The sequence below is a fragment of the Quercus lobata genome, chromosome 5 (genome assembly GCF_001633185.2).
Source record: "Quercus lobata isolate SW786 chromosome 5, ValleyOak3.0 Primary Assembly, whole genome shotgun sequence".
NCBI lineage: Eukaryota > Viridiplantae > Streptophyta > Magnoliopsida > Fagales > Fagaceae > Quercus > Quercus lobata.
This window is the reverse complement of record NC_044908.1, coordinates 23,309,697-23,445,068: the sequence shown is the minus strand read 5'-3', so window position 1 is coordinate 23,445,068 and position 135,372 is coordinate 23,309,697. Positions and strand designations below refer to the sequence as shown.

Below are 135,372 nucleotides of genomic sequence, written 5' to 3'. Positions count from 1 at the left end.
ATCGGGTGGTGCGACAATAACGGGGTCAATTATCTATTATTTCTGAAATGCAAAAGTAGAGTTAGCAAAACACAAGCGTGAACCCTACTCATAATGACATTTAATTAGAACAGCGACTGTAAATGATAGTTGCATATATTTTATTTTCATACTACCTCAATTCCCTTCCAATAATCCTCTTTATATGCTTTTAGGACACTCATCCACGCAGTAGGTATAAGCAAGCACAAAAAGGGATTGTCGCAAAAAGTGCCCAACCACCGAATGAACGTTTCCCTGATATCCCCAATCAGTTGGCCTTCACCATTTAACTCCAACCAGATTTTTTCATCACCATTCAGTTCCCATATATCTTTTAGCTTTGTTTTTCCACGTGTTATGCCTATTTTTCGATGTTGGGGTTTCTTGATAATCTTCTGTATATAGAAAACCACCAATATTAGGACTATATTATCAAAGTTCACAACTAGTAAAAAATATCACACCATGAAAAAAATATACATCGAGTAATAAATATCAAACTTTACATTTAAAGACATGTTAACTACCTAGGGGTTGTGTCTCATCTTCATTTGCAACTAGTCTTGCCTCCTTAGAAATATGGGCTTCCTCGACTTCTGCCTCCACCCTTTGTCGGGAATGTGACGATCCTTGGCCAATTGCAACAAGTGGCAATGGACATTTCCTCCTCGTCATTTCTGCATCCAACAACTTTACAACACAAACATAATGATAATTATAGCCAACAGTCAATAGCATACAATGTAAGTAATTAATTACAAATCTTAACAATATGAAGAAATAATAGTTGTAACATATATATGCAAGATTTTCAAATTTTGTATGCAATAAACCTTTACAAATTCTACTTATAATTTCCAAGTTCTTTAATAACTATAACATAATTACACATAGAACACCAATAGACTGTTACACTACTCATCATCACTATTCTCGTCTTCATTGTCATCTTCATCGTTGGACTCATCAACAGTGAACTCACAATCATCTAAGTTGTCCATTTCATGAAGAGCTCTTTCACCAATGATGGAAGCATCAATTGTCATTCCCTCTACATCATCTCGAGCGCAACCAAGGTTGTCACTAACAACATCATTACTAATTATATTGTAGGGAATGTTCTCACAAAACTCATATGTGTCATCATCGTCACACTGGGAGCCAAAACCGACATCAAACACACCCTTGGCTTTAGTTTAACCAACAACATATCAATCCTTGTGACTTTTATCTTCCACATAAAAAACTTGTGTAGCTTGAGATGCCAAAACATATGGTTCATCCATCATTTCATCCCTACCATGTATAGAGTGTGTAAAATTCACCATAGAAAACCCAAACTCATCAGTTTTATATCCTCTCATATTTTGATCATCAACCCATGTACACTTGAATAACACATGTTTGATATTGTCAAAATAATGTAACTCAATAATATATGTTAACACACTATAGCACGTAATGCCACCTTTAATAGCGACACTAACTCCACTATTTTGTGTTTTTCTATTTGCCTTATCATCTGAATTTCTAAATTTTAACCCATTTATGACATAATGCTTTAGCCGCTTTACTAAAATATATAGCCCTTTGGAAAAGTGTAATAAGTGTATCACTAATTCCATTAGTTTCCCTATCAGCATCAGTTATTAACATCACCTAATATAACCAAACAAACTTATTATTATTAGTACTATAACTCTAGTTATGGGAAAGTAACAAGTTTAAGAAGTTGAAGATGTCATACGTACGTGACACCTTCAATAGCGACACTAACTCCACTATTTTGTGTTTTTCTATTTGCCTTATCATTTGAATTTCTAAATTTTAACCCATTTATGACATAATGCTTTAGCCGCTTTACTAAAATATATAGCCCTTTGGAAAAGTGTAATAAGTGTATCACTAATTCCATTAGTTTCCCTATCAGCATCAGTTATTAACATCACCTAATATAACCAAACAAACTTATTATTATTAGTACTATAACTCTAGTTATGGGAAAGTAACAAGTTTAAGAAGTTGAAGATGTCATACGTACGTGACACCTAAATCAACCACAAAACTTCTCCATGTGGTGCTTATAAATAATAGCATCAGATATACGACGATGGCCCTTTCGAAGATCATCCTCCATCAATCTTTTGTGCATTTTGCGATGGCAATTGTATTAGTATTAATAGACTTAGCATACATTAGATTATCATGCAATAATATTGGTGTTCGTAGTACTTACTCATGAAACTAGTAAATGTTCTTGGAATTGAATAAAACATAGCAATAGGCTTGGGTCAACTCTCTATTGTCTAGTATCACGCTTGAAACTGCTCATGTTGACTCCTCCATCGTTGTGGTGGGTTGATTGAATATAGTTTTAACTCCTTCAATATACCGTGAACAAAACGTTAAGCATTCCTCCACTATGTATCTTTCGACAAGAGACCCTTCTAGAGCAGCCCTATTTCTTACGTAAGAGTTAAGGCGTGAGAGATACCTATAAAGCGCATGAGAAGATCAATAATTAACAATAATTATTAGAAAGCACACATGAAATTCAGTGTATTATATACTACTTACCTCTCATCCAACGGTATTAAACTGGACAACCAATCTTGGATTTAGTAGTTAAATGCATGACCAAATGTACCATCACAGTGAAGAAAGATGGAGGAAATATCTTTTCCAATTCACACAACATCACTACAATATCTGCCTCAGCATTTGCAATATTTGAAACTGTAAGGGTTTTGGAACAAATTTTTCAGAAGAAACAAACTAACTTTATCAAAGGCCTAGTAATGTGAGATGTCAAAGATCCTCATAAAGCTATTGGAAGGAGTTGTTGCATCAAAATATGATTATCGTGACTCTTTAAACTAGAAATGACATGAGATATTGGAAATATATCCATTAGGCACTCTTACATCCCGCAAAACTTGCAAGACACCATCTTTTTTCAATGCAGTCATATGAAAAAACGGGTGGTATGGTATACTTATCAACACCTTTTCATTGTAGGTGGAGTTCACTCCTTATTCCCATGTCTGCCAAGTCAAGGTATGCCTTGTAATTATCTTTTGTCCAGTCCTTCAAGTTTAGTAATGTGCCAAGTATATTGTCCATCACATTCTTCTCTATATGCATCACATCAAGATTGTGTCATAACTTGTGAAAAATATACTTCTCTTCTTCCAAACACATTGGTTTGCCTCACCTCTCTTTCTTTTGTTGTAAGCAAGTTGACATTTCTTCCCCAAAAATATCCAACTAGATTTTTAGTTTGCATAATTATGTCCTACGCGACTGGTGACACAAGAGCCAATCGCATATCACTAGATCTACCAAATAACATATCTTCTTCTTGGAATTTATGGTCAATATCCAACCATCACCTATATCCCATGTAACAGAATTTGTGGTAATTTTTTAAATATCGAGAATTGGTCTCTAAGGCACAACAAAGACAAGCAAACTTACCCTTAGTACTCCAACCCAACACATCTATGTATGCAGGAAAATCATTTATGGTCCACATCAATGTTGCACACAATTGGAATACATTTTTTGAAGATGCATTGTACACTTCTATTCCAACATCCCATAATTCCCTTAGTTCTTCTACTAAAGGTTGCAAATACACATCCATCACAATCCCTAGTGATGTAGGACTAGGAATAACTAGTGATAGAATCAAAGATGACCGTTTCATGCTCAGCCAAGGCGGGAGATTGTAAGGGACCAACATAACAGGCCATGTGTTGTGAGTAGTACTCATAATTTCAAAAGGGTTGAGCCCATCCGCAACTAATCCAAGTCTAACATTATGAGGCTTAGATGAGAACTCTAAATACTTAGTGTCAAACATTTTCTATGCATTTAAGTTAGTAGGATGTCGCATTACCTCATCATCTGTACGACCATTTACATGTCATTTCATAGAACTAGCCAGTTTGGGTGACAAAAATAGTCGCTGCAATCTTGGCTTTAAGGAGAACCACCGTAGGATCTTTGCAGCTTTCTTCTTTCCTTTATTGGATGAGGCATTATTACCTACAATAGATGCCTCATTCGTTTCCCACCTTGAAGCGACACAATAAGGACACACCTCGAGGTTAACATTCTCCTTCCAAAACAACACACAATCATTGGGACAAGTATGAATCTTCTCATAACCCAAACCCAAATCATGAATTATCTTCTTAGCCTCATAATGGTCCTTTGGCAACTTAGCATATGAAGGAAGTAAATCTTTCAAAAGTTGAAGCAACATAATAAATTACTTGTTGGTCCAACCACAAAAAGTCTTCAACTACAACACAACAATGGCTGAGAATATGCTAAATTTTGTACAACTGTCATATAAAGGTTTGTCCACATCATCTATCATATTGTAAAACTTTTGTGCATCATCATTCGGACCTTTAGTCGGTTATTGCACACTTTGACCTTGTTCCATTGGTTCGGGTACTATTTCATGCATAGGGCACAAATCGTGCAACATCCCACGGAAGTCACTGTATTGATTTAGGAAGTCTTGCACATGAGTACTCCCACATTTGGTAACCGTCAGTGTAGCCGCCGATTCCCCATGAAATTTCCAATGTTTGTAACTTTAAAGAATCTCCTTACTCCATATATGATCACGTGCCACAAGTGGCAATACTAAAGTCATATTTACACATTTGGTACAAGGACATAAGATCTTCCCATCGCGCCCATGTAAAGATGCAAATTCCACAAATCTAACTACACCTTGAATATATTCCATGTCACCCCTCCTTTTCTCCATCCAACTTTTATCCATTGCTATACAAGATTTACGGAATTTGACCTACAACAACATTTGGTATTATGGAGCCAATAAACCTTAAAATTAGATTCATAGGTGATTTGTTAAGAACAGACATACCCAAGTATGCTTAGATTTTCTTAGAACATATAACACTAATTCAAGAGTAACCTATGCTTTCAATTTTCTAAATCATAACACTAAATCAAGCATAACTTAGTGTGATATGTTCTGGAAAAATTCAAGCATAATTGTTGGAATAAGATATTAGCAAATCACATATGAATGTAATTGTAATAATTATTACCTCCGTAATACCAAGATAAGTACTTCCAAAAAAGAAGAAGTTGCCTCCTACATGTGATAATATATCTCAAAATCATATGATACTTGCATAACTATAAATGTATTGCAATGATGTTGTTTGTATATTCATCAATATATGCCGAATAACCACTGTGGATTCAACAGTGGTGATTCAACCTAAAATTCTTAATTATTACAATACTACATTCACTTGTATCTTTAAATACCATAGAGACAGGAACTAGAAAATAGTAGATGTCTAACCATGAACTTTACATGCTAAGGTTATGTTTGTTTTAGATTAAAATGTAAATTGAATTTCACCAATAACTGATGTAAAGTTTTTTAAAGCCTCACTTTTATTAACTATAGTTGTATTTTTTTAAAAAATAAGACAGTCAAAATAAGGTCATCCAAACATAATCTCAATGATCATTTACCACTTCTTTAGAGTAAATTTAAAATGAAAAATAAATAAAAATAAAAATCCTTAACTAATGCAATCACTTATTACAAGAAACGCGGCTATAGGGATAAACGCAGCTAAAAGAAATGTAGCTATAACTAGCATTTTTTGTAGTGATTCCCCCCTCTCAAAAAAAAAAAAAAAAAAAAAAAAGGGTATTGGTGTCTTGACAATTGATATAATGATAAATGAACAGTTATCATGTAGCAAATACAATAAATTCAAATCCCGTGGTATTTAAGAAAAAAATTTAAAATGTATAATCACTTTTTTTCTTTTAATGGCAAATTACTTTTTCCTCCACTTAAGTATAATGCAATTGTAAAGCTCCCCTTTTAGTTTGAAACATATATAGCAAATTAGCATTGTTTCCTTTTAACTTTTTGTAACAAGCACTTTGCCCCTCCATTACAACAGTTGAATTTTTTATAGTGGCTTTTTTTTTTTTTTTTTTTTTTTTAGAATCTCTATAGTGGCAAATTACAATCATCACTTTGTTGCTTTATTATTATTATTATTTTCCCCCCCGGCTCTTATTATTATTTTTTTTAGAAAGTTTAAAGTGAAGAGTTCATCATTGCCTTCTACGTGTTTAGTCTCTAGAACTGGTCCTGATCTTCTTCATTGATAGACATCTCTTGATAATTTACCCTTATATATCCTAAAAAGAAGGAACCAATAAGATATTTAAGGCTAGCTTCTCTACAAACAAATACTAGTAAATATTAACTGATTGACATAGTAGTGTAAAAGAATTCGCTTATACAATATTCCTTAAAGGTTTGATCCTTATATTCTCAAAATCTCTTTGGGTGGCAAAGTAACAAACCTTTGGCTTGAACTAGAGCTTCCAAAGGTTAATAGAATGCCAATCTCTACGGAAGACAAAATGCATTTTTGCCAATCACTAAGGAACAAACCTTTGGCTTGAACAAGAGCTTCCAAAGGTTAATAGAGAGCTGAGACTCCATGGCTTATTGTTCTTCCGCACTCACCATGGTTTATTGCTCTTCTGCACTCACAATGGAACAATAGTAACAACTATAATTACATGGGAGGGAAAAGCATGAGAATGATGTTTGAATCTTGGCTTGTTCAATACAAATTTGATATAGTATTTGCTGGTAATGTTCATGCCTATGGAAGTTCAGAGCGAATATCGAATGTGAAGTACAAGATAACAGATTGACTGAGAGCCCCAGTGAATGATGGTGGTATTATTGAAAAATCCATATATATATATATATATATGTGTGTGTGTGTGTGTGTGTGTGTGTGTGTGTGTGTGTGTGTGTGTGTGTGTGTGTGTGTGTGTGTGTGTGTGTGTGTGTGTGTGTGTGTGTGTGTGTGTGTGTGTGTGTGTGTGTGTGTGTGTGTGTGTGTGTGTGTGTGTGTGTGTGTGTGTGTGTGTGTGTGTGTGTGTGTGTGTGCCTTAGAAAGCTGTATTTCAATCACCTGGCTTTCTCAAACCAAATAGTCCCTCCTCCTGAGCATTACAAACTACAGATCAAGACCCTTTAAATACTAATTCATTTCATCTCATTACTCTTAAAAAAGTTCCTTGAAAGTCCCTTGGCTTCTTTTGAAGCTGTTCAAACTCTCTTTGGATGCATAAGGATCTACACACACAAGAGAATCCCTTTAAGCACTCTCACCAAAAAAAAAAATGAGGGAACTCTGCTAGTCAAACTCTAAAAAAGAGATTCTCTAATAAAAAACCCAGGCAATGTTTCCACGTCAGCCAAGAGGAAATAAAATTAAGGAAAAAAAATTAAGAGATGTTACGTTTACAACATTTTTACAATATTTTTATAACAAATCACAGGTGGTTAGTTGTTATTGGTTCAAATTTGAAACTAACACTAAGATTACTTTTTTACCCCAATAATAACAACTAGTTACAACCTTCCACATAAGATTTGTTGTAAAAATGTTATAGACATATCATTTCTCAAAAATTAATATTTAAGTCCTAAAATTTGGGTCAAGTTCTATTTTAATTCTTGAAAAAAATCCTTTTTTTAGTCCTTAATAAATTTTAAATGTACCAAATTAGCCCGTCCATATATTACTATCATAATTCTTGCTTAAGTTGTGAAATTCAACAGCACAAGGCACTCTACTTGGTAGAGTTTACAGTTGTGTGAACTAAAAAAGAATCTTTTCAAAGACAAATTTGACCCAAGATTTAGGAATCAATAGTATAATTTCACCTCAAATTAACTCTTATTCACGTATGGGAGGAGTAACTTATTGGAAACCCAAATTTCTAATATCTCTCTGTTACATGCCTACTTTAGCAACAGTCACGTAGGACAAATTGAAGAACTTGTCTATATGTGTGTTGTGGTGGGTTAAGGTATAGGAAGATTTGTGGGTTTTCAAGTTAGAATCTCTTGAGAAGTAGGGTTAGGATTCAAAATAGAAAATATTTAATTTATGACGGAAAAGGGAAGAAAAAGAAATGAAAATAGAATGTTTCCGAAATCTTTGAATAGTAGCTGTGAACAATACCAGAGAAAAAAAGCAAAAGAAGAAAGAAAGAAGAAAAAGTGAGGAGAAAAAACACTCAATTTTATTAACAATCCTCCATCTTCTTTAAATACATTTAGCATGATTTGTATAAAGACTCTTTCTTGTATATACTAACTAGGATACAAAGAAAATAAAACTTAACTATTACCTAGAAGATTTTAGATACAGCCAAATTATCAAAATTCCCTTGTGTCTATAGAAGTTGCAAAAATTATAGATTTACCCTAGATACCAAAACTAATAAAATAAAACCTAAATAAGAAAAATTGAAGTAACCCTAAATGACTCGTACTTTGAGCATTAAAACCACATGATTTTCACTTCAATTGGACTCTACACATGGACCCCATAAAATAATTCTCAAAGAGGTGAATTTACAAAGTAATAACATATTAACCTTCTATGGCTGCATCACTCTCCTATGATTGGAAGAAATTCAACCTCAAGTTGAGTATATGAACCTTCAAGCTTCAAATTAACTTCAAACCTGTACCAACTCTTCAATCACATTCACAAGCAACAAAATCTTTTTTTCACCATATCATTAAATTCATTTGGAATAATAAAATATGTGATTGGAAGGCTTTTCAACTTAAAATCCCTTTTGAATTGAACCATAGCAATAACATTAATATCTTCTTTGGTCTTATTGACTTGTCCATGATCAACCTCATGCTCAACTTTCCCCTTTGTGATCTCCATTGCAATAACATCAATATCTTCCTTGGTCTTGACTTTTCCATGATCAACCTCAGGCTCATCTTGCTACTTTGTGATCTCCATTGTCCTTGTAATGCATTCTTTTGGTTGTTCTTGAAGTTGGACTTGCGGTGAATCATAAGGTTGAGTTTCTCTCTTTAAGGCCATACTTAACACATTGGACCAATATGCAAATCAACCTACTATGGCAATAAATTTGCACAACTAAATCAATCAGATTTTGAAGGGATCATTGGTGCAACGCTAGCTTGCCAACAAGGGTGACGATAAACTTTTGTCTAATTTAGAATCTTTGAGTTGTCGATTAATTGCTATTCTATCAGGATATATTTGACCAAAATAGTAACTTCTTAGCTTGTTCATAGCTTCTCACACAGTGCATAATTATTCAAGTTTTTCTTGTATTGAATTCATCTTCTCACATAATTTGTTCAAAGTCTGCTTTGTTCATTTGTAATCTTGAGAAAAAAGCCTTGAAGTCTTATAATTAAGAAAAAGCCTTGAATTGTGACTCTAATTTTGCGTTAGTCAACATTATCTTTGAAGAGAAATTTTGTTGAGCAGTTGGCAGATTAAGATTCTATCAAAAAAAAAATTTGTGGTAGGATTTTAGAAGTGTTTTTGCTTTGAAACCAAAAATTGATGTGGAAAAAGTTGAAGAACTTGTCTGTGTGTGTTGTGGCGGGTTAAGGTTTAGGAAGATTTATGGATTTTAGGTTTAGAACCCTTTTTAGAATAATGGTGAGGTTTAAAAAGAGAAGAAAAAAGTAGAAATAGAATTTTTTACAATATATTTTGTAAATATATATATTTTGAAAAGAGAAGAAAAAAAAGTATATTTCTACTTTTTTCTTCTCTTTTCAACCATAAGTACAATTTTTTTCTCTCTTTGAACCCTCACCAGTATTCTAAAAAGGTTTCCAAACCCAAAATCCACAAATCTTCCTAAACCTTAAACCACCACAACACACGTAGGCAAGTTCTTCAATTTTTCTACGTCAATTTGGTATCAGAGTTAAAATCCTACCACAATTTATTTATGATTCACAATTTTTCTACTACAATTTGGTATCAGATTTTGTGGCTAAAATCTTCTTCCGCGCCAACCACTCAACAAAACTTCTTATCAAAGATAATGGTGACTAACGTAGAATTAGAATCTCAGTTCAAAACTTTTTCTCAAGACTTAAAGGCTATTCTCAAGATTACAAAGGAACAGGGAAGACTTTGAACCAATTATGTGAGAAAGTGAATTCAATAGATGCAAAGCACGGACAATTATGCATCATGTGAGAAGCTATGAACAAGCCAGAAGTTGCTATTTTGGCTAAATATCCTGGTAGAGTAGCAATTTATTAACGGCTTAGAGATTCTAAATTAGACAAAAGCTTATCCCCACAGTAGTGCCATAGTAGGTTGATTTGCATATTGGTCCAATGTGTTAAGGTATGGCCTTAAAAGAGAGAAACTCAACCTTATGATTCACCACAAAGGAGCAAGATGAGCATGAAGTTGATCATGGAAAAGTCAGGACCAAGGAAGATATTGATATTATTACAATAGAGATCACAAAGGGCAAAGATGAGCATGAGGTTGATCATGGAAAAGTCAAGAATCAAGATCAAGGAAGATACTAATTACACTTCCACTTTGCTTGCATTGTCAACGCCTTTGCTTCGCCTCTCTGTACGTAATCCACAAACATAAAACCAGTTACCAGAAACACAAATATACAACACTACAGTACCATAAAATTAAGAACGCTACGGTAGGGCAGGCTAGGGTACAACACTACAGTAGCATAAAATTAATAGTAATAGGATTGGAACCACTTTTTGGTTAGGCCTAGATTTGGATTGAGGGTACAATACTGTTGAAGGGCTGACATTTAAACCCAGAGAAGTCCAAAAGGTAAAAAAAAAAGTTGTATTTTCTTACATAATTTTTACAAACTTAGGTGTTATTGGTTATTTATGAACAATTCATCAAAGACATAAAATAAAAAATACATAAAGGAAAAACTCGCTCAGTTTCCAAGGGGTTCAATTCAAGCATATCAGGAAGTGATTTTTTGTCATATTTGGTTTGGATCGTTACCACTTGACCTTGCATTTGTTATGTATAGTTCTGCTATTCATGTTTCAATATATTATAAAATAATTATGTTGTTCAAATTCACTAATCACATTTAGGGATGTCCTAACCCGATTGCAACCTGTCGGACTGACCAACCCACCCGATCTCCACCCTAGTTCAGCTCAAACCGATGCTCCCGTTGGTCGGTTTTAGGTTTTCGCGCCCAAGGCCCAATGTCGGCATGTCGAGTGGCGAGTTTTCTTCTCTAAAACTCGAGCCACCCAACCCGATGGAAGTTATATACAAATCTAATGAAATCAAGCTCAAATTCGAGGAGATCCAGCAAGTTCTCAACCGTATTTGGTGAGATTTAGCCAGATCCAACTATTCCCAGCAAATTTCAGTAATTTTGGTGTAGATTTCGGCAATTTTGATGCAGATATGATGAGTTTTTGCATTTTCTGATGATAATTTTGTAGATTCCGACGATGATTTTGCAGATCCAGCGATGATTTTACAGCTTTAGCGACGACTCGAAACCGGACGAATAGACTTGATCTCCACCCGAACCCAAAGCCGACTAAACCGAATGACGCCGGCAGTTGGTTTCAGGTCACTCTTCTTTCCACCCGACCCATGGGCACCTGTAATCACATTCATTATCATGTTGAGTAGCAAATTTTATATAATAAATATTTTCATTTTATATAATTTGTGAAAAGTTTATAATAATTGTTGACGTAAAAATGCCAATATATATATAAAGTTAGAAATATTATATTTAAAACGCTAATTGCATGACAATACATCAGCTGCCAAAGCAGCAGAGAAAAATAACATGCCCTCAAGGCTCAAGAGGTACAATAAATTCTCTATCCAAAAAAAGAAAAAGAAAAAAGAGGTACAGTAAACTCATTAGTAGACCCCTAGCATTATGAAGCAACTTGTGGAGCCACTCTATTAGCTTCCTTTCCAACAGAACTAAATTGCAGAATAAAATGCCTGACAAAGCTTGAATTCGTTCAGAAGATGTCCAAAAGAGACTCAATTGGGAGAAACACCTCCGCGCATAACTCGATCGAGCTAATGTTACCATCACTTTCAAGACAAAATGAGAGACTATTGGCTAAACTTTAATACATCAATGCCACCTAGAAGAACAGCACATAAGTGACCATCCACCAAACCAACCTAGAGCTTCGACCAGCTATAACTTGTCCTCATGAATCCCTCATAAGTCATAACAATCCCCAGTACAAAGGCACCATTATTTAGCTTCTGTGCTGATTCGACCAGCTATCCAATTGAAGTAAACTAGAAAACCAATTTATTTGAATTGGATTTGTTTATATAGAATACTAATTTAATATGAATTAAACTTTTGCAATGTCATTTGAGTTACAAGGTCTTGGATATTTGAATTAGATTAAATATATCAAGAAATTAATGTGGCACATAACAATAAAATAATTAATCTTTCACATTATTCATTATTATAACTAAAAGTCTTATACATTTATAGTTTTTCATTATCTCTATATATTAATTAATATATTTATACTTTCTTAAAAAAAAACTAATTTATTTATAAACTTTCATATTACACACTTGTAGGTTGTAGCTCAATTAGTTCAATAACATTTCCCTGTTTTAAGCATCAAATTATTAACAAAGAAAAAGAAAAAATGATAGGATTTTTTTGTGGCCATATTAATGAACTCTTTAAAATGATCTAGTTTTTTGTTAAATGTTTTTGCTAAACAGGACATTGGAGAGAAAGATGAGTTTTTGACTATCATCAATATGACATGAGACTTCTATGTCATATGTCAATAAAGATAAGTAGTATGGAAAAACAAATTAAAAAAAATAATTTTGAAAGAGTGATTTACTAATTTTAAAACTAACCAAAATATTTTTGTCAACTCTACAAAAATAACACTTCTATAATAAAAACAATTACTAAATTTAAAAATATTACCCTATGTTTATTTTTAACTCTAACCGATTGGCCCAATAAAATAAAATAAAAAAATAAAAACTCTTAACCCTTTTTAGTTTTATATCATACATTCTCCTTGGGAAATTTAACTTGTCTTCCAACTTATATTGGTTTGTCAATCTTTTCAAAGTGAATATTTTGTATGTCTTTGACTCAATTGTTGAGATATCTAATATGTAAAAATATGTGTTAAGAGATGAATCAATGTGTTAGAGAGATGAATCAAAACTAAGTGTTTCTCGTTTCATTTCTTCTTAAATATTTAGCCTCTTGGCACATGCATTTAGTTATTTAAAAAAAATTATATATATTATAAATATATAAATCTTAAAACTCCAACCTTCACATCTTAATACTTCAGACCTAAATAAAGTGGACATTGGGAATAAAATATTTTTGAAGGTAATTTAAGAGGGGTTCAACTTACTTTCAATAGTTTTTTAACTAGAATCTCCTTTTATTTTATTGAGAAACTATCACATCATCCACTAACTAAATAAGAAGTAGAGATTAAAACTCACTACCAGTTGTCATTGTATATTTAAAACAAAATGATATGTTCGATTAAAAATGTACTGGAGGTAAACCAAACTAATTTATAAGAGATACTATAGACACCGCAATTCGTTGTGTCCACAGATACCACTCTTACATTGTTTAATTATAAAAAGGACTATGGAGCACATGGGTCATGGCATACTAAAATTTTTAGATTTAGAACTTTTATATTTACTTATTTTTTTTAGAAGAATAAAAGGAGTTTTCAAACACGTGCTTAGCATGTGTGATGCAGTCACGCAGCTAGCTAGCTAGGAATGTCAACAAGTTGGATTTGAGGTGGGTTTCTTTATGCCTGAACATGCTCTGTGGGCCCACCTCTATTACCTGAACCCGCCCCATTTAATAAACGGGTTTTTTCAACCCCCAAACCCACCCCGTTGGGCCCCATGGGCTTTGTCCTGTCATGCTCAACCCAAAATCACAAACACAAACACAAACACAAACACAAAAATCAAAAACATAAAAATTTCAGATTTATGATTTATGATTTTCCCTTTCAAAATCACAATCACAAACACAAAAATCCTAACACAAACACAAACACAAAAATTTCAAATTTATGATTTTCCCTTTCAAAATCCTAACACAAACACAAAAATCCCAACCAAAAAAAAAAAGACGAACATATCATTAAGAAACAAGAATGAAAACGAACCCAAAAAAAAAAAAAAATGGTGGAGAACGAATCCAAATCATTGAGAGTGAGTTACGGTGAGTCAATGATAGAGGGGGAGTTGGCATCGACGGCGAGGTGAAGACGCAGAGAGGAGGGAGAGTGAGAGTGATTAAGGGGGGCGACGATGAGGCTGTGAGGTTGGGAGTGTGGCTGTGTGGGTTGGTGAGAGTGACTGAGATTGAGAGAGGGTGGTAGCTCAGATAACGGAGATTGAGAGAATGAGATAGGGTATTAGAGTTTGGAAGTGTGAGATATATATATATTTAAGGGTACTTAAGTAAACTTGCATGTATGCAGGTTAAGTATGCATAATACCCAAACCCACTACGAGTTGAATTATTAGAACCTAAACCTACCCCTATTATCTCATGGGTTGGTTAAAACCCAACCCATTTGGGTTGGGTCGGGCAGGTACCTATGGGGTGGATACTTTTTGCCATCCCTATAGCTAGTGTTATTTCATTGTAATTAACCCTATCTAAAAGGAAAATATACAAAAATTATAATTAATTTTTTTGAAGAACATTGTAACTTTATAGACTAGACATAATTGATTGTAATTTTTATTTCTATATCTGAAGGATTTGCAATAGGGAAATTTTAGATTAGCTTTTCCAACATACCATTTGATCTTAATCACACACTTGCCACAAGTTCATTGATTCTTATCAAAATGTATTTGTTGGTGTCTGTGGTACTTAATATATCTAAAAAAAATGCAGACTTTCTATGTGGCACAAGTCTATTTAAAGCAAAAATCCACTTTATTCCACTCCGGTCTATTCTTTTTTCTTTTTCGTTTTAAAACAGTGATTCTATTATAATTAGAATTAGGATATATAATATAATGGGATTTGTCAAGAATCATACAGTTCTACTGATTGACATATATATATTATATATATATATATATATGTCATCATGTAAAAATCTGTTTTGATGCAATGTTTTGAACATCTTTTTCTAAAACATATTTTGCAGATTTGCAATCAATTCTTAATAAAAAGTTTTGATTCAAAAGATCACTTTGAAATTATAAAATGCATAGTACTATAGATAGAATATCTTTTTTAATAGTACTATAATTAAGCTGAGTGGGAGTCCAAATTCCTGAATGAAAACAAACTATTTGTTCAATGGAAGTGGGACTGACACGTTGGAGAAGAATGCCACCATAACCAATGTTAGAGGCATCTGTCTGGACGACCTTGAAGGAATTTTCTGAGAGGATTCCTAGACAAGGGAGTGTCTTGACATATTTTTTGATATCTTGGACAACAGAAGTATGTACTAGGGTACAAGGAGGAGGATTTGTCTGAAGCCTATCAAAAAGAGGTCTGCATTTTTGCCTGAGATTTTGATAGAAATCAGAAATATAATTGAGGGATCCTAAGAACCTCTGAAGTTGGGTTTTTTCTAGGATTTCATCTAGAAACTTTTTTGCAAACTGAATGGCTCTATCTATGGGTTTGATGACGCCATGTCTTATATCAAAGCCTAAGAATCGAACACTAGTTTGGAAAAGTTTAATCTTTGGGGCTGAGACAACAAGACCATTAAGTTTAATGGTTTGGAAGAATGTTCTAAGATGCTTCCAATGTTGAGTCAGGGATTCTAAGAAGATGAGTACATCATCAATGTACACAATAGTATGACTGGAGAATGGATTGAAAATCTCATTCATGATGTTTTGGAATTCAGAAGGTGCATTCTTAAGACCAAAGGGCATTACATTCCATTCGTAGTGGCCAAAGGGTGTGGTGAAGGCTGTCTTGTACCTATCAGACTCTCTGATTTGTATTTGCCAAAAACCACTCTTCATATCAAACTTACTGAAAACCATTACTTTACTAAGCCTGTTAACTTAGTCTCTTTTGTTGGGGATAGGAAACCTTATCCATTCTAAGACCTTGTTAAGGGACTTGTAGTTGATGACAAGTCTAGGGACACCTCTCTCAATCTCAGCGTTTTTCTAGATATAAAAGGTTGGGCAAGACCATGGTGACCTAGAGGTTCTGATGATTCCCTTTTTAAGAAGATCCTATATTTCAGCTTTGCAAGCATCCATAAGTTCTTAACTCATTTGAATAGGTCTGGCTTTGGTAGGGATGTTCTTTTCATGGAAATCTTTGACATAAGGTAGAGCAACTTCATGCCTTTTTCTATGCCAAAAGGCTATGGGGAGACCAGAGCAGACATCTTGCTTAAGTTTTTCTTCAAACTTTCTGATTTCAGCTTGGTAGCTTTTGCAAGCTAATTGCTCATCAATTCTTTTGTAACTTAGTTCATTACCAAGGTACTTAAGGTGTTGGGTTTTGGCTTTGATGAGGTTAAGGGTTTTAGAAATAGAGACTTCCTGGAGACTGTTAATGTCTTTAGGCTCTGGGCTCCTAAGAAACTTAAACCTAACTAGTTGGCCAAAAGGATGGGTAGTGATTCCTTCACTATCCGTGATGAAAGGATTTGGTGCAGATTTATCGAAAATCTGGGCCTAGGTTCATTATATTCTAAGGGTGACCTATACCTAGACTGGTCAAAGCTAAGTCTAACCGTTCTATCGGTCAACTGCTGGATGAAATCTAGATCTGGGTTTTGGATCTGTAAATGATGGTTCTCATTATCTATAGTCCAATGTGCTGGGAAAGTGATTTCAGACCATTTCAGGGTTCTGGGTACCTGAACTGTGGATCTAACGTCTGGAGTTTGGATAAGGGTGGTTTCACCAACTTTTCTCTTGTCTATGGCCTGGATAGACATGTTTGTTCTCATGCACTTATAATACACTCTGTATATAAAGGCAAGTTGACTAGCTCCATGTAACATGAAAGTTCCATGGGTTTTGATGTTGAGGGTGAGGACCTTCAAGATGTGAGGGTCATCAAGTGCTACAGTGAGGTTGGGGAAGCAGTTGAAATGAACTGGTCCACCACTTAGACTGGATTCCATGGTACCTAGGAGGCTGTCATCAAATCTGACATGACAAGTATACCTAAGGGCCATGAGGATTGAATTGTTCAACCATTCTCTGATCAATGGTTTTACTCCTACTTGGACAAAACCAATATGGAGGAATTTGTGATCTTTTTCCTTGTGGGCTTTCACTGCTACAAGGGATAACAAGTAGCATGTTTCATACTCCTTGTTGATACTGTAGATTTGTTCTACAGTCCTAACATGGTAGTCTGTTTTGAAAGTCTTTTTCAAGGACCATGATGATGACTTATAGACCTGGGTTGTGGGTACTTTTGGTATGTTCCAATCTCCTAACTTCTGATCTAGATCTGAAAGCTGGTACGACTCCGAGTTTATCATTCCGTCATCTTGAGGAATCTCAGGGAGGGTTGTACTGCAAGATCTAATGCTAGAGGATGAATCACTCCTTTAAAACATCCTATTCATCATTCTAAATCAAAGCTTAAATTAAACATTTATAACCTAATTACCTTTATCTCCAAATCCCTTACTAACTCCTTGATCAGTAAATACAATCCCAACCTCCAAAGTTGCCTAAACAGCAAACCACTAGAAGTACTAGTCAGGCAAAGAACCCTGGTCCTTTAGTACCTTTCTCCAATCCACCAAAGATCATACCTGTGTCACCATCCATTGTTGCCAATCGTTATTTGGTGTCTACCATCCCAAAACCAAATTACCAAAGGCCCCAAGGACAACACAGTTATAGTTCTGCTTTAGTCACACCCCCTCCCAAAGCAATTTCTCCATACACAGTTGAAGAACCCTTCGACCCAATAATGCTCAAGCAACCTTCTTCTTCTTTTCCTCCCAAAATAGGAAAAGCTTCTTACATCAAAAAACCTTTTGTCCAGCACATCTCTTATATCGAACCGCTCCTGATCCACATAACAGATCCACTAGTACTAGCAATGGCAGTCCTACCCAAAGGTTGGAATTTCCTCCTAAAAAGTCCGAAAAAAGATATTAAATTCTACAAAGGCATTCTCATTCAAGCAAAGTCTGTCCGAGTAGAAAATATCATAGATCGGAACAACCCTTCTGAAGTCCTCTATCATAAATTCATAATCCAAAGTTTTGTAAGCTATAAAGATTGGGGACACCCCTCCTCACTCAGAACACTTACAGTACTTAAGGAATCAAAACCCCAGTACAGTTGTTATGATTATATGGACGCCTTCGAAAAGGTTTTGTTCTACTAGAACAGGAATTATGATCACTCATGATTCATACAGTTCGACAAAAAATTCAAAGGTCAGATACCCTCATGGTTCCTCTAGTGGTAGGAAATGTTTGGATCAATTCCACAAAACTTCCTAGAACCTCTGCAGGACGCATTAAGGTATTTCAGCACCAGATTCCAGGCCGACAGCCATACTTCCCAATTTCCAACAATTTTGCACATGTCAGTTAAGTACAAAATTCACTGGATCAGCATGTGGAATTATGCAATCAACCAGAATCTGTTAGACAGAGAATTCTTTGTAAAATAGTGAGATAGTTTCAGGTTTAACGAAATTATTGCCAAGATACACAATGAATTCCCTCCCCCAGTTCCACGAGCCATTGCTCATTGTACAATATCACAATCTAGTCTAGACTCCATCCAAATCACCAGAAAATCTAGCAAAGAACTCAAAAATCTTGCCCAGCAATTGCTCCTCCAATCAGAACAGTTAGAGTCAGAAGAAAAGAACTCTCCTGCCTCTTCAGAAGTATCAGTTAATCGTGCTCCAATTGACCCATTTCAGGATTCCCAAGATCCTTATGATGGTTATAATTTGGACAGCGATTAAGCAATTCTAGTACAGCTCTCAGATGCTCCAGAACAGCTCTAGAAGACCTAGAATAGCTCAAGAACCACCTTTACAACCCAGTTACTATTTAGAACAGTACCCGCACCAGCAAAGCAACCGACAGACTAATATTCACTACACAGTACTAGAACACTGTGCAGAATCACTATTCAGAAAAGTAAGGGGACAGAACACTGTTCATGAGCAGTGACCGTTACTGTTCACCAAACAGTATCCCGACAGAATCCTTCAAATCACTATTTACTTTCGGCTGAAAAGATTTTCACCTAAGAGTAAAAGCATTTCACCTTTCGTGATTCCAACAGTCTCCTGAAAGAATCCAAGGCCTCCTCCAGCTATTTAAGGAGCCCTTCGCTTCAGTCTTCAGCAGGCATTTTGGCCGATAGTAAGTGTTGTAAGTTACTATTTATATTCAATCAAGTTGGGTTATACCGCCATAGTTATCCATTATTTTGTGCATTATACATTATTTTGAGTATGTTATCTCTAACAAACATTATTTTATTTTACATCTATTTTCTGATAGCACTTCCACTCCCATATATCACTTTCTTCATCTATTATTTCTTCTCAGTCTTTGTTTACTGTAATCTCTTTTGGTGGTAGGCTGAGCCTCCCGTTTAAATTTCTGTCCATTATTCTGTTATTATTTGTTTAAGCTAATCAATTGTTTCCCAGTTATCTGTTTTTCCATATCTCTGTTTTAGCCCAAAGTTTGTTGCAGATGTGTACTATTGAGAAGTGTCAGTTCGATCTTTCCTCATATTGGAGGTCAGGAGGTGTAGGTCTGGGATACCAAATAATGTATAATGCACAAAATAATGGATAACTATGGCGGTATAACCAGTCAACTTGATTGAATATAAACAGTAACTTACAACACTTACTATCCGCTATATATATATATATATATATATATATATATATGCATGTGTGTGTGGGGGTGGGGGGGGGGATTTGTAAAGAACCATACACGTTAGATTTCATAATTTTACACATTATCAATTTAAATATATATTTTATATGAGTATATAAACCTTCTATTAGAATTTTAGCTTATTATATTTTCTTAGATAATAAAAATAATTATAATAAATTCCTAATGCTAGATATATAGTTACATATACAAATATAATTATAAGAATAAAAATATCTATTATATAATAATTACTACAATTATTCAAATTTCATATTTAGATAAAAAAAATTAAAAAATCATATTATGTTAAACTTTTCTATGTATTGTACCTAACTTATGGCCTATCAACTAGTTTATTTATTTACAAAACACATAAAATCATAGCAATCTTATAGTGACAATGAACCACCAATCCAACTTGGGGAATAAATAAATCCATTAACAATTTTTTTTTTTTTTTGTTGATAAAGTTTTGCTACAAATTTGGTTGTAGCCTAAAACTACAACTTCACTAAATATCTTTTTATTGGATGTGAATTTTGACAAATCTACCGTTGGATTAAATTATTTTATTATATTTTTCATGTTTACAAAATTTTCAAATAGTCAAAAATAAAAAATCAGTAGTTATGTCATCAATTAATTGTTTAAATTGCAATTTTTTTGTAGTCTAAAATTATGCATAAAAAATAAGTTTATGGATCATATAATAAATAATATCTAATTAGCACAAAATTTGATATGTATGTTAAAAGCATAAAGAACATGCAATATACCAGTTAGATTTTCAAAATATGTAGTAATATTATTATTTTTTTTTTTAAAGAAGTTGTAACCTTCAGGTACGGCAAGGTTTTTTTTTTTTTTTTTTTTTTTTTTTTTTTTTCTATAATTAGAAATCACTAAGCTACAAAGCAATCCTACTATTCGATCCAGTCCCCTTGTAGACATGGCAAAACAGGTCAGAATTTTCAAACCCGACTCGAAAAATACCTTACCCGAATCCCTTTTTTTTTTTTTTTTTCTTTTTTTACCTGAAGCAAAAACAGGTTGACCCGTGACTCGACCCATTTTTTTGCAGGCCAACTCAACTTGACCTGACTCGCGACCCCACTCGAACCATTTTTTAAAGCTTTTTTTTTTGATAAAAAAATAGACAAAATTAAGACAATATTTGTTTAATTGTTTGTTGTGAGTTTTAAGGAAACAATTGAGACATTTACATAACTGCATGCAAATTAATTGAAAAATGAATGGTTGAACATTCTGTAATGAGTAAAGATTTTTAGATATCAAATAGTAAAGATTTTTAGATATCAAATAGTAAAGTACATACCAAGATTATCTGGTTACAGTAAAGTTAAAAACATAGATTTAAAATTATAAACATGTGTGAGAAACATTCACAAGTGTGACAATAGTGAAGTCAAAGTATCAAATTAGCATAAATTATAAATGCTTAGACCTAATTTTAACAACTTATATCCAAAATAAACGGCTTTTAAAAATAAATTATGATATTTCCTAGAGTGTGTGTTGCTTAACAATAATATGATATTCATAAAAGAGAGCACGTATAAATAAGTAAATAATCAAATTTTAATGTATATCTCAAATTAAAATAGAGTGTCAACCATAATTGATAATAGATTATAAAATTAATTTTCATGATTGTAAATTTCTTATATGTTTTTATTCTTTGTCAAATGAGTTATCCAATAAGTCATTTGTAATTTTGTTTTAAATTTATATTTCAAATGTTAATATTGTGTAGAAATAAAATTTGTGTATTTGTTTTACTTATCTTTGTGTTATTTTGCTTTAAATATCAATGTTAGGATTTGTATAATTTTAAAATTATTGAATAAGTATTAGTAAATTTAACTAAGTTCATTCTTGATATAAGTGATGAATTCAAAATAATGCATTTTACATCAAAATAATTTATTAGATGACTTTCTAAATGGCAAACACATATTGTTTTCTTTATAATAATAATAATAATAAAATCATGTGAAAAGTACAGGCCAACCCGACCCGACCTGACCCGTAAGCCGTTTTTAACCCACTAAAAATAACATGTTTTTAACTCACAACCCGTTTGATTTGACCCAATCCAGCTGTTTTGCCATGGCTATCTCCTTGGACCCATCCTGTGCTAGTAAACAAAACCACCTTTTTTTTCTTTTCTTTTTTTCTTTTTTTTTTCCTTTCTTCTTAAAATTTTTGGGGTTATAGTAAACCACCAGTCCTTGGAGTTTGTAATTCTTGTCTCCTTCACGAGTGGTACATATGTAGAGTTGGTAGGTCCCATAATATCCAATGGGAGCGTACACCATGGGGCGTGGGCCATGGCACATGAACCGCACTGTTGTTGGGCTATAGGGAGTAGAGAATGCTTTTCAAAGGTAGAAAAACTATTATTATCAATTTATGAAAGTAGAACAAATTAAAAAAGCAACTGCCGCAAACCTACCAGTCAACAAAACCACCATTCTTATTTTAACCCTTTTCTTCTACTTCATTGAGTTTCTTCTATCATAACTTGTTCATATAAATTTTTTTTTTTTTTTTCCCAACCAACAACATCTTCTCTCTTTCTTTTTTTCTCTCTCTCTAAACTTAAAGTCTTAAGATTCTTAAGGCCCTCTTTTTTCTAGAGCTTTACAGTTTTCATCAAAGTAATCGAAATGGCCAAACCTGGCAACAAGATTATACAAGCCAAGCTGGTGGGTATGTCTTACCCTTTTGTTCTTGAGCCATTCTTTAATTATTTGTTTTCTTTCTTTTGTTACCTTATACATCCTGACCTGAAATCATTATTTCTGATGTTTATGTTTATACTTGAATGGTCCATATGTGCAGGTATGATGTGTTTTTAGTTTCATTTATTTAGCTGTTTTCTTTATACATTAAAAAAAAAAGTCAATTTGGTATATTGAATGGGGAAAAAATAATGATCTTGAATGATAATTTGTGGGTACAGATTCTCAAGACAGTAAAAAAGGTGCCAATAGATAATGTAAATGGTTAGGTTTCAAATTAATTGCATGGCACAGAGTAGCTAAATATGTAACTTTTATTGGAGTTAGGTTGCTTAAGAAATTGGATTCAATGGTATTGTATAAAAATATTTGGATTTCAGTATATTCATCAGTTTGGATTGATGATGTTTGCCATTCTTGAAAATGCCCCATTTATGATGATTTGCAAGAAAAAATACTACAAGCCAGAGAACATTCCAGTTTCCACAACTGCAGAATGTTTGGTATCCTAGTTTTTCTTTGCTTTTCTGCTGTCTTTAAATCCCACCCTGCTTTTCTCACCTTAAACGCTGATATCCACTCAGAAGCTAATTTCCCCTTCTGGGAAAGACCTCGTTTCTGATATGACAAATCATTCGAACAGCACATACCTCCTGGGGATTTTATAAGTTATAGTTTGTTGTCTTAGTTACTCAATTCTGGGTTGCACTCTTGGTTTACAATGTACTTCTCTTGGTTCTGTTCTTTCTCTAGACATCTTTGTCAAAAGTTGGGAGCCTAGCCCATAAAAGAGTATATCACTATATTGATAATTTCCACAAGTTGAAATACTTGATTACCCACAACCATGTGAGTTCTGCTGAATTTATAAGAGTGCTTGGTCACATTGAAGCACGTATTAATACTATATACATTTATGTAAACAAACTTAATATATGCTGTAAAAACCGATTTGAATTAGCAGCGTAAGTTGTTCTTTGCTCTGTATCCTGTCATTCTTAAAAAATTATTGCTTCAATGTTTAGACCTAGATGGAGAAGAACTTCTGGTGAACGTTGTGATTCTTGACCTGATTTTCTAGAATAAATAACATTAAGTTACTCTTCATTTTGAATTTGTAATTTAGCTTGAAACTTTACCTGATAATTTATCTAATAAGTGTGTATCATCCTAACAACCAAAAAAAAATTCTACAGGTGCTTCTAGGAGACATGGGAACTGGGAAGACCAGTTTAGTCTTAAGATTTGTCAAAGGCCAGTTTTTTGATAATCAGGTCCATTTTTATCTCCTGTTTACACAAAAGTTTTTTTATTTTTGGTCCTTCATCGATGCATTTCACTGCTGAGGACCCTTGACAATGACATTAGTAAATGCAGGAACCGACCATTGGAGCAGCATTTTTCACTCAGATACTATCCTTGGCTGAAGCCACGGTAAAGTTTGATATATGGGATACAGCAGGACAAGAGAGATATCATAGCTTGGCTCCTATGTATTATCGGGGTGCAGCAGCAGCTGTAGTTGTGTATGACATATCAAGCATGGTACTTATTTGTTAAAATTATCATGGTTGAATTTCATTATTTAGAGCTATGGATGGATTCAGAAGTTTCAGGATTACCATGATGAATTAAGTGGCAAGTAATCAACTAAAGTGTTAAAAATACCGGTGATTGAATTCATGAATATAGTACTTACTTGCAACTTTTATTGCAATATAATTAATTGCTTCACTGAAAATTGACATGATTTTGTAATTCTTAGTTGGACTATTCGTCCTCCCTATGTTATTCATACAGAAGAGAACAGCAAGCTGTTATACTTATATACTTATCTATTATGCATACACAGGATTAGAAAAGGATAAGAAATATAATTAGTAGCCATATACCACAGATTCTATACTGGTCCAGTCCTATACTATATATTCCTTGCAAAGCCACATCTTAGAACAACTATGTCATGCATTTCCCTCCCTCCACATATATCATTTCAAAAAAATTATCCCCACCTTTTCTTTCACAGATACTCTGTGTCTGTACTGATGGCCATGGCTGTGAGATGTATTTTGTATTTATCATACTCAATCATCTCTCCTCTCAGTGAGATATGGTACAATGAATTGACTTTAGTAAAAAATCATGATTTTCAAGGTACTATCAGTCAAGTGGAAGGGACTAATATATGATTGTGAAGTTATCCCTTGATCCTGAGTTTATTATAGACTGCCTATGCTTGCCAATCTATTTTATGGCTGTGGATTCAACTAATTCTAATTCAAAGGAAGCCCAAATCTTATATGTTTTTCATTTATTTTAGTACTGGTTATACCAGATTCTGTTATGCCTTATTTGTAAAGTCTTAACCCTTTTATATGGTGTTTTGGCTTCAGGATACATTTACTCGAGCTAAAAAATGGGTTCAAGAACTGCAAAGACAAGGTGAGTTAACCAAAATAGGTGCTCTCATCATGTTCTTTTATCTGACAATATTGATCTTCACAATTCAAGTATTTAGAGTATGAAGAATTGCATATTTTTCTTATGCAAAAAGCATTCATTACTTGTTATACCACTATGCCATTTGTGAAATCTTCAGGTTCTGTTTATATTGAAAATTTTTTATTGGATATATGACACATTCAGCTTTGTCAATTGATTTTAGAGGGCTGATGATTACATGTCGTTGTCACTTGTATAAGCCATGTAGAAGAGTGACAAATTTTGCGGTTGCTTTTTTTAGACTTAGTGGGTAGTTTCTCTTGCCATCCAAATTGGTTGGCCTATTTGACAGTCTCTATTAGTTTAAGATGGTATAATCTACATCTTTCTTTTGTGTCAGGAATCTTCACTCTCTCTTTTCAAACCCCAGCAGTCACAAATTCAAATGTGACTTGTGGCTGCAACTATTTGTCTAAATCATCATTTAGCTTTTTCCCTGTATAGATACATGTGTAGACCTTGTATTATACTTAAAAGGAATGAACTAATTTATTAGGACGATTGTTTAGCCATTGTTGATACATGGCACATTATATTCTTTTCCATATCACTATTTTCAGGAAATCAAAATCTGGTGATGGCATTGGTTGGAAACAAATCTGACTTGGAAGCAAAGAGAGAGGTTGAGACTGAGGTACTTATAAGATCCCATCCCTTTTTTTCCTTCAGGATTATGATGATTGAATTCTTAATTTTTCAGTCACTAAAGTTGATATGTTGTTCATCCAACACATAGTTGTGTGGTTGGCTTCAACACACTATCATGATCAATAAAATATTAGGTCTCAACACTTCTCCATCTTTTCATTTTTTTAAATAAATTTGCATCAGCACTTTAACATGTCTATCCTTGGTTATACTCTGTCTGATCCATGTACCCTTGCTTGTTGATTAGGATTGTCATTCAGGATGGTTTGACGTACCACATATATTTATGATTCATGTATCCAGATGTATATACCTCATTTTGTTCTTGTCAATTTACAGGAGGGGGACCAATTTGCTCAAGAAAATGGGATGCTTTTCATTGAAACATCTGCGAAAACTTCACAGAACATCAACGATCTCTTCTATGAAATAGGTAAATTTTAGATCCATTATGCAAGCCGTCAGTAGATGAGCACAATTAGGATAGCATCCTTACAATTGTCCATTCTGGCATTCACTTCAATATCTAGAAAAGTTGCAAAATATAAGCAGATATGTTTGCGTACATCGAAGCACGCACCATTGCAGAACATTAGTATTACATGGTTAAGATTCTAGGAAATACAAGCATTTGGAATGAGTAGTTTCCTTCATCCTACCAGATATGATAATATCATTAGCTTGGAAGTCCTATACTTTTCATTAACAGTTATTCTTGAGAATTTGAATCAGCAAGAACTGGACCAATTCATTCAGTTCTACCTTTTGCAGCAAAAAGACTAGCAAAAGCAAACCCCGCAAAGTCAAGTGCGATGCATCTAAACAATGAAACTCAAGATAAAAGAAGAAAAATACTTTGTTGTTCAGTTTGACTATCCACAATTTCAAGAGAGCAGTAACCAATGAAATCAAGGTCCTCTTGACATTATTTGTAACAACATGCTCATTTTTCAGAACCAGGTCATTTGTTAAAGTTCCAGATTACCTCTTATATCTAAATCGGCATTTTGGTTCGCATAATACTCTTTTGAGGTATATGAGGTACTTCCAATATCTGTAAAGAAATTGCTTACACAAAATCTTCTTTTTTTCTTTTATTGTAAATGAACAAAGTTTGTGAACAAGTTGTACTGCTTTTACTGTAGGCTAATTTAGTTGCACATGCAATGCACTTTGGTTCTTTAACATTTAATATTTTACAGAATCTGTTAAAGAATGAACTTATGGTTCAAATGTTATGTTTGACACAATGACCAAATTCAATTCCCCAAGATGCCGAAACACTCTGGTGCACATATGAGCTAAACAAATATACCAAATTTTCTCTTATCAGTACCTAATTCCTTCTAACTACAGAAATGCATCAATAATGAAAATTTTAGTTCCAAACTTTGAGGACACCTTTCCATCAAGTGCGAGACCTTCCCTCATTACGTGCTGATGTAGCGTGTTGCTTACACACACACACACACACACACAAAAAACCCTTGGTTCTGCATCAGTAAAAATGCCATTACTTTACAGGAACATTAGATGATCATGTCAAGTTATTTTCTTTTCAATCACCATGCAAGATATTGACGATTAAAGGAATCTACTAACAAGAAATCTTTGATTCAATTCGAATGGGACCTGGGTGGAATTCCAAGGCTGAAAGCCAGAAAGAGGTAGCCCCATCAACTAGACCCATCATGAATTGGACTGAAGTCTAATGTATTATACAAACTTACATATTATAAGATGAAAACAAGATGAAAGCATAAAATTTTCTGTTTGTATCAAATAGAATGATCCCTTGTTTATACACTCAGATAGAGGGACATGACTGAACAATTTAACCTTTCAGCAGGAAAGATTTTGTGTTTACCAGAATTACCATTTCCAATCAAAATCTGATCTCCAAAAGTATGTTTTTTTTCTTATCCAACTATACTTTATTGCACTTATATAGCAAAGCATTAGTATCAGGCATTTAAAAAAAAAAAAAAATGTTATTTTAACACATCAAAAAATTACTTTATCTATTTTAATACATCACTTTATAATATACCTTACATCACATATTCTATTTTTTTACCATTTTAGTTAAATATTTTTTCTTTATTATTTTTAATTCTTCTTTTATCATTTCTTTTTTGTCGTTCCCAAAAACATTGAAGATAGATGTAAGAGAGAAAAAGTAAAAATAATATAAATCAATATCAACAATCATGAAGAGAGAGAAAGTTGGAATTAAAAAAAAAAAAAAAAACCAATATTTATACCACACTAGTATTTAGAATTGAGCTTGTGCCAAATTATTTGGCATTTGGCACATCTCATATGCATCTGCAGTGGGGATTGTAAATGGAAAATGTAGGAAAAATTTAGCATAAAGGTACAAAAAGACCCAACATCCGGACTTGTAAAAGCTCACTATAGCAAAAAAAGAAAATTGCAATTGTGCTACAGTGCAATTCTAAATGTAGAATCGCACAGTAGCTCAATTGTAAAACCAAAAAACATTACTTTATTCTTCAGTGCGACTCTACAATGCGATTCTCCTCAAGTTCTATGGATGGTGTTTCTCATTTACTCTCTCTCTCGCAGAGCTCCTCCCTCCTCAGTCCTCACTCTTTCTCTCATCTCACATCTCTCTGTTGTTCAAAGCTTGCACCGGAGTTGGGTTGGGTTCGTGGTCACAGCATGGCAATTGGTGTGGATTTTGGATTTTGGATTGGCATGGATCGACGAAGATCAGAGATCATGGTGGGTTGTGTTTGGGTTGGTGAGCTGTGTAGGTCGTGGGTCAGGTGGTGGGTTTGGAGTTGTGGGTCAGGTGATGGGTTTGGATAGGTGGATTGGTGTATCATGGGTCAGGTGGTGGCGTGGGTTTGGATCAGTGGAGTTCGTGGGTTTCTCAATGGAGATTGGTGGATTTCTAGGTTGATGTGTGCTGTGTGTATGGCTTCGTCGGTAGCTCTGATGGTGGCTTCAATGGTGAATTTTTTTTTGGCTTGGTTTGATGGTGGCTCTGATGGTGGGGTTTTGGCTTGGTTTGAACTGATGCTTTGATGGTTTTTATTTTTTATTTTTTTTAAATGTGGTTTTGGTTTTGGTTTTGGTTTGATGGTCTGGTGGGTGGTGTTGGGATATGTGGGGGTGACTGTGTATTGGTGGTGGCATGGTGGTGGAGTGGTGGCTATGGAGGTGACTGTGTGTTGAACTATTTTGGTTTTATCTATTATGGCCAGTGCTTGAGGTTGAGGGAGAAAGAAAGGAAAAGGAAGAGAAAAAGAGAAATAGTAAAAAAATGAATAAAAAAGAATATTTAAATAAAATGGGGAAAAAAAGAGAGTTTTGGGATGTAGGGTGTATTGTAAAATGGTATGGTATAATTGATAAAATAGCTTTTTGGGATGGTAAAATATGATGGGATACAATTTTCGGATGTGAATGCTCTAAATAAGTGATTTTTTATTGTTTGGTGTGTTAAATGCTAAAAATTTTGCATTTAACACACCTGATGCTAGTGCTTATAGTGACATAAAACTCAGTTATCTCTTTTATATGCTTTTTCCTAGTTCCTCATATTTGCTTCCTAGGTCCCCTCAATGTGATCCTACCAAGGGTTATACCAAAGGGCTGAGCCTTGAAATATTACTACAAATGTTTTTCTAACAAGCTCTATACTTGTTTTGTGAGAGAATCTAAGTTAGTTGCTTCCATCACTTCTAAATTGAAGAATAAGCTACTTCATATAGTTGAGAAAACCAGACCAATTAGAAGCAAAGTACCATATGTAGTTAGTAACCTTCAAATTGATATACTATTTGTAAGACTAGTAAGTTGCCCATGCGATGCATAGATAATTTTGTGATATTTTATGTAAGACGGTTTTAGATAATGTTGTACATATATTATAAAGAAAAAGTAAACTAAATTAGAGTAAAGAAACATATACATTTTGAATATTAAAAATTAGTTTAATAGTTTCACTGCATATTTGTAGCCTTTTTAAGGTAAAAGTATTATTTTTTAAATTACAAAACCAAAAATAAATACAAAAAGAGTAACATCACCATGAAAATCAACTAATTTGTGTTGTGTTCACATATTTAATACCATGAAATGAAAATATATCCAACTTTCTGACCATCTTCCACTCATCAATAGTGCAACATTAAGAAATGGTGTGGCCAAGTGTGTATACATGTGTCTTATAGATGATTTAAAATTAAACCATGATAGAATATGGGTTTACATTGCACATCAAATATTATCTTTACTTATATATTCAAAACAAAAACTATCCAACCAAATTATCTAAACCTAAATCATACTTAGGCCCCTAATTTTTTTTAAAAAAAAAATACCCATAGGAGTTTCGGTATCTTGATGGTGGTGGGAGGCCAGTATAACGAAGGTGATGACCCCTTAGATTCCTATTTTTCTCTCTTTCAAATGTTTTGTTAGTCTGAAGTCTTTTATTTTGGTAATATATAGTGAAATAGTGCATTTTATTTAACAATCTACAATATTTTTGTCTCTCTATCTCTCTCCAGGGTCTTATTGGGCTGGTCATTACTATTCGTCCTTACCTTTTCTTTTCTTTTCTCTTCTTTTTTTTTTTTTTTTTTTTTATGAATATTAAAATAGTGAGTATGCTAAAAGACATGAAAAATAGAGAAAGGTGTGGTGTAAGCTTAGACAATTAATGAGATAATAGTAAAATAAGTTAATGTGAACTTTTGGGTAACAGTAAAAAAAAAAAAAAAAAAAAAAAAAGGCTAAATACAAAATTAGAGCATCACTTGGCAAGACTTCATGCACTCTCGCATGAGGTTATCATGGGCAAAAATTCTAATATGAGAATTCTAGATATGCATATCTAAATAGATCGAGAGGCATCAAGCTTGTGTCAAGTTCCATCATTTAATCTCGATAGATGCTAGTGGTGAGCTTGTGTCATGACTAATGTCAAGGTTCACTATTTCAACTTTTCTTCACTTGTTTTTGAGTTCAATATTCATGTATTCAATGATATCACTTGTTTTGATTTCCTAACACACTGCACATCTTAGATCTACTAAATTACAAATAAAATGCATTTCGTCTAAGAATATACTCAATTTATAAAAATAAAAATCTTACTTGGTTTTGCCCATAAGTTTGGTTCCTGGTATATGCCTATATGGTATCCCCTATTTTGAAACCAAATAGGGCATAACATAAAACTAATTTAAAAATATTATTATTATTATGGAATTGATGGAAAGTGTAGGAAAATTGACTTAATTCAAGGGAGACAACCTCCATAGAGAAAGAAAGAGATTAAGAGAGAAAGATGCACTAATGCATTAAGCAATGAGTTGGTTTTATTCTTCAATAATGGAAATGTGATTACAAGTAGGTATTTATAGAACCATAAAACTATTATATTGGCCCACATGGCCTTATCCTAATAGTCCTATTATTCCCTAAGTGCATTAATAATTCCAACATGTGTTAAATGTGATTAACAATCTTGGAATTGTAACTAACTAACCAATTAACTAACTAAATACAACATTACAACAATTATTATCTATATAGGGGTTCCTATCATTTCCCTCCCCTTCAAAACACCTTGTCCACAAGGTGTTGCTTGAAATGACACTTTCATGAGGGGAAATCAACCACTAACATAATTCGCCAAAGTATCTTGACCGTTGCACACATCAAATACTTCCAAGCATTCGATCATATTGTTAGCAAGAATTCTTTCAACCTTTACTCTTCAATCATTAGCCCAAGAATCACAAAAAGCGATTGCACCAATCATAGTGAATCTTGTTGCACTCCAGATTGGTTCCGAAACAATTTGATCAAGGGAATGCTCCTTCCTTGATTTGTGCTAGAAAGACTCATTTCCATTACACTCCAAATCATAGTCAAATGGAATTATATACAAATCTTGATAGATGTGATAGGCTACAAAACTGATCGGCTTGATAGGTTTGGCATTGGACCAATAATGAAAGTTGATGATCTCATATTACTTCCAAGAATTGATGATGGAACCCATGCTTCATGTTTTGGCAACACATTATTTGATGATCTCATATCAATTTTATTTGCTGAAAAACAATCATCTGATTCGATGGATACTTTGGAAGAGATAAAGAATTGCCCATTTTGCATACATCTAACATGGCTTCAAGCTCTGTTTGCTCTACATCAAGAGATGGCGAAGCCTTATGGTTCAAAAGCCCCACCTCATGCTCTTGGCTTAACAAGTGACCAATTTCAATTTCGTTTGCACCTCTAATTTAGAGGCAGTTTTTGTTGATTCAACAACTTGAAACTTGTCGCTTGCACCTTCAAGAAGCTGCAACTCCTCTTCCATCATGTTAAGGTCCAAAATATTACAACTATTGAAATCCAAAACTAATGAGCCCTCAAGGATAGGAAAGGCCTAATCCGTGAGCCAAGGCCCATTTAAAATGGGTAAAAGGAAGCCTAAACTCATGAATAGGTAAGCCTTGGGCCTTAGAGAAGGAAGAAAAAATTGGCCCAGCCTCTGTAAGAGGAACCCCCAAGAAGCCCAGAAAGAGACTGGACCAAGATACCGAGGAGCTACTAGAACCAGGGAAGGGATCCTCAGGAAGTGTAGGAAACAATTAGCTGGGAGTTGGACAGCTCAGGGAAGCATGCTTATGGGTACAAGGAACGAAGAAAGACATGTCCCATCAACTACCTACAAATCAGAAAAAAAGACTTTGGAAACAGCTAATGACTTAGGAACCAGCACCTATGAAAGGAAGCCTGGTACCTCGAGAAGAGTAGCAAGGTGAACCATAAAGGAAGGTGGCTGGGAATCTTTCAGACTGATAAGGGGGAATCTGCCTATTTAGAGAAAAAAACAAAGGATGAGACAGCCAAAAGGGGGGTTCTGAAAAGCTTCTCTATAAGCCTTGGAAAAAGAGATTAAAAGTCAGCCCCTAGAAACCCCCCCCCCCCCCTCTCTAAAAAAGAGGAAGGTCAACTGGGGATTTTTTGGATGGAAACCCTAAAAGAAGAATATAGGAGGAAATGACCAACCACCAATGTTGCTGACACAACATTGGTTCTAGTACCCAAAACAGCAAATGGAGGGAATCAATGGTACATCAAAAACCCTAGGAATGTACTATAAAAGGGAATCAAGCCATTAGCAAAATTCATTCAGCAATATGGAATCAAAGCAAAAAGATCCTCTAAAAAACTTCTTTAAAATTCAAAAAATGAGAAAAGAGGGAAAACACTGTGAGGGATCCTAAGATAGGCACTGTAGGATACACTTAAATTCAAAGGGATTCAAACCTTACAAGTCTTAGAAGCCTACAAAAAGCTATTTAAGTTTGTGACTTTTGAACTTATTTGGACCTTGTGATATATCCTAGTGGAAAAAGGGCCCAATGTACCAAAACTCAAAAATAATGAAATATCATTCATCTTTCTGAGGATCTCTAACGTCCTTACATGCTTTTTCTTTGTTTCTTTACTTTTCATTAGCCATTTACTTTATAATATGTATATATTAGCATGTATGAATATGTATGTGTTGTAAGATCCATGTTTTGTGAACAACTTGATTCGTAATCAGCCTAATATAGCTACGGTGAACCAAGCCTAATCCACCAAACAACAAGTACAAGGCCTAGGATCCTTGTTCCCACCTTCGGCCTGGGTACTATCCAAAAAAAGAAACCACACATCATGTTCTCAAGATCCTTTTGCAATCTTGAGAGGTCTACTTTCATGGCTTTTTTAGATTCAGCCAAGGCCTTGACCTTTTTCGAAATATCCTTGACATCCTCTAAAGTTTTGTTCCCCATTTGTTGTATTTCTTTCAAAAGTTTTCTTCGATCACAATTGCTCATCTCATGATCGAAGGCTCTAATACCTCTTGTTAGGAACCTAGTGTTTCTAATGGGGATAGATAGGAATTATAGGGAAATTGACTTAATTCTAGATAGTCACCCTCCATAGAGAAAGAAATAGATTAAGAGAGAAAGATGCACTAATACAGTTAGCAATAAGTTGGTTTTATTCTACAATAATGGAAATGTGATTACAAGTAGGTATTTATAGAACCATAAAACTATTTTATTGGCCCACATAGCCTTATTTCATTATAATTCCAACATATGTTAAGTGTGATTAACATGCTTGGAATTGTAACTAACTAACCAACCAACTAACTAAATGCAACATAACAACAATTATTATCTATATAGGGGTTCCTATCAAAATTGAATCATCATGTTTATGAATACATTATTATATATGAGCTTTACTTGTTTAGTAGTTAGGCTTAAACTTGAGTCTGAACTTGACTTATTTTCTAAACAAACGAATATAAAACATGTTATTTTCCTAATTGAGCTCGAACTGTTTGATTGATTTATAGCCCAATCTTTTTTAAATCATAGATTATTATGAGATCTAACGGCATAAACACTCAACTATCCAATTAATCATTATTGTTGATAACATCAACTTACCTAATTAATTCTGGAGAGCACTAATTTCTCTCTTCCCTATTTCTTTCTTGTTGTGCAAAGGGGGCAAAAAAAATCCATTCCCCATAACTTTTTGTTCCATTAGCCACTCTTTTGTGCTCAAACAAACATTCCCTAGCTCGGAAGTCAACAAAGCCAACCCAAATGTGTATGAGCAGAATGAAAAACCTTCTTTTGCCCTCGAGTAAGTCTATTTTCTTTTATTTTTTTTAAGCGTAAGAGTGTGTGTGTGTGTGTGTGTGTGTTTAAAGCATACAAATTGGTTATATGAAGTCATATTTGTGTATCTTTGTTAGATTAGATTCACAGCAAAAAATAGCTTTGATGATTTTTTTTTTTTTTTTGGTTTTATGTTTCCTGTGAAACTCAAGTTCCAAATGTTGTCACATAACTAATACAATATGTTTAATTTTTTGTCACATAATAGATATGTTTGCAAAAATATCATTTTTGATCAATGTATTTTTTCTTTTTTTCTCATCTCTCTTTTTCTCATTTTCTTGTTGAGTCAATTGTATGGGTTGAAATCAAATAAACCCAAAAATACTCATTATTGTGTTACTGCCTTAGCTGATCTAGGCTACAAGTGGTTAAAGAATGGTTGGATTTTTTTTGCTTTGATACTATCACTATCGATTGTAGCCCAAACTTGGTCACCCGACATTTTGCCCCACCCAACCAACAACCTGAGAGACCTAGATTTGATTGACCATTCAATTGGCAGCTGATCCGTAACCCATTCACCCGTTCAAATCAAGTTAAGTGGTGGTTTATCCCCAATACTAGGGGTGTCAAATGGATGGGTTTGGGGTGGGCAATTGGATTGGGTATATAAAACTTATTTACCCATTTATTACCCATATAACTAATTACTTCTAATCCAAACCCAATTATTATGGGTATACCTCAACCTACCCATTTACCCAATAATCAAAATTACTAAAATGCTCCTAAAACTTGAAAATGACCAAAGTACTCCTAAAATCCTTTAAAATTTCCAAAATACCCTCCAAACCTAAAGAAAGACCAAATATACTTAAAAAAAAAAAAAAAAAAAAAAAACCACTTAAAATTACCAAAATACCCTTGAAACTTAAAAAATGACCGAAATACTCCTAAAACCTAAAAATTGATCAAAATACCCCCTAAAACTTAAAAATTAATCAAAATACCTCTAAACCCAAAAAAAAAAAAAAAAAAACCAAAATACCCCCCCCCCAAAACCTAGAAAATGACCAAAATACCCCTTAAATCTATAAAATGACATAAATACCTCTCGAAACCTAAAAATGATAAAATACCTTCTTACACAAAAGAAAATTACCAAAATACCCCCAAAACCTAAAAATAAACAAAATATTGGTGGGTTTCATTATTTGCTATTGTAAACCATAGACAAGCATGTTGCCTATACTAAATTTGGACAATTTTGGTAGATGATGAATTTACTAGACTTTTTCCCCCTTACTAATGGAAGTATTCACTTTGGTTACATGATAAAATGAACAAATTTCAGGTGGCTAGCAGCATGCCATTTAAAGCAAAGAAGTTACGATGATATGTAAAAGTAAAATAATCTTATCTTATATAATAACAAACAATAATTAATTAGTGGAGGGGAAAACACAAAAACTAATAATAGTGTAGAAGTTGAAGTATATGCAAGAGAGTTCTTAGCAACCTTGCATTAAAATAGTTAATATTAGTTGAGTAGTTTCAATGGTGTGGAGCTCAAGTATTGAAGTATAAATAGCTTCAAACCAAATGTGGTTACTATCATTTCGTACAACAAATTGACAATAGAAAGGAAATAAAGAACAATAAGATGGGAAAGAATTTAAGCATTGCAACAATTTCCTTGCTATTGGTGTTGGCATCCACCAATGCCCAGCAAGTCTTTGATATTAAATCATATGGAGCACAACCTAATGCTGATATTACCCAGGTATAAATATGTGTAGTGTAATCAACTATACTTAATTAACATGAAGAGTGTGTTCCAGTTAACTTAACTAGTAAAGCCTTTTAACTTTGAATAAGAGAACTTAGGTTTAAACTCTTTTTACACTAGAAACTGATTGATGTCATGACTAGATGATAAAACATTAACATGCAGAATGATTATTATATACTGATTTTGATTTTTTATAATGTGTTTAGGCTTTGACAAAAGCTTGGAAAGCTGCATGCGCAGTAGCAAGAAGTAAAGTTGTGATTTCAGTAGGGGCATACAAACTAGGTTTAGTGACTTTGTTGGGTCCATGCAAAGGTGCTATTGAGTTTAACCTTCAAGGAACCCTACAGGCTCCATCAGATGTTGCCTCCTTCAACGGTAAAGATGATTGGGTTGTTTTTGAAAGTATCGACAGTCTCACTGTGTCAGGTGGAGGAGTTTTTGATGGCAAAGGACAACAAGCATGGCAAAAGAATAAGTGTAACAAAGACAAAAACTGCAACGTACTTCCTGTTGTAAGATTTCAATCTTAATTAATTAGCATTTACATTTCCATCATTTTTTACGTAGATATACATAGACACTACAACTTTACAAACTTAACCCCTTATGAAAAAATAATTCAAAGATATATATGTTAAATGATGTTTTACAAATAATTTGACAAGTTTTGTATAGTGATGTGTCACAACTTAAAAAAGAATTAATTTTAAAATTTATATATGAGAAAGTTTATGGAGTATGGACACAACGTTTTGTGCCACAACACTATCCTGTGTGACTATAAGTGACAGAGAAAAAATAATGGATAAATCTAAAAGTGATAATTCACCAATCACAATCGCACATGTCATCTTTTGACAAAACTTGTGGTCTATGAAGATTTGTTCATAAACACATTAGTTTGTAAGTTTTTATGTAATAATATTTGCTATGACTTTACCATTTTTTTTTTATTGATTTAATGATCACATTTATTTACAAACAAATTTTTATTTATTTTTATATAATCAAAGAATTGTTAGCATTTTATTGATTAAAATGTTTTTAAATGAAACTCAAGCGCTCATATTTAGTGTTTTATTTTATCTAACTTGTAAACATGAACAGAATATAAGGTTCAACTACGTCACAAATTCAATAGTCCAAGACATTACATCGAAAGACAGCAAATTTTTCCACATCAACCTTTTTGAATGCAAGAAGTTGCAATTCCAACATGTTACCATAACTGCACCCGCAGATAGCCCCAACACTGATGGAATCCACATGGGAAGTTCATCTCAAATCACCATTACCGATGCCAATATTGGAACAGGTGATGATTGCATCTCCATTGGTGATGGAAACCAAGATGTTACTATTAACCAAGTAACTTGTGGACCTGGCCATGGTATTAGCATTGGAAGTCTTGGAAAGTACCAGAACGAACAACCTGTTTCAGGAATCAGAGTTACTGGTGCCACACTTAACAATACAGATAATGGTGTTAGAATCAAAACATGGCCTTCTTCCCCTTCTGGAGTTGCTTCTGATATACATTTCGAGAATGTTGTCATGAACAATGTTGCCAATCCTATCGTCATTGATCAAAACTATTGCCCAAACAATCAATGCTCAAACCAGGTTATTATAAACATCACAAATATATACATAAATTTTGATGTTAAAGGTTAAAAAAAGTAAAAATAATTACAAATACTAATATCAAATTCTTGGGTGCGCTTTTCTATTTTGTTTTCAGTCTCCCTCCAAAGTTAAGATCAGCAATGTTAGTTTCAAGAAAATTAGAGGCACTTCTTCAACAAAGGAAGCTGTGAATCTTATTTGCAGTAAGAGTGTACCATGCCAACAAGTGGTGCTTTCTGAAATTGATCTCGCATACAAGGGAGGTGGAGGATCTGCTACTTCCACTTGTACTAATGTCCAACCCGCTATTTCGGGCAAGCAAAACCCTCCTGCTTGTACCAAAAAATTTTAATGAAATGCTTCCCAAGCTGTTAAAACTAACGTAGAATGAACAAATACTATTTGTAGATAGGTTATTGAGGTTCTATTGTAAATAAAATCCCATCTAACATGTTCCCTTTTTCTTTATTTAAATGAAATTGGGGAATTTTTCTTAGTTATTTTTAAAGTTGTTTAAGTCCAGCCTTTTGCTGAAATCTGCTATGATTTGTAGTGTTGTTGTAGATAGTATTTGTTCAATTATTGAAATTGAGATCATTCTTAATAAAAATAAAAAATTGTATTCAATTCTTGCTAAATGCTTTTTTTTCTTAAGTAATATTGTCCACCAATATTGTTAAGCATCTACTACCAATCCAATTTAGTACGTAGTCGGGTAAGTAAACAAAATAAAATGAGCAAAATTTTATAGGTTTTAGTGATATTTTGATCATTTTAATGTTTAAGGGGGTATTTTAGTCTTTTTTAAGGTTTTAATGGTATTTTGGTCATTTTATGGGTTTAGGGAGGTATTTTGGTCATTGGTTTTAATGGTATTTTGGTCATGTTCAATGTTATGGGGGTATTTTGGTCATTTTTTAGGTTTAGGGGATAATTTTAAGGTTTCGGGGGTATTTATGTCATTTTTAGGTTTAGGAGGTATTTTGGTAATTTTGGAGGTTTTATAGGTATTTTGGTCTTTTTATTTTTTATTTTTTGGGTGGTTTACACATTTTACTCATGGCAATTTTATTTTATTTTTTATTTTAAGAAGAAGTTGTATTAGTACTTAACTACTAATGTGAGAAAAAAATGTAGAGATGGGAAAAAAACAATTTAGTGGTAAAAAAAAATGGTACGTTTGTGGGGGGAAAAAGTAGTTTTATTTTTTATATTTTTCAAAAAGGAGAAGTTGTATTAGTACTTGACAACTAACATGAGAGAGAAATGTAGAGGTGGGAGAAAATTTGTATTTTTGTTTTTTAATTTAGTTAAAAATTAGGAGTTTTTAAATTACTAATTTTACATGTCTAACCTTATGATTTAAGCCTTAACAACAGATGAATTTGAGGGTATTTTGGGCATCTAAATTAAAGATCTCAAACAGGAGAAACTCCTTAAATAGTAGTATAAATACATGTTGAGTGTGTGAGAACCAAGCTAAACAGATCAATCTAGCAGCATCAAAAATTTTTTATAGAAGGATTGGCATGTAGTTAGTGAGTCTGTGAAAGAGAGACTATTGAATAGGCTTTTGGTTTTGGTTGATAATGGTAATGCCTAGGGTTGTCCATGGGTTGGGTTGAGTTGATAAAATCAACCCAAACCCATTTGTCCACCCAAACCCACCAACTTAAATAAGAACTAAACCCATCCAATTATTAATTGGGTAGTAACCCAATTAGACCTAATTAAAACTAATGTTAATTGAGTTTTAATTGGGTATCCAATTAGACCCAAGTATCATTTTTACAAATTATCCAACTTCCCATTTAAACTTAATGCACACAATTGTGTTTCTTTATAAGTCAATATCTATCTATATTTTTCCTAAAAAAAAAATCTATATTTATCTATAACCTTTGTAGCTTGCTGAATCGATGTAAGGGTTATGAGGAGAATAACACAAATCCCATTATATACCTGCACATTATATATATATATATATATATATATATGATTGGGTTCATATTACACATAGTATAACTCTTAGAAATGTTACATCACCTAATAACTTATTATTAAATTTATATTTTGAAAATCCAACTGTTGAATTACATGTTCTATATGTTCTTAACATGCATGCCAATTTTCATATCAATTAGATGTAATTTGCCATTTAATCCAAAAACTCATCTTTTATGCATTATTTTAATCTACAAAAACTTGAATTTAAACAATTAATTGAAGACATGACTATTAATCTTTGATCACCTTGAAATTTGGCAAGTATGGAGAATATATGAAAGTAATGTAATCTAACGGTGGATTTTCAAAATTCATATCTAATTAAAAAATATTGAGTGATGTAACATTGCTTAAAGTTACACCAAGTGTAACTTGAACCCAACTCATATATATATATATATATATATTGATTTTTATCCAATTTTATAGCTAAACTTTGTCATATATATATAAAAGCAGAGATCTCATGCAAGAGTACATGAGGTCCTGTCATGTGGTGTTGTAATTTTGCATTTTGCATTTTTTTTTACCTCTTTTCATTAGGGGTTTTTTTATTTAATTTTTTTATTTAATTTTTTTTTATAGTTACCCAAAAGTTTACATTAACTTTTTTTTACTATTATCTCAATAATTTTCAGAGCTTACACCATACATTGTCTCTCTTTTTCATGTTTTTTAGCATACAAACTCTTTTGGTATTAAAAATAAAAGCTAAAAAAATAATAATTAAGGACTAATAATAATAACTAACCAAATAAAGCCTTAGGGAGAGATAGAGACACAAAAATCTTATGGATTGTAAAATGAAATGCACTATTTCACTATTACCAAAATGAAATACTTGTGATTGACAAAACATTTTTAAGAGAGAGATAAAGAGGAATCTAAGAGGCCACCACCTCCATTGTACTGGCTTCCCACCACTATCAAATTGTCGAAATCCCTAAGAGTAATTTTTTTTTTTTCCTTTTTAAATTAGAGACTTAAATATGATTTAGTTTTGAGTAATTTAGTTGGATAGTTTTTGTTTTGGATACATAAGTAGAGAGAATATTTGGTAAGCAATGTAAAGCCATATTCTATTATGGTTTTAAATCATCTATAACACACAATCATACGCACTTGCCCACACCATGTTTTAATGTTGCATTATTAATGAGTGGAAAACAGTGAAAGAGTTAGATGTATTTTCATTTAATGATATGCAATCGGTGAACACAACACAAATTAGTTAATTTTCATAGTCATGTTACTCTTTTGCATTTAGTTTTGGTTTTCATTATTAAAAAAATCTTACCTTGAGAAAGCTACAAATTTAAATGTGTAGTGAAAATATTAAACTAATTTTTAATATCTCAAAATGTACATATTTTCTTACTCTAATTTAGTTTACTTTTTCTTTTGTCCAACATTATTCATAGATATTCACTATTATCTGTTAGAAACAAATGGTACGAGTAATATTCATATATCCTTCAATATTTTTTGGCACATTCTTGGTTTCCCTATCACCCACCACAACTAATTAAGGCATGGCAAATATGGCAACCGAATCAATATATCTAAAAGCTTCGTGCGTTAATGGCAAGTATGTTGGTTTGATGTGTCTTCATGTACTTCTTGTATTACTTCTCTCAAGCATTGTAACCTCTTCGAAGTTCAAAGACGATCTTGGACACTTTACCAGGCTATCCTGGAACACTTACATTCAAACTGGAAACTGGGTGAGTTTGTACATTAATTCTTCACTATTTTCATGAAGCACATTTGTATTCTTTTTTTTCTTTTTTCTAATTTTCCATGGTTGTATGTATAATTGGAAATGTAACAATTGTGACAATGGCATTGTATAAGATATGTTGCAGTGGGGGAAACTGATGATTTAGAGCTATTCTACTATTTCGTTGAGTCACAAAGAAACCCAGTAAGAGACCCTCTTGTATATCACTCAACTTTAATTTATTTTCAATTCTCATACCTAAAAGAAAGAAATTTTGAAATTTTGTGTCTACCATTCAAAACCTTCAAAGAGACAATGGAAATGAAGAATGTTAGGAAAATGTATAATTTATATTACCTTTTTCCATAACTTGTTAAATTGGTTGTTAATAATTAATTCTTATCTTTTATGGATTTGCTCATGAAACGATAACATCATTGTTTCGAATTGTTTGTTCTTTTCCTGAACTCATCAAGAATAAATGAGGATTTCTTTTTTTACTTTTTTTTTTTAGGGAGAAAGAAAAAAATGGGGCTCATGTGTGTAGTCATTGCCACATGCCCTGTGGTACATTGCCACTTGAGTCTTTTAGTAAACCTATGACCAATACCAATATGGCATGCTACTTCTCTCGACCCTATTACCACGATTGATGCATTTTGAAGTATGGATTAGTACTTAGTACTCAAACCCATGATCTCTTGACACTTGGTCCAAAGTGATGGAAAATACACAGGTTTTAACTTTTAAGTCTTTTTTTCACGTGTGATTCCAAACTCGACTTAGTAGTATTCGGTAGTTTACAATCAAATATAGTTATTTAAATAAATACATAATTTCTATTATTTAATTATTTTGATATATTGTATAGGAGTAAAAATAAATTATATAACAAAAGTTAGCTTAAGGCGAAGTGCTTTTTAAATTGACCGTAATTTTTAAAAGTTTGGTTTTATTTGTTTTTGTGTATTGGATTTGGAGACGATCATGACATAGACATGATATTAGTCATAATTAAAATAATTATATGTCAGCTTGGTGTCTTGTCCAATGCTCTTTGATTCTATGCACAAGATGTAAACCTCAGCCTATTTCTAAAACCTACTAGATGATGTCCCACGCAATGCATGAACTACTTTACAAATTCATTTGAAATTATTTTTTATATATATTAAGACCTACATATAATACTTATTTTATTGTATAATATTTATGTTTGCCTACAGTATTGTTGAATACTTTGAAACTTGATTTTCTTAATTCATATTATATATATATATATATATATAAACACTATAAGCCTATAGCATATTATAATATTTACTATTAAAAGTAGATTTTATTTTTTAAACTGATTAAATGATTTTGAAATCTATGAATAAGAATTTAAAGCATAAAATACTTTTATACCCTAAAATTACATAAATTTAAGTAACTTCTCAAATACTTCCTCAACTACTCTATTCTCACAACCAAATATGGAAAACCCAATCACAAACACCCAATTCATTATCTCAATGAAATTAAAGAAATCATTTGTAAGTATCAACATAAAGAGAACACGATTAAACAAAGAGAAATTGGCTAAAAACACATCCATTTATCAAAATTTAATTGTCTTTAGTTGGACTTCAATATAATTTTTTTTTTTTAAGTGAAAATACTTTGAAATCATCATCAATTTTTATTTTTATCACTATGGCTCATACTGTACAAAATAATAGTAAAAAACGTATAAAAAAACCTACAAAGTATGAGTTCTAACACAAATATATAAAAAATAGCTAACTTCATAAATAATCAATTATAATGTTTCTTTTTCTTTAGTTCTAAAACAAAATGCATTTATAACTTACCCAAACCAAAATCTCAAACACCCAAAGACTCAAAGCAAATCACAACATTCACAAAATCCACAATGTCCAACTTCAACATCAAAACCGTAAGCCACCATTACTGAATAAAAAACGTAAGCCCCCTTTCTCGGTCATAGCCTACTCATATGGGCTAGATACAGTTAGTACTGCAATGTTGAGTTATGTAGGTGTCGTTGGAAGGTTGAAAGCAAATGACATTGTTTTTTGTCTGAGTGTATTTGAAATGGGATGGCATGAAAGGTTGTAAGCATGTGTATATAAAGGAGTAGAAGTGAAAAGTATGAATGTAAATGCAAAAAAAAAATTTTGTATGAGAGAGAGGAAAAGCCTTGAAACATTGAACCAAACGAAACAAATAGTAGATTTAGAACATTGAATAAAAAATGTAACAAAGTAGTCTTGAAAAACCAAAGGAAATAAAGAGTCTACTTTTAAATTTATTCTTATCTCTGATGTAGTTTAAGAGTATTTCAATTCTCTTCCTAGAGTGTGCCACATGGCAAAATCTCATGCTCTAAATACATTCTTATAACATTAAAATTTCATTCACACAAATGGACTAAGTCTTTAAGAACTTAAGAAATAATTAACAACCCTCTAAAGAGGATTACACATAAACTTGTCCTATAGTACACAACAACTCCAAAACCACTTAGTTTCATGAACATGCAAATAAGATTACACATAATCTTATATATAATAAACAAACCGTATTAAGTCTATCCATATCTTCATTCACACAAATGGACTAAATCTTTTAAGATCTTAAGAAATAATCAACAACCCCCTAAAGAGGACTACACATAAACTTATTATATAGTACACAACAACTTCAAAACCACTTAGTTTCATGAATATGCAAATATGATTACATATAATCTTAAATATAATAAACAAATCACACCAAGTCTACCAATATCTTCATTCACACAAATAGACTAAGTCATGAAGCTCTACAAGTATTGAAGTCCAAAAAGTGTAATCAACAAACATAACTCAACAATATCCAAATTTTCAAAAAATAATAAACACTCTCAATATGAATGTAAATCGCCTTATAACACCATGCAAGTCATCCGTTTGCTCCAACACAACAATCCACCCCAACACAATTATCATAATCACAAATATAGAATGCTTGCAAGTATTGGGAAAAAAAAAAAAAAGTAGTAATCAACAAACATAACTCAACAATATCCTTCCAAATTTAATAAATGCTCGCAATATCAATTGCAACGACCTTATAATACCATGCAAGCCACTCGCTTGCTCCCACATAACAATCCACCCATTACAATTATCATAATTACAAATATAGAATGCTTACAAGTATTGAAGTTCAAAAAGTAATCAACAAATATAACTCAACAATATCCATCCAAATTTTCATAAAATAATAAACTCTCCCAATATGAATGTAAACCACCTTATAGCACCATGCAAGCTATTCGCTTGCTTCAACTCAACAATCCTCCCCAACACAATTATCAACATCTCAAGTACAAATTTTTAAGCAAAAGTTACTTACTATGCTCAAGCCTAGCATGCACCTTTCCAAAAAAAATCCAAACTTATCACAATAAATGAGTGGTTAACCTACAAAATAAAAGAGGACACTTAGTGTGCATTTGGATATAGCTTATTTTGCTGAAAACTGAAAGCTAAAAAATGAAAATTGAAAACAATAAAAAAATAATTTTTTTACTATTTATTACTGTTCAACATTGTTCATTGGCTTAAAATTACTGTTCATGGTGCATAACGCATTGGATTTTAAAAAAAAAACACCCAAAATGCCCAAAACGCGGACGCAGTCGCACTACCTAAACAGACCTTTAAATGATGTGGAAGGATAATAAGGGTGTCATTGCAAAAAATTTTAATGAGTTGGGACTTGGTAGAATTAGGCAAAAAAATTAAGGACCACTTTGCAAATAATATTTAAAGTTTAACTTTATCCAAACTTTGTCATTTTGTACACATAAGGAAACTTAACCATTATACCTAAATGTCTCGACTGAAACAAGTGCTCCAAAACATCCTATTTCTTTAACAGAAGAAACTTCAATCTAGCATATATGCGTGTATGACAATGCCTTGATACTAAATCAAGTTATGAATGTTGTTATAGAAGTTGAAGCAGTTTGTAAAAATTTCAAACATATAACCACAAAACTTTTCAAGATACAATTGAACCTTGTGACAGGTAAGTAACAGTTAAAATCTAAGAAGGAAATTGCAATCAACAGCTTAGGTTAAGTAAATACTATATACCCAAAATGCAAAAATGTTAAAAAAAAAATCCTCAAATTAAGTTTTTTTTTTTTTTGGTTAAAAGTTATTACACCTTATCTGTTTTACTCCTCACTCTTCTTTATCAATTGACTATAAAAGATTAAAATCACGTTTAAACTTTCAAGTATGTCTCTTAGGAAACCCAAACGTCTCCTTAATTACACAAGCTCAATTATTTTTACCTCTTGCTATTCTAATTTCTGACCCTTTCTCATTTCCACCTCAATCTCCTCTGTTTCCTATACATTTGGTCAAACAACAAATAAAACCAATCTTTCCAGAACTATGTGGTTGAATCTCAATCTTAAAGGATTTCGCGAATGACTTCAAAGGGCCTCAATTCCAACTATGGAGATGTTCTCCATGCTTGGCATGACATCGATTTCAACAAGTCCCTAAATCTCTCACTCTATTTCTCTAAAACTAAATTGTTATGCTCTTTCTGTTTCTCATCTCATTTTTTTGAAAAAAAAAAAATGATTATTACCTATGTGGCAAAAGACTGCAGGTTGGGTTGTTTGAACTTGGGAGGAAAGGCCACAGTTTACATGTAAAGGGTATCTCCCTCTCCTTCCTTGCTTCATTAGAGAAAAGTTGGTAACCAACTCTCCTTTCTATCAAGCTTCCTTTTCCGTTCCCTTATTGTATCCATGAAAAGTAGCATCTCAAAGATTTTTGCTGCAAATTTTCAAAATTAAATGAATTTGATTTTTGGGTTTCTATGTGGTCTTTTAACATTTGGAATGATTCCAAGAATATAGGCCAAAAGGTCGACCTATCAAGGTAATAAGGGAACCTAAATTTGAGGTTTTTTATTTTATAAATTTTTAATGGGTAGTTAAATTCTTTAAAAAAACGGTTTGGATTTTTATTTTATAAATTTTTTATTGTGTAGTTAATTTCTTTAAAAAAGAAATCAATGAGAAACTCTTTTTTTGAAACAAAGAAACTCAATTTATGTTAATCTATTAATCCATATCTAGATTTCTGTAAATACAAATGGATCCCACGGATCTAGGATTGAAGCCAAACACATAATCTGCTCATGACATGTAAAATTTGAGAAACAAATACTTCAGTGTCAAGAAGAAAGTAAATGCTCAAGTTTTTTATTATTATTTTTTTTTTGATGTATATATATATATATATATATATATCTGTATAGATTAAGAAGATTCAGAAAGTTAATTATTGTTTTTTTTCCTGTCAAAAATACCTCTAAATTAATTAATCAACAGCTTAAAAATAGGGTTAAAATAGTAAATTGGCAAAATAAAGTTAGTTATTACTTTTTTTACTGTCAAAAATAGCCATATCTAAAACTTAAAAATTGGGTTAAAATAGTAAATTGGCAAAAGAAAGTTAGTTATTGCTTTTTTTACTATAAAAAATACCTCTACCTAAAACTTAAAAATGGGGTTAAAATAGTAAATTGACAAAAATAATAAATTCCTACTTCTACGTTGAAATGTCTTCTTGCTTCTAATAAACTCCTACTTTTACATTAATTTAAATTTCTACTTCTACTCTCTAACTCTCTACAAAATAAAATCACTCTTTTGTTAGTTTTAAAACTCCTCAAATCTACAAAACTCACCCCACGTTTTGTTTTTTTTTTTTTTGTTTTTTTTGTGATTCGAAAAAGTAGAAATCCCAAATTATAATAAATGTAAATTATTAATCTTTACCAAAAAAATAAAAAAGACTCTGAGCATGCACGTGAGATCGTACTCAGAGGCTAGTATATATTGTGTGTGTGTGTGCAAGTAGAGTTGTCCAAGGATCTAGGTAATTGGTAGTGATCTTGTGTCCCTAACATAGTCATGTAAAATAAGTGTAGTTACATAACTAGAAGTCTAAGGTAGTGTGTTTAATACAACATATGTAGAGGCATATGTGTTCATGATTTTTGTTGGATGTTGAAGAAGCCACAAGATTTTCTTATGATAGTTAATCAAGGTAAATTTATATGAATATATGTATGAAGCCTAAATGAATTCACAATTATTTAATTATTTTGGCTAATTAAAGTGTACAATATCACAATAGAAAGAGGAAAGAGCAAATTGATGTGGCACTTTATAATAAAAGTCTTATCAGGAAGATTGTAGAGAAAGACTTTCAAAATGTGTGCCCTATTTTATGATGCTAGCCCATATTTTGAAGAATGTGAGAAAAAATTAATGTGAAAGGGTCACGCTTGGGTCATAATATGTAAAGTATTAAGTAGGCTTGGGTTTTTCATAAGATTTGGACTAATTTTAATTTAATATTAAACTACAGTCCATCTTTTAAATAACAATGAAACATAGAAGTTAATGTGATTTTTTTGGATAACAATTAAAAAAAAAAAAAAACTTAATGAAAAGAGGTTAAAAATGCTAAATAAAATATTAGAGCGCCACATAACAAGAGCTAATGCACTCTCGCATAAGGTTTCTACTTTTATATATATATATATATATTATTTAATTATTTTGGTTAATTAAAGTGTACAATATCACGATAGGAAGAATAAAAAGCAAATTGATGTGACACTTAATAATAGAGTCTTATCAAGAAGATTGTAAAGAGTCTTTCAAAATGTGTCCTATTTTATGATACTAGCCCGTATTTTGGAGAATGTGGGGAAAAAATTAAGGTGGAAGGATCATGCCTGGGTCATAATATGTAAAGTAATAAGTGGGCTAGAGTTTTTCATAAGGTTTGAACTAATTTAAATTTAATTTTAAACTACAACCCATCTTTTAAATAACAGTAAAAAAAATAAATAAATAAATAAAATAAAAAAACCCTTAATGAAAAGAGGTTAAAAATGCTAAATGAAATATTAGAGTGTCACATGGCAAGAGTTTATACACTTCTACATGAGGTCTCTGTTTATATATATATATATTGATTGATATTGAAGGAAAAAGGAAGGGGGGGGGGGGGGGGGGGAGGTATTCTTTCCCATAAAATTAGGGTGAAAATGAACTTTTAGTCCTAATATTTTCAGCCAATTCTCAATTTGGTACCAAAATTAATTTTGTTCCTATTGTCGTCCTTGTTTTTAAAAGTGGGCTAGAGCTTTTCATAAGGGTTGAATTGATTTAAATTTAATTTTAAACTATAGCCCATCTTTTAAATAACAGTTAAAAAAAAAAAAAAAACCGTTAATGAAAAGGGGTTAAAAATGCTAAATGCAATATTAAAGTGTCACATGGCAAGAGTTCATAGACTTCCGCATGAGATCTTTGTTTATATATATATATATATATATATATATTGATTGATATTGATGTAAAAAGGAAGGGGGGCGGGGGATTTTCTTTCCCATAAAATCAAGGTGAAAATGCACTTACTATTTTCAGCCAATTTTCATTTTGGTACAAAAATTAATTTCGTTCCTATTGTCATCCCTGTTTTTAAAAAACTATTTCTATTTTAGTCTTTGTCGTCAGCCAAGTAATGGAACCCTCCTACGTGACAAATAGAGTAACTTACTTGTTGATGTGGCATTGACATGGTGTTGACGTGACGCTGATATGACATTAAAATATTATTAAAAAAAGGAAAATATTATGTCTATAATATTTTTACAATAAATCCTATGTAGTAAGTTGTTGTGAATTGTTAGTAGTAGAATAGAAAAGTAATTTCAATGATAAGTTTAAATTTGAACCAATATCAACTAACCCCTTCTAATTTACTGTAAAAGTATTGTGAATGTAGCATTCCTTTTAAAAAAAATTATTTGGCATTTTTAAATGTCACATCAACATTTTAATTTAAAAAAATGCCATGTCAGAAAATGAATAAATTAAATTAAATTTTAAAACCTTAAATCTTGTTCTTCATTATTTTAATTAAAAAAAAAATTCCTTTTCATTATTTTTCGCATTTTTCTTGAAGAACATTAGAACTTGTTCTTCATATTCTTCCCAGCTCAAACCCAGCAAGAACTCAAACCCAGATAACGAAAAAAAAAGAAAAAGACGGAAACCGAACACAAACAAAGACCCATATCACAAACAGAGACCACACACAGACAGAGACCCAGATCACAAACAGAGACCAAACACAAATGAAACCCAGATCACAACCCAAGCCAAAATCATCAACGGACCAACCGACCTAACAGAGACCAAACACAAACAAAGCAATCGACCCACACCAACAACAAACCCACCACAACCAGCGAATCCAAACCAATCCGAGGAGTTGTTTGAGAAGAATGGGACTCTTCCTGACCCAGCTTCCACCGACAATGCCAAGTTCCAGATTGTGCTGACCATTATCAGAGATGGGTTGAAGACAAATCCTAAGAGGTACCACGAGATGAAGCAAAGATTTGTTGGTGGGTCTGAAGAGACAACCAATGGAGTTAAAGAGGCTTTACCAGATGCAGGCCAATGGTACCCTCTTGTTCCCTGCTGTTAAAGTTAGTGACTCCGTCACCAAGAACAAGGTAATAATTGTCTTTGTCATTTTCGTTTAGATCTGTGTGTCTTAATTTTGATTTGGATCTGTGAGCCTTTTTGTTATCAATTGGTTTAGATTAGATTTCAGTTTGATCTGATATATGGAAATGCTCTGTTTTGTTGTTAACTATTCTATTCGTGTTTACTTTCTTGCTATTTGGTTTGTGGGGAGTAGGGATCATGAGATTGTGGGTCCTCTTGATTTTGATTTTGAGTGGTTATGTTGTTTGGGTCTTAAAACTAAAAATAAATTTATTTTTTTTGTTTGTTTTTTTAATTAAAATTAAAATGGAGAAATTTTTTTCTTTTGAGAGTTAAAATAGAGAAATTTGGCATTTTGTTTTAATTTTTTATTAATTTAAATCTGATGTGACATTAAAAAATGTCAAATAAATTTTTTTAATAATATTTTAATACCATGTTAATGTCACGTCACCAGGCAAGTTACTCCATTTACATTCCGTTACTTGGCTGATGACAAGGACTAAAATAGAAATGAATTTTTATAAACTAGACAATAATAAAAACGAAATCAATTTCGAGAGAATTGGTCAAAAATATTAGTACTAAAAGTGCCTAAAATCAGCCCAGAGAAAAAGAAAAAAAGTCATTTGGTACATGATCACATGGCCCACTACTAGAGGTCCATAATATTCAATCACACGTAAATGTTAAAAAACCAAAATCTAAACAAAGGTAGAGGAATAAAGAGTGGTACCACAGTGTCACCTTTAAAAGAACATATACTAATTCTTATTGCTGCAAGAAACTAATAACATTATGTCAAAAATCAATTTGATGTAACACAACTATATATGATTCTCAGAGCTCGTCCCAAATAAATATTGCAAGAATTGTAAGTAATGTAACACATTACTGACACAAGTGACAAAATTATACAAGGCTTATAAAACATTCTCATGATGAGCTGTGACTTTAATTCTGAGGATGTGATATGGACCGCAAGCTTTTGTACATTTTTGATAATGAACGAGCAAACTCTGACAGTGCTCCAAAGAGGTCTGGAAAGCGAGTTTTTAAACTTGTTATAGTCTTCTCCCTCACCTGAATGCACTGCCTCTCATAGGCTTCCTCCTCCTCTTCCAACCTCTTCTTCAATACATCTATCGCAAACTGCTTTTCCGTAATGAGATCATTCTGAGGTTTATCTTCTGTCCCATCTTGTTCCAACTCATCTGCCCCCCTCTTCTGTGAGTACTTATGATACCAGTCTTCAAATTGCCGGCTCTTGCGGTCAAGCTCCTTCCGGGTGTCCTCACATTTGTGCTTCAATTTAAGCTCTTCTTCTTGCTGCCGAAATATAGTATCTATCACAGCAGTAAAGTTGCTTATAGCAGCTCTAGCAAACTCATCTTGGAGTTTATCCAGATGTTCCTGCCAAGCATTGAGCAGTCGCTGAATAGGGGGGCTTTGAATCCTTGGTGGCGAAGAAACCTTCTCTCTCAAACTGCTCTCAATAGGGATGAGATTTAGCTTTAACCAACTGTTAAGGGCCTTAATGTACTCTTTCTGATGGCTCACTATCTTCTGAAACTGTGACTGCCACTCCTGCACAACAATCAACAGCTGGTATGTGCGCTCATGGTGGTGCTCACTAGTTTCCTTGGGCGATTGGGAGATGTCAAGGTACTTAAGATTTTTCAAAAGATCTAATTGGCTCTCATGGTGAGATCGCATGGTGTCCCACATGGTGGCCATCCTGCAGTTCATACAACAATTAATAATCTAAAAGAGATTTGTAACTAGGGACTGTGTGTGCGCACAGGAATTTTGGTGTGTGAAGGGTTGGGGTTAGGGGTCAAGGAAACAATTTTTTTAAACAAATGCAAGTGAGAGATGGTACTACATGAAAACAATGAAAATGTTAAAAAAAACTAGCCAAATATGGATATGATAAGAGATTACATGTTTCCTCAAAGATTGGTTGAACAAGATAAATCCATTACATCTTCATATTGAAGGGAATCACTATCACTACATCTCTGACCTTTTTGAAACTCATGTTTTGAGGATGGGAAGGCATTGACATTGAGTATATTATCATGCAAACCATATCAGCCAAAAGGAAATGAAGGATTAATTTATTCTACATAATCATCACCTTGATCTGTAAAAGTGTCTACTGTACTCTTACTACCCACGCCACTAGCATATACATATTTGTTCTTATTTACTATAGCATAATCAAAACCATATAACAAGATATAGGAGATAACATGTGTTTAACAAGCAAATATATTTTTTTCAATTCAACCAAACAGGTACCATTCAAATAAAGCTTGCATATTACTTTCTCCATTTCAACTCACCCGTCTACAAGCTGAACAAGTTTTGGGTATAATTGTTCGTCCCGTAAACGATTTATCTCTGAAACTGTTGAATCCAAGGATTGCATGTCAACAATGTATCTTGTATGAAGATGGCTCACTGCAGCTTTTGCTTTCTCCAATGCTTCAGAGTTGTTACCTCGTTTCTTATGCCTGTTCAGTGAAGCAACCTTCTTCTGGTATTCAAATTTCATAAGCTCACCTGCCTATACAGCAGCATTCAACCCCAAATAAGACAGTTTATAAGTAATGCATATGATTGCTTCGTAATATAAATATAAATAAATGCACTACACAAGCAGCACTTTTAGTCAACAAAAAAATTTGCAAAAAGATATGTGTAAGTTACTATCAACAAAAATATTATATTTACCGAACACAAGCTAACTGTCCTACATCAGCCAAACACAAGGTTGAAGAGTTAAGAGTTAAGAGTTAACCTTTACATATAATCTAGTCAAAGCACATCAATAATGTAGCATTTGTCTGCCCAATCATTGTTTTTCTTTTTTCTTTTTTTGAGTATTTGTCTGTACAGTCATTTTATTTCAACCAGAAGCAAAAGTATACTACCCGTGAACCAAAGAACTTCTTTGGAGTGGGCTTGGGCCTCATCTACTCCTCTCCTTTGATCAATTTCTTAGCAAAAAAAAGGGGAGAGGAGCAAAAGTAAGCAAAGGCATGCATTGTTGTCAAGCATGGTGTTCTACAACAAGGCCTTAATTTCTGCAAAGGGTGTTATTATTTATTGATATGTTACATAGGCACCTAACAGGACTTAAACCCACAACCTTACCCTCCATTCCATTATTATGGAAGGAGAAATACCATTTGAACTAGATCCCTTTGGCGCTTGCAAAGGGCACTATGACTTTAAATGCACTCCATCATGGAAATGTTTTACCAATCCAAATCCTACCTTGGATTCCCAACCTCTCTATCTGTTTGTCTCATGTTATGCATCATACCCCTTAAGCACATTACCAACTTCATGACAAATTGACAAGCATACTGAGATAACGTACTAGAAGTTCTTTTTATAAGTAATAACTAGAAGATAATCTACATGCACCAAATCTTATCAACTCAAAGAAAATTTTCATTACTTATACTCAAGAAATGCTCAAGCATACATGTGAAGGCCTATAAATTTAGCAAGTTGCACGCACACACAAAAACAACAATAGCAATACAATATAACAGCTGGAGCCATTCTTCCAAAATGCATGTGCCAAGGATTGTATTATATCACTGGTCATTTTAAGAACTTCAGTCATCTGAAGGGGTTAAAGGTCTCTGTAAAATCAAAATATATAATTAAGCAAAATATTAATAATCAGTTCATGCAAAATGGAAAATTGTTATTATAAGGACAAAGTGTACTGGGAACCGCACTGGGTATGGCCTTTTTTTTAGGACAAAGTGTGAAAAAACGAAGTGAAAAGAAATACTGCAATATACCTTCACTTCATCATATAGCTTCTTCTCCCAGGCTAGCAACTTATCCAGCACCGTAGCATGAGTTTCGTGCTCTTCTGCGTCAAAGTCATCCTTCCCATCATCAACATTAGGTAACCCTCTAAATGACCGATTCCATGTAATCACACGCATCACTCTAGCAGAATGATCAATATGTCCTGTCAAGCAATTAGCAACAAAGTTTAGGTATGAATAACCAAAACATCAGTAAAATCTAAAGATTACAGAACAGCTATTAGGTAAAGATTTTTACTTTTTAGTAACAATCACATATCACTCTCCTTTTTTGGAGAAGTATCTATCACAAATCATTCAGCAATCGCATAACCATTCTCTCAACGCATTGCAACATGTAATTCTGTCTTTGCTATCAATATATACTAATGCTAGAAGGGAGATCACCATCGATTCAATACAAAACAACTAGTAATTCACTAATGATCAGAGTCAAAGCCAATTTCTACACAAATTTTACAACCAAAAACAGACTAACAAAACTCAACCGAAACGTGGAGCATTGAAAAACAAAACCCTTCAAACCATCAACTAATTCGAACTCATTACCTCGATTATCAGCAAAATTAGAGTGATAGTGCAACCGGGTCGCCTCAAGCATCTTCGAAACCTCATGGGCACTCTCGGATGCCTTCAAGAACTGATCATCAATCAGCACACATATCTGTAACAAGTTCGTAGTACCCATCTTCACCACCCTCTTCCCCTCAGCCCCACTAACCTGCTTCACTCTCTTCAAACTCTTCCCCACAATCTCCGGCGCCTTGTCCATCGCCACCTCAACCTTCTCAGTACTCCCACCCCCACCCCCACTACCAACATCAAAATCAGTCTCCTCCACTCTCTTAGGCTTTTCCTCAAACACCTTCCGCTCAACCTCCACACTCTTCACTTTAACCTCCTCCGCCACCACCGGCGGAGGCGGCGCTGGGTCGCCCAATCCCGTGGGGTGCACGTCTTCCACGCCCCCGAAAAAGAAATCATACGGAGTATCATGCTGTTGTGGCGGCATCGGCACCGGCCTAGTCGTCTCCTCGACCTCAATCGGCGGAGGCGGTACCGGCGGGTCCCCTTCATTCTCCACCACTCTATTCCTATTCCGATTACTCCCACTACTCCTCCTCTTCAATCGGGTACGTGGGTCGTCGCTTTCGGACTCGGACCCTTCCTCCTCTTCGATAATCGTAGCCCCAACCTGCTTCACCTGTTCGGTCTTCATGATCTTAATCTGGGGCATAGACGCCGCGCGCTGGAGCGGCTGGGCGTCAATAATGGGTGGAGGCGGAGGAGGCGCGAAAGCGGTGGGGGCGGAGGAGGAAGGGACAGTGAGCGGTGGAGGAGGATGAGGAGGAGAAGCAACAGACAAAGAAGGGGCCGAGTGCGAGTGGTGGTGGTAGTGGTGAGAAACCTCGCCGTGAGCGTAGTCGCTGAGGGCGGCGCCGGTGTTCTTGAGATACGTGGCGTAAGAAGAGTGGGCGGCGGCGAAGGCGTTGCGCGCAGACACTGCCTCTTTCATGAAGAGCTTTCGATCTTTGCATCGAGACACGGCTTCTTCGTTCTCGATCTTCGACTGACTACAACCCATGTTTCTGTTTCTGTTTTTGTTTTTTTTTTTCTCTCTCTTTCTTCTCTGAATTTCAGACACACGCAGAGAGCAGAGAGAGAGCGAAAACCCAAATTCGATTGGGTTTAGAAATAGGGATTGGGATGAAAAGTTGGAAGAATCAAAGACGTAAAAAAGACAGAGTAAGTAGAAGTATATAGATTAGAATATTATTTTTAACGGTAACGTGTGTAGTTTTGTATAGTTTAGGGGAGTGAAATTCTGGAAAGAGTTAACATCAAGTTTTTTAATTTTCTAACCGGTTCTGCTTCCTACTCCCGCTCCCACTCCAACTCCCACCCAACAAGTAAAGGAAGGCTAAAACCTACGCTAAAATATTATTTTGGTATTTAAATTTTTTAGTAAAATTTACTTTTCATCTTTAAATTTTAATAAATTTATATCTCAAAAAAAATTTAATAAATTTATTATTTGTCTCTAAACAATTAAAAATATCATTTTCAACTATTGAAAATGATTTACTTTATTTATTTCAATTTTTTTAATATCTCTAAACTATTATAAAAAAAAAATTATCCTTAAAAAACAGTTTTTTTTTTTTTTTAATTTAGAGATGAAAAATAAATTTTAAAAAAAATTTAGGGACTAAAATAGTAATTTATTCTAAAACTTGCCATGCATATTTAAATTATGTTTTTTTTTTTTTTAATTGACAGCACATTAGTTTGTTAATTTTAGATAGTAAAATTGTTAGTTTGTGAATTCTAGGTAGATTTTGTGTGTAAGGATAGCAAATAACATCTATCTTATATAGAGGTGGTTTCTGTAAGAATGGATCCACTTTTATGTGAAATGGATATATAATATTGTGATTACACAAATCATCATGTCCTGAAAAGTGTCTAATTGCCATCTATATTTGTGTAGGTCTTAATAGGAGATTATTTTTGTCCAAACAATAAGTTGAAATTATTTTGGTGTAGATTAAATTCAAAAACAAGTTTGCATTAAACAATAAATAATAAATGAAATTATCTTTTCCAAAGAAAATTAAATTCAAGTCAGATATGTGTTTGAATTTAGTTAGGGTATCTACGATATTGCATTTTGGGGATCGTAAGTAAGGTTTAAGTGGTTTCCAAATAAGATGTTTAAATGGTAAAATCAACGTCATTTATTTTAGTAAACACTAAAGATGCGTTTGATATTGGCTAAAAAATGTAATTTTTTTACTATTTAGTTTATTTTTGTTACTATTTAACTTATTTTTGCTACAAAAATAGGTTTCATTGTACTTCTTAGTACTATTAATTAATTTTATTGTACTATTTCAGTGAGCTTTTAGCTTTATTTATTGTATTTTATGTAAAAAGTTTTCAATTTCAGCTAAATAAACTGTTCTCAAACGGACTCTAAATTAAAATTTTAAAACTTTATGATGAAGTTATTTTTGTAAATAATTGAGAAACTTGTAAATAAAAAAATAAATTAAAATTTTAAAACTTTATGATGAAGTTATTTTTGTAAATAATTGAGAAACTTGTAAATAAAAAAATAGTTATTAACTTTCAAACCCACACAAAAGGAAGAGGTATTTTATTTTTATGTGATAGTCTTATTATATTTCTTTTCACAATATATACGAGTCTCAAATATGTGGATCTATTTTGTAAGCCAATTTTTTTTTTTTTCCTTTTTTAAGAGTTGGGGGAGAAAAAGGAGAGCATGGGACCAAGGGTGGGAGTGGAAGAAGGTTCAAAAGATGATGTAATTAACTAATTATTATTCATGTGCGGAATTGTTTATCTGCTTTGGGATTTGACACTATTGGAATTTTGGGGATGGGAGACTTAACTAGAAAGGAACGGACGTATGAGATACAGACATAAATAAGTGTTAAATTATTAGTTTATATACTATTTTTAACGTCTAGTGTTTTAAATATAGAGAAGTGGATTTGGATCTGGTGCAATACCTAGGGTATTGCACCGGGTGCAATTGCTATCAATGGTTGAAATTGTTAGTTGCAAAAAGTAACTTTCAATCTCAACCATTGATTAAAAAAAGTTTAAAAAAAGTTAACAAAAGTAAAAAGTAAAAGTTTAAAAAGTAAAATGTAAAAAAAATTGTGAGAGTGGGGGAGGTGAATTGCACCCGGTGCAATACCCTAGGTATTGCACCGGATCCTAATCCATAGAGAAGTGAAACAGTCAACAGAAAGCTTTGTTTTCTACTTTTCTTCTTACAAAGTTGTGTTTTTTTTTTTTTTTTTTTTTGATGGGATATAAAGTTGTTTGTCCAGTGGCCCACTCCTTATAATTTAAGCCAAAATATTCTTCTTCTTTCTTTGGCCATATCTCAAAAGAATAATAGAGCATATATTTTTTAATCTCCTATTTACTCAGATCCAAGGAATTGCAAATATTTAAGTCTACATTTATTTTTCGAAGATAACTAATTTGCAATTTTTAACTTGACACAAATTTAAAAATACACGGGTTTTAACTTTGAACATATTAACTTAATGGGAAAATAGCATAGAGTATCCTTACAATAATGATGACGAGACGAATGTTTCAATTTAAAATATTTTAAAAACTTTGAAATCAAAAGGCATAATTAACACATAAAATTTTAACTCAAATAACAAAAAGATAGAATAGGATTAATGATCAATGTTTCAGTCGGTGGAAACTTAGTTGTTAGGAACTAAAATACAAAGTTAAAACCTCCATATTTTTATTATTATTATTATTATTTTTTCAAGTAAGGAACTTCAAATTTAACTAAACTGATAAAAGGGCACCAAAAAAAGGTTACTATGCTAGTCGTTAAGTTAAGATCTTGATAGTTGATGCTCAGAAAAATCTTTGTTAAAGTATTAAATGTTTTAACTAAAGAAATAAAAGACTCTATTCTATTAAGGAAGAGAAATGCATTAAGGAAATGACCAATGAGGTATGCCGCATGCTTTTCTAACATCACTGTCGGTAGCAAATTTTACAATTTGAATTATTCTAAGGACCACAAGAACTCGCATTATTTAAATGCATAAATTTTGCACATTTTACTCTAAAAATCACTCATATCTACTTATGTAAAATTGTGCAAATTTATACTCTAGTTACTGTACATGTCAATATTTTATTCAGTTATCTTATTTCTTCTCTTTCCCGCTCTTCCCCTCCCCCTCTATTGAAAAAAAAAAATATATATATATATATATATATATAATATTAAAAAAAATGTATAATAGATAATATGGCATGAGTATTTTTTAAAAATGATTGTGTAATATAGAAAATGTAAGTTTTTATGCTAAAATAAACAAAAAAATTTACACGACCTAATATGGATGCTCTTATCACATCATTTTTCATATTTATCTTATACGACAAATTATAAATAATTACTCCGTACTAATTTATTATTTTCACATTAACTTACTATTTTCTTTTACGACTCTTGATTTGCACGCAAGGGTTATAACAAAATGTTTATATTAAGGTGTTCATTCACATCCAACTTTGTATCAGAATTTTTGTCAACCACCTAATTTTATGTAAGTATTTTGTTATTTTTATAAGTTTTAAGATTTATTTTATACAATTTGTTTATTAAATAAAATCCACGTTATTTTAACCTCCTTAACAAAATTGTGGTCCTAGATTTTATATTACCATTTTTACTATCAGGCAGACATGTCCTAGCCCCGTACTGAATAGCTTAAAAAATTAAGGTTGGCCCACCATGCAATACACTTCTGATCTGTCAGAGATTTGATCCAGAATTTTAATAAGTGAAAACATGGGATAGTTATTAGTTAATGAGTGCTAGGCTAGACTCCAAAGAAAGTTTTAGCATAGCATAGCATAAAGCGCGGAGACGTAGCTGGATTCTGAGAAGACAGCAGAAGCCAGTAGTAGTAGGAGTTTTGTTAACTTTATCTCACTTTTTCAGTATTTTGAAGTGGCTTTGGGACCGACCACATCAGATTCTTAGATTACTCACTACTTTCTCAATTCTCTTCTATACATCTTTGTCAATTTCACATGAGTTGTCATTAGACGAGCTACTTATCAATAAGGGAGACTGATTTTTTTTATTTTTTTTATTCTTTCTATTCTATTTCTTATTTGTTGTGGGCCCAAATAAATGAGTAACAATTCTATATACTGAGAACATAAAAAGTGAGACAAAAAAGATTTATAGTTTTATATAAGTGATGTTGTGCAAAATTGTCAATGTTAATAACATAATTGATTTTGTTCTAGTCTTAAATTTACCAGTTTAATTATTTCTACAACCAGTTTATGTTTTGAGATTTATTAAAAAATATTGGAGAAAAATGAAAAAAATAGGTTATAAAATAAATTTATAATTTTATTATTATAACCTTCACATTTTTATTATATATATGTTTTAATAGATAACAATAGAATTTCAATTTTATGACGTAAATTACATGATGATTATTCTTTATAATTAGACTAAAAACATTAATCGGTTTGTGGTGTAAATAAAGTTTGAATCTCATAATATCTATTTCAACAATAAGAACCCATCATAATTTTTTTATTATAAATATAGCCTTCACATTTTATTTCTTGCTTCTCAAGGATAAAATTGACATTTTAATCTTATTTTTTCAAAGAGATATACGTTTCTTTCATATGTAGAAGAAATATAGAGGAAAAAATGTATGAAGTAGAATAAACATTCATTTTTAACCATATATTTCTTTCAGCTAAAATTTAATAAGTACACATTTATATAATAGTAAAGTAAAAATATAATAATTTTTCTATAAAATTTATTCTTAATTTATATTAGAGATATAAAAACTTCTAATAAAAAAATTTTATTCTAAAAAGAATAAAGTTGAGATATGACAACATCTATTTTGTAACATCTCAAAAGCGAGAGAGAACTGAATGACTTAAGAATTAAGATACAAAAGTATTGTTTACTTTACTTTTTCTTTTCTTTTTCCTTTCCATTTTTATTTCCAGTTATGCATTTAAGAAAATAGGATGGCTTACTAAAATATGTAAAAATAATACCCAACAAAAGGGAATAAATAGAAAATTAAATAAAATGAATCAATTATTAAAGTTACTTTAACTTTTGAGTAAAGTTTTTGGTGTAATTTTGTATTCAACCTTATCAACTCTCTCCACACTTGCCATAACTTGAAATTCACTATAAGAAGAAAAAAAAAAAAAAAAAAAAAAAAAAAAAAAAAAAAAAAAAAAAAAAAAAAAAAAAAAAACTCTCCGCTTATTTTATTTTTTTATTTTTTTTAATGTAAATTATTTTTTTGAGGGGGTTTAAATGTAGATTATAATCATGCATTTGTATATTTAGCGGGGGCCATTTTTTTTTTTTTTTTGATAAAAGCGGGGGCCAATTTATTATTTATGCGTATATTTATCTTACTTATTTATTACTCCATATTATAACAAAGTGTTTTTGATTTTGATTAACAATTACACGATAAAAGAATCAGAATTAAATGCCAAAAGTTAGAGGAAATCTAGATAAAGTAAGAAATGGAATCGACAAACAGACAACTCAATAAGTGACTTCTTGACCTTTCTCTGACTTGACTCCTTGGTCTTTCTCTTTCAATATTTAACTAGTCGCTAACCCGTGCGATGCACGGGATAGTTAAATAAAATTATAATTAACCAATCTCACGTTAAAAAAAACAAAAAAAATTAGTGAGAGGCTGATTTGCCCACCAAGAATTTAAAAGAAAAAAAGATTAAGAAAGAAAAAGAATGTGTAATGTTACGTTAAAAGTGTAACGTTGGAAACTAAAGCAACATTAAAGACAATGAGGAAACTATTTGCAAAGAGGATTGCAACCTTTGTATGTTTACTTGGCTCAAGGCTAAAATTCAAATTCAATTTAGCAAAAAAAAAAAACATACAACAGCCTCACTACGCAAATCCATTTTTTGCTCTAATTTATTTTGCAAATCATACACTATCAATAGTTTCAATAAACACTATTGCTAAATCTACTGTTTACTGAAACAAATTTGATGTAAAGCCAAACATTAGGCTTTCTAGGGGTTCAACAAATACATTTTTAGCATTTTGAAAAGATGATTGACAATAGCTTTTGAAACTTGAACATTTGTTTTTATAAAGAATATGCACAAATTGTGAATGGTTTTCATGTATATAGCTCATTTAAAAAGAAAAAAAAAGTGTGAATAATCAAATTATTATTAAGTAATTGTTTGTATTTATCTCAAAAGTCATACCCTTGTATAAATACATTAACTATTTTATAGATACATATTTATTATAGCCTATTATATACTATATTAGATTATATATAACATTCTTTCTCTCAACAACATGGTAAAACTTAAAAAAAAAAAAAAACACGGTAAAACTTTAAACTTTTTTTTTGAAACTAGACAAAGAGCTTACAACACAAAATTTGGAGTTTGTCTTGCTATCATATTAGCAAGTTCCCTGCATTCAGTTAGTACATAGTCTGAAGTTTTCAAAAAAAAAAAAACCACGGTAAAACTTTAAACTTGACAGCCACAAGTTTTATTTTTATTTTTTTAATGAAATCAATAGACAGCCACACGTTTAGAAGTCAAGGAACTTAAATTGTTGAAGTAGAGCAGTAAGTTTATACAGCACACAGTTTCTCAAAAGTCAAAAGAAAGACAACAAAAGCAGTAAACCACTTAACAGTAACTAAACAAAGCACGAGGGAGATATATACCAATGGTGCTGGCTTGGACTGGAGCTGGAGTTGAGAGGACGACATGTGGTGAGCAACTGGCCGTGCGAGTGCACAGCACAGGCACAGTAATATAGTTTAATTTGTTTGTTTGTTTTTTTATTTTTTAAATAATGATCTAGGATGATTTAGAATGTATTATCTGCGGTTTTTTGTGTGTTAGTATTTAGATTTAGAGGGCCATGGATTGAAGGATTTACCAAATATATTGGGGTTTTTCTAAAACTATCGGGTTGAAGTTAAACAGAGAAAGTGGCAAAGATACAAACTTGATGGCTATGGTGGCTGATAGTGACGGCAACGAACAACGGTGGCTATGTCATGGGTGGGAAAGAGAGAAGAAAGTTGGGGAGGGTGTTTAGGGTTTTCAATATTTTTCCGGAAGAGATTTGTTTTCGTGTTTGACGGAAAACCTATGGGCTATAGTCGGGTTTGTCAAAGGTTTCGTATAGTATTTACTATTTAGTTTAAAAAATTAAATTTTTTTATAAATTAAAATGATGATGTGGAAAATTGTGGGAGCTCCAAAAGTTTCGGTTTTATATATATATATATAGATAAGGCCAAAGTTATAAGTATATATATAGATTCTACTAAGAGAAAACATTACGTCCGGAGCTGGCGTAAAACCAGTGTTTTACGCCAGCCAATCAGACCACGCCACGTCAGAAAAAAAAAAGCTCCCAGCAATAATCCCTCTCCAAACAGCCAAAACCTCTCATGCCAGAAAACAGAAAAACCCCAAAAGCTCTCACACCATTCCTCTGCTTCCTTCACGCCGAACCTCCACCACCGCCATAGCCTGATTGCCGGAGCCTGAGCTTAAAGAAACAATAGACCTCAAAGAAAACAACCTGCTCGCACGCTCACAGCTTCCTTCACGCTCACAAAAAACTTCCTTCACGCCGAACCTCCACCACCGCCACACAGATCGCCGGAGCAGAACGATTTCGAAGAAGAAGAGTTCGCCGGAGCTTGGAAACAACAAAATTTTGTATTTGTTTGCTGGAGATTAAGGGCACTTATTAGTCATTGGTATCCACAACAAAATTTTGTTTAGTGTTTGTTCATCTATGCTTGATGCTACTTGGGAAGTCTTGCTAGCTTGCTATTTTGGAAGCAAACAAATTAGCTTTGTCTTCTATATATGAACTTTGCTATTGTGGTTCTGTTTTGGTTCTGCAGGTTTGTAGGTTGTGTTGCTTTGTCTGGTTGGGGCTTATTTGAGGTTCCTTTTGGTTTGTTTTTGTTGGTCTCCCTTTTAAGAGCCTTGTCTGTATTGTTGCTGGTTTGGGCTGTGTGGTTCTGTTTTGTTGCTGGTTCTCCAGCTCTTTCAATAAAGATTCTTGTTTATCAAAAAAAAAAAAAAAACACAATGTTAATAGATTAGGAGGAGGGTCTGTTAAATTTGTGCTTTGATGTGTGTTTATATTTTTATCTTTTTCAAACCTTTTTACAGCCCCACATGTTCTAACATTGAGAATAAGAATCACCTTAGTATGGAGGATTCCAGTGCTACATAGCCATGAGAATCAATTATGTATTCAGTTTTTGGTGACTTTGGTGGCAGGGTGGTGAAGCAAGAAATGGGAAATATTGGAAAGAATGTAACTGAGCCGCTATCACACCAAAAAACAAGCAAAGCATGGGAGAAGAAGCCAAAGTCTTAAATCATCTTCAAGGATTTGCTCAAGAGCATTTTCCTCTTCTTTCCTTTGTTTGAATCTGGCATTATCGGAAGGCAGTCGAAAAAGAGGCATAGTTTTGCTCCTCAGGATTGTTTTTGGAGTGTCTGGAAGTAGAATGGCTGCCTATTTGTTTTTTTTTTCTTTGGGGCTTGTAGGGTAGGGGTTAGTAGGCATCAAAGAATTAACTAGAAAATCAAAAAGTAATGATTTGTGATTGAAGATGGAGCATTGATCCCATCTGAAATTTGTACTTACAGCTTTGTTTTCCACAATATCTGTGGTGGAGTCTATACAAGTGAATACATCAAGTTACAGTTATATATTGTTAATACTTCTCATTTTTGTAGTTATTTCTTCTTTGGTGCTTATACATGTACAGCACAGTGAATCAAGTTATAAGTTTGTCAAACATTGGAAAGATGAGAAAATGTTTATGTTTCCCGTGTCTGAACTTCCAAACATAGAAAATACATTTACCTAAAATAAAACTTGTCACAATTTTTTCTATAAAAGTTTCTAATTGAGAATACATTCACCTGAAAAAAAAAAAAATAAATAAAAATAAAAACTTGTCACAATTTTTTCTATAAAAGTTTCTAATTAAGAATACATTCACCTAAAATAAAACTTGTCACAACTTTTTCTATATCAGTTCACCTGAAATAAAACCTGTCATAATTTTTTTTATAAAAGTTTCTAATTGAGAATACATTCACATGAAATAAAACCTGTCACAATTCAATTCATAAAAGATCATATGATTGACCATACATCTTGATATAAAATTTGTCACAATTCTTTTGGAAAATTTCTAATTGAGAATACATTCATCTAGAATAAAACTTGTCATAGATCAATATACAATAAAGATGACCCTACGTTGGAAATACAAAAAAGAAGATGGTTCTATATCTATCTACCACAATTTAAACATTATATAACCAAAAAATATTTGCTTCCCAATCCATTCTCTTGGACACAAAACTTGTTTGTACGTCAACTTTCTTGGAATTGTTGTAATGGATCCTACATAAAAGAATGTACAACAAAATACAAAAAAATAAAATTAGAATGAACACAGTAAAAAAAAACTCAGTATATTCTAATTAAACGCTAAGTAGTCATACCGTAAATGATGACTGGTTGGGATATATATGCATGGTAGATGATGATGGTATGTAGTGTCAAAGGTAAAATTAAAATATAATTGACAAATTTTACGCTAATATTACAATTATCATTGACAATAGGAGAAAATTGGCATTGGTACATATAACTCCAAGTACATAAAACAGCTATCAAATAGCTCCAAGTACATTGGTACATATAGCTCCACTCAATAAACTTTATTACATAAAACAACTCCAAGTACATCCTTATTTGCACTTTGGTACATATAGAGAGCAAATTGACATTACAAGTAGGAGAAAATTGACATTACAAGTAGAAGCAAATTATATTTGAAACTAAAAATATTTTAATAGCTATCAAATAAATGATACCAACTGTGTCCCAGAGGCTAAAGTTGACAACGGAGAATTCAATAACCACTGTAAGTAAACCTGTTGGAAAGGCACCTGTAAGAAGCAAAATTGAAAGAAATACAAATCCAAGAAAAAAAAAAAAAGGAAACAATTCAATCAAGGTTTTAAGTCAAGGTTTAAAAAAGAAAAAAGAAAAAAGAAAAAAAAAAAAAAAGGAAACACAAATTGAAAAATTGAAAGAAATATATATATAGGAAACAATTCAGCAATCCTATCATACAATAAGTAACAAACTCGACTCTGCCCTTCATACGGTGAAGCAGTCAAGTCAGTCAAATTTCGATTAAATTCAACTTGCAAAAGCAGTCCATATTATATTCAACCTCTCTTTGTTCTAAGAAGTGTGTGTGAAAGTCACGACATAAATCAATCCACTTGTCATGTTTGTTTTGTGTGAAAGAGTGCTGCGTCATGGCACAAAATAGTGTTTCTCTAGTTATGTGTAAGAAAGATCTTTGAGTGTATCTAAGCTTCAAGTTTATTGAGAGAGTCTTTGTACCACTATTATAGTTCCCTAATCAGCTCACCAATCATTTTGTCTATCATCATCATATACTTTAGGACACTCTACAGATTCACTCAATTGCTTCTCTTGATCAGCTCACCAATATTTTACTAAATCACTTCCACTAGGCTGCTTTCGCAATTATACATCCAAACTCGGTATCTCTTAACCCATCTTGAGTTCAAGTTGATTGCTGGAATATATCAAGTAGAACCATACTATTGAGTACCACACTGCCTTGTACTTCTATACAATAGGTCTATAGGTGTAACTTATACTATCCTAGCAAGGTTAGTAGGCGTATATATAGTGGCTCTCATGCACTTTATATTTAATTTTAATTACATTACTCAGTTTTTTCATTACCAAGATAAATTTAAAAAAAATTAAAGAAACTGTGATACTATCTCTCCTGAGCCACTTGAAGAATGCTACTAGCCCACATATATGCTTAATGTCCTAATCTTTTTAGTGGACAGTCTGAAATATGAGTACATTAACTTCTAAATTCACAATCCAACTGACTCTTCCTTATCAACATATGTCCTCTAAAGTAATCAATTTGGAGTTTCAATTCTGACCCCTCACCACACACACACAGAGACCTTAAACCAGTTTAAGGAATTCATAGAAAGAATAAGATGTGTTAACATATTAGAAAGTGTTTTTTTAACTTAACCAAAAACAATTAAAAAAAAGAAAATACAAATGTAACAGAAGGCTACAACCTAATTTCTTGCACAATCTCTTTCCTCTTTAAATGGGACATGCCAAGAAACTGATTAGATGACAAAGATTGTAACATGCATCACTTCCATTCATACAAGATTTTCCCCAACTAGTTCTCAGAATTTCCTTGAATGTATCCCAATTCTTCATAAATCCAACACGCAATAATTAATAGACACAACATATATAATCAATACAATTTCTGAACCAAGAAGATGACCACTAGTTGAACTGTTGCAACATTTGGACCAGAGTCTTGACAGGTCCAGGACCCATTGAAAACTGAAAGAAATAAAAAAGCTAACTCTGGAGAGGATTACCTGTACATCTCCAGCAGCAAATAAACCTTCAACTGAAGTTTTTGCAGTACCCTATACGTACAGTAATCAAAAAGCAATCAGAAAACAGAAAAACCAAAATAATTCAAAAACCAAACAAAATCCAATCAAACATCCCTAATTCAAAAACCAAACAAACCCCAGATCATATCAAAACCCAACACAGCATCTTTCATTAGAACAATACAAGATATGAGAGAGCTCACATTCAAATTTTCCGGTTTTGAAACCAAATCATCAAAGCTTAGATTAACTAATAGCAGCAATCATGCAAATTCACTTAATTGAGAGAGCTCACATTCAAATTTTCCGGACACATAGAAGATTTTCCTCAAATCAAACACACCGAAACTAAACAAATCTTTGCATCGCAACACCATGCTCACGGTGGCTCCGGCATGTTTACAAGCTCTAGCAACGAATCCGGTGACTTGTGTGGCGGTATGCTTCGGTGTGTGGTGTGGTGGAGATTTGGGCAAGAGGAAGTAGAGGGTGGAAGAGGGAGGAAGCAGAGGAAACCAGAAATTTTTGCCTAACTCGTTCTGGTTCTGATTTGGGGTTTAAGCGAGCTGTACTGTTTAGTGGCGGTGGTGGAGGCGTGAAGGAAGCAGAGGAATGGCGTGAGAGCTGGTTTTCTTTCTTCGTTCTGCTCCGGCGATCAGAGGAATGGTGTGAGAGCTTTGGGGTTTTTCTGTTTTCTGGCGTGAGAGGTTTTGGCTGTTTGGAGAGGGATTTAAGCTGGGAGTTTTTTTTCTTCTAACGTGGCGTGGTCTGATTGGCTGGCGTAAAACACTGGTTTTACGCCAGCTCCGGACCTAATGTTTTCTCTTTTACTGATGTGTGTCCTGAGGGCATACATTAATTTTTATTTTTGAAAAAAAAATTTCTCAAAAATTGAAAAAGTAATAATAGTTTTTTCAATTCCAGAGAAAATGTTTCCAAAAATAGGAAGCTTAATGTGTATCCTTAGAGCACATATTAATCGGATCCTATACACACACACATATATATATATATATATATTATAATAAATGGTGGTCAGGTGGTGTCTTGTCTCTAGCCTAGTGATTAACAACTGTATTATAAACAACACAATGCCTATGTGATGTTTGGATAGTTCTGTGTACTTTAGTGTAGATTTATAGTTTTGTTTGGTAGTGTTGTTGTCTATTAATGTTTTTAAAAAATTTGAAAGAATTTTTTTAGGTAACTAATTAAAGAGATTATTTACCATTTTAAAATTTGTTGTTATTTGTTGACTATTTGTGTGCATGGTATTTGTTTACTATGTGAAATGATTATAGATTATTGACCATATAATAATATGATAATTTCAAATTATATTTTATTTGTAAATTATGAAAAAGTCCACTACCATATTTGATTTTTTTTTTTAAAAAAAAATTCAAATGGTTTAGAAGCTAATAATAGTGGTGCAACATTACCAACTACTAATGTTGAGGAAAATTTAATGTCTTATTTTCATAAATAATTGCTGTGGGGCCCAACGATTTTTGGGCCAGCTCCATTTATTTGTTGGAGCCCAAAGGCCCAAGCCGAGGAAGGTTATGGCCCAGGCTCGGTAATACAAGTACAAAATAGCCTTGGGATACAGCCGAGGACGATTCAGTCCTCGGCATGTCCGAAGTCTCCTCGGAAGAAAGGGCAAAAAATGGTATAGAAACAACTTGGGAAAAAATCTAAAATATCTGTGCCAATAGAAAATGGTACGCTGGAAAGTGTAACGACTAGGGAAAGCTGCCCTTACTGCCATTCAATACTCTACACCTGACAGAGCCATACTCTCCAGCTTTTGCAACCACCCCCAACCACTCTGGATATGGGCTGATGGGACAAGTATCAGTCTTGGAAAAGTTGATCCTACACGTGGACGAAGGATAAAAAAACACAGGCTAATATAAAAGGAAAAGTAAGTAATTCATAAAGGGAGGCTGGGAAAAATGGCCAAAAACCAGAGCCTCCCAGCCCGCCTCCAGGAGAAAGACTCCAAGGGCGAAGACGACTTAACCATGTATGGATATCACAAAAAACCGATCGCCTAGTGACCAAGGCCTAGCCTTTCAAACCCATGCTCTACAAATGATATTGTTTGGGCCTTTTTACGAGTGAGCCCGACACTGTTACGGTTCGTTACGAAATCGTGTTCTTACAATTGGCGCCGTCTGTGGGAAAGGCTTGTGTGTAGGCATAGGCGGTAGGTCGAGAGAGTTCCTTTGTCATTTCTAACAGCTGGTTATAGAGTTCTAGTGTAAAGGTCCGCTAGGGGATTCTTGACTAGGGCTACGCTTGGTAGCGTCAATCGCCCGGATGGTTCTAGGGGCTTGGCCGAGGAGCTAATTCCCCTAGAGCCAAGGTCCCACACCAAAAAACTGAGTTTTGGACAGAACCAAGGTATTGTATGGTCCTCGAACTCAAACCTATGGGGAAACCAACTACTTGGATGAGAAAACTGAGTTTTGGACAGAACCAAGGTATTGTATGGTTCTCGGACTCAAACCTATGGGGAAACCAACTACTTAGATGAGAAAACTGAGTTTTGGACAGAACCAGAGTTTTGGACAGAACAAGGTATTGTATGGTCCTCGGACTCAAACCTATGGGGAAACCAACTACTTGGATGAGAAAACTGAGTTTTGGATAGAACCAAGGTATTGTATGGTCCTCGGACTCAAACCTATGGGGAAACCAACTACTTGGATGAGAAAACTGAGTTTTGGACAGAACCAAGGTATTGTATGGTCCTCGGACTCAAACTTATGGAGAAACAACTACTTGGATGAGAAAACTGAGTTTTGGAGAGAATTAAGGTATTGTATGGTCCTCGGACTCAAACCTATGGGGAAACCAACTACTTAGATGAGAAACTGAGTTTTGGACAGAACCAAGGTATTGTATGGTCCTCGGACTCAAACCTATGGGGAAACCAACTACTTAGATGAGAAAACTGAGTTTTGGACAGAACCAAGGTATTGTATGGTCCTCGGACTCAAACCTATGGGGAAACCAACTACTTGGATGAGAAAACTGAGTTGGACAGAACCAAGGTATTGTATGGTCCTCGGACTCAAACCTATGGGGAACCAACTACTTGATGAGAAAACTGAGTTTTGGACAGAACCAAGGTATTGTATGGTCCTCGGACTCAAACCTATGGGGAAACCAACTACTTGGATGAGAAAACTGAGTTTTGGACAGAACCAAGGTATTGTATGGTCCTCGGACTCAAACCTATGGGGAAACCAACTACTTGGATGAGAAAACTGAGTTTTGGACAGAACCAAGGTATTGTATGGTCCTCGGACTCAAACCTATGGGGAAACAAACTACTTAGATGAGAAAACTGAGTTTTGGACAGAATCAAGGTATTGTATGGTCCTCGGACTCAAACCTATGGGGAAACCAACTACTTAGATGAGAAAACTGAGTTTTTGGACAGAACCAAGGTATTGTATGGTCCTCGGACTCAAACCTATGGGGAAACCAACTACTTAGATGAGAAAAAAATGAGTTTTGGAAGAAAAATTGAGTTTCGTAAGGTCGGCTACTTAGTAAAAATTCTAAACTATTCAATTCTCGGCTCAAATACCATAAAAGATTAAAGCTATTAAAGTTGTTAAGAGGTTGCTGATATTTCCTTTACTATACTTTCCCTGTTTCTTGATTTTTGTTTTCAATATTATATGTATTTCCTTCATTTCCTTTCAAGTTTAATACTATGAGGTTGATCATTGTGATATTGAAAAGATTATGAGTAATGTATGGAGGTGGAAAGACCTGCATGTACTGTGCTTCAAATCTGCATAAAAGTACTGTTATGAAGAGGAATTGTAGACCTCACACCTAACAAGGCTGAATAGAGGATTTTACCTATGATAGCTGCTTACTAAAATATGCTATTGATAATGATGTAACGGGGAATAAAGAACTTACAGAAGATGAAATGATTCTCCTGAAATTAAGCTAATGTGGTACTTTTGGATATCTATAATTTCCAAAGCTGTTTATTAATTATGGGATGCCTATTAGAAGGTGTTGATGAAGATCTAGTGTGTTGCAATTTAGGCCTTCGCTAGATGCCATGCCTCCTAGTATTTATGCATATTTAAATTATGTTTATTTTTTGTGATACGTTAGTTTGTGAATTCTACATAATAAAAAATTGTTAGTTTGTGAATTCTAGGTATAATTTATTTATTTATTTATTTATTGTGTGTGTCTGTGTGTTTATATATGGGTGGATTCTATGTGTGGATCCACTTTTATGTGAAATGGATAATATAATATCGTGATTACCCAAAATATCACATCCTGAAAAGTGTCTAATCGCCATCTAAATTTGCTTAGAACTTAATAGGAGATTATTTTTGTCCAAAAAATAAGTTGTAGTTATTTTGGTGTAGATTAAATTCAAATAGAAGTCTACCTTAAACAATAAATAATAAACAAAATTATCTTTTCCAAAGAGAATTAAATTCAAGTCAGATATGTTTTTGAATTTAGTTGGGGTACCTACGATATTGCAATTTGGAAATCGTAAGTAAGGTTTAAATGGTTTCCAAATAAGATGTTTAAATGGTGAAATCAACATCATCTATTTTAGTTAACACTAAGGTTGTGTTTGATATTGGCTGAAAAATGCAGTTTTTTTTATTATTTAACTTATTTTTGCTACAAAAATAAGTCTCATTGTACTTTTTAGTACTATTAATGGGTTTTATTGTACTATTCCAACTAGTTTTTAACTTTATTTATAGTATTTTCTATAAAAGTTTTCAGTTTCAGTTAAATAAGCTGTTTTTAAATGGACTCTAAATTGCAATTTTAAAACTTTATGATGAAATTATTTTTGTAAATAATTTTTTTTGAGAAACTCGTAAATAAAAAAAAAAAGTTATTAACTTTCAAACCCACACAAAAGTAAGAGGTATTTTATTTTTATGTGATAGTCTTATTGTATTTCCTTTCACAACATATACGAGTCTCAAATATATGTGGATCTAAATTGTAAGCCATTTTTCCCCCTTTTTTAAGAGTTGGGGGAGAAAAAGGAGAGTATGGGACCATCGGTGGGAGTGGAAGAAGGTTCAAAAGATGATGTAATAATTAACTAATTATTCATGTGTGGAATTGTTTATCTGCTTTGGGATTAGACACAATTGGAATTTTGGGGACTGGAGAAACTAAAAAGTAATAGACGTATGAGATACAGACACAAATAAGTGTTAAATTATTAGTTTATATACTAGTTTTAACGGCGAAGTTGTTTTAAATATAAAGAAGTGAAAGAGTCAACAGAAAGCTTTGTTTTCTTCTTACAAAGTTGTTTGTCCAGTGGCCCACTCCTTATAATTTAAGCCAAATTATTCTTCTTTCTTTGCCCATATCCCAAAAGAAAAATAGAGAATATATTTTTTAATCTCCTATTTACTCAGATCCAAGGAATTGCAAATATTTAAATCTACATTATGTTTTCCATGATAACTAATTTGTAATTTTTAACTTAGGCACAAATTTTAAAATACACGGGTTTTAACTTTGAACATATTTTAAAAACTTCGAAGTCAAAAAGGTATAATTAAGTAATTAACACATAAATTTACTACTTCTCCTCTCGTTAGGAGTTTTCCTCTCAACTTTGTGTGAGGCCTTTCTACTCTGTATCAGGAGTTGCATCCCGATCATCAAATTAAATTGTTGTGTGGGTGAATCATTGTCACATTTGGTTAAAAATTGTTTCTTTCTTTCGTTTGTTTTCTTCTAGTTCTTTTCTCTGTGATACACTGTCCTGTCTCTTCTTTGTGTCTTTGTAGTTCCTCTGTTTGGTGTTTTTTTCCTATGAAACAACCGCGTCTTTTTGTGCTATTACCATGGAATCTGATTGTATAGAACGGTTACAACGCATAAGTTTGACATCGGAAGGAGGAGAAATTATCAAGGTACACTCTGATTATCGTGAAAAGGATCTAGAAGAGTGCTCCTTTAGTTTAATTGGTCGTTTTCTTACAACCAAACCGATTAACAGTAGGGCGGCAAAGAGCCCATTAAGGCTTGTATGGAAGTGTTAGTACATTTTAAATTAAATATGTTAAAACTCAAAATAACTGAAGATGAATAAAGAGATGAGTTATAATAAAAGTTGTTAAAGAAAGAGTTGTTAAAGAAAGAGTTACTTGTATGTAAGTTAGATTAAATAAATTAAGAGAAGTTTTCTAAATTAATAAATAACATGTAGGTTATGTGAAGGGTTGGAAGACTATATATACAGCTATGCTATGGACTAATCTCATATCAAGAGTGAATGAAGAAAATAGTAAAAAGCAAAAGTGTATTGTGTGAGAGAGTGAATTCAATAATATTCCTAAATACTTGAGAGATTTTGGGCCAAAGAAAGGTGTTCTTCTGGTGGAGCTTTGGGCTTGAACACTTTGTGCAGAAGTTGTTCTAGCCATACAACATTTGTTGGGCTGTTGTATCTTGGGGGAGACAAGTCAGAGAAGGTCTGCACCGGTTACAAAGTTTAGCCAACCAAGGGCTTGAATCTCCTTAAAGAGAGCGAGTGCCGCGCCTCAGTCCAAATAGTGTTGTGTAATTTTTTTCATTGAATTAATAATATTCAGAAGTACTATTCAGTTTCTTTTTGTGTGTTATTTCCATTATTATTGTGTTTGCACCAACAATTTTAAGGAGATTCAAGACATGGAGCCTACACAAGAGAAACCAAATGAACCTGTTGGAGATCTCAACAAGCCCTTTCGCTTTAAGGGAGCCCACATCAAAAGGTGGAAAGGAAAGGTCCTCTTCTACTTGAGTCTTCTCAAAGTCGCCTACATTCTCACTGACAAGAATCCATCAAAAGTTTCTACCGATGAGATGAGTGAGGAAGAATATATTCTTCATCAAGAAAAAATAGATAAGTATACAAAAGATGAATATAATTGTTGCTCTTATCTATTGAGTTGTCTTGCCGATCATTTCTATGATTATTATGATACAACTTACAATTCTGCCAAGAAAATTTGGAAAGCTTTACAAAGCAAGTATGATACCGAGGAGGCTGGTGCAAAGAAGTATGTTGCTAGTAGATTTTTCCGTTACCAAATGGTGGATGGAAAATCGGTGGTGGATCAAGCACAAGACTTCCAAATGATTGTAGCAGAATTGAGATCCGAAGGCATAAAGATTGGAGACAATTTGGTGGTAGCTGGGATAATTGATAAACTACCACAATCTTGGAGGGAGTTCCAAAAGACTTTGCGGCAAAAGCAAAAGGAGACATCCTTAGAGACTTTGATCACACGCATCCGTGTGGAGGAGGAGGCTAGAGGACAAGATGCACTCATGACACAAGAGAGCAATGGTAATTCCACCACAAAGGTAAACCTTATTTCATCCAATAATAATATGTCCAAAAATCATTTTCCTAGAAATGTTCAATTGAAGCCTAAAAAAAGAGCCTTTAAAAATAATAATTGACCTCAAGGAAGGGGAAACCCAAACAAAAATTACAATAAGAACCAAGGACCCCCTTCACAAGATCAATTTAATAGATCCTGTTTTGTCTGTGGCAAGAGTGGGCATATTGCTCGATTTTGCAAATTTCGGAAACGTGAGTCAGTTCCGCAGGCTAACGTAACCGAAGAGCCTTTAGTGGCTATGATTACAGACATCAATATGGTGCAATATGTTGAAGGGTGGTGGGCAGATTCTGGTGCTAATAGGCACGTCTGCTATGACAAGAATTGATTCAAATTGTACACTCCTTTTGAAGAAGAAAAAACTGTTATGCTTGGTGATTCTAGCAAAACCAAGGTTCTTGGGAGTGGTGAGGTTGAATTGAAATTCACTTCTAGACGTGTGCTAACATTGAAAGATGTTCTTTACACTCCGTCCATGAGGAAGAATTTGATGTCAAGTTTTTTACTTAACAAGGCTGGCTTCAAGCAAACTATGGAATCTGATAATTATGTAATCACTAAAAAGGGATTATTTGTGGGCAAGGGTTATGCTTGTGATGGAATGTTTAAATTGAATGTTGAGAATAATAAAGCATCCACCAGTTCAGTTTATATGCTTTCTTCTATTAATTTTTGGCATGCTCGTTTATGTCATATAAATAGTAGATATGTGGGAATCATGAGTAGTTTAGGATTAATTCCTAGATTGTCAAAAGAGTTTGAAAAATGTGAAACTTGTAGTCAAGCTAAGATTACAAAAAAGCCTCATAAAAGTGTTGTAAGAAATACCGAATTGCTTGAGTTAATTCACTCCGATTTATGTGAATTTGAGGGAATTTTAACTCGTGGAGGAAATAGATATATTATCACTTTTATTGATGATTTCTCAAAATATACAACTATTTATTTGTTGAAAAATAAAAGTGATGCTTTTGAAAAATTTCAAGATTTTTTAAAAGAAGTTGAAAATCAATTCGGTAGAAAAATAAAAAGAATAAGAAGTGATAGAGGCCGTGAGCATGAATCAAGTGCATTCAACTCATTTGCTCAGTCTTTGGGAATTATCCATGAAACTACTGCACCATATTCACCTGCTTCTAATGGTGTGGCTGAAAGAAAAAATAGAACCTTAATTGAGTTAACAAATGCCATGTTAATTGAATCTGGTGCACCTTTACATTTTTGGGGTGAAGCTATTTTAACTGCATGTCATGTTTTGAATAGGGTGCCACATAAAAAGTCACATACCACACCTTTTGAGATGTGGAAAGGACATAAGCCAAATTTGGGATATTTGAGAGTATGGGGTTGTCTTGCTTATGTAAGGCTTACTGACCCTAAAATACCTAAATTAGGTATAAGAGCTACTACATGTGCTTTTCTTGGTTATGCGATTAATAGTGCAGCCTATAGATTTTTTGATCTTGAAAACAAAATAATTTTTGAATCTGGTGATGCAATTTTTAATGAAGAAAAATTTCCTTTTAAATTGAAAAATAGTGGGGGTGAAGAAAATATTTTGTCACAACCTAGTTCTTCTACATCACATTTACAAAATCAAGAAAATTTTGAAATGGAACCTAGAAGAAGTAAAAGAGCTAGAGTTGAAAAGGATTTTGGTCCTGATTATTATGTTTTTAACATTGAGGAAAATCCCCAAAATTTAAAAGAGGCTTTAACATCACCTGATGCTATATTTTGGAAAGAGGCTATAAATGATGAGATGGAATCTCTAATTTCTAATAGAACTTGGAAATTAGTAGATCTTCCACCGGGTTGTAAAACCATAGGTTGTAAATGGGTCCTTAGAAAAAAGTTGAAACCGGATGGATCAATAGATAAGTTTAAAGCTAGACTTGTTGCAAAAGGCTTTAAACAAAAAGCTGATCTTGATTTCTTTGATACATTTTCTCCGGTAACAAGAATTACATCTATTAGATTGTTAATTGCTGTTGCTGCAATTTTTGATTTGAAAATTCATCAAATGGATGTAAAAACTGCTTTTCTAAATGGGAACCTAGAGGAAGAGATTTATATGGACCAACCTGAAGGCTTTGTAGAGCCTGGACAAGAAAGCAAGGTATGTAAGCTAACTAAATCCTTATATGGCTTAAAACAAGCACCTAAGCAGTGGCATGAAAAGTTTGATTCCTGCATGATTGAGAATGGTTATAAATCAAATGAATGTGATAAATGTATTTATTCTAAATCATGGAATAATCTACATGTTATTATTAGCCTCTATGTGGATGATATGTTGATTTTTGGCTCAAATATGCATGTTATAAATGAGACAAAAAATATGCTTAAAAGCCATTTTGATATGAAAGATCTTGGTGAGGCTAATTTTATTTTGGGTATGAAAATTACAAAAACATGTGATGGAATATATCTTGATCAATCACATTATGTTGAGAAAATATTGAGAAAATATAATTTTCATGATCACAAAAGTGTAGCTACTCCTTTTGATTCTAGTATTCATTTATTTCCTGTGAATAATGATGATGAGATTTTTAATCAAAAGGATTATGCTAGTATCATTGGTAGTTTGCGTTATGCTACTGATTGTACTAGACCTGACATTGCATATGCAGTAGGAGTGCTTAGTAGATTTACTAGCAAGCCTAGTAAAGATCATTGGCTAGCTATTGAGCGAGTCATGAGATATTTAATTGGTACCAAAAACTATGGCATATTTTATAAAAAGTACCCTGCTGTGATTGAAGCTTTTAGTGATGCCGATTGGAATACTTTGTCAGGTGATTCTCTCTCTACCACTGGTTATATTTTTACCTTAGGTAGTGGTGCTATTTGTTGGAAATCTAAAAAGCAAACAATAATTGCTAATTCAACAATGGAAGCTGAATTAATAGCATTAGCTTCAGCTAGTGAAGAGGCAAATTGGCTTAGAGATTTGTTATATGAAATTCCACTTTGGGAAAAGCCAATTCCACCTATATTAATTCATTGTGATAGCACTGCCACAATTGGTAGATTAAAAACCGTTACTACAACGGTAAATCCAGACCTATAAGAAGAAAGCACAGTACCGTGCGATCTTATTTGAGTAGTGGCATCATAACTGTGGATTATATTAAATCTAATGATAATCTTGCAGATCCATTTACCAAGGCCTTGGCAAAAGATAGAGTCTGGAATACATCGAGGGGGATGGGACTAAAGTCCATAGAATCATGAGCCATGTATGAGGATACCCAACCCAAGGACCAGAGATCCTGAGAATTAGGTTCAATGGGAAAAACGAATCATACGATGGTCGTAAGAAATGCACTATTCATTTTTTAATTATTTATTCTGTAAATAATTTTTTAATTGTTCATCCCTATGATGTAAGTGCATTTATCCTGTAATGTGGAGAGGTTGAGTAAAAAACTCTTAATGAAATTTGTAGCTCGTATGAGTGGGGTGTTAGAATTACAGGAGCACCCTTGACAAAATTTCACCTATGTGAGTGTGGGGGTGGGGCCGCTCCCTATGAGATTTGGACTTAATCTCAAATACACTCATGAAACTGGGATCAGCACACGGCCGTAAAGTGCTAGCTATAAAAGCTCATGTCAACACCTGGACCATTATGTGTGAGCATCAATACTTTATTTCCCTTAAGCAGTCATAGTTCAAGTCGGAGACCACTACTGACTCTGGAGTAGAGATTGTTGTTTCACTAAGTGAAGGTTCAATGCAGAGCACACCTTCATGATGCATAATAATCCCTCTTTGCCCGGTAATCTCTCATTTTCCAAATTTAATATTAAAATGAGTGGGGGAATGTTAGTACATTTTAAATTAAATATATTAAAACTCAAAATAACTGAAGATGAATAAAGAGATGAGTTATAATAAAAGTTGTTAAAGAAAGAGTTGTTAAAGAAAGAGTTACTTGTATGTAAGTTAGATTAAATAAATTAAGAGAAGTTTTCTAAATTAATAAATAACATGTAGGTTATGTGAAGGGTTGGAAGACTATATATACGGCTATGCTATGGACTAATCTCATATCAAGAGTGAATGAAGAAAATAGTAAAAAGCAAAAGTGTATTGTGTGAGAGAGTGAATTCAATAATATTCCTAAATACTTGAGAGATTTTGGGCCAAAAAAAGGTGTTCTTCTGGTGGAGCTTTGGGCTTGAACACTTTGTGCAGAAGTTGTTCTAGCCATACAACATTTATTGGGCTGTTGTATCCTGGGGGAGACAAGTCAGAGAAGGTCTGCACCGGTTACAAAGTTTAGCCAACCAAGGGCTTGAATCTCCTTAAAGAGAGCGAGTGTCGCGCCTCAGTCCAAATAGTGTTGTGTAATTTTTCTCATTGAATTAATAATATTCAGAAGTACTATTCAGTTTCTTTTTGTGTGTTATTTCCATTATTATTGTGTTTGCACCAACAAGAAGTTTGGTCAGGATCTTAGGATTTCTGATGTTGGAGACGGTTTGTTCCAATTTAAGTTCACTATGGACAGTCATATTGAATGGGTTCTTAACAATGGTCCTTGGAGTTTTGATGGTCATATTTTACTGCTCCGCCGATGGGAGAAAGGGATGACAACGTACTCAACAAATTTTACGCACATTTCTTTTTTGGGTACAAGTTTGGGGATTACCATTTGATCTCATGAATGTGGAAGTGGGTATGGACATTGGAGGAGGTATTGGAGATGTTTTGGAGGTGGATTGCAAGGCTATTACATCAGATCAGGCTCGTTTTCTTCGGGTCAGAGTGGAGGTGCCATTATCTAAACCACTTCGTAGGGGCGCTCCTATTCTTAGCCCTGAAGGTGATAAAGTCTGGGTTGCTTTTTAGTATGAGCGGTTACAAGGGCTCTGTTTCAACTGTGGAATATTAGGACATGAACTAAAAACTTGTACCAGGCCGATATCAATGGTAGGTGAAGAGAGACAATATGGGGAGTGGTTCTGAGCGAGTTTCCCGTAGACAAAGGGATGTTAGGGGGAGGAAGACAACCAGTCCGCCACCAAGGAGCATGGAGGAAACAGTGGCAAATCAGATTAGGAAACCGTCAACACAGGTACACATTTCGGCGATTGAGAATTCTAATGGATATCCGAATATTATGGAGATACTGATTCCTAATAATTCGGGATTTGAGGATGGACAAACTTCCACTTTTTTTCAAATTGAGTCACCTACTACTACTCAAGTAACCAAGATATACACAGCAAGGGAAGAGATTGAGGAAAATCACGGTACTAATATGGTTTTAGTGCCTATCATGCATGAAGCAACAAATGCGGAATTGAAATGTGATCCACATGTCCCTGAAACTCATCCAACAAATCTATCACGTGTACTCTCATGTGAGGATGATCAAAGCCTTGCAAACGTACATAAGTGGAAAAGGGTAGGCAAAAAGGTGACAAATCCATTGAAAATAAGTATGGCAGAGAGTGACCACAAAACTGATGTAGTCGGACAGAAACAGCGCAAGAATGTAAAGGATACAGCCATGCCGAGCATGAATAAGGAGGCTACGGGTGTTAAGGGAGAAAAGAAACCTAGAACTGTGGATAATGAGCATGGTGTTGTGTCAAGCATGGGATCGATGGAGGTTGTAGGGCAACCATGCCGGGCATGAAGACAATTCTTAAAAAAAAAAAAAAATCTCGTCTTGTTGATGTCCATGTAAATCAAGAAGGTGTCATTTGGTATTTTCTTTAAGTTTTTTTGGGCATTCGATTTTTATTTATTTATTTATTATTATTATTATTATTTTTATGATGTAATTGTGTTTCTCTAGCGTATGCTAGTGATGCAAAAGAGAAAAAGGAGGGTCATATGTCCCTATTTTTCTTCCCTATTGTATATATATTTTTTTCAATTAATAAAGTCTTCTATCGTTTCCTCTCAAAAAAAAGTAATTAACACATAAAATTTTAACTCAAATAACAAAAAGGTAGAATAGGATTGATGATCAATGTTTCAGTTGGTGGAAACTTTTAGTTGTTAGGAACTAAAATACAAAGTTAAAACCTCCACATTTGTTATTATTATTATTATTATTATTATTATTATTATTATTATTTTAGTAAGGAACTTCAAATTTAACTAAACTGATAAAAGGGCACCAAAAAAAGGTTACCATGCTAGTTGTTTAGTTAAGATCTTAATAGTTGATGCCCAGAAAAATCTTTGTTAAATGAATTAAATGTTTTAATTAAAGAAATAAAATATTCTACTCTATTAAGGAAGAGAAATGCATTTAAGGAAATGACCAATGAGGTATGCCCCATGCTTTTCCAACATCACTGTCCGTAGCAATTTTTACAATTTGAATTATTCTAAGGACCACAAGAACTCGCACAAGTTAAATGCATACTTGCTTAAGTAATGAATTTTGCACTTCTTACTCTAAAAATCACTCATATCTACTAATGTAAAATTGTGCAAATTTATATTCTAGTTAGTGTACATATCAATATTTTATTCAGTTATCTTATTTCTTCTCTTTCTCGCTCTTCTCCTCTACCTCTATTGAAAAAAAAAATGAATAAAATTTTAAAATAAAAAGTATAATAGATAATAAAGAGGTAATATGTCCACAATATTTTTACAATAAATTATAGGTGGTTAGTTGTTATTGGTTCAAATTTGAACCTAATACTAAAATTATTTTTTTGCCCCAATAATAACCAGGCCACTTAGAATTTGTTGTAAAAATATTTGTGAAAATATTGTAAACATATCATTTCTCTAGATAATATGACATGAGTAATTTTGAAAAATGATTGTGTAAAATAAAAAATATAAGTTTTTATGCTAAAATAGATAAAAAAAAAATTTTAAATGACCCAATATGAATGCTTTTATCACATCATTTTTCATAATTATCTTATATGATAAATTATAAATAATTACATTATTTATCACTTTCACATTAGCCAACTATTTTCTTTTATTACTCATTATTTGCACACAAGAGTTATAATAAAAAGGTTGTATTAAGGTCTTCGTTAACACCCAATCATGTCAGAATTTTTGTCAACCACTTAGTTTTATATCAATATTTTGTCATCTTTATAAATTTTAAGGTTAACTTTGTACCATTTTTTATTATTATCAAGTGACACTCAAATTATTTCAACCTCTCTAACAAAATTGTGGTCCTAGATTTCATATTACCATTTGTACTAACAGCCCGTACTGAATTAGCTTAAAAAATTAAGGTTGGCCCACCATGCAATACAGTCCTGATTTGTCAGAGATTTGATCCAGAATGTAGTAAGTGAAAACAGAGGATAGTTATTACTTATTAGTTAACGAGTGCTAGGCTAGACTACAAAGAAAGAGTTAGCATAGCAGCATAAAGCGCGGAGACGTAGCTTGCTGCGCTGGATTCTGAGAAGATAGCAGAAGCCAGTAAGAGTTTTGCCAACTTTGTCTCACTTTTTCAGTATTTTAAAGTGGCTTTGGGACCGACCACATCAGATTCTTAGATTACTCACTTCTTTCTCAATTCTCTTCTATACATCTTTGTCAATTTCACATGAGCTGTCTTAGACGAACTACTTATCAATAAGGGAGACTGATTTTTTTTTTTTTTTTTTTCTCTTATTTGTTGTGGGCCCAAATAAATGAGTAACAATTCTATATACAAAGAACATAAAAAGTGAGACACAAAAGATTTATAGTTTTATATAAGTGATATTGTGCAAAATTGTCAATGTTAATAACATAATTGATTTTGTTCTAGCCTTAAATTTACTAGTTTAATTATTTCTACAACCAGTTTATGTTTTGAGATTTATTAAAAAATATTGGAGTAAAATGAAATAAATAGGTTATAAAATAAATTTATAATTTTATTATTATAACCTTCACATTTTTATTACATATATGTTTTAATAGATAATAATAGAATTTCAATTTTATGACGTAAATTGTATGATGATTGTTTTTTATCATTAGACTAAAAATATCAATCGTTTTGTAGTGTAAAAATATATATTTCTTTCATATTTAGAAGGAATATAGAGGAAAAAATGTAATGAAATAGAATAAGCATTCATTTTTAACCATATATTTCTTTCAGCTAAAATTTAATAAGTACATATCTAATCTAATCTAATCTAATCTAATCTAATACTATATATAATAGCAGAAGCCTTTAACGAGGTGCTACCACGTTAGGAAAAAAGGCCCCTGCAAATGTTGCCATGTTTACCATTTAAAAAGTGATAAATTACAATCTTTCACAATGTTAAAACACTGTTTGGAGCCTCTAGGTATAAAAATAAACTAACTGCTTAAAACAAAATAAAAAAGAAAGAGAGAGTGGTACATGGAGAAAGGAGAGAGATATGAGGTGCATCGAAGACCCTAACACACAGTGAGACCGAGAGCGAGAGCAAGAGCAAGAGATCCCAACAATGGCGACACGTTTCAAGGAGAAAGGAGAGAAACCCATAACTCCTCTCTCTTCTCAGAAACCCAAAAATCAAAACCAAATCCTTCCCCCAAGATCAAAATCCAAAACTTAGATGAGAAAGAAGTAAGCGATCAGAGGTGCCATTCTCACGCAATCCCCGATTCTCTCATACAATGGCGACCGATTCATCAGACCAACTCAACTTCAACCCTATCACTACTACAGAAGAAAACCCAAAACAAACCCTAGACGACAACATTGTACTAAGGTATTGCTCTCTCTATCTCTCCGTGTGTGTTTGTTTTCTGTTTGGGTACTGAGAAAGTGTGTGAAAATTAAAAGTTTCGAGTTTTTAGATATGGTTTTTGATTGGTTGTGATGGGGATTTCGTTTATTAGGTTTTGAGAAAATGAGGGAAAGAAAATAAATTTCAATTCATAAATCTTAGATTTTTTTAAAATTAATTTAGAGGGGAATAAAACTATTTAGTTTTGTTGTGATAAAGTTTTGGTACCTCCCTGATATGGTTCTCTGGCTTATTTCCTATTTGGATTATTCATATTTTATGATTTTCTTGATATTGATCTGTTTCTAATGGATTTGTTGAAAAATTGGCCTTATACAGAGAGTTTGGCTGCATAAAAGAACGGTTGGAGGGCGAAAAGAGTTGGAATTTGTCATGTAATTGCTGCTATAATTATTGTTTCTTTGTGTATTACTGTTTTTTCCTGTTATGCATGTTTTGATCTCATGTTGGATTGATAAGGAGTTGTGATTGTCAATTAACCATCTTCTATTGCATTTATTTCTAAATGAATTTCCTTTTCGTTTGTTACTGACTGATTGGTTATTACTAAAAAAAAAAGAAAAAAAAAGAAGAGAACAAAGTCAGTATTAGGCAGACTTCCCATTAACGACAATCCTCCCACCATCATCAGTCAGAACCACTACTGATAAGTTTCTCTCTTCATTTTTCAGTTTGTTCATTAAATATGATCATAATTTGATATTTTATTTGGAGTGGTTTCAATTTAGGTCATTTCAGTTTATGCATTAAATTTGATCAAGTGTTTTTATATTTGTTTGGATTGGTTTCAGTTTAGGTCTTTGTGTCTCTTTTGCCAATGGTTGCCATATTTTAAAAGAAGAAAAGGAAGAAAAAAGCCTTCAGTTGAGATAATGAACCCGTTAAGAATTTTTCAATCACATAGAGAGCAGAGTATTTTTGATCTTTTCAATTTCTTTTACGCTTCTTGAATGAGCATTCCTGGCCAAGAGTTTCCAATCGTTCCATTCAGCATTTATTTATTTAACTCTCTCTTGGATTCAATTGTGAATTTCATTTGTCATTGATTGATTTCTATTCCAAATCTGTGTAATAAAAAATTAAAGGGTTTTTCTTTAACTTTTCTTTTCTAGGTTTGTAGGTGAAAAGGCAAATCCTTGGAAGCAATCTGAGTAAAAACAGTACTACCAAGTATAGTTTCCATTTTATTTGAACAGTCACCTGTAATTTTCTTTTTAATTGAGTGTTAAATATGCTTTATGTTTTGATATTTGGTTGGATTGATTGATTTAGGTATTTGGGTTAGAAATTTTTTTTTTTGTTTATTTGTTTTTGTTTTGGATTTTAGGATTGAAACAGTTCAGGGCCGGCTGTTATGTGATTAATTTTACAATCTGCATACTATGCTATCAACCACATCTATGCTGCTGGATGCCACTTCTCTCTGTACAACAATCTGTCACTAAACAGGTAATTATTCTTTTACACATTTCTAATGTGAGTTATTTTGTTATTTTTTCTATTTGAATATAGGACTTCTTCTAGATGTTTCTTTACATATATCTTATTTGAATTTTCTTCAACAATATATACCCAAGGCCATAACATATTTTTTTCCCTTCTTCAAATACTGTGTCTGCTAGTAGTTTTTGCAATTCCCAGTTCATTGTTTTCCCACGATTGCTTTTCCTATTCAAATACTGTTACTTTGATTGCATAGTTAATTGATGGTGTTATGCTCCTCCTCTGGATGCTTTCCTTTGGCCTATATAACCTCTGGCTTTCTATTTGTTTTCTAATTTATTTTGTGGTTTTCTTTAATGTTTAACTGAAATGTCTTTTGTTAATGTTTCCTTTACCTTTCTGCTTTCTCTATTTCTTATTGTGTTGATTATAGGGTTTAATCAAGATCATTACAATTCTTTGAGAGAGAGAGAGAGAGAGAGAGATCTAAGGAAATTTACCACTGTCAAACCAGTGTCACCCTATTTTACAACTTCAAGCCACCATCTTAACTTTCAAAATATTATAGTTAAAGTTTTAAATTTTATTTCCAAATTTGCTGCTAAGATATGATTAAGGCTTTGGTTTTGAATTTGGATGCAAAATATAATTAAGGCTTTGGTCATTAATTTCCTTTGAAGCATCGTTTGTGTGATTTGTTTGGAGGAGAACGGGGGGTTGGTTATTAATTTGAGTATGAATGTGGGTTTATTTATGTAAATTTGAATGCATATGTCAATTTATTATTCAATTCAAATCTGAAATTGGAGTCATCTGTCTAAATTCCTTGACTGATTCTTTTAATCTCTTAAATTAATAACTCTCTCTCTCTCCCTCTCTCCTTTTTCGGCTCTTCCCCTTCTCAAATAAACAACTCTTCATTTCTCCAATTCTTTCGTTTAATTGCCTCTACCCTTAAAAGTTAAAACATCAAGAGCCACAATAGCTACTAAATGAAAAAAAAGGGGTCTTTGTCTTTTGGAACAAGAACCACAAAAGAAGAGACAGAGAACTCCACTCCTATTGGAGTCACACACTTCTCCAGCAATGGTATTAACCCAGAGCGAAAAGTCCATCCAAAAAAGTTACGCTTTCCCTTTCATTTCTACTCAATATGAAACAACGGAGTATTATGATTTTTATTTAGATTTCCTAATCCATTAATGTTGTTAATTGCTTTAGTTTGAGTATTGTTGGTTTAGAGCATTTTGGTTTCTTAAGTTATATTTAAGCTTAATTAATCTGTGCCTTGCTACTTTGTGTTTTGTCAGTTGGGTATGAAATATAGATGTGGTTTTGATCTTTGCAATATGTGTTGAGCATGAGAGTTATATCATTTTTGTGAAATGAAAGTTATGTTTTTCTCACCTCTAAGTTTAACTATTTGATCGTCTGAGTGTTTCTTTTAAATATTATTAGATATTATTCTCATATACTTTAAATGAAAACATGACAAATGTTAATGCCTAATTTATTCAAAATATTTGTAGGTAACTATCGATTGTCATTCACATGGGCAACAAAGCTCTACATCAACTTTGACATTGACATTCCAAAAGACACAAAGGAAATTAAGCCCAAAGGACCTCCTAAAGGGCTGGATGGATAACTTTCTTCCATCATAGAAAAATAGTTGCTGAAATAGAAGACTTGGAAGCATAAAAAATGCTTAAGAATTATGCACCAAGTTCTATTCTCCTTACCCTTTTCTTATTTACTTAATTTTTTGTTTTATTTCATATTATGAGAGATTTAATTTTCTGTATTTAGGCTATGGTTTTGTAATCTGAGCATCCTAAGACTCTTATATCAACATGAATTTAAGTTTTGTAATATATGTGATTCTAATTTTGAAATTTGTTATAATTGTAGATTGTAATTCATTTGTCTTTGTTAGAGTGCCGTACTGTTCAGTGCAGTCTTATTTTGGAAATAAGATTGATGAAAATTGAGAATGCTATGAGTATGCATTTGTATAGGTGCTACATTAAAAAGCTTCTAATTTCAAAGCCATTAACAAATAACAACTAAAGGCCATGAACAAGGCAAATATTTGATGTTGAGAAAATCAAAATGCAAACCATTACTGGAAATCGCCAACTTTTGGAAAACTAAATATCAGGAAACCTATTAATCTATTGTGCTTGGTCTCTTACTTTTTTACTTTTTTGAAGTCCAAGTTGTTCAAGTATTAGGAATGCTGTTAATTTGTTAAATAAATAAAAAGGAACAGCATAATCTTAACATATATACAATTTTATCACAGATAGATCAAATTAATTGGTGACATGCAAAGCCAAGATTGTTAATGTTAACAACAGATGGGGTATTATTTTTGCATGTCTTATATGCAACACAAAGGTCAAACCTATCAAAGGAGTTTTATGGTGTGAGTGATGTAAAGGTGAGCCTATATTATAAAATGATCCCGCGCATTGCGCGGGTCAAACGCTAGTTTATATAATAGTAAAGTAAAAATATAATAATTTTCTATAAAATTTATTTTTAATTTATATTAGAGATATGAAAACTTCTAATAAAAAAATTTTATTCTAAAAAGAATAAAGTTGAGATATGACAACATCTATTTTGCAACATCTCAAAAGCGAGAGAATTGGATGGCTTAAGAATAAAGATACAGGAGTATGATTTACTTTACTCCTTTTTTTTTTCCTTTCCTTTTTTATTTCCAGTTATGCATTTAAGAAAATAGGATGGCTTACTAAAATATGTAAAAATAATACCCAACAAAAGGGAATAAATAGAAAATTAAATAAAATGAATCAATTATAAAAGTTACTTTGGTTTTTGAGTAAAGTTTTTGGTGTAATTTTGTATTAGAACCCTATCAGCTCTCTCCACACAATCATGCATTTGTATATTAAGCAGGGTCCAATTTATTATTTATGGGTATATTTATCTTACTTATTTATTACTCCATATTATAACAAAGTGCTTTTGATTTTTATTAACAATTACACGATAAAAGAATCAGGATTAAATGCCAAAAGGCAGAGGAAATCTAGATAAAGTAAGAAATGGAATCGACAAATGGACAACTCAATAAGTGAAGCTTTCTTTTCTCTTATTTAATATTAATTTTGTTGGCTTTGGGAAATTTGTTTGATCACTAATCGGTTTTACCAAAACAACAATGGTATATTTTCATGGGTTAATATTGTATACTACAAACATCACTGCCACATATATTTGCGTGCACCCAATAATATCTAGCCAAGTTTTATGCAAGTACCTTTGTCTGCATTAATTTTTCTTATACTCGTAAACAACGTAATTTTGCAGCTTACAATCTAACTTGACATGCAAGTATGGGTGTGCGTGAGTTAGGCGAGGGGTTTTCCAACCCAACCCACATGGATCGGGTTGGACCTATGAATTGAAATGACTCTATTGAAAAGAAGCTTCACGTTTGATAGCTCCCACAAATCCTGACATGCTATTTTGTTCCTCTTATATTTTTATTTATTGTTTTTGGCATAACCTCTTGCAAGTAGTTGGCATGGGCTTTCTTCTTTGTATTCTCTTTGTCATAAACTTGCTTTATGTGGCTCCTCTCTTGTTAAATCCAGGGCAATTTTACAATACTCCCAGACCCCAATTTTTTGGTGGGTATGATATTCATGCTAATCTTGACTATGGATTTTACTTGTTTTAATCTTGACTATTTATTTTTTCTAATTGAATACCTATTACTGGTCAAGCCAGTTGAGTATAAAAGCAAAAACACAATATATAGATAAAATACAGAGTCACAACTCACATACGGTTTCTTCTTATCTCTAGCATTCCCTTCTCTCTTTCAATTTCTCATGATCAAAGCTCTCACTAGATTCCAAATAAATCTGAATGAATATTTCGTCTATCTTATTGACATCCATCCATAAACCCTAACTTCAACACAACCTCTGTAGTGAATTTCATTGCTTTTATTTTTTTTTTTATAGTGAGCAAGTTATTAGGTTTCAGTATAGAAACTTTGCATTTAAAATAGTCTCTTGGCATGCTTTGTTTCAATTTATCTTCTTGTTCTTCCCCTGATATTTTTATACTTAGTTTCACGGTTTGATTTGTTATTTTAATCATGCCATTTGTGGGTATCAGTTGAAATTGAAATAACAAAATTTTCTTATTCTAGATGAACTTTTTTAACATTTTTTTTTTCTTCGCGTTCCGCATTTTTTGTGATTTTTTTTCCTTCATGTTCCATTTTTTTTGTGACTTTGTTTTTTGTTATTGTGTCTAGTCTTTTTTCAATTGTAGGTGCATGTACTTGTAGAATAGAAAATTGAAGTTTGAGTTAGTCTAGAGTTCTGTAGTATATAAACTCCACTTTTGATTCATTGTAACACAAGTGTTTAATGGACAATTTGTAGACACCATAAGCTTTTCACCATGAACTTAGGCCATCTCGCTAAACCACGTAAGTCTTCGTGTTTGTTCACTTTTCCTTACTTTCGCTCATCATTCAATCACCCAACAACATCAACATAAGTGCTTGCAAGGTAAAGTTTATGGAGAGCAACTTTTTATTATTTTTTTTTTTCATTTTTCTTTTTTAGGAATGAAAGATTTTCAAAAGTAAGACAAAATTCAACTATTGATGGAAATTAATCGGTTGAAAACCTCAAAATTTTGTGTAGGTGGGTCGATGTATAGTGTCAATTGTCAAGCACCAGAGAGAAGTAGACCAACTACTCCCTCAAGGAAAAAAAAAAAAAAAAAAAAAAAAAAAACTTAATCTGGGAAAACCCTAGACATTAATTAAACTATTTTCACTCAATTTATGATCAAAATTAAGATTATTCGTAGACTTTATTTGCTTTACTTTTACCCGGTGAAAAGGGAAAGGAGAGGCCTTGGGAAGTGAGTTGTTTCCAAATTCCAATCAAGACTTATCATTACAGTGGTTAGCAATTCCTTATTTTCCAATTTCATATTCTAAGATAAATTCTTTCACATTATTTATTGTTACATACTGAACCTTACTTCCACAGCTGATTTTGTCTATATACTATAAGAAAAATATATGCACTTGAATTGACCTTTTTTTTGTTTATTTATTTATTTATAATAACTGCACTCTTTTTTTCTTCTTTTTTTTTTTTTTTTTTTTTTTTTTTTGAGGGGATAATAACTACACTTGAATTAACACTACAAAACGCCAAGGTAGTCAATACCGTACCATAACGTATTGGTATAGATACCGGTATCGAAAAACTAACATTTCGTACCGGTTTAAATACCGGCCATACCGGCCATGTACTGACCATACCGGCCAATTCGGGCAATACAGGCCGGTACTGGGCATACCTGCCAGTACAGAAAAAAGTTTTTATTTTTTTATTTTTAATTTTTGTAATTTTTGAATTTTTGTTACGGCAGAATGGTAACTTATTTGCATTAACTTATTAGGATTATTTGTTTTCTTAGTATGCAGTGGTAACTTTTAAGCTTTCTATTTTTTATATTGTGTTTTTTTTTTTTTTTTAATTGATACTAAAGTCTAAAATCATAAATAATTAGTTTTAAATTGAGAAAATATTTTATGGTAAACTTTTATATTTATTATAATATATATACACACACACATACATACATACATATATATATATATATAAATATATATATATATTTATTTATTTATAAATATAAAAAATAGCGGTAAACCTGAAACGATACACTGGTATTGACTGGTATTCGAAATATATAGTACCGTTGGCCAAACCAGTATAGCCTCCGGTACGGTATTGACTCCCTTGCAAAACGCACGGGTTATAGTGTGTTTTTTTTAGCCGCATTTACAAAAATGAGGCTATAGCTTGTCTCTAGCTGCGTTTTTAGTAAACACTACTTAAACTATTGACCAATAGTCGTGTTTTTAAGCGTGGCTATAGGTTAAGTCTATAGTCGCGTTTATATGTGTTTAGCCGCGTTTTTTGAATAGAACCTATTGCCACGTTTAGAAAATGTGGCTATAGGACTAGCCAAATATATATATATATATATATATATATATTTTAAAGATGACCTATAGACCATATTTAAAATGCATCTATAGTTTACCTAAACGCGGCTATAGATTAAGTCTATAGCGACGTTTATAGGGGTTTTTAGCCGCATTTTTTGGATAGGCCCTTTATATGTGTTTAGCTGCGTTTTTTGAATAGACCCTATTGCCACGTTTAGAAAACGTGGCTATAGGACTAGCCAAATATATATATATATATATATATATATATATATATATATATATATAAAGATGACCTATAGACACATTTTTAAAATGCAACTATAACTTACCTAAATGCGACTATAGGTTAAGTTTATAGCAACGTTTATAGGGGTTTTTAACCGTGTTTTTTGGGATAGGCCCTATTGCCACATTTAGAAAACGTGGCTATATATATATAGTCGCGTTTTTAAGATGGCCTATAGTTGCGTTTTTAAAATGCATCTATAGCTTACCTATAGTCGTGTTTTTAAACAGCAGCTATAAGTTAAGTCTATAGCCGCATTTATATGTGTTTAGAAGTGCGTCTATAGGTTCATTTGATTTGATTTTTTTTTTTAATAAAAAGACTACCTATAGCAGCAGTTGGAGCCACTGCAATAAGCGTTTTTTTTTTTTTTCCCTTAAAACATGGCTATAGACAATTGAAAAAAAAAAAAAAAAACAAAACAAAAAAACAAAAAACAAAAAACAAAACAAAACATAAACCTTATAGCCGAGTTTTTAAAATGCGGCTATAGGCTGACGATCTATAGCCACGTTTTAAAAATGCGGCTAATGTGCACCCTATAGTCACGTTTTAAAATCGCGACTAAAATATGTCCTATAGCCATGTTTAATAAATGTGGCTAATTAGCACCTTATAGCTGTGCTTGAAAAAATGCAATTATAAGTCTACAGCCTATAGCCACGTTTGAAAAAACGCGGCTATAAATCTATTGGGCCTACAGGGACAGCTTTTAGGCCATGTCTAAAAACACGGCTATAGAAAACATGTTTATAGACCAAATTGACCTATAGAATTAATAAAACAACCTATATATATTATATGTAAATAACCCTATGAAATCATTAAAAAATTACAAATTGCACTGCAACAAAAAATGTTTATTACAATGAAAAAAATCATTGCAATAAGATCAAATTCATTGCAATAGTTTATGCGAAGCATTGCAATAAAATTTGAGGTAATAGGTTTGGGTTGCAAAAAAATTTTGTTGCAATACCACAAGTTTTGAGTGCAACATTGGTGAAAGCTGTCACTTTTGTGGTGATATCATCTATCTTATCATAGGCCTCGCGGCTCCTGCAGGATTATTGTAGTCCAGAGTGTATCCAATACCACAAGTTTTGAGTGCAACATCGATGAGACCTTGGAACACTGCAAATTGTGTTATCAAACGCAGTGCCCGACTGCCAGTCATACCACGAGAGGATAATACATACTTTCTTGAGGCTATTTCAGCCTCTACATACACAACAACAACAACAACAACAAAACACATTAGAAAAGGAAACTAACAAACACAACAACAAAAAATGCTAAAAGGAATAGTGAAGTTTTGTACCCATTTGATTAGGGCCAATCCAGATCCTCCTCATCTTGTACATCCATGAAGCTTTGTACTGAGCAAGCTCCTCAGCAGCTTTTTTGGCGGACTTCCTCCACCTCAGTACCCCAGAAGAAGGTTTCTGCCGGAGCAGATAGGTGGAGGCAAGGATTTGCAGAGCTAGCTTTATCTTCAGATCTCCGTATGTGTGAGTTGGGGTTTGGGTGAGAATAAGTTCCGATTGGGTCGTAAGTGTGGGTTAGGGGTTTGGGTGTCTGGCACGTGTGGGGGTGAGTTGGGGTTTGGGTTCTCACTCTTTGTCTTCCAAGAGTCGCTTCTAGTGAGTTTCTGTCAAAATATTTCTTATTTTTGGAGGGTTTTCGCCTTGGGAGACAAGCATTTCCTGCAGACAATAGTACAAGGCAAGGTGCCAATTAGTGAGAGTGACAAGTGTCCTAGGTCATGTGCGACGTTTATAGGGATTTTTTGCCGCGTTTTTTGGATAGGCCCTATTGCCACATTTAGAAAACGTGGCTATAGGACCAGCTGAATAATTTATTTTATTTATTTTATTTTTTTTTAAGATGACCTATAGTCACGTTTTTAAAACACATCTATAACTTATCTATAGTTGTGTTTTTAAATAGCGGCTATAAGTTAAGTCTATAGCCGTGTTTAATAAATGTGGCAATAGGGCCTATCCAAAAAGTTAAGTCTATAGCCATGTTTTTAAAATATGTCATATAGCCATGTTTAATAAATGTGGCTAATTAGCACCCTATAGTTGTGTTTGAAAAAACGTAGTTATAGGTCTATAGCCTATAGCTGCGTTTGAAAAAACGCGACTATAGACCTGTCGAACCTATAGAGACAACTTTTAGGCCACGTCTAAAAACGCGGCTATAGAAAACATGTTTATAGACCAAATTGACCTATAAAATTAATAAAACAACTTGCATATATTATATGTAAATAACCCTACGAAATCAATAAAAAAATTACAAATTGCAGTATAATAACAATCAAGCACTACAACAAATTTTTTTTTATTACAATGAAATAAATCATTGCAATAAGATCAGAGTCATTGCAATAGTTTATGCGAAGCGTTGCAATAAAATTTGAGGTAATAGGTCTGTGTTACAAAAAAAAATTTGTTGCAATACCACAAGTTTTGAGTGCAACATCGATGAAAGTTGTCACTTCTATGGTAATATCATCTATCTTATCATTGGCCTCGCGGCTCCTGCAGGATTATTGTAGTCCAGAGTGTATCCAATACCACAAGTTTTGAGTGCAACATCGGTGAGACCTTGGAACACCGCAAACTGTGTTATCAAACGTAGTGCCTGACTGCCAGTCATACCACGAGAGGATAATACATACTTTCCTGAGGCTATTTCAGCCTCTACATACACAACAACAACAACAACTACAACAACAACAAAAAATGCCTATATCAATTTTTCCTATATCAATTTATTGGTATCAACCAAATGCCTTGAATTGGGCAAGGGGGGTATGGTCTTATGGGTATAAAAGTAGACTCAAACTTTTTAATAGCAATGGTCCTATATCAATTTATTGGTATCAACCAAATGCCTTGACGCTTTTAAATAACAAAAATTTTTTTTTTTGAGGGGGAATATGTCACAATATTTAAATCAAGAATAGAAACTTCTAGTTAATTCCAATTCAAACAGATGGTCATTGGTTTGCAAATAGATTTTTGGCCTTCAATGAGCTTATTGTCACACAAATGTTCCCAAAAAAAAAATAAAGGAAAGAAAGGAAAGCAAAAACGCACATATTCTTTATATGCCCAAATACATATTAATATATAATATCATATCTTTACACGCAAAGTAACTTAAAATGAAGCATTAATCTAACTTAATAATTACTCCAAACAATCTTTTTATAGTTTATACTGGCATAATTAACAGATTTCAGCTTGCTATTCACATTCATGGGACACCGGTGAACAACGGCATTGCAGGTAAGAGACTTTAAATTGTTTACAGTCATTGCGGTATACATCACAAACTCTACTTTCATAACCCTTGCTAGTGCACTGCATAATTGAAGAAAGAAAATAATTATTATAAACTTGAACAAGAAATTATTGCAATATGCAATGTTAGAGCAAAATAACTTTTCTAGACAAAATAGCATGCCAACTCTCCCTATAAGGAAAAAATGCTAATTCTATTTTACAAATCACATTGCTTCTAACCTAATGGTTCTAGTTGTTTAGTTTTATTTAATCGTAATAAAAATAATGTTCTAAAACCCTACAAATACAAGGGAATATAAGGAAAGAATTTATTTCTTTTTCAATAACCAAGAATGAAATTATTTCTATTTCACACCATATATGTCTCCAATTCTAGTTTTGTTTTAGATGACCTATAGTCGTGTTTTTAAACAACGGCTATAAGTTAAGTCTATAGCCGCGTTTATATGTGTTTAGGAAGTGCGGCTATAGGTTCATTTATTAATTTTTTTCTTTTAAGACTACCTATATTAGCGGTTGGAGCCGCCGCAATAAGCTATTTTTATTTTCTTAAAACATGGCTAAAAAAAAAAAAAAAAAACTCTATAGCCAAGTTTTTAAAATGCGGCTATAGGCTAAGGATCTATAGCCACATTTTAAAATTTCGACTAAAATATGTCATATAGCCATGTTTAATAAATGTGGCTAATTAGCACCCTATAGCTATGTTTGAAAAAACGCAGTTATAGGTCTATAGCCTATAGCTGCGTTTGAAAAAACACAACTATAGACCTGTCAAACCTATAGAAACAGCTTTTAGGCCACGTCTAAAAATGCGGCTATAGAAAACATGTTTATAAACCAAATTGACCTATAAAATTAATAAAACAACTTGCATATATTATATGTAAATAACCCTATGAAATCAATAAAAAATTACAAATTGCAGTATAATAACAATCAAGCACTACAACAAAATTTTTTTATTACAATGAAATAAATCATTGCAATAAGATCAGAGTCGTTGCAATAATTTATGCGAAGCGTTGCAATAAAATTTGAGGTAATAGGTTTGTGTTACAAAAAAAATTTGTTGCAATACCACAAGTTTTGAGTGCAACATCGATGAAAGTTGTCACTTCTGTGGTAATATCATCTATCTTATCATTGGCCTCACGGCTCCTGTAGGATTATTGTAGTCCAGAGTGTATCCAATACCACAAGTTTTGAGTGCAACATCGGTGAGACCTTGGAACACCGCAAACTGTGTTATCAAACGCAGTGCTCGACTGCCAGTCATACCACGAGAGGATAATGCATACTTTCCTGAGGCTATTTCAGCCTCTACATACACAACAACAACAAATGCCTATATCAATTTGTCCTATATCAATTTATTGGTATCAACCAAATGCCTTGAATTGGGCAAGGGGGGTATGGTCTTATGGGTATAAAAGTAGACTCAAACTTTTTAATAGCAATGGTCCTATATCAATTTATTGGTATCAACCAAATGCCTTGACGCTTTTAAATAACAATTTTTTTTTTTTTTTTGAGGGGGAATATGTCACAATATTTAAATCAAGAATTGAAACTTCTAGTTAATTCCAATTCAAATAGATGGTCATTGGTTTGCAAATACATTTTTGGCCTTCAATGAGCTTATTGTCACACAAATGTTCCCCAGAAAAAATAAAGGAAAGAAAGGAAAGCGAAAAGGCACATATTCTTTATATGCCCAAATATATATTAATATATAATATCATATCTTTACACGCAAAGTAACTTAAAATGAAGCATTAATCTAACTTAATAATTACTCCAAACAATCTTTTTATAGTTTATATTGGCATAATTAACAGATTTCAGCTTGCTATTCACATTCATGGGACACCGGTGAACAACGGCATTGCAGTTAAGAGACTTTAAATTGTTTACAGTCATTGCAGTATACATCACAAACTCTACTTTCATAACCCTTGCTAGTGCACTGCATAATTGAAGAAAGAAAATAATTATTATAAACTTGAACAAGCAATTATTGCAATATGCAATGTTAGAGCAAAATAACTTTTCTAGACAAAATACCATTCCAACTCTCCCTATAAGGAAAAAATGTTAATTCTATTTTACAAATCACATTGCTTCTAACCTAATGGTTCTAGTTGTTTAGTTTTATTTAGTCGTAATAAAAATAATGTTCTAAAACCCTACAAATACGAGGGAATATAAGGAAAGAATTTATTTCTTTTTCAATAACCAAGAATGAAATTATTTCTATTTCACACCTTATATGTCTCCAATTCTAGTTTTTTTTTTTTTTATTTATTTTTTATTTATTTTTTATTTATTTTTTACGACATCTGGTACTACAGTGTCAATTTTTTTTCCAATAAATTAAATTAAAAAATAATAATAATAAAAGCACGTAAAAAGAATTCCCAAATTCATTATAATTCTCGATTGCATGAATAAATGTTGTTAATTATAAGGAAATAGACCAAGTGAACATGATAAGTTAAACCTAACAATGGAGGATGAGTCAATTGAACTAAAGCTCATACATGAAATTAGGACGAGTGCACATAATTCATGCATAATAACCATATGCAAATGGGTTCATTTGATCAAGATTTCATCAATCCCAAATGTATGGTTTTGACTAGTTCAAAATTGTGATATACATAATCTTTTCTCGTTAAAATTTGTTACACACAAATTGCTAAAAAGACTCTTGCTTCTTACTATTGTGCAACATATATATAGGCAAAAATGGGCTTTTGCCCCTTTCGCCCAAAAGATGTAGCAAAATGCCCCTATTCTGAAACTATCTAGCAAAATATCCCTATTTTGAAATTCGATTTTCTAAAAATTGAGTTTTACATTAAAACTTGATTTTTAGAAAATCGAATTATTGGCAATCAAAAAAAAAAAAAAAAAAAAAAAATTTATGGAACTCGAGTTTCATGTGAATTTTTTCTAATAACTTGATTTTCATCAAATCGAGTTTCAAAGTAGAGGCATTTTGCTACATCTTTTGGGCGAAATAGGCAAATGCCCATTTTGGCATATATATATTGTTGGGTGGGGGGGTGTTTGGGTTCAAATATGCAACTTAGTTAAAGGATGACATTAAATGATCTCAACTTAGCTTATTTATTGAAGAGCTTTTTTAGAGCTTTCCTAAATCCTAGGTTTTTTTCCCTTGTTTACTACTAATGTGAAATACATTTATGCCTTTTTAATATGAAACCAACACACGTTAACACTAGGTTGGACATTTACTTCATATAATATTTAATTATTAATAAACATTTACTCGTGGCTCTCTACTACGCCTGGAAAAAAAAAATCCTTAATAAGCTAAGCTCCTCCAAGTCTTTTGGATGTGACATTATATATATATATATATATATATATAGAGAGAGAGAGAGAGAGAGAGAGAGAGAGAGAGAGAGTTAGGTTCAAATTATATTTGGTGTAACTCTAAACAATTTAATACTACTCAAAAACTTATTATAAAATTCATATTTTGAAAATCCCACATTTGAATTACATGATCTATATGTTTTTAACATTCATACCAATTTTTTTACCATTTGATTCATAAACTCATCTTTTATTCATTATTTTAAACTTTAAAAACTTGAATTTAAATAATTGATTGATGACATAACTATTAATCTTTGATCACCTCAAAATATTGCATGTATAGAGAATATACGAAAATAATGTAACCCTAAGACCACTTTAGTATGATAGCTTATAAGCATTTATCACTATAAAATGAACGAAGACAGGATTATTAGACTTTTATGACAAATTTAATCGCCTTGCAAGTGTCTACATTACTTTAGTCACATTGTCACAGGAGTCTCCTACATTGGGATTTTTTTCCTCATATTTAATCCGCCAAATCTCAACATCATTTCCTCTATCGTAATCCCTCACATATTGTGGAATTTGTGTGATATCGATGCGCTTTCCAACAAAACAAGGGACAGATCCATTTTTGATGTCCTCACATTCTGCATCACCATTACAAAATCAAATTATAACCAATATCAAGTGGTACTAGACATCCACACAGTAACATACTCACCGCTGTCATCCCTCAAATAACTACGAAAGTGTGAATAACCATTTGCAACAACATCGAGATCATTGACACTGAAGTTGTAGCGCTTTTCCAATGCCAAGTATAACACCTAAGAAACATAGGAAGGTTAATTAATGCCAACATATAGGAACTCAAAGTGGTTCTTTTTAAAAATAAACAAGACATGTCAATGATTGTTAATTTTTTTTTTTTTTTAAAAATATTAAATTTGGTCTGTAACAAAAGGACTCGATGGGTTTTGAATCCATAATCTTATCCTCCTCCACCCATTCTTGTGGGAGGAGGAAATGGAAATTGAGTCAGAGCTCATTTGCGAGATGTCAACAACCTTAAAAGAGGAATTTAACCCACATGGGAAAACTATCCATTTCAAATAACATTCGAAAGGCCCACTTAGGCTTTAGTCCAAAACCTTGAACATATCTTGTTTTTCAAGCCGAAAAGAGGACAGATAACTGTTCTGTCATGAGGAGATATTAGCTGTTTGCCATTGCACCCTGTTCTACCATTTTGATCTGTACCTTCTCTGAACCTAGGGACATAAATTTCTCCAAAACATTGAAAAATGCATCAGTCAAGTCATCGCTGTAAATTACGTCAGCAGCCACAAGCAAAGAAGCTCCTTGGACTTCTTCAACTTCAGAAAAGGTCCATAAGTACCTGAATGACACAACTAAACAAAATGATTTAGGCTCCCAGATAATTGAAAGGGAAATTTTTATTGGACCAACCATCTTGCAGTTGTCTTATCTTTCTTTCTTTTATCAACTAAAAAAATTTCACCTTTTATGCAGAGGAGACTCTCCTGGTCCTACTACTCTAGGGGGCCACGGACTCATCCATTCGAGTTCGCGCACATAAACTGCTGCTTGACAGTTGAACAGTCCAGAATTAAGGTCAACATTCTCAGCACAGTTGTTAAGGATTTCATCACCATGGTCTGTCAACAATTAGAGTGGCTTCTTTAGAAATACCATTTCAATACTGAGTAACAAAATGAAGTAGAAAGAACTGAAAGAGCATACTGGGATGTGTGTACCCTCCAATAAAAATCATGCATAATCAACTTTGCCTCCAGAAACCCACTCTTCTCATTAACTACTACACGTTAATGTGATACAAATTTCATCCTGGAAGATCAGAAAGCATGTCTAACTACAAAAGGTAAGAGGAAGAAAACATAGTACACCATCTGTGACTAGAGGTTCAAGATGATCATCAGCTCAATCAAGTTCAAATCTTTAATTGCTGGTATTGCTTATAAATTAGGCATGAATATTTGCAATTGTAATTAGATCAGACTATTCCAATACAACTTATCAGAAACCATTAGCTAGTTGTAAACTTCAAATGACCTACTCATCAACGGCTGAGGATTTATATTGTGGTGTTAAAAAGTAAAAAACTTTACTATAAATGAAGGATTTCTGAATTAATATAATAAGACGGAAAGTAAAGGTCAGGCCTTGGTGCAATGGCAAGTGCCTTCCACCCAAAATGGCAAATTATGGGTTCTAGTATGGGAACCAGCCTCTCTCAAAAAAAATTGGGGGACAAGTTTGTCTATTGATCACCTCTTCTAGACCTTGTAAAAGTGGGAATTTTGTGCATTAGGTAGGACCTTTAATTATGATGGAAAACAGTTAAAAATGTTCACAATTAATATAGTTTTCTCACTTAAAAAGTATTACTGGCATGTAATAACCTGGTGGACTGATTTTCCCTTATAATATAGTCTTCTAATAAGACAGCTCTAATTTCATGCACTCTATTTGGCATTGCCTTCTATAATTTCAACTTCTCTAATTAACAATAGTCTCTGTGTGTGTCTGTACACGTGTGAGAGAGAGTGTCAAGTGTCTTAGCTCTCTTAAGGAGCTCCTTCCATCTCTTTCATAGTACCAACTTCAGTAGTGTATGTGGTTATAGTAAAAAATCTGTGAAACTTAAGCATATCAGCCCTCCATTCCAGCCACATAAAAAGCACATGTAAAATACAAGGGTAAAACAGATTGAAGATTTTTTTTTAATAAAAAAATAAAAGAAAACAAAAGAGGAAAATGAAACCATGAATTTGATTTGATATGTCCACAGTTGCAGATAATCATATATCAGCAAACTGTACACTGACTCACGTTTTACTGAATAACAGTATGAGACACAATGATCAGGCATCCATCCATCCATCCACTAGGAAAAAAAAAAGATTTCAAACAAATTAAGGGACATATCAAATCAAATTCATGGTATCTAGTAAAGGTAAGGTACAATACCAGTTACAAAACCATTAAGGGATACTTGCAAATGAATAAAGAATGATATCTAATAAAGGTAGGGTACCATACCAGTTACAAACACCGTTTTTGCAACACGTGCAAGTAATATACCCACCAACCCTGGTGAAAACAGTAAGATAAGACCTTGTCAGCCAAGATACACAAATGTTTCCGATAGGCAGTGGAGATGAAGCTAAATTTAGAATGATGTACAAATCTTAAATGATTCTGAAGCATTACACAAACTTATAAATTCCAGATGGTATTTGATAAGACAAATGTGACATTAAAGGAACCAAAAAAGGAAAAAGAAAAATATTTCAAACATTTTTCATTCCCCAAAACAGCTGTTCTGCCAAAAATTACAAGTCATTTTCCCATATAGTTGTCTAATGACCTGTATTTTCACAATTGCCACTAATTGACTTTGGTTCAGCAAGAATCTAATTCTGATATGACATACAATCTACGAACTTAAGCATATTCTTGTTATTAACCATAAACCTATCAATATAGACATCAAAGTGAAAACCTCATATGTCAGCAATGATGTAATCAAGCCCATGAGCAGGTTAATCCATGATGATACAGTTACAGTGTTATACTGTTATAGGCAATAATGTGAGTAAGATATAATTTTATTTTTCCAAAACACTTTATAAATGACCAGAACTGTTAATGGATGTTCAAAAATGGTAGCCACAATATAAACCATGACATAGGACCAGTGGTCAGGATTATCAAATTAACTGTTACAGTTCTTAATGAGGTTCAACAGGTTCATGTCATATTGGGCATATTCAATCTTGTTCGTAGGTTTAAAATTTACATTATTGAGTGAAAGTACCATGAAAATCAAGGTAGGTACTAATGGTTGATATACCTGTTCCAGCACCAAGTTCTAATGCTACAATTCCATCAAACTCAGCTGAAGTAAACATCTTATGCAGAATAAAATCAGATAACACTAGTTCTGCTCTCCACACCTGAAGGGTAAACAAAAAAAGAGATTAAATTACAGCACATAAATCTAAGAGAAACCATCATAAGATTCATAACAAACCAATAACTACCTGCAAACCGACATTTGGAATTGATGATGTGATATTATGCTGGATGGTCACACGGTAAATACAAGAAGCTGGTTCTGTGCAATATATACATATTCATATTAAAAATTGCTTTTTGAAACTTATATACGTACAGACCAAATCAAATTCCTCATACAAATAAATTCTTAACATAACAAAAAAGAGATACATGCATATGCATATATAGTTATGGCTTGCATATTACACTTTTACAATCTTATCCCACTTGATAACTTCTCATATGAATTTTTTTTTGTTGAATCCACTGTTTGGATTATGTGATGTCCACATACTTATCATGCTTGTCAATTCTTAAGAACATCGAAGATCAAGTAATATCTTATCAAAGAAATGCTTAAAATCATAGTTTCTTTTTTAATAAAATACTTTGAGAATGTTGTAAAACAAACGGGTTTTGAATTGTATAGTAAACAATATCAAATTTGATGTTACATTGGACTTCACAAAATAATAATAATACTAACATTAAATAAATGTATTGTAGACAAGAACTTACTGTTACGCCTAGTTAGAACAAGATCACCATCTGGGTCCACGCTAAATGTTTGATTTGGTGAAGCCGCTTCACATTGGTATCTGCTAGGTTCAACTTCTAAGTAATTGAATTAAAAGAAAGTAAGAAACTAAACTACATCACTCCCATTACTTCAAATTAAAATATCAAACCACAATGTATTTGAAATTCCTAATCTTTTCTCATAAAAACAAAACAAAAAGATAAAGTAAGTACTATTTTTCTATTTTCATTCCTAGTTACTCACCATATCAAAAGCAAAAAGTACATAATTGGTACAACGTTGTTTTCAGACAATAGAGATATTAATGTATTTTGTAGATACCATACCAGGTGGAGTTGGAAGAGAAATGGTGAAGTGGGAAATGTGGGGCCCAGAGATGCCAGGTGGGCATCCTAGGTGGACCTCGCTCATCACATGTTCCTCATCCTTTGTTGAATCTCCGCCGTTCATTTCTTCCTCTTCCTCAGATGATGTAGGTGGATATGGTGATTGTGCTGAAGAGCCTGAAGCTGAAGATTCGGTTCTTTCTTCCATAGAGGAAGATCATGAAGAAAACCAAACCCTAATAATATTAAAATCCCCAATTCTCAAAACAGTGCGTTTTGTTCATTTGTTAAATTGCAGATGTTAAGGTGGTGGATATATAAAAAGACGGTGCGTTTTTACCAGTGCCAGCGGCTCTTCGGAATTCTGTGCGTTGTACTGTGTTACTACTTACTACTACGGCTACGAACGGCAAACCGTTTTGATATCTTATGATAGACAAAACGGTTTGAAACTAAAACGACATTTCTTTCTTTTGCACGCCATGATTATTTTTGCTACTTTCTTTCTACCATGAACCTTTAGATATTAGTCATAAAAATTGGTGTAGTCTCTCGTAGGGGTGTGTAGCCAACCCACTGATCCATCATAACCACCCCTAACTCAATGGATTGAATTGATTTTTAGGGATTGATGGGTTAGGTTAGGTTAGGTTAGGTTGCTCTTTTTTTTCTTTTTTTTGGGGCTATGGATTGAGTTGGATTTGGGTTAAAAGATTCACAAATTTGCCTAATCTAATTCGACTCACCTATTTTTAATATATATTATAACTTTTTTTAATTACTCTTTTGCCATTCTCCTTGATATAAAATAGAACTATTTGATATCTTACAACTAAGTTGGGATAGAATTTTTTCTCAAAAAAAAAAAAAAAAAAGGATATAATTATTTGATATCTTACATTCTTACTACCTAAATATCATTTGGTTTGATAATTTGTGTATGATGGTGTTACAACTGAGAATTTTCAGAAGATGGCAGGGGGCAAAAAATAGTTGAAATACTGCTTCTATTCTACTTTGTATTTCAATTGAGTCAAGATAAAACTATTTGATATCTTACTATATAAATGTCATTTGGTTTGATTATTTGTGTATGGTACTATGCTTAGAATTTTTGGAAGATTGTAGGGGCACTTTTAATATTTGTTGGATGTAGTTGTTTTAAAGGTCAGTTTAAAATAATAATAATAAAACTATCCAACCCTGTTATGGGTTGAGTTTTTTTCAACTTGACCAAGGTAGGTTAGATTGAAAAAAACCCTCTCAACTTGACCCAAACGAACCCATACACACCCCTAGTCTCTTGTGCTCATTTTGTAATATGTACTCAATACTTTTTTAAAGCACAAATTTTTTAATAATCTAGTTTTAAAAAGGCTAAAAAATTATTTGAACTTTATAGTAGGCTTAATCCTTTTTTTTTTTTTTTTTTTGAGAAAGTTTGTTTTGTTTTCATTGTTGCCGAATTAATGTACTATGTACAAACCTCTGCTCTCCTTGGATTAATGTACAAACGTCTACAATCAAACGCCCAGAAGAAAACTCTAAATAATCTACATAGAGAATTTGCAACTTGAGGGATATGTTTGAAGCCTCGTGAAAATTGGCATAAAAATAGCAATATGAATCTTAACTCGTGTTGAATTTGTACATATGCAGATCCAAAATATAATTTACATATAATAACATGTAACAAATGTTAACTCTTTAAGTTACTTCATGTAAAAATGACTTCAATCAAACGAACAGAAGAAAGCTCCCAAGCAACATATATAGAGACACTGGAAACAACATACATTTCTACAGGTCCTCAAAAATAGACAAACCCCTCAATGGATGTGTAAAATGTAACGAATTCTCTGTGAGAATAGGCTCTATGCAAAAAATAATAAAGAAAAAGAATGGGATGGGGAACTGCTTTTAGTTTTTAATGCAGACCAAGCCGCATACTCATTACAAATTTAGTAGCGTGCCCATTCGTTGGTTGTAACAGAAGACAGAAAAAACTTTGCTATAGATTCCTGAGTAGTATACAATTGAAGAAACCCATATAATGAACACTTCCAAGACAGAAACAACTCTTTTTTTTTTTCTTTTCTTTTTTTTTCTTTTTTTTTTTTCTTTTTTAAATTTTTATCTAATATTTGCAAGCCGAGCAGCTAATTCATCATAGTCGGGCAGATTAGGATGAACATGCTGACCCACGTTCAGCATCTCCGGTTGTAAGGAAGTGGCTCGAACATGCCTTTTTGTTGCCCCAGTTGAAGTTGTTGGTTCCACTCTTGCAGGTCCAATATCCAAATCAGATTTCATTCTGTTCCACTTATATCCACCATGATCAACATCACTTTGTCGGGAAGGAGGAGGTTTCAGATATATCTTTTTCTTGCCTGATTCATCAGGTGACTTCTTTTTACTGAAATGCATCAAAAGATCATCTACATTCGTATCCTCCTCATCCCTTGGAGCACTATCATCTGAATGAATGGTTCGCAAGCTTCTTCTAGCATCTTCTTGTTTTGTTCCCCTTGAATCCAACGTTGTAACGCCATCAATTTCTGAACTTCCAACATTACTGCGACCTGGTGGTGGTTTCAAGTTTCTGCTCCTAACTGATCTTGGTTTTGGTTTATCTTCAACCACTGGATGATCAATATGTTGAGCTGCTTCCTTGTCAATATGGCCCTTTAATTTTGTAGGTTCCTCTGAGCTGCTTTCATCTTTTTCATATTTTGTTTTGAGGTAAGGTGGAGTGGTATATTTGTAGTAAAATGGCCTCTTATCGTCTACTTCGTCTTTAGAGACACTTCCAACTAAACTTGAAGACTTTTTTAGGCCACCTTGGGATAACTCGGTAGTTATCTTATCTTCACTAATTGTAGGCATCCCATGTCTATCACCAGTGACATCCTTTATTCCACGAGAATTAAGGTCTCTGTCATTCCTTTTTGTAATAGAACCCCTCCCATTGCTCAGTCTGTTTGTAGAATCCTGATTGTTTTTTTCTGGGACTGCATCATCCTTGTTTTTCTGCCATTTGTCATCATCAGTGACATCCTTTCTTCCACGAAAATTAAGGTCTTTGTCATTTCTTTTTGTAATAGATCCCCTCCCATTGCTCAGTCTGTTTTCAGAATCCTGATTGTTTTTTTCTGGGACTGTGTCATCCTTGTTTTTCTGCCATTTTTCATCATCAGTATTGCTTAAAGAACCATGTCTGCGATGCTCCTGCAAAAAGTCATACAAGGTAAAAATAGTAATCAGCACTATAAGGAGAGCTCAACATGCAACCACAATTACCTAATTGTTATGAGTAGGGACTAAATAGGCAGGATCTGGGGGAAGTTTTGAAATCTTAGTGGATCCAAGCTTGCATTGCATATCAAAAGGAAAAGCATTAAGGGCCTGAACTTCAGCACCCTGAGGTTATATTGTTATACAAAAATTCTAACGTAAAGTAGGGCCTGATGCAGAGATTGGAGGAGCACGCTTACTTCATAGATAGTATAGTAGGCTTCTATTTTGTCCAAGACCTCTCCTATCCTGCCTTTTAAAAGGTAAAAATATTTCATTTCGTCCCCCCAATATCCACATTGTTTTCATTTCCCTACCGGTATGTATGATAAATAAATTTGGAGGCAATTATAGCAATAGAGAGTGAAACTTACTTGTTTTGGTATAGAAGTATACAGTTTCGGTTCCAAAGCCTTGATATCCCAATTTATAGAGAATTCTTGTGCTAGGTCTTGCAGCAACTGAAGCTTCATCTCTTTTGTAGGAGCCTTTGCCTTTAACCTCTCAACAACTGATTAAGCAAAAAACATTAGTTGGGTCCGTGTCACAAACTAAGATATTCCCCAAACTGAGAAGTATATTTGTATTCGGACTCTAAGCTATGATAATATAGATGAACAATTAAATTGAACCTATAAACTTACCTCTTTATTTGTATAAGATTCAAGTGAACTTCCATATCTCTCAGTAAAAATAGTTCTGAGTTCACGGAGTTCTGGCAAATCAGAGAATCTTGCTGCGGCATAGATCAAAGATGATATAGCTTCCTTGCATTCCTCAGGACACTCGCTATATAAAGGATAAAATAAAATAAAAAGTTATAGGCAAAGATATGTGAATTTCATAGTCTTAGTTGAAAACAGTTAAATTTAATAAGAAGGTAAAAGTTTTTTTTTTTAAGTCTCATTTAACTCCAAACGGATATGTAAACACAAATCAACACATATTGAAGACTAAAGCTTTAAATTAGCTCTAAAGCATTGATATCTAGCTCTCAAAGATTAGTTCTTAACCTCCTATGACTATATCCAAAAGGCCAACTGAGTCTCTATCCTCTCAAATCTGAAATTTGTTATCTATATGACAGATATTAGGACTCTTCTTTAGGCCTCAAAGAAATAAGGTGAGATGTATGAGTAGCATACAAACACCAAATGAAAGATCTTAATCTGTGGACTTCATTAATTAGGAGGTAGCTCAATCCATATTAAGATTTTTATTTATAATTTCAGTGCAGCAAGCTTAAGTGAACAAGAAACAAAACCCAAATAAGATGTTCTGGTAAATCTATTAGTTGAGAGAGAGAGAGAGAGAGAGAGAGAGAGAGAACAGGATGCAGCTTATACAAGTAGAAGCTTGGATGAATTTGAGCAAAATTTAAAATAAAAAATATAACATAATGAGCCTCCTGAATACATGATAACATAGTATCTGGCTATCTGCATACTTATTTAAAATCAGAGACAAAATAAGTAAGATCAGTCCAAGTACTTTTATTCTTAGATGGTAATTTTTCTTATATACAGGATAGGCAGGTATTTTCTTTTTTGTTTAGCTCTGAATTTACTTCTCTAGTTTCTTTTTTTCTTTTTCTTTTTCAATTGGGTTAAATATATTTCCTTCAAATATTTCAGTAAGATCAAAAGAAATTCCATGGAAATATGCATTTTTATTGAAGTCTAATCCTCATATCCAGCGAGATAGAGAACTGGAGAGAAAAAGGGAGATTGCATAGCTACTTGATGCAAGCATGCCATTTGATAGAGCACATAATATCAGTATTGGTTGTGCAGCCATATGTACCTCTGTTTATTCATGGCAGAGACATGACTGTAGATGCACCCACGGAAATTTTCAATGAGTTCATAACAGGTTGTCATGTTTTGCTCAACTAGAAGCCCTTCAGCCTGCACATCATTTACTCAGAGTTAGAGGTGTGTCTGGGTGTGTGCATTTCCATATGTTATATATACAAAACTAGGATTTTTAGCCATGTTATTGCTCTAGTTTTGAGTTCAAGTATGTTTAATCTCTTTTCATTATTATACACAGACATATAATCATTTATCAGTCATATTATAGAATGAAGAAACTAAACTGCATTGGGGTGAAGCCAAAATTATATGTCTTGGTGTGCAAGCACTAAAGCATATAATTTTGGCTTCAATCCGATGGTTCGAACCATAGGGATCATTTAGTTCAAAGACAACATATTCATGCATATCCGTATGATGTGAAAAGCAAAGCAAGTGATCCCAATTCAGCCTCCACTTCCACCCTTCGTTTTTTCCACCAGTGAGGGAAAAGAGCAAACAACTAGAAATAAAGAAAGGCACAAAGAAGAAATATACAAAACACTGTTTTTGTAGGCCTGCTGCCTTGCAACTGTTCCTACTAAAATGATTATAGCTCTCCTAAAAGCTCTGAAGATTTATCAACTTTTAAGAACTCTATCTGGAGCAAATTCTGTGTGTCTCATTTAAAAAAAAAAAAAAAAAATTGAGAAAGCAATTTCTTCCTAAGACTTCAATACAGTTCATGCTTAAGACATGGGATATATGGGCAGGAGGGAACACATGCATGGTCTATCAAGTGCAATGGGAAGAATTTGTGGAGACATTGTGAAAATGACAAAAATTGGGTCCCACAAAAAGAAAATTTTGAAGAACAATGCCCATGAAAATATATTTATGTAGAATTTGATGTCACGCATTTTCATACATATGTACTCTGAGCTGGACACAGGAAATCATAAAAGAATTTCCCAGAATCGTGAGGCTATTAAAATCAATAGATAAAAAATGCAACTTTATCCCAAATCCCAATAGAAGCAAACAATTTCAAGATTCCAACACCGAAAGAAATATGATAAACTAAAAACAAAACAAAAAAGGACAAAAATTGATCATAAATTAATAACAATAACGTGGTATCCATAATCTATCACCTCCTGATTATCATATCCATCTAGCAGAAATGCTGGAACAGATACATTAGGCAAGTAAACAGAACCTCCTTAACCCAAAATTATGAAAAGGACTTAAAAAAAAAAAAAACAAAAACAGAAACGAAAACAAAAACCAATCAAGGCCACAAGATCATTGAAAATGATGGAAAAAACAAATATTGGATTTCATACAGGGAAAAACAAATAATGCTGAAACTTACCCTGCCATAGGCATTGATGTCAAGGTTATTCCTAAGAAGGTCAACTATATCACTCTTCAAATATTTCTGCACAGCATTTCTCTTCTTCTTTATCCCCTCTAGCCGAACCTTCAAAAGCTTCAAATTTGATTTGCTATACCAAAAGAAAGAAAAAAAAAATCAGAAATGAAAATCAAAATAGCTTAAGATAAAACATACCCAAAACCAAAAATCTAAAAATATAAAAAATGAAACAAATGTCCAAAATTTACATAAACAACAAGAAAACAAAGCAAACAATATTGGGTTTTTGTCGAACCATTTGTTGTAGAATTTTGGCTTTAGTAATCCGTCTAGCATGTTGGTTTTCTCTCCAAGAAAACCAAAGTGGGCAGAAAAGGAAAGGAGATGATGGGGTTTATATAGAAAAGAGAAAGGCTGTGAAAGTGGTTTATACCAAATGCAAAAGTTAAGGTAAAGAACCAACTGCGAAAATGGGTTTTAGCCTTTCATGTCATATGGCAAGAATCTGCGTTTCAAGAAACCCAGAAGAAAAGCAATGGATTGGAAGTGCTTCACAAAGGGAGGGAGAGAATAAGAAACAAACAGAGACAAAGGGTCACCGAATTTGAGGGACAGAAACCTATGTATCTACTTATTTCTATATACGTAACATTGTCTATGTAAGAGAGAGAGATAGAGAGAGAGAGAGAGGAGAGGAATGGTCAAGCAGAATCTTTAATAATTGTTGTAACTGGAAGCTCTAAAGTGAATGAAAGCTGGGCATAGAGAGAGAGAGAGATGCCACGTCGGACACTGGGCATGTTCTCTGACTCTCCCGCTAAAATTAGTTTGGCACGGTTTTTTTCCAACTATACATGGGGTCGTTAATAGTAAAGGGAATTACCATCATATCCTCCACCCTAGCACTTTCTTTGAATTCAAAATAGGAATTATCACTTTCTTTCTTTTTTTTTGAGATAAGAATTATCACTTGCTTTACTCTGTTTTTGAAAGCAAGATAGGACTTCATGAAATCAATTGCTGTGTGCGAATCAGTGAGGGAATGGATATATTTTAAGTTTTTAACCAAACAAATGCGATACACCGAGGTGAGGACAATTTATAGAAGAGAAAAGCTAATGGATAAGAGTATTAGTTTAGGAAACATTTTTAGAAAATTTTAATGAAAAAAAAATTAGTCTTTTAATAATTTTTATATTTCTTATAAAAATGATATCAACACTTTACTAAAATAAGTTATTAACAGATGTTTTAAGAATACCGGTTAACCAAACCCTTTATATGTGAAGCCTTATTGCCCTTGTAGCTTTGTGTAATGAACAAAAAAAGAAAAAAAAATCAATCACATTTTAAGTAATTAAAATCAATAAATTCTGTAATGAACAAAAAAAAAGGAAGGAAAATTGTATTTATTAAAACCTAACATTTTTTATTAAATTTTTTTAGACATGCCTTCTATTTTTGTTTTTTGATGCATTCATAGAAGATAGAACAACCAATATTTAGATTTTATTTCATCAAAAAAAAAAATTATTTAAACTTTAGGGTTGAAAACTTAGGGAGGGGTGATGTAGTAAAATATATTTTGGGGTAGGAAATTGATAACATGTTGAGACATTGAACCCATCCGTGCACTTTAATTACATATTAAGCATTAGAGTTGGATTTATGCTGTAAGAATAATCAAATTGCATGAAATTGGAGGAGTGTAGGCTAAGCTTTCTTAGCACTAATAACACGTATTGACAATCCTAGAATAGTTAGTTGAGCTCATCTAAGAATATATAGCTATTGAATCGTCTTAGCCGACTTTTTGATGTAAACATTAAGCATTCATTTCTTTAAATAATAGATTTTGTTATTTTGTTAATAAAATAATTTCAAAGATGCGAAACAATTGGCTCAATTAAAAAATATCTCCCACATATTGTGTCCTCTAACAGTTAAGGCAGTTAGACCTAATGGTTTGAAATTAGTTATATTTGCATAGAAATTATTCAACCAATATGACCTTTGAATATTTCTACTAATATATTCAGCTAGCTAATATGACCTTTAATAATATCTAAAAATCCAGCTCAATAAAAAAAATTAGAAATTAATTTGCTAAGAATATTATTCCCAAAACCCTAATGATTTTTTTTTTCTTTGCCAACCGATGGGTCATGGGTGCAAAATATTTAGAAAGAAGGAAAAAAGAAAAGGAAAAAGGAAAGAGAAATTGCTTTTTTATTTTTCTTTGCACATTTAATGGTAATAACATACTTTACCAGATCGAATGAGAAAAATTAAAAGAAATAAAAGGATAATTGAAAAAAAAAAAAGAAAAAGAAAAAAGAGAGAGATAATAGGAGTTTATCTAGAAAATTATCCAATTAATTAAGTTCCTTAATTTTTGAGATAAGAAGACAAAACGTGTAGCTTCCCGTTAATAGCTGGCCTGGCGTCACGGGCCTGTATGGAAATTTTCAATTATGTCAAGAATGTCTTGCCACAGATGTAAAAACAAGTTGGACTTTATAGTTTATACTTGTTTCTTACGTGCTGAATCAATTCGGTGCAAACTTGCCAAATGGAAAAATTGTTCCACAATCCAAGTAATAAACCTTGACTGAAAGTCAAGGGCCAAGGCAGTCTTAATATATTTTATATATTTTTTTGATAATCTAATATATTTTATATATGTTAACAAAAGATAAGTGATTTTCTCAGAAAAGATAAGTGATTACTTATAAGTCCACGATTTTTTTTACCTATCATTGAATTACTTTTTTACTCATCAATAACAACTGTAATAACCTGACACTTAATATTTGCCGTGAAAGTGTTATGAAAATGTTGTAAATATTAGCATTTCTCTATATTAAATCCTAAAAAAGGTGAACCCTAGGTGAAATATATGATTTTTTTTTTTTTAACTAATGAATTAAATTCTACTAAGACTTACAATCCTTAATATATACACCAAGTAAAATTTGCTTCTTGAGGTGAATGACAATTTATTTTTTGCTACAATAAGTGGGGGCAGCTTTTGAATATTGACAGGGTTTTAGTCTCCTTTTAGAAAGGATATAGATAGAAAGTGTTCAACAGAACAAAGGTGAAGACTTGGAATGGAATCCATTAACATGAGGAAAAGGGGTCTGTCAATTTGACAATTTCACCTCTAGGTTCTAGCCTTATTGAGTGTGAATAATTACATACATGAGGGGTATGTTTGTTTCATTAACGTTGCATGTAGGGAAATATGAAGAAACATATTTCAGAAAGTTAATGAGTTCAACATTACTACTAAAAAAAAAAAAAAAAAAGACAAGTTAAAAAGTATTGATTCTGGTTCAAATTTCACATTTTTCCCAATTATTTATGTAATAAAAAAGAATTTTTTATTATATAATAATAAGATTCAAGCAATAGTTTAGTAGTAATACTCATATGCTGTATTATACAAAAAGCATGTGATTAAAATCCTATTTCTCACTCCCTTATTGTTTACTCATCTCAAAAAAAAAAAAAAAAAAAAAAAAAAAATCTTTTTTGTTGATGCCGTGGATGACAAATGATTTGATTAATAGAATCATAACTTATAAGTCCACAATTTTTTTTACCAATCATTGAATTATCTTTTTACCTCATCAATAACAACTGTAATATCCTGACACTTAATATTTGTTGTGAAAATGTTGTAAACATTAGCATTTCTCTTTATTAAATACTAAAAAAGGTGAACCCTAAGTGAAATATATAATTTTTTTTTTTTTTACTAATGAATTAAATTCTACTAAGACTTACAATTCTTAATATATACACCCATAGTTGTCAGTATTGTACGATACGTATCATATCGTATACAATAAGTTTTGTATTGTAAGTGCTCATAAATCGTCCGATACATAGATGCGTATCGTATGAATCGTATTGTATTGGTGAATCATACGTATCGTACGATACATAGAAATGTGGGTTTAAAATGAGTTTTTTTGGTTAAAATTTGTGGTTTTATTTGATTTAAACAAGTTTTTTTTTTTTTTTTTTTTTTTTTGAGAAACAAACACACACACACACAAGGGAGAGGGAGAGGGGTTCTAACACAAAGGCACACCACAACTCCATTCAAAAGCCATGATACCTTTGTTGATAGACTTTGTTAACACAAAATTATTGGAAAACTTAATTGAGTCTAATGAAATAGCAAGTCCATGAGGTTTTTTTCCTCCATTCTCTTTCTCCTACAAAATTTAGACTATACTCATAACACTCACTTTCATATATGCAAATTTATTTTCTATGCTATTAATAATGTATTAAATGAAAATATAATTATTTTTTATTTTGTTATTATTATTTTGAGTCTAAAAAGCTAGAATTTCAAGAAAAAATTATTAGAATAAAAAAACCAAAAAAAGAAGAAGAAGTAAATGTTCATAATAATAAAGAAAATGTCTATGAAAAAATAATTTTTCAAGATACTGAACATGATGATAACATTGACTTAGATGGAGTTGATTAGCCAAGATGATGAAAATATATTATTATTTTGGTTCATATATCATGTATTACTTCTAAATTTAATCAATTTGAATATGCATGTTATAAACATAAGTTAATTTGATTTATTTAGTTAGCTTTGTTAAATTTTATTACATAAGTAATGATTAAATTGGTCATTAGTTGAATATATTTTGAATTTATAATGAATATACCTTTTATAAATGTATATCTATAATTATTTTATAATTTTATTAGGTGTTTGTGTATCTTACGATACACGATACAGAAAAATAAAAAATCGATTCACGATATGATTCACGATTTGATAACTATGTATACACCCAGTAAAATTTGCTTCTTGAAGTGAATGACAAATTTTTTTTTTTTTGCTACAATAAGTGGGGACAGCTTTTGAATATTGACAGGGTTTTAGTCTCCTTTTAGAAAGGATATAGATAGAAAGTGTTCAACAAAGTTGAAGAATTGGAATGGAATCCATTAACATGAGGAAAGGGATCTGTAAATTTGACAATTTCACCTCTAGGTTCTAGCCTTATTGAGTGTGAATAATTACATACATGAGGGGTATGTTTGTTTCATTAACATTGAATGTACTATTTATGGGAAGTACGAAGAAACATATTTCAGAAAATGAGTTCAACATTACTACTAAAAAAAAAATTAGAATTAAAAAAACAAGTTAAAAAGTATTGATTTAATATGTGGTTCGAATTTCACATTTTCCCAATTATTTGTGTAATAAAAAAAGAGATTTTATTTATTTATTTTATATATAATAATAAGATTCAAGTGATAGTTTAGTAGTAATGCTTATATGTTATATTGTTTAAAAAGCATGTAATTGAAATCCTACTATTTGCCCGTCTCAAACAAAATAAAAATAAATAAATAGCAATTCTTTTTGTTGATGCCGTGGATGACAAATGATTTGATTAATAGAATCATACATTAAAAAAAAAATTGCAATAATTCAATCTCTCTCTCTCTCTCTCTCTTTTTTTTGTTAATTCTTCTTTGGAAATTGGAATGTTTAGAGGGACACAAAAATTATTTAGAATCGTGAGGGTGTATAAGTAATTTCAGGGTGAGCTACCTGGTACGAGGATGAAGAATATGTCCAGAAGTTTTTCTTTTCCATTATCTTTGCGTCTATTCTAGGCAGGAAGACATCATCATATCCATGTGTCTATCACTATAAAGGTTGCGTGAGTTAAGAGAAAGCGAGTCAAGCTGCCTTGTGACTCGGTTGAAACATGGCTTACTAGAACACAGCTGTGAGAATATATATATTTTATACACACTGTCCCTACACTGTTCCTATTTTATAACCCAAACCCATTTTTGTTTGACATATGATTTATTTTATTCTACATACAATCGTTTGTCACAAGTCACAATTGAAGCCAAATATCTTGTAACTAAATTAACATCTTCCCACATACAAAATACTTAAGGATGGAGAGGGAGAAAAATTCGAGTTACGGGATTAACGGTATATTGTGTAACTATCTCAATAAAATAAAAAATAAAAAATAAAAAATTTATTTTTCACATGGATCCATTATTCATAATTAACTAGCGATGTGATGATATTTTTAAAGTCTACTTTTTTTTTGTTTTTTGTTTTTTTTTTTTTTTTTTGAGAATGTTTTCTTTACTTGGTTGCCAAGTTTTACGGTTTTTTTTTTTTTTTTTGTTGGATCATTATCTTTTATTTCTATATAAAATATAAAGAAAATGCCAGTTGTTCTAGTAGAGGAAAATGTACTTTTGGGCTTGATTCGAGGCTTTATGGCTCGTTAGGTCGCCATAAAACAAGGCCATTTCACAAGAATCATGGAAAGAAAATAATGCGTGGCTTACTTTAAGGGTTACAAAAAGTCAATTTCCCTTTGATGCTTATTCTTTTTAGAATGGAAACATTTTCATTGTTTTGTAAATTGTAATCATAGCACAGATTTTGTACAGTAAGTTTTATGTGGTTATATCATGTGTTAACTAATGCATTAATTGATTATATGACTGATGAAATAATGCAAATTTACAAAAATATAATTAAGTTGTAACTACGGAAACATTCAACACAGATTACATAGTGAGTGATGATAATGTGATTCAACTTATGTGAGTGAGGTGGTCATCTTAACTTTTGTGTCGAGTATTACAAATAAGTTATTTGATATTAAAATTATATTAGACATGTAGAGTAAAATTAAACAACAATTAAAAATTAAGTAAAATTCAATATGTATTCTGATTACACTTCAATTTTAATAAATATAATCAATCATATAGTTACCAATTCTAAAGGCAGTACTGAATATCCTCTTACGATAAGGAATATTTTTTATTTTTGACAAAAGAAAGTAGTCTACATACAATGCCTACTTTGATAATTGCATAAAATTTCGTTATACTGAGAATTTATCACATATTATGGCCTGGCGATCATTATCTTGAAAAGTTGCAAATTAAACATGATAATTATGGAAACTATAGATGAAATTTTAGGGAGCATGTTTATTACTTACATGCATGCTTATTGTCAGGCCTTTAAGCTAAAGTCTTTATTTTTGGATAGATTTGAGCTAAAGTCTTATTCAGTCATTTCGAACTTGTCCAAATTAGGTTGATTCTAGAATGGTTTAACTAAACTTAATTGAGAACATGGATCCTGTTTTGATTATATCTGTATCATCAAATATGAGAAAATTTGGGTATAGAGCTTTGAAATTAATAATTGATACTTTGATAGTTATTTAGAAATACTTTACGAAATATATATATATATATATATATATATATATATATATGTAACACCTCCCAAGTACAGATTGTACTAGATTTTGCTACCAAGTTTAGGAGGTGTTATCTAAAGTTTGAACAAAAGGGTCTTCCGTAAATAATGGCATAGATAGTAACACAATTTTATATAATGCATGTAGTAACATGTGGGTATTTATTAAGAAGGAAAGTATATATGAGAATTGAAATAGTAATAAACAACTTCTAAAATAAAAGATAAGCATATTTTGTTTATTGAAACTTTGAAATAAAATAAAGTCGTGTTGGTGGTCTTAATTTCTTATTATTTTCTCCAGCATTAAGGTTTTTTTCTTTTTTTTTTTGAGAAAGATCTTCAGCATTAAGGTTGAGGTAAGTCACTAAATAAATTGTATATACGGCACATTCGAACATGGAATCCAATGGACTCATGAATTTGATAAGCTATAATTATCGAGGTTGTTGTGACTAATGATCAGTAATCACTGACCAACTATATTTGGTCATGTGCGGTTAGGTGGGCTCATTAGTTTGAAGTCTTTGGAGTTTGGACCCGCAAATCACGTTCCCTAACATTATATTTACACCTAAACAATTATGTAGGACAAACAAACCTTATCAACAGAATGATTTGCAATTTTTTTTTTTTTTTTTTTATTATAAAGTTTCGACTTGTAGAGTCCATTTCTGATGATCGTTCTCTTTATTATCAAAATAAAATATCAATCAGTTTTTACTATAGACAAGAATTGAACCCAAAATCTCTTATTTAATTATTAGAAACTTTACTAGTTGAGTTAATTGGAATCCACTGACTTGCAATTCTCTTTTAAGTGATGAATTTCTATAAAAAAATTTTATAGCTTATTTTGTTTACTTTGTCAAAATATATAGCAAATGGTTGACTCCTAAGTTTTATTGGTCTAAAAATGCTAAAGTAAATGAGCAATGCATGTGTTATAAAATGCAACAGTACAGACCAATTGACCAATTGACCAAGCAAATTCCATCTAAAAAGAAGTGGATTTTGGGTGTGTGATAAAGACAGACAAAAATCAAGTTCTTTGCAAAATGGTAATCATATTATCAACTACCAATGGATATTGTGGGGGGTATATACTATATAGTGTTTTGAGAGCTTGGAGAAAATTTGTTTTGTAGAGAGAGTAGAGTGACAAGTAAAGCAGAGATTATATTATACCTAATAAAAGTGGACTTTGTGGCAACATGTAAGAGAAATGAAATGTTGATTAGCAAAAAAAAAAAAAAAAAAAAAAAAGAAGAGAAATGAAATGTTGAAGTCAGGTAATAAGAGACCTAGTGCTTGGAAGTTTATACTTTAATTTATTAGAAAACATAGACTTTCTTAATAGAAGCTGGCAGTGAGTTGGTCTTGAACTAAAGGGAAAACAATCTCTATCAGGAGCCGCTGGAAATGATTAAATTAATTAAAAGAGTTCATCAAATGAGTTGCTATTTGCTAATGAATCATACTTATGTTTTGCTTTTGTACTTGGGTACGTACCTATCAGACTCTGAAGGCAACTTGTGAATGAAGTAGTCGTATTGTTTTCTTCAAAAATGTTAAAACTATTATTAATTTTATTATAATAGTTTACAAATTGAAATGATAAACGTGAACGTGTAATCAATTAATGTCACAATAAAAATTTAATAAATAAAATTTTTTGAAATATATAATTTAATTTGTGCTTAAAATTAAGTTAACACATAGTATTCGTATATATATATATATATATATATATAAACTAATAGTATTGCTAGAAATATTCTTATTTTTTTAAATTGTGTTTTAGATTATAAAATAGGGAACTACTATGACAAATCAGTGAATCACACCAACCATTCCTCGATATAAATATTTGTGCTATATATTCATCATTAATCAGTGATGAAACTACAAACTTTTATTCTTTTAGAGGGCAAGATTAGATTGTAAAAAGGAAAATTACAATGAAATTTAACACGTTAAGAGAGATTGCGCGAGAAATAAAAAAACCAATTCATTGATTTGGTTTTAAATAAATTTTCAAAATAAATCAGCTCAATTTTGAAGTAGATTTATATTTCGTATTTAATTTATATATTTATTTGAAGTACATATATCTTAATAAGATTTTAACACCCATGAATTTCAACGAATGAAAATCACAGTATATTCTTAGTGTCCTACTTAGTTTATGTTTAATTAATTATGGTATGATATGTGTTTGATTTTTTTTTTTAATTTTACATTTTGATTATTTTGTAAAGATATAATAAATTAATATATCGTAAGTTATAATTAGTGAAGTATAAAATGAAACACTTAAAAATGAGACAAAATATTTTTATTCGTATTACTATTATAAGATTTTTTTTTTTAGAGAGAGTTTTAACCTATGATGTCTACTTTTGATAATAATACTTTATTATATGACCAAGACAACAATTGATTTTCGATGTAGATAGGAATTGAACTTTAGATATCTTATTCAATTATCAAATACTTTACCAATTAAACAAACTAAAACCCACCTATTACAAGATGTTTAAATAAAGAAGAATAGTGAAGATTGTATTAGACTTTATATACGAATATAAATTAAATTTACGTTAAGGTTATGGCTTGCATTATGGAGATGGAGGCTGTGGACTTTGAGCTGGAGGACAATGATCTAATAGATGAGGATGAGGCATGAATCATGAATGTCATTTGGTATTAAGGCCTTTTTCTCACTTGTCCCTCTAATTGAAGGGTGTTGATGCTCACTTTGGCAGAAAGGCCCAATAGTAGGAAGAAGCCCAACATTATGGGAGGAAAAGAGTTAGTAAATTGGGGAGAAAACCATAAAGTACGAATGGCAGGAATAATGGATCATAGGCCTAGAAAATAATAAATGGGTCTCAGAGAAAGCAATCGGGCCTAAAGGAGCCCAGAGAAAGAAGTGGTAAACTCATGGGCAGTATGGAAAGCAAGAAAGGGCCAAAGAAGGCCCGAAATAATGAAGTAAGTGAGTAAGGAGTTGATAGAGAGCTCATGAACCCCAAAAGTAAAGGATATGGAAATTGGGCCGGAGAAACCCAAAAGAGTTAGCAAAAGCCCATGAAAATGTGGAATTAGAATGGGCCAAGGATGCAAAAGGAAAGGAAATGGGCCGAGGATGCCCAAGAAGGAAGAAATGGGCCAAGGAAGCCCGTAAATAATGGAATGGGTCAAGAAAGCCCGAAGTAGCATGAATGCAAGCTCGATGATAATACTGGGCCACTGTAATTAAGTAAAAGAGAAAGTATACAACAAGCTCAAAAGAGGCCTAACAAACACGGATCAAATAACACCATAGTAAGAATAGCAGAATAGCAGGGCAAGAATGCTAGTAAGTCTGCGGAAGGAGGAAAAAGTGGGTTAAGGAAAGAAAAACCCACAATCAAGCAAGACCCATCTTTTGAAGGAAGCAAGTCATAAAGAATGAAGGATTATAAACTAGTTCATGCCACAAGAGGTCAAGAATGAGCATCAGAACACACAAACAAGCCTCCAGGCCATGGCAAACACATGAGCAGTAGCCAAGCTTTGGACACACACGGAAATGGAGCACACACAAGGCCCAGACACTACCAACCTGTACCCAGCTAATACAAGAGTGATGAGCCATGGGTCAGAGGTAAGAGAGGGTATGGTCTGGCAGTGGAGAGAATGAGGGAGCCTATTCTGGAGTTCCCGCTCAAACTCTTTTAGGGGAAATGTCTTGCTGGGATGACATACCACCTAAAAGAGGGAATGATGAGTTGGAACCATTAGGTGCATGCCATGAGAGATAGTGAGAGAGAATGCCCACCTTATTCTAGATGGGAATGCCACGGTAAACAAGCAAACAAAATAGAATTCTTTGTCTGATAATGGGATGTGGCACGGCCAATACAGGTAAGTGGTGGTGGCAACTAACAAATCAATGAGTATTCTACAAGGACACCCACACTCAGACAAAAGTGGTTAAAGGGTGAAATGGTAAAAAACCAGTCACGGCAGGCAGTATATAAAGAGCCTCTACCGTGCATAGTAGGATCATCATCACAGCAACAATCACAACGAGAGAGTCACAGTATTACAACACAACCATCACCACAACACCACACGAGCAAGAACTAAAAAAAAGAAAAGAGTGGGAAAAGTAGAGTAACAAAACTTAGAAAAGGAAAACAATGAGAAAGAAAAACAAAGAGTAGGGAAGAGTGTGATAGTAGGCATGCACCAATAGACTAACCCCTTCTCTTCCTCTAAAAGCCTACCCTCTATTAAGGATTAAGGATTTCTCGGGCATAAGCCATTTAGGGCCATCTTCTCAAAGTGGGTAATTTCCGCAGCAGGACCTTCTTGTGAGGTTATCCACATTGAGGAGGTGGTTCCCTCCTTGATCTTAGTTCCGTAATGCAACTGAGCACGATAGACTAACCATTCATTCTTTGCTTTTATTGATTAAGTACCAGTATTATTTCTCTTTTGCCTTTGCCATTTCATTTATAATGCGTTTCTTGTTGTTGTGTTTTTCTTTTCTTTATTTACATTGAGAATCATTTACTTATTCTGTCTAACAGCAAGCGTATTTTCTTTATTGTTGTTATATTGTATTTACTTGCTATAACTCTTTTGTAACAGCTTCATTTGCCATGGGCATGTGACCAAAGTTTCAACAAAGGGGCTTTAGTTTACGCATAAGCTGGCATGAGGTAAGTTGCAATTGGACTAGTCCTAACTCTCCTACCTAGAATTTTTTGGGCCGTAGTGTGGTAGGAGGCAGCCCAACCCACAATCTCAAAAAGGCCCCTTCACAAAGGGAAAATTATTTTACAAACTAGCTGTAGCCTGTATGCACTCCCTTCCTCAGAGAGTGTGGATCCCACATATCACCTCTCATTGATGCTCAAGTTTGCTATCATTTTCCATGTTCCATTGCCTCTTCATTAAATTATTTACATTTTATCTTTTTTCACCATAAGTAAGTGAAAAAGAAAAATGAGAGGATAAGGCTTATAAGAATTAGTTAAGAGTCTTATAATTTATAGATATTGTCTAACTCATTAATAGAGAATTAAGGTTCAAACCAATCTTTAGCAAAAAAGAAGAAAAGGGTTCGAATAGATCCTTTGCCACTTAAAATAATTTTTTTTAAATATATTAATTTTAATTTCACATTAAAGAGAGTACTCTTTTGTCTTTACGCACCCGTTTAATCAAATGTCTTTTATTTATTTATTTATTTATTTTTTTATGGACTACTATATGTTCATTTTAAGTATTTTCCATCAAATATATTCTTTTAGTTCCAAAAAAAATAAAAAATAAAAAAATAAAAAAAAAGAAGAGTAAAAAATTGATTTCCAAGGCCCCATTGAATTTTTATTTTATATGATTGCCTTTAGTATAATTACCCTAAAATGTTGTCTTTTTTATTAGGAAAATGCTTTAAATACTTCTGACTTGTATATAACTTGTTATAATAAATTGTTGAAAGCGCATTTTTAAATTATGGAATAGTATAAATCATTTTAGTGACGCAACAAAACCCAAATTCCAGAATGGCAGTTTCATCAACTTGCTCGACGTGAACATGACTTGTGTCGTGGTGGGTGTGTGAAATTTATTGATCATAATGGCCATTCTGATTTGAATGCAGAAGGCAAAATGTGATCAAGAACTCCATCATCATCTCTACCATTAATGAAGTGTGTTGAATTAGCAAAACTATCGGAGCATTCTTTTAGGATGTTCGTAATTTGATCATAGGTTGCTACATTAAACATTTTGTTGTAGCCATGGTTTACAACACATTGGAACTTTGAAGTACTTAATCTAGATCAAAGAGTATCTTTCACTCTTTTTTACATTATCAAAATGATCTTACAAACCATTGACATTAGTGCTTATATTTACGATTAAAGGGTGATAATATGTTATTTATGTCATACATTGGGACATCCTCTATGGTTTAATCCCTCTCATTTAACTATTGTCCTTTACCTCCAAAGACAACACAACTATTAAATTTAAAAGCCTAAATGGCCAAGTTTGAATATATATATATGCAGAAATTTATTCAGAAGTAGCTAGCTAGACCCTTACTACCATCAACACTTGTCAATCACAATCTAGACTCCTACCATCTTGTGTAAAACAGATTGTAAATTGTATCTGAATTTGGTTTGAGTTCCGTTAACTCCCCCTACACTTGCTATTTGCTAAGAACTAAAAAGGGCAATTCAGATGGTCAGATTAAACTAGTAATTGGCTTCTACCAAAAAAAAAAAAAAAGTAATGGGCAAGCATTCTCTAAAACTAGGCAAGTGACTACTTAGGCCCATTAGAAGGTTGATTTATTTTTGCGTTCTCAACTCTAGGCCCATTAACGGAGTTCAGGTTCTGTTCCTCCCAGCCTATTGATATCTTTTTGCGTTATCAATACCAGCGAAGTCACTTTTGGAGGTGGGTGTTAAGGAACTTTTTGCGTTCTCACTTCACCCGTGTAAAAGATTTAGAACAGAATTATGAAAAAAAAAAAAAATATTTTTACAAAGCACAGTTCATGTAAGTTATAAGAATTGTACATTTTCACCCGAAGTAGCAAATATTAGTCACATATTTTCCTACAATGCACATTTTACATAATACTATTCATATAAGCTAATCAATGCCCCACAATTATTCCAACGGCAATGTTGTCTTGTGATAAAGAATTTGGAAATAATTTAGAATCTTTAAAATACTAAGGTTTAAATGTATGGGAATTTAATTTCCGCCATGTCAATTTTCATTATATAGAATTTAGATTAAGTACACGTGTCACCCAATGGTCACTGCCATGTCAGCCCTCTCTTACATCAGTGTGACCAGATCATGTCATGTCATCTGCCACGCCAGCAAAATCTACTATGTTCGTTGCATTTCTTTGGGCCTGAATCTAGCTTGACCCAATTCATCAACACAACTAGGATCTGACAATCTTTTGTGAACTGCTTTCCTTGATAGTTGACCAAATCTTCGTAAACTTATTTCAAACTCAAAGGCTCCAGTAATCTTCTAGCTTGAGTTTAAGGGGGCTATTAAAGATACTATCTATTGGTTTTTTATTTTTATTTTTGTTTTTATGTATGGCCCAGGAGGCCCAACTTAGTATAAGGCCCTTCTAGGGCTAACCCTAAACTTGTAGCTCCTTTACATACTCTGTTACAGTTAACATGCATTTGGGAGAGAATTATCGTGCGTTTGCGTTTTTGGTTGGATCCTACGGCACTGTTTATGACCTAGTCAAAAACTCAGCAAAAACGCAGATAAACGACACTATTCATGACACACAGCACTATTCATCATTAAAAATTATTTTACTACAGTATTTTCAGCAATAAGTTTTCAGTTTTAAATAAGCGATATCAGAACAGACCCTTATTAGCATTTGTACTTCACTAATAATATCAAAGATGTAACCGTATAAGGCTTTACATTGTAGTTGTAGACCGTCAAGCCGAATCACGTAATTCTTCATAATCTTTCTCTCTTTCTCTATTCTCTCACTTCCATTCACCCTCTACAATATTGCTCTCCTTCAATTTATTTAACATTTAAAAATTAAAATATTATAGAAGTTAACGATAACAATAATAATGATCGTAATGACTTGGTGACAATGGTAGTATGATATTGTGTGATGCTGGTAGTGATGGTGGTGGTAGACTTGATAGTGGGCACCGGTGGTGGACATAGTAATGCTGGTAATGGTGATACCAATGATGTCAATAGGGCTTGAGCATAGAATTTAAATGCTTCAAAATTCTAAGTTCAACATAAATGATAACATTATATAAGCTTTTTGAGCCAATGAAAATGTTGCCGTGAAAAGATCTAAGAGGTCGAAGCTGGTCAAATTGATCGGTTTCCTTCTTTGCACATAGATTGCAAAATTCTCGCTGAGATTTGGTTCTTTCCTTGTTGGAATCAAATTGGCTTATGAAGAATGCTCACATTTTTTTCATTCAAGGAATTGGGTTCCAAGGATTTTATTTACTTACTTACTTAGTTTGGTTGTTTTATTTTATATATATATATATATATATATATATATGTTCATGTGAAGACAATGGAAGAGCATGCTTATTAGTTTCTTTTATTGGTTTCTTTCTTATTGGTTTCTTTTGTCACTAAAGGACACCAATAATGAGGACTTGTCCCTAAACTTATAAGCCTATTGCTGATCTCTACGGTGGATTCACACAATCTTGAAGATTCCCCACAATCTTAGGTCAAAAAGAGAAGAGAAATTCTATTCAGTCATTATTCACCTGTCACTATTCATCTGTCACTATTCACTGTCACTGTTCATCTGTTACTACTCATGACACTGTTCACTCCGAATTTTGCTTATTTAAGGGGGGTTGTCCCTTATGTTTAGGAAGTTTTTCAAGTCAAGTTTTAGTTCAGAATTTTCTCTCTAGAACTCCTTCTCTTAGGAAGCCTTCTTAAAAAGAAAATTCCTTATTTTTACTATTACTACTACCTTGTTCACCTTTGTTTACTACAAGTCTTATAATCCTACAAACCTTGTAACTAGGACTAGTTCAAGCTTTGTAACTGTTAACCTGTAACTGTTGAGATCTTATATTCACTATTACTGTAAGTGTTTATTCTACTTTCAATAACAAGTATTTTCAGTTTTATGTTCATTATTCTATTTGTTGCTACCGCCACCTTGGATGGATTATCGCCATACCAGACGGTTCTAAATTGCTTTCATTTAAACTATTGTTTTCATTTACTTTGAATTATTTTCATATGTACTTGGCTGGTTCTACCGCCTTATAATTGTTCTTACTTGCAAACTATTTATTGTTTTTACTTTCAAGTTATTTACTTTCAAGTTACTTATACTATTTTCATTACAATATTACTGTGCTTCCGTCTCTTCCATTCCTTCCATCTCTTCCCTTCAGCAGTGTGTCCCCTTCCCCCTTTATGGTATTAGAGCCACCCTTTATGGGTTTATATCACTTGAGCATTTGTGATGAAGTGATGGTTGTTTTGTTATTGAGTCCTGAAAGTCGGTTTGAGGTGTGTTGTGTTTTGATGGGTTTTAGACTTTTAGGTTTGCTAAGATTCTGGATTGTGACAACAACTAGATAGAAAATGGGGAAAGAGAGCGGAAAAAAAAAAAAAATAAAATACAAAATCATAGTTTGTTTTACTAAAATATAATTTTAAAAAAAGGAGGAATTTTTTTTTCCCTAATGCGATGCAATTTTAGAATATAAAGTTAAAGATCTAAAATCCAAAATTTAAAATTTATGGGCAAAATCAAATGACCATAAATTTAAAAGGTGTAATTGGTAATTTAGTCAAATATTGTTAGTTAAGGAAGTAGTTTTACATGTGGCAGAGAGATGATAAGAAAAATGAGGATAAAAGAAGTAGGACATGTACTACACTGGTATCGCTCTTGGTAAAAAAACTTACAACCAAAGATAAGCTTTCAACTATTTCATCTTAGAAATCAACATTACAGAAAATGTACACACACAAACACACAATAAATGGGGAGGGTGAATTCGAAACCAGGTGCGAGGACATCAATTTTCTTTTGGTGTCTTTCTTTGCTCTTCATGTAAATCCATCTTCTTTTGCAGTGTTTTCATCAATCATCAATGCTGCCATTAACCTCTTCACTCAACTTTCTCTTTCTCTATTATTTTTTACGGTTAAGCAAGTTATTCCCTTATTTATTTTTTATACAAGATAAAAATTCTATTTTAACATAATTTAAGTGTATAGGTGTGTAAAACTTCATACTCGAGACTTGAATTCCAAAGGAAATAGAGTTTTAATATAAATAGGTAATCCTAAATAAGTTCTAATAGGACAAAAATTCTACGTGAAACCCAAAAAAAAAAAAAAAAAATGCAAGTCGATAAGAGGAAATATAGTTTTAATATAAATGGCCAATCCTAATAGAGTTTGTAATGGGACAAAAATTTTATATGAAACGGAAAAAGAAGGATTGTGTGAGTTTTGATGGTCATACTCACAGTAGTACTTGGACTAGTAGGTCTCTAAAATAAAAATAGTCGCATTCCCCTGGGCTTCACAGCCCAATTTGGATTTGGTTGCAGATGGGGCTATTACTATCAAGGCCCAATTTGGTTTTGGTTTCAACTTGAAATCTGAATTAAAAGAAATTAAAATCAGTTTCTAATAATTAAACCCTATGGCCTAAACCTTCCTTCATTTCACGTTAGCCCAACATGAATTTTTAAACCAAATATGCGTAGTCTGTGTATGAAAAAATAATTATGGTAGGTTAGGTATGTGCTTTTGAGTCCATTTTCATAGGATGAGAAAAAATTGAGACAAGGTGTTCTTTTTTTTTACAAGTTGAGGAGTTGGCGAAGCCTCTAGTAACTCAAGGACACCTCGTAATGTTTCTAATAAAAAATTTTAAGGTTCAAATTTCTACTGATCACCCCATTATAAATATTGAATTATTAAAAATATTTAACTCATGCTCTTTTTAAGGGAGAAGAGAATAGCATGAATGACAAAATGTTTATTTTTATTTTATGTACATTTTATGGTCTAAATAATTGAGACCTTACATTCATGGAATGGAACACCAAATTGAGGAGTGGGGTCCAAAGGATCAAAATATTCTCATCACATTAAGGCACAAAAAAATGTTGCTATTGTGTGTGCCGCTAACGCCGGTTGAAGGATGGCACATGTGTCCTTGGCTATTCTACTAATGCTGTAATGCAGCCACATGCGTGACTAAAAAGTCTAAAATGTTCCACCAAAATTTCTACCAATGAATCATGCAAATGCTTTAAAGTACATTCAATAATGATTTCTGAAGGAGGTTCCATACCAATAGTGTCCCCTTCTTCAAGAAAACAAAAATTCTAGCGACATCATATTTACTCAAATTTACAGTCTGCCTCTACCATAAATTGAGTTTGCTTTGTTCTCAAAATCTCTCTTGAAAATTGCATATATTAACTCACTTAACACTAATCCATCAATGGGTATGATTGCATTAAAAATATGGTCCAATCTGAAACAAATTGGGGTTCATATACTAGTAGCTAAGTACCTAACTTTTTTTTGAAAGGAGTACCTAACTTTTCTTAAAGTTTCTACCATAACAAAAATAAGATTAACCATAGCCATAGGAGATAAGAATTTATGTGGGGGATGGTGCTCAGCTACCAGAAACACCTCATCATGTTGATGAGAAAATGGAACATATAGTTCTCTCGATCAAGGAATTCAGTCCTAACCAATCGCTCCAAATTCAGGTTTCGAGGGAGGAGACCACTGTAGTAGAGAATGGTGGTGACAGAGGCCGCTGGTTGAGACACTAGTGATGTGAGCAGTCTCACTATTGACCGAAACATCAGTGGCATAATAGTCTGCAACAGAGCATGAAAAAGCATAAAAAGTCATTACAAAACCCAAACAACTAATTTGGTAGTCATATACAAAAAACTACTTGAAATGGCATAATAGACACTATATTATTATAGACTGTAAAAGTAGCAGTAGCAATATTAATACTTATAAACAGAGATCAAACAAACACCCAGAGACACTTAAACCCCTCAAACCTACTTTTTGATCCAGTGGTTTTTATGTGACTGAACTGAAGCATCAATAGCATAATGTGCTACATGATATCGTTCAAGTTCAACATGAACATCTACATATAACCCACCAAATAAAAAAGAAAGAAAAAGGAAAAAAGAAAAAAAACTCAAAGCATAGAATCATAATAGGTATTAATTAACATTCTTCCGTATTTTGTTTAAACATGGCCTTGCTTGCTAACAAGTAAAAGAATGCATGCATTCAATAATACTAATCACACACAAACAGAGAGAAAGAAAGAACATACCATGGCTCTGACTTATGATTGGGAATGAGGAAAATTGGGTGGAACAAATAGATTCACGTTGAAGATGCAGTGAATCTTGGCATTGAAATCATGGTAGTAAATAAAAAAAAAAAAGTATTTGGTAGTAAGGTTTAGTTGCAGATTCAAAATGCTGTTAAGTGTGAATGTTCAGCTGTGTTCAGCTGTTATTCAATATTGACACCTAACCTTCAATATGTGTTAAACAAAAACTGAAAAAAGATGGGGAGAGTGAGAAGTGAGAAACCCAAGAGAGAAAGAAAGGGTTCTGAAACGAGTGTTAACAGCTGTTGGGCCTCGTTGATGTCAACATTGGGCCTATCGACACACCTCAACCACTGTATACCCAACAAATTGCACTGTCGTGGCAAAAACAAAGCTTATGAGGCTTATGAGTTATGACCCTTTGTTTCTTTTTATAATTTTCTGGTACTTCCTCTTTGGTTTTTGTTTTTGCAGAAGCGCAGAGAAAAACTAGGAGAGATCTGTGAAGAGAAAAGAGAGGCTGCGGAGTCTACAAGAAAGTCTAAGAAAATCTAAGTCAAGATTTTAATATTTTATTGGATGCTCTATTTATTCCATATATGTATGGAGATCTTCCTAATTATTTATTTGTTAGAAAATTTACTTTCTGGACTAGAAATTTTGACTTTCTGAAAAAGGGAATTGCTTTTCTAACAAGAAAAAAAAAGAGAGGAAAAAAAAAGTACCCACCAGTCCACCCTGTTTGGTTGTGTGGTTCAAATATACATTTTCACATTTTAAATAACTTTACACATATTTTAATACATTTTTTTACCCACACGTATATCAAAGACACTCCAAAAACATTATTCAAACTCCTCTATCAAACGGGCAATGTTTCTCAAAATAAAATAAAAGTAAAAAAAAAAAAAATTTGGCACTATTTTAAATTTGGTTTTTTAATTTTATAATTTTCATTTTGATTCTCATATTTTTAAACTTGCTGTTAAAAATATATTTACTAAAATGAAAATTGTGAGAAACGGAAGACTAAATTAAAAATAGGCCTGGACCCTTTGCCTTTCCTTTTCCTCTCTCTTTTGTGTGTGTTTGTTTTTCAAAATAATAATAATAATAATAATAATAATAATTGTCTTTCATTACATAAGAGAGTGTATTGTGTGTAGTATAACTTGTCCTACAAATCCTTAAAAGTTACCATGGCTTTTGAGCAGAATTTGTGATGTGCTTTTGTGTTATAACTTATAACTCATTTTCCTCTCCCTTTGTTTCTTAAATAAAATAAAATAAAATTAAAAATTAAAAATAGGCCAAAAAATATAGGGATTAAAAATGTGTATTTGTTTAAAATAAATAAAATGATAAATTATGTATAATTCCTTTTTGGGTGAAGTAAATTAGGTTTTTTAACTAACTTAAACACATGTTGCATTGAATTTAATTGTTATTAGAAAGTTTTTTCTTAATCAAAACAACTATATTTAGACTTGGAAAGAAGTTTTATGTTTTTTAAAATCAATATTACAATGTGATAGGTTTATGATTACAGATCTTAGAAAAAAAAAGCATTAACGAATTTTATTTTCGTTTCTATTAACATAATTAATACTAATCAGTAATGAGAATTCAGGAATAACTTATATTTAAATATTAAATTCATCAAAAAACAGAAAAACCTAAATCTTAAAAAAAAAAAAAAAAAAAAAAAAAAAAATGGCCTAAAAACTGTTGACAAGGATAAAAGGTAAATAGGCCCACGGTAAGAGTTGAAAACCAAAGTCAAAAGTCATCAATAGAATAGTAGAAAGTAGAAACCGGAGGCTGGAGGAGGAATGGTTAATTGAAATTTGTAAACCTACTTTTTTTCAAGTTTCAAGGTTTGAGAAATGATTGTCTTCATAAGATTGTGTCTTATGATTTACGGTCATATTTGTTGGTCTCGATGCGGCAATCCGCAAAATTTTATTGGGTGCTTTATATAATATTATAATTCCATATATATGTATGGAGATCTTTCTCTTTAAATATTGACTTATATTTGTTAGGAGAGAAAAGTCATTTTTAGGATAAGAAATTTGCTTTTTGAGCAAGGAATTACTTTTCTGACAAGAAAATAAAAAATTACTCACAAATATTCTTAAATTGAAGGCCAAAATATATCAAAATAAAATCTAAAATACTTAAACAAAATAGCAAAATTTAGACTTGGAAAGAAGTTAAAAAAAAGGAAAAAGGAAAAAAAGAAGTTTCACCCACTAAGCGAAGTTTCAATGTACAGTGACCTAAAACCTGACCTAAAGAAAAAGAAAGAGAAAAAACATCTAAATCTTGAAACCATGACCTACAAACTGTTGACTAGGATGAATGGTAATAACTAATTAATAATAGGCCCACGGGAAGAGTTGAAAACAAGGTCACCAGTAGTCAATAGAATAGGTGAAACCGGAGGCTGGAGGAGGAATGAATTGAAAAGTGAAAACCTAGCTTCTCGTTATAAGGCTCAAGAACCGATTGTCCTTATTCAGAAAGAAAATTTTAAAAGAACCGATTGTCTTCCTAAGATTGTGCAACCTTATGATGTATGGTCATTCAGGAAAGGAGCTAGCAGGATTTGTTGGGGTAATGAATTTTTTTATTATTTATTATTCAAGAATAAGAAATGTACTAAAATTAAAAAATAAATTAATATATAAAAAATAAATGGCTAAAATACAAAATCTATCGTTTAAGTTTCATCATTTTTTTATTTTAGTACTCTAAATTTGTATTCGTTCATTTCAATCCTTTAAATTTCAAAACTCCTCAATTTTGTCGTCCATTACACGTCATTTTGGCCTTATTTAATATTTAATATTTACTACAGTATTTATTTATTAATTTAAAAATGTTAATTAAAATAAAAAATAAAAAAACCCAAAAATTAAAAGAACCAAACATGTCGTCCCTAACCCCTTAACAATAACTGAAGAAAAAAAAAAAAAGTATAACCATTCTATAAAGGAAATAGCACAAAACATGAAAATTAAAAGTTGTTTGTATATCATTATGTGGCTAATATTCTTCTTACTAAAAAAAACCTAATTAGTGTTACTAAGTAGAAAATAAAAAACCAAAGATACTAGCAAAAAATGAAAAAAAAAAAAATAATAATAATAATAGCACTCAAACAATCTTTTAGGTTGAGTTAGATAGCACGATGTCACTCAAAATCTAAATTGTCAAACTTTTAAATTTGAATCTCAAATTTTAAGGGTAAAAATTGTAACTTAGTCATTAAAAAAAAAAAAAAAAAAAAGATGAAGGGGGCCATTAAGTAAAAATCACACATGATTAATTTTTTTTTTTTTTGGTAAAATAAAGGGCGAGAGAGTGTATGGCCTCTTGGTCCTTATCTCTGCCACAGGTTAGGAGGCAAAAAGTATGCATGTTTTTTTATATAAAAAAAATTTATATAAAAGGATTAGTAGACTGCAGTATTAAAATTTTTTAACTCTAACCTAAATCCATATAATAATTATCTCATGAATTAGGCAAATATGTGCTCTTTATTTTGTACGAGTGATAATGTATGCATATGCTAAATGCAAAAGGTACATTTTCCTTGCATAAAAGGGGTGTATACAATGTACTGCGATCGACTTTTTTCCTATTTCTACATCTTCTTAATGGAGTCGGCCTTAATTTCTTTAGTGTGGGCCTTAACTTCCTTTGTGCGTCACACTGCGTAGGTAGATGGATCAAGATGTTCGCTTGGGCCAATTGGTGCATGTAGTTACATTGTTTGGGCCATGTACTTTGAGAGGGGGAATAAAGAAATTCTGAAAAACAGCCGATACACAAAATTAGGAGTGTGCAGAAAACCCACCGACCCGTCAAACCCGACCCAATTCAACCCGACCCACCGGATTGGGTCGGTTTTTAAGGCTTGGTGGGTTGGGTTGGGTTACAAAAATTTTTCTTATGGCGGGTCGGGTTGGGTTTGGGTCATAAAATTACGAACCCGCCAAACCCAACCCGACCCACCCATATTTAATATATACTTAAAATATATTTTATATTTAATAATTTTTTAAAATCAATTGCAGGGCACTTATATATATATATATTATATTTAATAATTAAAAAAAAAACAGCTGTAGAGCAGTATTTCCTCAGTTCCTCCTACTAATACTAATTTAATATATATATATATAATATTATATAATTAATAAATTTTTTTAAATAGCCAGTTCTTTCTATCTTATATAAAAGCCAATTAGTTCACATAAATCCTAATAAATTACTATTGTTGTTTAGTCATTAGTGTTATTTGCCTTTAAGGAGTTATATTAATACTAATCTTTAGGTTTTTTTTAAATATTAATATATTTTTTTCTACTAAATTTAATAATAATAATAATAAAAATTTGTCAAATCCATGGGTTCAACCCGACCCAACCCAACCCATGTGGGTTGGGTTGGGTTGGGTTGGACTTATGTGACGGGTTGAGTTGGGTTGAATTATTTTTGACCCACCATGGTGGGTTGGGTCAAAAAATCCCCTCAACCCGACCCAACCCGACCCATGCACACCCCTACACAAAATTATTTTATAAAACAACTAAATACACATTACAAAGGCTCAACCTCAGTTAAAATCATCAATGTCACAAACCAAAGACACACCTATATAAAATATGGAAAATAAAAACCCTAACCTCTAAATTTATGAAGGCAAACAAAATGGGGAATGAAGAAATTTGTGATTTCAGTTGCAAAAATAACTAAGGTTTGAGTGTCAATGTTTGAGAACTAAAATAGAAAAAGCATATGAGAGAGAGAGAGAGAGAGAGAGAGAGAGAGAGAGAGAGAGAGAGAGAGAGAGAGAGAGAGAGAGAGAGAAGGTCTTCATAGAATTAAAGAAAAAATAATAATTAAGAAAAAAATTGACATCATTTCCAGCTAATTGAATTCAAACCTAAATGCGACGCTTCACCCCAAACTGCATCTTATTGCACAAGTTTATTAATTTTTTAAGGGAAAAGATTAGGTAACACATAGTGTAAATTTAAACAATATTATATTACATAATAACTTTTTATTGAATTAATATTTTCAAAATCATGAAACTTGATTGGTCAACTAGATGCAATTGATTCACTGAGATGCAATCAAAACAATAGTACTTCTTCATTCTGAGTACTTTCTTGAGTTGCTTCTTTTATGTCTTTAGTTTAGGGCTTTATACATTATCTATACACTAAAATATTACAACTCAATTACATTGAAAAAAATAATTTTTGAATATGAATATGCCAGCACTCAACATAAATGACCTTATATATAGTTCGATTCAAATTGCATCTAGTGTAATTTTATGTTATGTTATACCACTTAATATTTTTTTATTGACACAAATTTTAACAAATCTAACATTGTATTTAGATTCTCTTATTATACTCTACATTCTTGCAATTTTTCAAAATGATTTGAGATCAATAATTTTATTATTGTTCAAATATTTAAACTTCAAGTTTTTATACTTAAAATTGTGCATAAAAGATGAGTTCTAGATCGAATTGTAACCAATATCTGGTTGACATGAAACTTGGTATAAGTGTTAAGAACATAAGGAGTATATAATCTAATAGTAAGATTTTTAAAATATTAATCTAATAAAAACTTAGTTGGTGGTGTAATATTACTTAAAATTATATTAGGTATAACTCTGTGTATGTGAGGGGTAGGTTATATATAGAAGCACATCTAATAGGACCAATTTCATTAAAACAAAATCTTATGTTAAATAATTAAAATACTTTCAATAAAAAGTGAATTTGGTTTTTAATCCTTTAAAAGTTTTTGTCAATAGAAGCCACTTGAAAGTTTGATAATAAAGTCTAAAAAGCTAAAAGGAGTAAAGGACTATTAACGTGGCATAGAGAGGGTACATCTACTTGAGATAACCATTGTTTCGAATATTCTACATATAGGATTCGGTTAACGAGTTTATTTAAAGCATTTGTTAATAGATAATATTAAGAAAATTTTAATATTATTTTTATGAAAAATATAAAAAGCTATTAAAAAAATCATTTTTTTTCATAAAAAGTTTTTGAAAATATTTCATAAACTAATTTCTTTAGAGTATCCATTAACTTTTCTTATATATATATATATCACGAGAAATTCCCATCCGGTACTAATCTTGTTCTTCTCAATGATATTACATATCTTGACCAATACTAATAACACATAGATTAAGCAGTTTATTAAAAAGTTTTTAAAAATACTTTCTAAATCAATTTTCTTAGAGCATTTGTTAGTTTGAAATAATAAAGGCTAAAGAGATAAAAGGACTATTAACATGGCATAAAGAGGGTACATCTACTTGAGATAACCACTGTTTTTAATACTCTATGTTTATTGTGTGTGTATATGTATATATACACTCATACACACGAGAGAAATCCCAATCTAGTACTAATCTTGTTCTTCTCTATGATGTTACATATCTTGACCAATACTAATAACAATTAAATTAAATTTGAGTAGTTTACTAATTTTAGCTCTACCAAATTCGAATTACATTACTTGAACATTGTAATATTAGCGTGAAAGTTTTCTAAACTCTAGTACTTAAAGAATCTTTCCACATGTTTCGTTCTTCAATTATTTGCTTAACTAGTTTGGGTGACTTTGGCTGAGTTGAATCGGATCAAAAGGAGTTTGAATCTGATCGTGTGAGTCGGAGTGCGGTGGGAGTTTGAAACTATTATTAAGAATTATCAAAGGGTTGAATTATAAAATTAGAACTTTAAAAGTTAAAAAGAAAATAATGGTGATGGGTAAATTTGTGAGAGTTCTAAAG

At 32.5% G+C, this 135,372-nt stretch overlaps 5 protein-coding genes and 3 long non-coding RNA genes across 13 annotated transcripts; 3 read left to right on the top strand and 5 right to left on the bottom strand.

Annotated features, from left to right (window-relative positions):
- The first annotated feature begins 22,396 nt into the window (after positions 1-22,396).
- Positions 22,397-26,911, top strand: LOC115988405 (ras-related protein RHN1-like). 2 transcript variants are annotated; one of them, XM_031111956.1, is made up of 7 exons: positions 22,397-22,590; positions 23,823-23,900; positions 24,004-24,171; positions 25,020-25,068; positions 25,689-25,762; positions 26,116-26,209; positions 26,548-26,911. In XM_031111956.1, exons 1-7 carry the CDS (start codon positions 22,552-22,554, stop codon positions 26,646-26,648), a joined length of 603 nt encoding a protein of 200 aa, XP_030967816.1. In that variant the 5' UTR covers positions 22,397-22,551; the 3' UTR covers positions 26,649-26,911. The 2 variants fall into 2 exon arrangements, with proteins under 2 accessions (XP_030967816.1, XP_030967817.1); XM_031111957.1 differs by having other exon boundaries at positions 22,419-22,594.
- Positions 26,912-36,126: 9,215 nt separating this feature from the next.
- Positions 36,127-38,291, top strand: LOC115988426 (exopolygalacturonase-like). The gene is made up of 4 exons (XM_031112003.1): positions 36,127-36,246; positions 36,462-36,770; positions 37,366-37,881; positions 38,000-38,291. The coding sequence occupies exons 1-4, from the start codon at positions 36,127-36,129 to the stop codon at positions 38,234-38,236; spliced, it is 1,182 nt and encodes a 393-aa protein (XP_030967863.1). The 3' UTR covers positions 38,237-38,291.
- A 12,685-nt stretch (positions 38,292-50,976) lies between these two features.
- Positions 50,977-55,930, bottom strand: LOC115991523 (nitrate regulatory gene2 protein-like). The gene is made up of 4 exons (XM_031115274.1): positions 54,638-55,930; positions 54,056-54,231; positions 52,577-52,800; positions 50,977-51,966 (listed from the first exon to the last, which is right to left on the bottom strand). The coding sequence occupies exons 1-4, from the start codon at positions 55,671-55,673 to the stop codon at positions 51,183-51,185; spliced, it is 2,220 nt and encodes a 739-aa protein (XP_030971134.1). The 5' UTR covers positions 55,674-55,930; the 3' UTR covers positions 50,977-51,182.
- A 9,030-nt stretch (positions 55,931-64,960) lies between these two features.
- Positions 64,961-67,999, bottom strand: LOC115989092. Of its 3 annotated transcripts, none has more exons than XR_004091774.1 (4): positions 67,527-67,999; positions 67,211-67,261; positions 65,615-65,689; positions 64,961-65,138 (listed from the first exon to the last, which is right to left on the bottom strand). It is a non-coding gene; the product is annotated as an uncharacterized LOC115989092 (long non-coding RNA). The 3 variants fall into 3 exon arrangements; XR_004091775.1 differs by having other exon boundaries at positions 65,615-65,674; XR_004091773.1 differs by lacking the exon at positions 65,615-65,689 and having other exon boundaries at positions 67,527-67,998.
- A 15,762-nt stretch (positions 68,000-83,761) lies between these two features.
- On the top strand, positions 83,762-86,459 carry LOC115989428. 2 transcript variants are annotated; one of them, XR_004091923.1, is made up of 4 exons: positions 83,762-83,791; positions 84,530-84,587; positions 84,745-84,866; positions 86,390-86,459. It is a non-coding gene; the product is annotated as an uncharacterized LOC115989428 (long non-coding RNA). The 2 variants fall into 2 exon arrangements; XR_004091922.1 differs by having other exon boundaries at positions 83,768-84,587.
- Positions 86,460-98,200: 11,741 nt separating this feature from the next.
- LOC115988533 (methyltransferase-like protein 22) lies at positions 98,201-103,319 on the bottom strand. Of its 2 annotated transcripts, none has more exons than XM_031112104.1 (9): positions 102,829-103,319; positions 102,481-102,573; positions 101,946-102,019; positions 101,756-101,858; positions 100,942-100,992; positions 99,380-99,536; positions 99,118-99,256; positions 98,579-98,684; positions 98,201-98,504 (listed from the first exon to the last, which is right to left on the bottom strand). In XM_031112104.1, the coding sequence occupies exons 1-9, from the start codon at positions 103,034-103,036 to the stop codon at positions 98,320-98,322; spliced, it is 1,116 nt and encodes a 371-aa protein (XP_030967964.1). In that variant the 5' UTR covers positions 103,037-103,319; the 3' UTR covers positions 98,201-98,319. The 2 variants fall into 2 exon arrangements, with proteins under 2 accessions (XP_030967964.1, XP_030967963.1); XM_031112103.1 differs by having other exon boundaries at positions 98,203-98,504; positions 102,481-102,576; positions 102,829-103,316.
- A 1,607-nt stretch (positions 103,320-104,926) lies between these two features.
- On the bottom strand, positions 104,927-109,969 carry LOC115992056. The gene is made up of 6 exons (XM_031116098.1): positions 109,589-109,969; positions 109,291-109,423; positions 107,926-108,029; positions 106,763-106,911; positions 106,497-106,633; positions 104,927-106,056 (listed from the first exon to the last, which is right to left on the bottom strand). Exons 1-6 carry the CDS (start codon positions 109,627-109,629, stop codon positions 104,962-104,964), a joined length of 1,659 nt encoding a protein of 552 aa, XP_030971958.1. The 5' UTR covers positions 109,630-109,969; the 3' UTR covers positions 104,927-104,961.
- A 17,667-nt stretch (positions 109,970-127,636) lies between these two features.
- LOC115992525 lies at positions 127,637-128,930 on the bottom strand. Its single transcript, XR_004092541.1, has 2 exons — positions 128,520-128,930; positions 127,637-128,037 (listed from the first exon to the last, which is right to left on the bottom strand). It is a non-coding gene; the product is annotated as an uncharacterized LOC115992525 (long non-coding RNA).
- Between the last annotated feature and the right edge of the window lie 6,442 nt (positions 128,931-135,372).

Coding starts and splice junctions, on each gene's coding strand:
- LOC115988405 (XM_031111956.1), top strand. CDS start 22,552: ATGGCCAAACCTGGCAACAAGATTATACAAGCCAAGCTG. Junction 22,591..23,822: donor AGATTATACAAGCCAAGCTG/GTGGGTATGTCT, acceptor AAAATTCTACAG/GTGCTTCTAGGAGACATGGG. Junction 24,172..25,019: donor TGTATGACATATCAAGCATG/GTACTTATTTGT, acceptor TTTTGGCTTCAG/GATACATTTACTCGAGCTAA.
- LOC115988426 (XM_031112003.1), top strand. CDS start 36,127: ATGGGAAAGAATTTAAGCATTGCAACAATTTCCTTGCTATTGGTGTTG. Junction 36,247..36,461: donor CTAATGCTGATATTACCCAG/GTATAAATATGT, acceptor TAATGTGTTTAG/GCTTTGACAAAAGCTTGGAA. Junction 36,771..37,365: donor ACTGCAACGTACTTCCTGTT/GTAAGATTTCAA, acceptor AAACATGAACAG/AATATAAGGTTCAACTACGT.
- LOC115991523 (XM_031115274.1), bottom strand. CDS start 55,673: ATGGGTTGTAGTCAGTCGAAGATCGAGAACGAAGAAGCCGTGTCTCGA. Junction 52,801..54,055: donor AGCTATATGATGAAGTGAAG/GTATATTGCAGT, acceptor GCTGCTGTATAG/GCAGGTGAGCTTATGAAATT. Junction 51,967..52,576: donor CTTGTTCAGCTTGTAGACGG/GTGAGTTGAAAT, acceptor TATGAACTGCAG/GATGGCCACCATGTGGGACA.
- LOC115988533 (XM_031112103.1), bottom strand. CDS start 103,036: ATGGAAGAAAGAACCGAATCTTCAGCTTCAGGCTCTTCAGCACAATCA. Junction 99,257..99,379: donor GAGTCTCCTCTGCATAAAAG/GTGAAATTTTTT, acceptor TGTGTCATTCAG/GTACTTATGGACCTTTTCTG. Junction 98,505..98,578: donor TTATTTGAGGGATGACAGCG/GTGAGTATGTTA, acceptor ATGGTGATGCAG/AATGTGAGGACATCAAAAAT.
- LOC115992056 (XM_031116098.1), bottom strand. CDS start 109,629: ATGCTAGACGGATTACTAAAGCCAAAATTCTACAACAAATG. Junction 109,424..109,588: donor CCAAAATTCTACAACAAATG/GTTCGACAAAAA, acceptor CTTTTGGTATAG/CAAATCAAATTTGAAGCTTT. Junction 106,057..106,496: donor ATACTTCTATACCAAAACAA/GTAAGTTTCACT, acceptor GACTTTTTGCAG/GAGCATCGCAGACATGGTTC.